General features: G+C 44.2%; 1 protein-coding gene across 11 annotated transcripts; it reads right to left on the bottom strand.

Moving 5' to 3' along the window:
- Positions 1-69,462: 69,462 nt before the first annotated feature.
- Positions 69,463-128,456, bottom strand: TTLL6 (tubulin tyrosine ligase like 6). 11 transcript variants are annotated; one of them, XM_053264941.1, is made up of 18 exons: positions 128,355-128,456; positions 123,533-123,631; positions 120,214-120,240; positions 120,011-120,133; positions 107,728-107,766; positions 106,921-107,039; positions 106,624-106,754; positions 103,205-103,361; positions 102,149-102,292; positions 98,962-99,047; positions 95,001-95,226; positions 91,643-91,824; positions 89,548-89,736; positions 85,462-85,618; positions 83,136-83,435; positions 81,532-81,898; positions 79,203-79,410; positions 69,463-70,802 (listed from the first exon to the last, which is right to left on the bottom strand). In XM_053264941.1, exons 3-18 carry the CDS (start codon positions 120,224-120,226, stop codon positions 70,796-70,798), a joined length of 2,448 nt encoding a protein of 815 aa, XP_053120916.1. In that variant the 5' UTR covers positions 120,227-120,240; positions 123,533-123,631; positions 128,355-128,456; the 3' UTR covers positions 69,463-70,795. The 11 variants fall into 11 exon arrangements, 10 of the variants coding, with proteins under 10 accessions (XP_053120916.1, XP_053120917.1, XP_053120910.1 ...); XM_053264942.1 differs by lacking the exon at positions 128,355-128,456 and adding an exon at positions 127,786-127,821; XM_053264935.1 differs by lacking the exon at positions 128,355-128,456 and adding an exon at positions 127,976-128,252 and having other exon boundaries at positions 120,011-120,240.
- Between the last annotated feature and the right edge of the window lie 5,024 nt (positions 128,457-133,480).

Raw genomic sequence — 133,480 nt, 5'->3', positions numbered from 1 at the left:
TACTTTTCCAGTGGCTTGACCCAATAACATGACAAAGACACCAAGTGTTGGTTCAAACATACATCTACATCATTTTATTTCTCCTCAGCATGTGGTGGTTTGCAGCACAGGCAATATGAAAGTTCAGTCTGTAGTTCTTTGATTTGTGATGGGTCATTCACAAGAGAAAATTGCCACTTACTACTGCAAATTGCCAAAGCACAAACATACATGTGTGAACATGCACAAGGTTTTTACATTACCTTAAATACAGTATTTTTGCATTGAGTCAGTGGGTGATATGCACATGCATTTGTGTATTAGCTCAAGTCAGATATGTGGAGCAAATTTCTGCCCTTCTGAACTCAACGAAGACAGACTGAGCCTCCTTCAAAATAATTACAAATCCTTCTCTTTGGAATGGCATTTCATTTTCAGAGTAGTTAATCCTTGGAGTATGTATATTTGTATGTTTTTAAACTTGATTTAAGTTGGCCTTTTATTAGTCTAGCTAATGGTCTGAATCATGTCCTTGCTTAAGGACCTAGCTAAGGATCAGAGTGGGGTGAGCTATGAGGACAGTTGAACCTCCTCTCTTGATGATGCTGAACTCCATCCTTTCTTTTGCTTTCTCCTCTTCTATTTTATCTGCTGTTCTCTGCTCATCCCATGTCACTCTGTGCACTTGGAAAAACTTTTTTGAAGTCACAGTGGAGTGTGCCTATGGTGGCAGAGTACTCACAATGGGACCGTAAGTTAGCACAGAAGTTATGGTCCCTCTGGCTGTCATAGGCTTGGCTGTTCTAATGGCTTAGACAGTCTGGCCTGCATTGACCCAGGAAATTGAATGATTGGGAGTGGGGGAGGTCGATGGAAACCTTAGGACCTTAAAGGGATCATAAGCATCCCATATGAAATTGAATGCCATCTATGCCAATAGAACAAGGGCTTTCTTTCAAATCTTACCTTGCGGAGGTGCATATGAAAGCTGAAGTGAGGTTTGGGTAGAAGATTTACATGCATTCACAAGATTTTACAAGATTTCCTAGTTTGTTTTAAAAGAATCTGAGTATCTCCATTATCCTAATCCTCCCCTGCCCCATTTCCAGTTCAGCATGCTTCTGATTCAACAATCCTGGTCCTAAAAATATGCATAAACTGTAATCCCATGCAATTAAAGGTACTTAAATCTGTGTTGGATTGTGCCCAGTATGCAAATATGCTGAATTTAGCAAGCTCATACTCAACAAAATATCACTTTAAGACAATCAAGATGAGTGAGTTGTGTATTTCTTTAACTATTTCTTAAAATATCTTTATCCCTTATTTTTTCATTCCAAATAACCTTCAAGGTGAAAAAAATGACAAGAACAAATAGATAGATAGATAGATAGATAGATAGAAAAATATATCACCCAGCAGCATTATAAAACATAAACAATATAATAGGGAGTGTAAACATCTAAATATCTAAGCCAGAGATCCAAAAAAATAGTATCATTTTTATCAGCTGGCAGAACGCTGTCAAAAGAAAAGGCCATCCAGGCCTTCCAGGGCAGAGTGTCATGATACAGAAAGTCTTGGCCTGAATCCTTACAAACCTGCCTATTGGGAAACATAGGGCAGAGACTTCCCCAAAGATCTGAGTGGTGGGCAGGATCATGAAAGAGAAGGTGGTCTTTTAGGTATCCTGGTCCCAAGTTATTTAAGGCTTCAAATATGATAACTAGCACTTTGAATTGGGATCAGAAACCAAATCTCAATTGATATCTGGCTTTTGAGGGGAAATAGTCTACCTGATATATGTGTGAACTGTTGAATCTTCCAGATTTTCTAGATTTTATCCTCATATTAAGAGAGATTATCAGAAAGCAAAGTACTTAGATCCTATTATATAAGCCTATTTCAGGAATGCTTTCACTGAAGTGTGATTTAAAATTATACCCTCTGCTTTTATAGAGGGACTTTATAAGAACTGCCTGGTTGAGCAGCTTTTTCTTTTTCTTTTTATGAAACCATGGTTTAAGATATTGTTCAGGACATTACTTGTGATATATTTTTAAGGACCCATGGGACAAATTCCTGTTATTAAGGAAAAAATTGTTATGCCAAGAGAACTTATGTTTTCTGTTCCATGTAATGAAAATTATGTAACTTTGTGTACCTCCTTATTTGCTTTAGTGGCCCAAAAGAGCACTTTTAAAATGTTTTTAATGCCTCTGTCTTCTTAGTTGTTGGTTGTATATGAAGATTTTTATTTGGAGTTCTTTTGTATACTAATGGTTTTTTGAATCCTAAAAAAGTTTTAATCAATCTATGCTACAGTTTTGTGAGCCACCCAGAGATAATTTGTTATGGGGCAGCTGTATAAATAAATATTCTTGTTAAAAAATTAAGAGTGAAGTTAATTCCTCAGTTGCAAAATTCTCCATCTATTTTTTTAAAATTATGGTATTTTTCTTCTTTTTTTTAAAAAAAAATAATGTTATAGTGGCATTTTGCTGCACCAATAAAACAGATACCTATTACCTGCTTACCGACCCCAGCTCTTCTTTTGGGGGATAAGGTAAAAGGTTTCATGAAAAATACCATTCCTAAAGGAACTGAGACTTCTTGCAAGTCTATCTCTCTTTTTGCCTTATCCCCTGAAAAAGAGCTGTGTCTCAAAGTGTGTTTATTTATTTGATCATATTTCTATACCATCCCTAGGTGGTGTGCATATGTTAAAATACAAGTATAAAACAGAATAAAATGATTAAAACAATTTTATGATATAAAACAGACCATTTACTATTACTATTACTATTATTATTATTTAAAATTAATTAATTAGAGATAAAACAGGTGTGCCTTAAGGGTCTTTTAAAAAACAGCCAGAGATGGAGAAGCTCTTATTTTGACAGGGAGTGCATTCCAGAACCCGGGGCAGCCACAGAGAAGGCTCCACCGGTAGCCACCAAACAGTAGTAATTGTAACTAGACCTCCCCAGATGATCTTAATAGGCAGGAGGGTTCATGACTGGACCCAACCCATTAAAGCTTTAATTGTTAATTGTTGTTGTTTTACGCTGTTTTATAATTTCTGTTTTAATTGTTAACTGATTGTAATGGTTTTGTTTTAATTGTAAACCACCCTGAGCCATTTAGGAACGGTGATATAAAAATCGATCAAATAAATAAACAAACAAACAAACAAACAAACAAACAAACAAATAAAGGCAGGCTTTATAGGTAATAAACAGCTCTTTGTATTTTGCTCAGAAATATATTGGTAGCCAGTGCTACCAATCTAGTTCAATATTTTAAGATTGAACTAAAATATTATTATTAAATTATCTTCTGCACTCAGCGAGTTCTTGGTGTGTGTGTGTTTTCTGGTTTGCGATGCTGCCCTTTTGTTTTTTTAGCCTTGCAGCAGTTGAGTTACATGATGCAGAAACAAACAAACAAACAAACAAACAAACAAACACAAAACCAGTGCTCAGGGGCATAGCTGTAATTGAGCAAATGCCAGTTCCTGAGGGCCCTCCAGTTCCATCCCTCCCTATTTTCTCCATTATCTCCCTCGCTCCAAGGGCCGCCAGAGAGAGGGGTGAACACAGGCCCTTTCTCCCCTTGCTATACCCCTGGGAGCGCTCAACCCCAGCTAAAAGCTGGACTTGAAAGCTGGGTTTGGCACAGGGTTCTCACAGTCTGGGCTTGGCTGCTTGTGAGAACAACCTCACTGTGTGTGACGAAGACGTGTGACAATGTGACCAGATCTGTCTTCTCTATGAAAGGGCAAAGCCAGAGTTGAACAAAACCACAACTGCTTCCTGATTAACCCAGAGCAAGGCCAGGTCCAGGAATACTCCCATGCTGCACATTAACAATTAAGTGATTCCCACCCTTCCTTTCGTTTGGTTGATTTCAAAACCAAACATTGAAAAAGTTATGAATACTTACAAACCTCTCAGGAAGATCATTATGGCCAGTGGGAGAGCAGCCTGGCCCCATCCACTGGCCAGAGAAATTGCAGCTGCGCTGAGCCTCCTTCCCCTGGCCGCTTCCCCACTCCAGCCAAAAAGAACCCTGCTGCTGTTGATACTTTTGGGGAGTTATATCTTATATCTGATGCAAAATATACGTACATTGCCTTGTGGATGATTTATGAGAGCGAGACGGGATATATATGTCTATATAAATTCAAGACCTGGATTCTGAAATCTTGCTGCATGTCGAATTTGTGCAAAAGCTCGTTTCATCTCCAATGCCATACTAAATGAAGCATTTCAGACCCTTTCACCTGAAATGGACAGACCATACTTGCTGCCCCAAAGAGGAGATTATTCTTGCGACCTCTCTATCCTAAGGCTTGGAGATGCAGGAGGCCAGGAATCCATATAACTAATAAACTGAACATAGAACATAGAAAGCTGCCATATACTGAGTGAGACTATCTAGCTCAGTATTGCCTACACAGACTGGCAGCGGCTTCTCCAAGGTTGCAGGCAAGAGTCTCTCTCAGCCCTATCTTGGAGAAGCCAGGGAGGGAACTTGGAACCTTCTGCTCTTCCCAGAGTGGCTCCATCCCCTGAGGGGAATATTTTACAGTGCTCACACATCAAGTCTCCCATTCATATGCAACCAGGGCAGACCCTGCTTAGCTAAGGGGACATGTCATGCTTGCTACCACAAGGCCAGCTCTCCTCTCCTAGATACTTCGCAGGTTTGGGAGATGGCAGTGCTTGGCTGTTTTTGTTCTGTTTGCATTGTTATGGTGGGGGCATTAAACTGTAGAGGATTAAAATGATGTGTGGAAGTGCAAGTCCTGTCCTGGGGCAGGGACTTCATTTCCGCCAGCCCCATGACTCTATAACTGGGGTTGTGGCCAACTTGAGGCTATTCCAGTATTGTTGGGCTACAATTCTCACCTCCCCAGCTGCAATAAATTGTAGCATGAAACTTACAGGGATTGTGTAGCTTATGTTCCCAAGTGTTTACAGATAGGGAGGCTTGAAATATGTCCACACATAACAAGACGACAGCATGCAAAGTTAGGCCTGATGTGGTATGGAGAGGATTGTGGGAAGTATTCTGCCATGTACAATAAAACCATGACACTTTCAGGGATTGTGCAGTCAATGGTCCTAAGTGTTTACAAACAGGGAGACAGATATGTTCTCACAAAACAAAATGGTAACCAAGCAAAGTTCAGTCTTGGCACAGACAAAACACATGTGACCAGAGGTGCACCTAGGTAATTTTGGAGCCTGGGCGTAATTTTGGAGCCTGCCACCAGATAAGCTGCAATGCACTATATTTTATATCAAAACATGATCATGGATTCAGGAAAGCTGGAAACTCTTTTAAAAATTATTTTGAATGTTTAGAAGAGATTCTGAATCACTGACTTGCAGAGAGATACCACATTTTGCATGGACAGTCCTGCCACTTAAATTAGCGGGCTGCTCAGCATTTGGAGACCCCCGCCCCAGGCCAGCATTTGGAGGCCCCTCTGGTCTGCAGGGGACTGGACCTCCGCCTGGAAGTCCAGTCAAATGAGCGCCACTGCATGTGACTTGTGAACCAAAAGATAAGCAGACATTACAATTTCTAAACATGAAACAGGTTCCTCACCCTCCATTAGTGCATGGAATTTTATTGCAATGAAAAACTGATCAATAAAATACAAAATGGCAGTTATCACTTAAATATGAGCCAGTGCCAGAGAGCAAACATTAACTGGGAGAGCATTCCAGAGCCTGGAGGCAACAGCAGAGAAGGTCCTGTCCTGTGTACATGACCATTTCACCTCTCTCAACATTGGCACATGAAGCAAAGGGCCCCCCTGATTATCTTGTTGGGTGGGCAGAAATTCTTGGAAGCAGGTGGTCCCTCAGGTATCCAGGGCCCAAACTGTTAAGGGCTTTAAAGGTAATAACCAGCACCTTGAACTGGATCGGGATACAAACTGACAACCAATACAGCTCTTTCAGAATAGGTGTAATAAGCTCTGAACAAGCAGTTAGGAACATAGGAAGCTGCCATATACTGAGTCAGACAATTGGTCTATCTAGCTCAGTATTGTCTACACAGACTGGCAGTGGCTTCTTCAAGGTTTCAGGCAGGAAACTCTCCCAGCACCATCTTAGAGAAGCCAAGGAGGGAACTTGAAGACTTCTGCTCTTCCCAGAGCGGCTACATCCCCTGTGGGGAATTTCTTACAGAGCTCACATGCGGTCTCCCATTCAAATGCACCCAGGGTGGACCCTGCTTAGCTAAGGGGACAAGTCATGCTTGCTACCACAAGACCAGTTCCAGAGAGAACCCTGGCAGCTGCATTCTGCTCCAACTGAAGTTTCAAAATATTCTTCAAGGGGAGCCCCATGTAGAGAGCATTGCAGTAATCCAGCCGTGATGTGACTTAGGCATGGGTAACCGTGGGCAGATTTGCCTTCACATTATCATGGATGACTTCCTTGGCGGTGAGATTCACAAGGTCCCCCATCTATGCTGGTCTATAACCGTAATAAAGATTATTGATTGAAAGTCCCCCATGTCATCACTGAATGGTTTTCCCAGTTGTTTGAAGGCTGTAATAACATGTTTGACATGCTGGTCAAGGAGACTTTGTGAAGCCTGATTCTCATTGTGAAGCCAGGTATTCTGCAAAGTTAAGATGTCAATCATGTTTTCAATCTGCATGACAATTTGTGCTACTTCAGACCCAGCAACAGTCCACCATCCACAGTGCAGATGGGTTCTCCATTAACCCTCCACCTCCCAGTGGCCAATGATAAGGGGTTATGGGGATTATAGTCCAACATCTGCAAGAGGGCTGAAGTTGGGCAGCTCTGTTCCCAGTTCAAGTGCATGAACCGAACCACCAGCTGGTTCTAACGAACTGGTTCATGGGCCACTGGTTAGTTCTGAATTCAGTTTGAATTTGAACCGAACCACTTGGAGCGGTTCTGTGCACACCCCTGCCCTAGAGAAGGCCCTGTTTTGGGTTGCCACCAACTGCACCAGTGGCAACTGCAACCAGGCCTCTCCCAGTGATCTTAATAGGTGGTGGGGTTAATTAAGAAGAAGGCTCTCTCTTAGATACCCTGGGCCCAAGCCATTCAGGGTTTTATAGGTAACAACCAGCAGCTTGTATTTTGCCAGAAACGAATTGGCAGCCAGTGTAGTTATTTTAAAATAGGAGTAATGTGGTCTCTGCGGGTGGCCCTAGAGACCAACCTGGCTGCTACATTCTGAACCAGTTGCCATTTCTGAACTATGTACAAGGGCAGCTCAATGAAAGAATGCTTTGCAGTAGTCAAGCCTTGATGTTAGCAGCATATTCGCCACTGTTTTAAGGTTGTTTATCTCAAGAAATGGATGTAGCTCATGTATCAGCTGATAAAAAGCACTCCTGTCCACTGTCTCAGTCTGAGCACTCAGCCTGAGCACTTCTGCCACTCCTGGCCACTGCCTCAATCTGAGATATCAGGAAGAAGTTTAGGACCAGAAGTACCCCCAAGCTATGTCCCTGATCTTTCATGGGAAGTGTAATCCCATCCAAAACAGGCAGATCTTCCTAAGTTCCGGCCTCCCACAATGAGTACCTCCATCTTGTTTGGATTCAGCTTCAGTTTCTTCTCCCATCCAGCCCATTACTGATTCCATGCAGGCATTTAGCGAGGTTAAGCCATCTCCTGGCGAAGTTGAAAGGGGTCATGTTGGAACAATGGATGTGGCTGGCACAGACCCCATCTCCCAAGAAGATCATATTGATTATAGGGGGAAATGATCCTCCTTAAGCTTTTTAAGGGTAGTGGGATATAGTTAAATCCACTCACCCCATCCATATTTTTGTGACCTTGCATTCACCATAAACTCTTCCAAAGTTGCTGGTAAAAAAGAAGCATGATTTCTAGTTGCTAACAGCATTCTCTGCAGTACCGTGATTATGGACTGTTTATTTTTTAAAATGTATTATCAAATTTTATACCTAATTTCCTACATTATACCCAAAGCAGCTTACAAAAATAAAGCACAATAATTAAAATCCCAGTCTAAAATAATAATTATCATTAAAAATACATTTCATGATATACTAAGGACAGCTAAAATCAGGCAAAACCAATAGTTCAAAGGACATTTTCTGATACGTGTTTGTATTTGCCTTTAAAAAGCTGAAAGATTGATGATATCATGAAGCATCAGCCAGCCAGCAAACCGAGGGCCATTTAATACATTAGGGAGAGGAACATCTACGATTACCATTGACATTCAATTGAATGTACAAAATATGATTGTGTGTTCTCTGAGCTATGAAAGTGCTCATTTTAAGACTGCAGAAAGCATTGGACTCATTCATAATCAGCTCCTACAAAGTATGGCATTTAGATTCTCCAGTCACTGAAACTCGGGGTACGAACAAACTCAGGAAGCAAAATAAAGGTTTCCAGTGGCACCACATGGAGATGGCTTTGTAGGAGGATTCTGGGAGGACTGTCTGGATTTTGGAATGGTCTCTGGAAGAGTCCAGAATGCTCATTATCCCCAGACCAAGAACTGATCGCAGGCATCAATGATGTCACCATCACATCAGGCCTTGGAGCAAGGCAGGTCCGAGGTCCCCACACCCCATCTCCAAGCAGGTGCTCAACATCCTCAGTGACAGTCTATGCTACTGAAGCAGCAATGACAGCATGTGAACACACTCAGACTATGCCACCAAGCAAGTCAGAAGAAGCAGGAACATTCCTAGCTCACGCTGGAGAGGGAAAGAGGAAAGAAGAGCTGTTCCCCAGTCAGGTGAAGAGGGGGAAATGAACAGTATTTCCTTGTGGGGTGAGGAAGGGCAGTAGCAGCAGGTGGCAGCAAGGCCCATGGGATGGTGCCTGTTGAGGGCAGGTGGGTCTGGTGTTTGCCACCCCTGAGGCCCTCCTCACACCTGCACCTGAAGCAACCGCCTCACACTGCCTCACTGAAGGGCTGGCCCTGCCTTGGTGCATGCCTGGCAAAATGCTCCACCAATCCAGACAGAATCCAGACTGACTGGGTAATTTCCAGACATCCAGCTGACATCTGGTAGGCTCCTGTTATTTCCAGGACTGCACTGATGGGGTTCTCCTCCTTCTAATTGGAACAGTGTGAACATTGTAAAAAGAAAAGGGAAAAAACCCCAAGTGAAGTGAACACAGAATGCTGCTTGTGGTCTTGAGAGACTCACTGAATGATTTTAGTTAAGTTGCAGTCTCTGAAGTTCAATTCCTCTTCTGTAAACATTGGATTCAGAGGGACTACCCTGCAGAATGGTTCTAAGGACAGACAGAGGATGGAGACCATAAAGTACTTGGCTCATTAAACCACATAGACCAACTGGAAGGCACTTATCCATCCCGAAGACAAGTTATTTGCTGAACTTAGTAGCAAATCCAGCCCATTTGAATACAGAGTTTTGTTGTGCCAGCCCACCCACAGCTCTGCTCCTTTCTCACCAGGACAAAGAGGATGACTATGCATAGTTCAAGCACAGCTCTCTTGAAATGGCGGACAAGTCCTCTCAGCAACTAAGACCTTATTGTGCTGCATATAGGAGTTTTCTTTCCTGCCCACTTTGTTCTACGGCATGAAGCTGTGTGTATCTTTTCTGATCCCATTAAAGCACAGAATTTGTTACTGCACAGAACTCAGAAAGGCAGTGGCGGCCCGTGAACGCACCTCTGGGGGGCGGGGGGCAGTGGGAGGCACCTTGAAGAGTAAATTAATTTGGTGCTCACCTCCACCACCGTGGCACCTGAACGCTGTTCCGAGCCGCAACGTGCTGCCCAGCAGCCCCTACGGTGGGGAAGCACTTCTGCCACTCACCTGGCTTCCACATTGCTGAGCCCCCGCCAGCGGCCAGGTGAGTGACAGAGGCTCTTCCCTGACATAGAGGCTGCTGCCCCCCCCCCCCGCTGGAGGTGTGTTCATGGGCCGTCACTGCAGAAATGAATGCAGAATTCAGTGCAGAATTTGGAATTCTGAGAACTCTAGCTATTGTTTGTTTAAAAGCAAGTGTCTATCCCTTGTAACCATGAAGATTGGCTTGAAAGTGTGCGGGTGATATTGGCTGAAATCTTGATCACTAGAAGTCTAGCAGGATTGGTTAAAAGAAGGAGGTGCAGGGGCCAAGGGGCAGGACTACATGGCCTGCATAGCTCCGTGAGATGACTAGCAGAAGCAGAAATAAGCACAAACATGCAAGGTTTGGGAGCTACCCAGGTTTGGGAGCTGTGTGTACTCTCAATTTTCGGTTGTGTGGAAGCAAGGTAGAAGGAAAAGCTACCAGGTTTTCCTCTTACCTTGCTTCCACATAATCACTTCTAACCTGGTTTTCCTCCTACCTTGCTTCCACACAACCAAAAAACTGGGAGCTCCCAAACCTGGGCAGAACATAGTTTTGGATTGTGTGAATGACCTCAATGTCTACAGGCAGAGGTGCACCTAGGTAATTTTGGAGTCTGGAGCTAAAGGCCTTTGGAGCCCCCTCCCCCCACCACTGCTGTGAGTTAAGCATTACCCCCTTATATGCACACACACTGTGACACATGCAGTATTTTAAACATGCGGGTTCTTGAGGGCACAAACAACAACGGAACTTACAAGAATGTAAGAATATAAAACAGGTATATTTATGCAAATATGCCTTAGCAGAAACATTTCAACACACAGCTTAATGTATTCCTATCCCACATATTTCTTTCCCCACTTTGTCTCTAAAGCAGAGGTCACACCTGGCGCAGGTCACAGTCATACTTGGCCAGCCGGTGCCGTGCAGGCCGGTGGCACGGCGACCACACCACCCGGAACAGACTAAAGAGGATTTGGGGCCTCCCGGGAGTGTGTGGATGCCCTGGGGAAAGACTGCCTCTAGGTTCAGTGGCTAAAGGGCTTCATGACCTGCATCGCTCCTTGCTATGACCATCAGAAGCAGAAACAAGCACAAACATGCAATGTTACTTAATGTACACAATGCAAACAGATACAGTAGCAGTCAAAGCCCCTGTAGTGCCTGGGGGGTGGGAGTGATCTATCTATCTATCTATCTATCTATCTATCTATCTATCTATCTATCTATTTAGAGTGACCGAGAGTCAGACACAACTGAACAGATATATATAGAGAGAGATTCATTCATTCATACATTCATTAGATATGCTGCCTCTTCCCATGGCACACAGCAGCACACAACTTGTGCCCAGGGCTCCTCCCACCAGTCTCTCTCTTTCACTCACTATTTTTCCACACACACCCTGCCAAGCCCATCTTACTTTTACACACATGCACACACACAGAACCCAGGCTGTCAATCTCTGCTTACCTCACCCAGTAGCATCATGTGAGCCAGAGCTGGGCCTTCCCTTACTCTCCTTTTCCTCCTCTTCCACTTCCATCTAAGCCCTCTTCAGATATTACGCGTGCCAGTCATGCTCACGCTTGCAACGGCAGGAGTGGGGAGGAAGTCCCGCCCCACGCTGTCACTCACCCCCTCCAACTGGTGTTTCTGTGATCACCCAAGGTTGTAGCTCATGGAAACGCTGGCTGTCACACGTACGGTACCTCTCCCTTTAGACAAATGGGGCAATAAGCCTGATCAGGCCAGCTGGAAGGAGTGAGTGACAATGCAGGGCAGGCCTTTCTCCCTGCTTTTGCAGTTGTAAGCATAAACATAAGCATGGCTGGCACTCATAACTAGGGATGTGCAAACCGGTTCAAATTCGAACTGGTTCGAATTCAAACCGGGGTGGTTCGGAGGTTTGAATTCGAACCGAACCAGCCATCAGGTTCGAGCTGCAGGTTCGAATTCAAACCAAACCAGGGGTGGTTTGATTTGAACCAGTTTGAACCAGTTTGAACTGGTTTGGGCACCCAAAAATTGGTAGGATGGTAGCTGGCACCAAGGGGTACCTGTCACCCAAACCCCAAAGCAATTGGACACTCGTACAATTGTTTATGAATTTTTGAAAATTATTTTTATTTTTTTCTCATAGGGTATAATGGGACTACAACCAGCCCATTATTCCTTATTGTGGAGCACCCATGGGTACCAACAACCACCCAAACCCTGAAGCAATAGAATGGTCCTACGATTTTTAATGAATATTTGAACTATTTTTAATTGTTTTTCTGATAGAGTATAATGGGACCCAAACCAGTCCATATCCCCTACTGTGGAGCACCTAGGGGCAAAAAAGCATGGTGGGTGGTAGACAGACAGGGGTGCCTACCACCCACAAAACTCCAAGGCAATTGGACACTCCTCTGATTATTGGTGAATTGTTAAAGTATTTTTGAATTCTACCACCCCCCTGATTGGTCGGCGGCCCGGGTTCTTTGCTTAGCTAAGAGGTGCTCCCATGGTGCTGGGTTATGAGGGCAGCACGTGAGGCAATGGGGGGCATTTTGCCATCCTGCAGGTGCCCCCAAAATCTGCTGCTGCAGACAGCTGCCTTAACTTGCTTCACAGTTAGTTTGCCCCTGTAGAATTCTAAGTGGTGAAATTTAGCTTCTTCTGACATAGAATTTGGCTTCTCATGGTGCAGAATTTCATTTTTTAAAATGCAGAATATATGTAAACTTTGCTATAAGAAAGTGAACATAGGAGATAGGATAGACTAGAGGATCTACTGATGCATTTGCTTTCCATTCTTCCGGATATCATGCAAAGTGGGAACTCATACATTAGTGGATAGATGTGAACTGAAGAAACCTGACATTCTGACAAATGGATCCAAGTGTGGATTCCACGAGTGTGGATACCATCTCTGAAAGTAGATGGTGAGCAACTACAGGCAGCCTCCTTTGAAGATGAGACTGAGTAATTGTTACGCTGTACACCGAAAGGGATTGGATTATCCAGAGATGTAGGATATCTACCTGTCCTCAAAGGAGGCTAGTTGGAAGCTCAGAGCAGGGGATGCAAGGTCAGAGAAGGGAATCATGCATACACACAGTAGACATGCTCTGTGAAGTTGGATATTCTGGGTTCAAAAAAGCCTATAATGATTTCAGTAATTTCTTCAGCATTTTACACTTCATGCTTCTGATGAATTATCTGATGTGGTGTTTGCTGCAACAAATGCACACAGCTATGGGTAAATCCCTCCTGTACTCTACCAAAGACAACCACAGGGCTCTGTGGTCGCAAGAAATTGACACCGACTTGACAGCACACTTTACTTTTTACCCCTCTGGAAGTTGTCACACTCCCATGAAAGGCAAAAAAGAAAGTGGAAATGAAATTGGGGGTGGGAGTGGGGAAATGGATACAGTTTAATGAGCACAGGTAATAGCTATAACAGGCCTATCCTCCATGAATTTGTCTAATCATATCTTCCCGAAAATTTTCAGTCATAAGATAATACAAGGGAACCTCTTCCTAGAGCCCAGAGGGGCATCACAATGTATTTTTTATTGTTGCATCCAGCTGCCCTGCCTCAAAGTAAATGTGGGTTTGCTCCCAATACTTCCAGATGGGAGAGTGAAAAAAATGGTAGAACAAAGCCATCTTTTCTTCTTCCTTTTGCTCTTCTGGTGGATTAGTGGTCATGGAGTGGTTCTGCTGCCTACTCACAGCCTGAACAACCTTCCTATGGGGAAGGAGTTTCCTCATAGATTGGGAGAATTGGCAAGTGAAGTGACCCCCTTGTCTGGTTTAGCCTTCCCAGTAACTCGGGCCACCCAGATGGTTTATGTCCTTGATGGTAGGAGGGGGGACACCCCTTGTTGCGCACATTATGAACAATGTATTTATTTCTTTATTATATTTAAAGATTTACATTTGTAGAGCAGATGCGGTGGGTAAGGTTTGCACATTTATTTGGGAGTAACTCCTGTTGAACCTGGTGGGACTTATTTCCTAACAAACATGTAGGATTGCACTGCATGAGAATAAACAGTGAGCTGGAAAACTCTCAATTCAAATCTCACAGGAATTCATAAAGTGGCTTTAGTTCAGATACCATCTCTCAGCCAAAGACCTCCATTTGCTGATAAAACCTCACAGTGCAGTTGTAAGGATTCCTGAGATAATGCATGTGAAACACTTTTTATACTGGAATGTGCTACTTAACTGCTTAGTAAGAATGGCTTGCAAATAGTGCAGTGAGTCATGCACCCAAGAGGAATGCGGGAAGAGGAATTCCCCATTCTCAGTGGGGAATTGTGTGTGGCAGCAATGTTACATAGCATGTCATTTGCACTAGTCCCTTCCACCTTCACTAGAAGCACAGGTGAAGTGGTGGTGAGTCCCATGCAGCCAGCAAGCTCTCATCCCTCTTGGGTGCGCAGCTTACTGCAATGTGTGTAAGCCATTTGTACGCCATCCTTCATGCGATGATCTGTGAAGAGTTTTGTCTTTACAATATATGGCCCTCCTCACAGTTTGGAATTATGTGATGAAGCTCAACTCTGGACAGTATCATTCACAAACCTAGATCAATAATCTTCAACCTCACTTCCATAACGGCTAAGTCAATGAGCTACAAATGAGACAAGTGGTCTCTGCTATGACTTCACTAGGCAGCATCAATCAGCCATTCTTTCACACTCACTCTTTTATTCAATTTGTTTGTTTGTTTCTTTTATAATTTTGGGATGATAATACTGATCTAACTTGCAGTTGTGTCACAACTCAGCCAGATCTGAATGCCAAAGAAGCCTTCACAGATGAGGAAGAAGACCTGATCCCAACAGGAACTTCCTGGAGTTAGTTTGACCCTGCTCTGATGTTCACACCTATAATTGTTTCCTCTGTCTCCAGTGAATAGACCCATAGGAAGGGAGACCTTGAACAGTTGGGTGAGAACTCCTCCCCCAGCTTTGGATGTTGGCCTGGATCCAGCACTATTGTTGCTCTTGGGGTCCCAAAGGTGCTAGTGAAGGTCTCAAGTAGGCCCCAGGGTCTGGGCAGGGGGTATTGGATCCCCCGAGACCCAGGGGCGGATTAAAGGCTTTGCCACCCCAGCAACAAGGGTTCCCCTTCCCTTTTCAAGTTAGAAGGCAGGAGGGGAGTTAAATTTAAAATTTCCCCCACATAGATTGCAGAAATCGGGCAATCTCTGTCATTTGAGGGTAGGCAGGCTTGTGTTAGGACATATCGCTGCCTGCCCTCTCCGCCGCCCGGCCGCCCCATCATAATTTGGGAGGCAGGAGGTTGCACATGGAGCTCTTGTTGCCATGCTGCTGCTGTGCAGCGACAATTTTAAAGGATTTTTTTTTAAAAAACCCAGCTCTTTCCAAATTTGCTGCTGGGGGAGTTTTGCCATCATAGGCAGCCACATCTACTGCCTATCCTTTAATCCGCCTATGCCAAGACCTCAAGATTCTCGTATAGGTCCAGCTCCAGATAGCCTTACAGTACTGAGTTACTGCCATTTTGTGGGGGGCAGGGAGTGATTTTCAGTGGTAAAACAGCAGAGGGGAAAAGCTTTAACCTACCTCACTGTGTGCCATGGTCCCAATTCAGATCAGGGTCCTCACATCTAATAGGCACAAAAGGAACACTTCTTTTTTCTGTTGCTGACCAGCTTAATGTAATGTGTTCTATGGCCCTGGTTAGTAATGGCTGTCCAAGATCTCAAGCTCAGCTCTGCTTCTTCAGATCCTTTTAACTGGAGATACCAGGGCTGAACCTCAGACCTCCTACAGGCAAAGCATGTACTCTGCCATCAGACTATGGCCCTTCCTATCACCACACCCAACCCCAGTATTCTTGCTGCTATACCACACTGAATGGCCACAGGCTGCAGTCCAGCATATGAGTTTAGTATGTTCAAGCTTACTGGCTGACATGCATACTCGTGTTGCATTAGCCCAACAAGGGAAGTTGCACACCCTTAAGTAGTTTGTGGAGCTGTGCAAAGTTGTGTGGCTCTGTGATGCTATGCAACCACTAGTGGAAGACCTTCTCCAGAGCATATTCAAGGCTGAGTGATCTATTGTACAATGCACTGTGCAATTTGTCAACATCTTCCAGTAGTGCAAGGACTAGTCTAGAGCAGAGATTCATGCCTTTGTCCAACATCCTTGCATGAGTGTAACATGTTTTCTCAAGAGCAGCATTAGTCTGGGTGACAGCCATTGATTGCAATGGGGCTTGAGTGCACTTGACTCTGCATTGGATTGTGGTTACAGTCAGTAGCATAGGGAGGGCATAGGCAGCCCATGTCTGGGCCTCCCACCCACCCCAACCTGGTGATGCCCCCCCCCATTCCCTATTCATGGTACCCCTTCTCTCCCGCCTCACACGCGTGTGGCGGTGACAACCTCCCTGATGGAGCACCCTCTGCTGCTCAGCTGACTGGCTGCGCGTGCGCAAGAGGTGGGAGAGAAGGGGCACTATGGGGCTGCTCCATCAGGCAGGTGGCTGCTGTGTGTGTGTGTGTGTGTGTGTGTGTGTGTGTGTGTGTGTGTGTGCACTTCAGGAGAGAAGGGGCACCGTACAAGGGGGTGACACACAGGAGGACTGCCACCAGCTGCCCTTCGTGGCAGGTGAGGTAGCCCCAGAACGAACTGGTGGCAGCCTTAGCAGCAACTGCACATGGGTTCTTGGAACCTCTGCACACAATTACAGCTCTGCCCCTGGTCACAGTGGATAGACTAGAACAAATATCATTTCCCCAGTGACAAAATATCAAAGCTTGAGTGATGGGGAAATCTGATTTCCTGGCAACATTTCTTGGCTTTAAAGAAAAATGTCTGGATCCTCTGGCTCCAGACCATCCAAGTCAGTACAGAAGGACAGAGAAGAGAATGACCTCGCAGAGGTGGTGTCATGGGTGCCATATAATGAATGCCTGTGACACAAGAGTAAACTCTATCCTCATAGAAAAACACACGGGAGTTGCATCTGCTGTGACAAGAGTTGCTACTTTCCAGCAACTGCCATTAGCTCAAGTGCTGGGAAATGGTGATTTACTGAAAGCAGGAGCATTCGTTAGGGTGATATCATCTGGGTGGATTACTGATGGCTGTGTAGTCCCACAGGGGAAAGGTTAGTGCCATTAAAGGTCTCCCTTTGCACTCCTAATTATCTACCTACCCAATTCTTTATCTGCAGAAGGATAAGAAAAAGATTATTCAACATTACAATCATACTACAGTGAAATTGGAATTTTGTCCCCATTGGAATAATTAGCAACTGCTTATGCACGTTGCAGAAACTGTCAGCTGATCTGAACTGTGCAAACCTTTAAGAAGAGCCAAGTTCTCAGAATATGAATTTTGAGTGAACAGATTTGTTGCATGTTATGTTGTGTCATGTTTTTGCTATCAGACTTCATATTAGAAATGATATTTTCTTTGGGTCGGGCATAGAACTCATCCCCCCAAATGTAAACAAACACAAAAATAATGGTTCACACACTTCTTCTGAGGGAACTGACAGGAAATCTCAAGCCAGACTTTTTACAGAGCCCTGAATACAGTCTTGAGGGTTTGATGGCTTCAGAGCTAGTAATAAAGTACCTTATAAATGTGGTGGTTTGTCTTCAAAACGTTCTTTCCAGTCTGTGGGTTTAGTTTTGCTGTGGAATAAATAGTGCCAGAAGGGTTACATTCACGGATTCACAGATTCCAACTACCAAGACGTTTAATTTTGTCTTTAAAAGTCTTCTGTAGATTTGGCTTTTAATGAGAAGTTCAGATAGAATATATGATCTGTCCCAAGCACCATCATCATAAACCCCTGCATCTGATATACAGTATTGGAATTTCTAATAAAACTAGCATGTGATGTTTAAAAAATGTTGAAATCAAGTATTTAAAAAAACCCTTGCCTATGGGGAGAGCTAGGGTGTGTGCAGATCCCCCCGCCATATATTTCTAGTTTTTTAAATATCAGAGGAGAAGTTGAAACACAAGAAAAAACATGGTGGATGGAAGAAGATGGCACCACAGATGAGCAGCTCTTTCAAGCTCTGTTCGTCATCAACAACTGCTAAACTGGCACCCCACCCCTACCCCTATAGCCTTGATGGAGAGGGTGGTAGAACAGTCTTCCCTAAAAACCCATGGTTTCCAAGCAAACTTAGTGCCAGGTAATCCCTTAGATTTCTATGGTATTTCCCTTGAGGAATGGAGCCATACCTTAGTGGTAGAGCACCTGTTTGCATGCAGAAGGTCCCAGGGCAGGGTGTAACTATAATTGAGCAAATGGGTTCAAAGAACTCAGGGGGGTTCCCTCTAAGGTGCGCACGTGCACATACACACCAACCCCCAAGCCCCTGTGCAGCCATTTCTGGTGGGCACGCAATCTCTGCTGCGTCTGCCACCACCAACCAACTGCCCAGCACCCCATTTCCCTGGGCAGGAAGGGAAGGGAAGCATTGCCCCATTTCCCCCTCTCCCCAGCCAGAGGAGGACAGAGGGAGGAGGATGGGTGGTAACAGCTCCCCCACCTCCACCCCCCGCAGCCCAGGGAGACCAGAGGTGGGGTAAAAATTAGAAATTTTGCGCGGGGCACTTCGTGCAGCGCATTATTTCTGGAGGTGTGTGATGTACACATACTGCCTTGATAGTGCCGCCCAGAACAAAACTCTTTCCGCTCACTGGTGATAGAGACAACACTGGGGCCCAGCTCCTGAGGGCCCCCCAGCTCCACCCCTCCCTATTTTCTTCATTATCTCCCTGACTCCAAGGGGCCACTGGGGAGAGGGGTGAACATGGCTCCCTCTCCCCTAGCTATGCCCCTGTCTCAGGGTAAATCTGTGGCATCTCCTGCAGCATTCCTAGGCAAAGTGGCTTTTAGCTCGCTTTTCCACCGGAATGGAGGGTGTGCAGTCACACATCGCTAGATTCGCACCCAAATCCATGTGAGAGATTGGGGAGCACGCCACACAAGATTCAGGTTTTTAATTGCACATTAGAACCTAGCCCAATTTATGTCAGGGGTAAAAAAAAATCCACTTTTTGTGTCATTTGGGGTGGGTGGGATTCGAGCTCGCAGTAAAGCCTCGCAATAAACCCACAGTAAAGCCTTCTGTCTGGGAAAGCTCCTAGTAGGGCTAGGACTGTCTGTTTTGCATGCAGTTAGGTGCTGCCAGACAGAGTAGACCGTACTGAGCTAGATGGACCAATGGTCTGACTCAGCAGAAGGCAGCTTCCTGTGTAACTGTGTGATTGTGTTCTCTGTGGGACTACTGCAATGCGCTCTACGTGGGGCTGCCTTTGTACGTAGTTCGGAAACTTCAGTTAGTTCAAAATGCGGCAGCCAGATTGGTCTCTGGGGCAACCCGGAGAGACCATATTATGCCTGTCTTGAAACCAGGGGCGGAGCCACTATTGGGCCAACGGGTTCAAAGAACGCGGGCCGCTGACCAATCAGGACATGCCCCCTGCGTCTGACGTCAGACGTGGGGGTGGTAGTTTAGCTCCCGAGCGGGGACTGTGTGGCCCCTTCAGGAGCTAAAAGACTGGTGCTGCCTTTGCAACGCAGCCCAGAAGCGGCTCTTCCCTCAAGGCTCCGTTCGGGAACCAGACCACGCCTCCCGCGTCTGATGTCAGACGCAGGGGTGTGGCTAGCGGGGGCACCCGCCGCGGCCACACATGGGCTGCCGGCAGTCTCGCTACGCCCCTGCTTGAAACAGTTACACTGGCTGCCGATATGTTGGCGGACGAAATACAAAGTGCTGGTTATTACCTTTAAAGCTCTGAATGGCTTAGGTCCGGGCTACCTTAGAGAGCGCCTTCTTCAGTATGATCCCCACCACACGTTGAGGTCATCTGGAGAGGTCCGTCTCCAATTACCACCGGTACGTTTGGTAGCAACTCGGAACCGGGCCTTTTCTGTAGCTGCTCCTGGCCTATGGAATGCTCTCCCGGCAGATATCCGCAGTTTGGACTCACTTTCGGCCTTTAAGAGAGCCCATAAAACTTATTTGTTTGGCCAAGCCTTCCAAGGCTTCTAAAGTGTTTTTAAAGTATTTTAATTGGTTTTAGATGGTTTTAATGGTTTTTGTATTGTTTTTATATTGTTTTTAGCACTGTGTTTTGAACTGTGTGTTTTTATATCTTTTTAAAAATTTGTTGTACACTTCCCAGAGCCTTCGGATTGGGCAGTTTATAAATGCAATAAACAAACAAACAAATCGGACACGCTTTGTGTGGGAGCTGGTGTGATGTCGTGTGCCCCAGGAGGTATAGCACAGTGGTAGAGAGACTGAGTTATGAAGGCTGCTTTGAATCTTACCTCTTCTGTGAGCTCACTCAGTGAGCTTAGGGAGCAACTTTCTCTCTCCGTCGCCCTCTCCCCCAATCTGTGATATGGGGATAACAACGCTCTGCTTGCCCAGTTTTTGTAAGGATTACAAGATAATTATTTCTCTAAGACGTACCCGTGGCTAATCCCATGTGTGGCAGCTCTCGCAAGAGTTTGCAAGCAGCTGCCAGATAGCCACGAGTGTGGAGAGAGAAAATGGTGGCCGCCGCTGGGCCGGTGGGGCGGGAAAGCGCCTGCTGCCGGGCCAGCGGGCGGGGAGGGAGTGAACTCTCTGCCGGGCCGGTGGGCGAGGAGGGAGAGCGCTTGCGACCGGGCCGGTGGGCGGGAAGGTAGAGCACCTACCGCCATGCCAGCCAGCTGGCAGGGAGGGAGAGTGCCCCCGCCAGGCCGGGTGGCAGGGTGGGAAAGAACGACAGGCTGAACTAAAGGTGCAGATGCTCCGCGCCAGGTCAGCTAGTTACAAGATAAAATATGAGAAGTATAGTGAAGTAATCTATGAACCAGCATAGTGCAGCTTTGGAGTAGGACCAGGGAGACCCAAGTGCAAATCCCCATTCAGTCATGAAACTCATTGGATGACTCTGGGCCAGTCACGTATCTCTCAGCCTAACCTACCTCACAGGGTGGTTGTGAGGATAGACCTAGCCATGTACAGCGCTCCGGGTTCCTTGGAAGAAGAGCAGGATATCAATGTAAAAATTGAATTGAATTGAATTAAAAAGTGCTTGAGCACTCAGAAATCCCATACAGATGCCAAGTAGTAGTAATAATCTGAGTTGTGGCCCAGAGATCAAATTCACACAATGCAGTGCTCCCTTTTAAGATGCCGGAGCTCGGCTTGCATTCTACACTTCCCTACTAGTTCCCTCTCTAGCACCAAGGCTCCTGACATTGCTCGCCTCCCAGCCAGGCAAGAATTCTACTTGCATTTTCCCTTCCTTCCTGCTCCTTCCAATGAGTCACCTGTGTTGCTGGACTGCTCCTGATAATGCAGGAGACAAGCATACACATCTCAAAAACCCCAAACACTTTCACACATGACATGTGCGTGGATGGTTTATTCTACTAAAAGCATGTCTCTCACACCTTTCTATTGCAAAGATTCCCAAGACTAGTTGCTTAAATAAATCTGTAATGAGACTGTACCTTCCTTCCCCCCACCCCAGTTAAAAACATTTATGTATACAACAGTAAGTGTGAGGCATGTTCAAAGGCACACTTGAGCTATGTTTGGGGGAGAACGGTGTGGTGTTTGGGGTTAATCCATTCCTTGATCCAGGCCAGTTTTTTCATGGCGCTTGTAGTCCTGGAGCAGAGGCGGGGCTAACAAACAGCCAGCAGCAAGAGCACTACAAAGCATACTGCACTTGGCTCTCTGGACATAATATCTGATTGCATAAAACTGTTAATAATCCTGATTCCACTCCACTGCCTTGTCCTTGCATACAGGGGCATAGCAAGGTTGGAGTGGGCCCAGAGACAAGATTTTAAAATGCTCCTCCCCCCCACTCACTGAAGCTCAGCTCATGAAGTAAAGAAATGTTAAATGGATGATGCAAGTCATTTAATGGTACTAGAGAAAGACATGCTGTTCTGGTAGCTCCAGGTCTTAACACTCACATCCATTTTGGAGGATGAATACAAGTGAAGGAAGCCCGGGCGGGTGCACAGCTTGGGGAGTCAGTCATGTGACTTGCCTCTGGGGGCCTCCCCAAGGCAGTGGGCCCCCAGACAACTGTCTCCCCTTGCCCTATTATAGTTACGCCCCTGCTTGCATACCACAACTCTTCCCCTAAAATTCTACAAGGGGAAGCACATGATAAGGCCTTCCTAGGACATTATAACTTCAGAATTTGGGGTGAGTGGATTGCTTGCTTGGAAAGCCCCACACAACAAAAACATTCTCTGCACTTGGAAAACCAGCACCTCAGAGAAAACCCATCCCTATGGTAACTTACCTATCTAAGGGCAGGGGAGTTTTTGAGATGAGGGAGCATTCAGTCATGTGAGTTCCCCATCTGTATTCCAGAAGGCTGTACTCTGCGCTTTTCCCCCTGACCAACCCTTAGTGCTTTCTATGGAAACAAAAATAGTCTGAGGATTTTGAAAATAACTTGCCTGAGAGTATGCACTATGAGCTGGGAAGTCCCTGACTCAAATCTTCGCTCAGCCACAAACTCACTAGATAGCCCTGGGCAAGCCACTATTCACTCATCCACAGTCCTGTTTCAGTTCTGTAAAATAGGGATAATAATATTGATCCACCATGTGTAAGGAATACTAAGATATAATATAAGCACTTTGAACATGCAATGGCCACATGTGCATATTATTAACATTAATTTTACGACTGCATCCACTGGCATGCAGAAGTACAATTCTTCCCTTCTTATACCTGTGATATAATAACTGCCCTTGGGGACTGGTAACTGATATTGGACACTGTTAAGGCAGCAAAGCAAGACACAGACACATCTAGCCCATGGAGTCTACTGGGAGACTGTCCTGTGTAAACTTCATTGAAATGAATGGAAGCTGCAGAAGCACACTGCATTTCAATGAGGCTTCCACAGAACAACTTCCTTCTGTGGCCCCATGTGAGTTGGTGAGGCTGCCATTGGTGTTTTCTGGCTTAGGCTTGGCACCAAAATGTATTAGGCAAACCCTGATGCATTCCATTTATTCCTCCAAACGACAGAACTTGGATTGTGCTGGAAACTTGGAAAGTGTTGAAAAGAGACTTAATTTTAAACATGCATGCTTTCCTTTGAGATATTATTTTTCCTTTATAAGACTTTGCTTTGGAGATTTTCTCACTGCCATTTTTTTTTTTTTAATCAGGGTGATATAAATTTTGGAGTGAATAACAAAAATTCAAGGACTTATTTAATAGGGGGCTTCATGGGCTGCACTTGGAGGTCTCTCCTTTAAACCTCTCTGCCTTTGATGTATTGAATATTAGAGAGCATCCAGAAAGACAGAACTTTGTGGCTGCATTTTGCAAAAGCAAACTCCAAGGTATAAAATTAATAACATTTATTTTGCTGTGTATGGATTCATAAAGAGACCTCAGATATTGGGCCAACAGGAGAAAGCTGTTAGGATCTTTTAAAGGCACAGTTCTTAATGAGGACTCTTTAAAAAAAAAGTACTGATCCTATGAAGATCCATAAACAATTCCTATTGATTTCAATGGAGCCTACTACTGCTACTACTAATATTTATACACTGCTTTTCAACAAAAGTTCTGGAAGCAGTTTACATAGAGAAATAAATAATAAATAAGGTTATTCTCTGTTCCAAAAGGGCTCACGATCTAGTCAACATCAGGTGTGTGTGTATTTTTAAAACACAGATTTCAAAAGCTATACTTAAATTGTTCTAAATTTGTATTTGTTTGTTTATTCAATTTATATGCCACCCTTCTTAAAGTGGCTCAGGGAGATTTACATTAAAAATTTTTTTAAAAACCCACAGAATAAAACCATTAAAAAACAACAACATTTAAACCAGATTAAAACTCATTAAAATGAAAACTAGATATCATTAAAAGCCAGGTTAAAAAGATGGGTCTTTATTAGGGATGTGCAAAACGTTTCGGATACAAAACGTTTTGTACCCAAAACAGCCTGTTTCGGTTGTTTTGTAGACAAAACAAAACACCCATTTTCCAGATCCAAATGTTTTGTATACAAAACAAAACGTCCCTGTTTCGGCTACAAAACATTTTGTTGTTTCGGACCTCCATTTTGTGGCGATCTCAGTCTCCATTTTGTGTTTGACATCTCTTTGAATTTCCCACCCTTCCAGCCTTCTGATCAGTGACCTAAATCATGGGCTGACCTGCTGACAATTCCCTCCTTGTTCCCCATTGGCTCTTTTGCTTCTTCCCACTCTTTACTGACCCCACATTGGCCAGGGGAAGGGTTGCTAACCTATGGGGTGCTGGGTTCTGCTGTTTCTGTGGTGTTCTGAGTGTTGATTCTCTGGTAGCATATGAGAGTGGATTCTTGTTTTTCACTGAAAATCTCATATGCTACCAGAGAATCTACAATCAACACCTCAGAAACAACAAAACCCAGTACCCCACAGGCTTGTGGGTGTAGGGGTGGTTGGCACCCTATGTGCACTACACAACCCCTCGCTCTGGGCCACCCCATTGCCCCCCAAGTGGAATTATGGGGCTGCTGAAACCTCCATTATTCCCTATGGGAGAAATCTTAAAGACACGTAAACTTCAACAAATCACGAAAGATCAGCCCTTCGCCCAATTCCTTTGACATAATTCTGGAAGTTTCCTTGCCCCCATTGGGCACTACCACCCACTACACTCTGCTCTGGGTCATCCTTTCCCCTTGATTTGAAGCGATACATTTGCTGGAATCCCCATTATTCCCTATGGGAAAATTCTTAAAGATGTGTAAACAAAAATAATTCACACAAAAAATCAGCCCTTTGCCTAATTCCTTTGAAATTTGGGTGGTAGCTTCCACCCATTGGACACTACCACCACCCACTCTTTTTGCCCTGGGACCCTTTTTAAAAATCCAAATCGATTCGGATTCGGAAAATTTGGCTACAAAACAAAACAGGGCTGATTCGGATTCAGAAATTTTGGGTACAAAACAAAATGGGGATGTTTCGATTCGGATACAAATCGAAACAAGAAAATTCCAAAATGCACACTCCTAGTCTTTATGGATCTCCAGAAGGCTTCCAAGGAAGATAATCCTCATATCCTGGGGGAGGGCATTCCAGAACCTAGGGGCAACCACCAAGAAGGTCTGATCCCAGATCACCACCAGATGAACTGATGGCACCTGAAGACGGATCCCTCCTGATGATCTTAATGAGTGGTGGGGATCTTGTAGAGAAAGGATCTCTCTAGTAACCCGGACCTAAGCCATTCAGGGCTTTAAAGGAAACAACCAGCATACTTTGTACTTTGCCCGGAAACGTATGAGGCTCCATTCTTAGATACCCATTCTCACAAGAGTTCTAATAAGCCCCATTGTACTCAGTTGGTCTTACTTCCGAATAACCATATTTAGCACTGTTCTGCTTGGTTACTGAGAACTGCCCTGAGACCTTGGGTTAGGGCAGTATAAAAATGTGCTAAATAAATAAAATAAATAAATAAATACTGAAACCTTGGGTAGTGATTTTAATCACTACCTATCCCAGCTCTAACTCAGACTACAGTCCTAAACACGGTTAATAAAGGATAATTCCCCTACTAAAACAAAGTGGGGTTTATTCCGAGTAAACTTGCATAGAGCTTCATTGCAGTGTGCCTTAGGTCTCCTCAGAGTTGATAAGAAACTCTGATAATATACCGGAACACTCCTTAATAAAAATCTATTTTATTTATTCATATCTTGACAACATCAGCTTTCGTGGTTCGTCAGATGCATGAAGCGCTACCTTAAACTGGCTATATACACCTGGGCATAAGGAAGGGGGAAAGGTTTGTAAACGGTGAGGCTAAAACACCATGAAATATAAGGAGCAGCCCGAAGTGTGTTCCATTTTCTAATACCAAATAATCGTCTCGCTAGGGATCAGTTAATCTTTCTGCCCACCGCTCAGATCTTGAGGCTGATAATTCTCCCACATAGGTTTCCTGCTTATAGACGACAGGTATTGGGCGTATATTGATGGGGCTTATTTTCAGGTAAGCACCCTCGGGCTAAGAAGAGGGCGAAGGAAAGGATCTCGTCTCCAGAGTCTCGACTACAACAAGAGGATTCGAACTAGTTTCGTTGCAAAGAAAGCAGCAGTGACTCCTTTCTGCAAATCTTCCCATGCGTGAGCTTAAAGGTTTCGAGTAAGGACGGTCCCTGTTACCAGCAAAAGCAGGTAAAGGAGGAATAAGTCAGTACACTTTCCCTCCGCTAAGCTCAGTAAAATACTGAACTGTGCGGATTTATTTCTCCCTTTCCCCCCAAATGGAAATTTGGAAATGCAGAATGTAGAGACTGCAAGCCCTATAAAAATAAATAGGAGTTGCGAAACAGCAGCACCCGAAGGGACCTGCGAACCGAAGTGCAGGCTGGATTTTATCCAGAAAGTGGTGGGAGTAGGCATCCCCATCATTTCTATTTTGTGAGCCACCCTGAGTAGTACTACGCTGGAAGGGGAAGTTATACACATTTCAAATAAAGAAATGCGAGGTTTAATGAAATCGTAATTTCCCTTATTTCTTTCATCCACCGGTGTCAATAATATCCAGTTTGTATAGTCCTTTCTCTCCTGTCCTTTAGTCCTCCAGAAAAGTCAGATCAATGGACGATAGAAATGGGCAGCAATAGGTCTACGTGGCCATTCGGCGTGGAAATAGTTTGAGAAGACCATTTGGTGGCCAGGATTCTTCTGCGACCTTCCGGGCCCCTAATTAAAGCACCTGGTGGGTCGAGGCAAATCTAAACTACAGCGCATCTCCTCGAACCTACCTGGGACAGACAGAGGGACAAGGGAAGTGTGGGGGCGGAATAGGAATCATAGTTTGTTGAGTTGCAACTACTATAAATAATTAGAAGCAAGATAATTAGAATAATTAGATAATAATTAGATTATTAGAATAATTAGAATCAGAACCAAGATAGCTAATTAGATCAGAACCAAGCAGTGCCTATAAATGGTGTTTTCATAAATTGCCCGTCCTAATTTGGCAGAGAGGCACCTTTTACAGTGGGAACGAAACTGTCCCCCAGTTATTGTTTGTTGGGGACTCCCTTGGGCTTCTGTTGCAGACTGTGAGCTTCTTTGGGACAAAGAGCCATCTTTATTTTATTTTATTTTATTTATAAAATTTCTACACCGCCCCCAAACTTTCCCCTCTGGGCAGTTTCTTCTTTTGCTGTGTAGACTGCTCCGAATACATCGTGTATGCTGAAAAGCGGTATATAAATAAATATTGTAAATAAACAAAACGCTGTCATTTCCCCGGAATTTTCTAAAGACACGAAGGGCAGCCCCCTGGCCAAAAGGAAGCATTCGAAACCCCATTGATTTCAATGGGCGAACATGAGCTTAAGGCTGTCATCCGACGCGTACTTGCTTGGGAATAAGTCCCATTGGCTAGTATCTTGACTAAATTACTCGCCCGAAGTCCCAATGCAGTTCAGTAGTTCTTTAGAGCAGCTCCTGAGTAGTACTATTCTGCCACTTAGTCTGGATGTCCGCCACTGAAAATAGACGTGCAGACCAAGAGACCGCTGTCAGAGAATGGGTGGGACTGAACCGTGCTTAACTTGGGTTTATGTGCAGATAGCTCTATTTCTCCTAAAACGAATGTCCGTCTTCCGTACGTTTGATTTTGTTGGTAGATGACGATTAGTTTTTATTTTGTTTTGTGTTGGGTTTTTTTTAAAGGATAGGTCTGCATTGATCAAGGTTTGGGCAGGCGGTGCAAAGGAACAGGGGCAGTAATTGTGTGTGGGGGGGGGGGCAGGTGCGTTTCTGGGTGGCCGAGCTGGGTCCCACACGTTAGATTTTAAAAGCAGAAATGGTGGAATATTTCAACAACTCTCATTTCCTCATTTTCACTGAAATAAATCCCTTTGAGTTCATAAGGGGGGGGAATGGGGGCGAACTATTTGTTTGTGAGGGGCGCTTCTCCACCCATGGCCCCCTCTGGCGCCAGCCCTGCAAAAGGAGGGAGGGGAAAATACATTTCATAAAAATGCTGAACTACAAGGGTTAGAGCGTTGAACTTGCAGCGAAGAAGGTGTTTTTAAAAATTGTAATGGAAGGGAAATAATTTCTAGAATACAAGGTGGACGGAGAAAGGGTATTTTATTATCTATTTTATACTGGAAACTAATGAGGGAAAGAGTTAAAAATGCATTTGTATGGGCACTGAGAGGAGCGTTTCGTTTCTTTCAAAGTAAAACCGCTATGGAAATTATACACTTAGGTTTTCGGCTCCTTCAGCTTAGTTTTATATGGGTTTTTGCTTAGAGACGCGTTAAAACGGGGTCGGTTGGGTGAGTCGGGTAAGTAATTACCTTACTTACTCTTGCAACTTGGATAGGCAAAGACGAATCAATCAATCAATCAAATATAGTTAAATGGATAACTACACAAAAGAGGTGTGGGAATTGTTTAGCAGTGGAGGTGCTTTCGTTGAAAGAGACAGAAGAGAGGCAAAACAAGACCAGAAGTCTGAGAAAAGAAAACCAGACCGATATTCTGGCTCTTCAAATGTGTGTGTGTGTGTGTATACACACACACACACACACACACACACACACACACATATTTATTTTGAAATCGCAGCAGCCGAAGTGTGGGTCGGAATAAATAAACTTGGACTTATATACATTATCAACACACTCTTTCAATCGATACACTATATACTCTTTCCAAGGTGTTGCCTGATCCAAGGTGACCGTTTTCTTCGGTAGCCGAGAAGTATTGATTTTTCTTAAAAGGGGAAGAAGAAAAAAGATTAGAGTATATTTGTTCGTCAAAAAGCAGAGGGCCCTGAGGGGATTTCGGACACGATACATGTATTTAAAAAGCCCCTGATTCAAATGGGTGGGTTAAATGCGTGCTTAGACCACACGTCGCTCAGCGATAAACCAGAGAGGGTTACTCCTACGTTAAGTGTGAATAAATCATTCGCCTTCAAAGTGCTTGACTTTGGCTGGATCGTGTTCCTATTCAGTTGCACCTGCTATACATATATCACACACACACACACACATCCTGCCCCTGCAATATTTATTTGAGGCGCAGGAAAGGGGCCGTTTTGGGACGGGGTGGGGGGGCACATCCTTGAAATTGTATTAACACCGGGAATTATGTTTTCTTTATACTGAAGACACCCGAAAATGATTTTGCATTGTCGTTATATATCCGCAAGAGGCGGGTGGAGACAGCAACTACTAACGTGAGTCCCGTGAAGTCCCTACAGAAACAGAAGATCTAATCTAAATGTATCAAGAGATTATAGCGCATCACTTGGCGTTTCAGCCAAACTCTCCCTAGACTCCGCGATATTACTGCCAGGTCTGTTTTTCGGCACTTCGAAGCGGCCCCGCAGCAGCGACTCCGCAGGAATCAATGACCGCGTTTCTCTTTTTGCGCAGAGAGTCGGGAGGATGTCCCTATGGGAGCCCCCCCACCCCAGACATCCATCTATGCTGGGCTCTTCCCAGAAGAAGCAAACACAAGGGAGTCTAACTTGTGGCACCTCAATACGAACTGTATTGTGGCACAAACAGAGAGGTGCTCTTACCCCTGGACTTCGGGGGGGGGACCCCAGGTCCTGTTTAGTCTCTCCTGGGTGGTGTGGTGGGTCATCCGAACGAGCATGATAATGCTTAATTGCAGGGGAGCGGGGCCTCCAAAGGTCTTTAGGGTCCAGGCTCCAAAATTACCTCGGTGCACCTCTGGGCACAAGCTTTCCTGTCCACCAAGGCGCATGTTACACAATGTAGCGTCGTCTTGAAGGCACTACAAGGCTCCGATTGTGTTTGGAGTGCAGGCAGGCAGACTAACCGGGCTGCTGCCCCACACTGGGATAAGGAGGAAGCAGGTGCTGCTCAGAATAGGAAAGGGTCAATTCGAAACCGGGGTGGGGCTCTGTAGGACCCCCATCTTTTGGCATGCTCGCTTGCTTAGTGCAAAAGATTTCATAGTAGTAGAGACGCACTAGTCGTAGAAACAAGAAACAAATGCATTTAGAACAAAGTGGATGAATTCACACAGCATTCTAACAAAGATCAGCTTTGGCATGCCTGTCCCCAAGAGGAAAAGGATGACCTCCCCAATTTATCTTTTGACATCCGGTGTGTTTTTCAAACCTCATTGATTGATTGATTTCCATTTCACTTTTTCTCCACCCTTCCTTCAAAGTTTTCAGGAGGCTGTAGACGATTCTTTCCTCCTTCCTCATCATGTTATCCTGATAACAATCCTATGTGTGGTGGCTTAGCCTGTGAGCTCTTGATAGGCCCAAGGTCATCCATCATCAGGGTCATAGCTGGGCAAGGATTTGAACTTGCCCCTACTATGGAATATTTTGTTCCCAGAGTTGCTACTGCTTTCCCCTTGCAGGCCTCTTTTCCTTTTAATGGCTGCACTGATAGGCAGAGAGTCAATGGCTGAAGTTCTTCCTAGCATGGGAATCATGTGGTGAGGAAATCATCATGGGTGATGATGATGGAAATCATGTGATGAGGAGAGCTGGTCTTGTGGTAGCAAGCATGACTTGTCTCCTTAGCTAAGCAGGGTCCACTCTGGTTGCATATGAAAGGGAGACTAGAAGTGTGAGCACTGGAAGATATTCCCCTTAGGGGATGGAGCCGCTCTGGGAAGAGCAGAAGGTTTCAAGTTCTCTCCTTGGCTTCTCCAAGATAGGGCTGAGAGAGATTGCTGCCTGCAACCTTGGAGAAGCCGCTGCCAGCCTGTGAAGACAATACTAAGCTAGATAGACCAATGGTCTGACTCAGTATACTGTATGGCAGCTTCCTATGTTCTTATGTTCCTGAAATCTTCACTTGCTAGATTTCTGCCTGTCATGTAGAAAGCTATGTATGTTATAAGCTTAAAAGATATATTCAGTTCCATAAGGGAACAGGACGGAATTCAGATTTTGTTTAATTTTTCTCCCCGCCCCCATCCTTTCACTTTTCTCTCATCTCTGTCCAAATCACACACACACACACACCCTCTCTCTCTCTCTTACCCCCTTCTGCATAGACCAGTAGAACTCATAATACTTCCTGGTAGCCATGCATCAAGAGTAACCTGCCCCTCCTGGCTCTCTCTTTATAAGACAAGGCTGAAAAATAACAATGTTTTAGAAGCACTTTCTCTTGACTTAGGGGAAAAAAACAACAAACCCAAAGCTGAGCAAATGTCACAGATGGCTCAAAGGGGCTATGCATTATTTGCAGGGCCCTTTAAAAGGGCGGTGAGGGCTATGTCAACAGAGCAGGTGTGTTACTGCAGCAGCCAGCCAAGCAAAGAGTTTTAAAAGGTCAAAGGTAGAAGGTTTCAGTTGCTTGGTGGTACACACCCAGCATGTACCTCCTTGTTTGCTTGGAAAGGGGGATTCCATTGGGGGGGTGGGTGAGTGTATGTGTGAGAGAGAGGCAACCATGTTTTCCTGTTGGAACATTCTGCTGTGAAAATAGCCACGTCGCGGCTCTGTAATCTCTTTCACTATCAGGCCTAGATTATTGTTATTGATGGACATGCTGCACACAGCATTGTGGAGGTGTAATGCTGTAATGCGGGGCAGCTGTGGACTTCCAAGGCAGAGTCAGGGCTGCTCAGAAGGGCAGTTATACAACCAGCACTTCCACAATTTTCCCCCTTGTCCTGAGTTCAGGACCCCATCACTAACAGAGTTCTGATTGGCATGGAATAGCAACAGGGCCTTTTTGGTTGTGGCCCTTCATCACTAGAACACCCTCCTGGAAGAGCTTTGCCATGCTCCTTCCCTCCGGGTCTATTGAAGATCAATCACTTTAGAGAGGTGTTTTAACATCTTAGTTGTAACTGTATTTGGAGGCTTTTAACTTTCACCATTTTAACTTGCAGTTCTAACTTTTTGTTTTAACTGAGGCTTGTTTTTAGTGAGTTTCTATGCTATTAGTTTTATACTGTTTTAAATATAGTTTATATATCAATTCACGGAGGACAAGGCTATCATTGGCTACTGGAGGCTCAGAGACAGGATGCCTCTGAAAACTGGCTGCAGGGCAGCAAGAGGAGAGAGGGCATGCCTTCATCACCTCCTGCTTGTGAGCTTCCTGGAGGCATCTGCGAGGCCACTGTGTGAAACAGGTTGCTGGACAGGTTGCTGGCCTTGGGGTTTTTAGCAGGGCTTTACTTATGTTCTTATAGTATTTTGGTGTTACTGATTTTGTTAGCTGCCCTGAGCAGTAGTGTACTAGAGGGGAAGGATATACATATTTTAAATAAATAAATTGCATAACCAGCCCTTCCGAGCTGCCTCAGTGTTCCCTTGCAACCAGACGCGTAACTATAGGGGGGGCAGGCAGGGCACGTGCCCTGGGCGCCACTTGGTGGGTCATGTGGGGGGGCGCCAAAAAGTGCCATGACCCCCCCGATCCCCCCCTTCCCCACAAAAATTTTTTTTTCAGGGTGGCAGCCGCACGCCCTTGCCAGCTAGCGCCGCCGCTACCTGCGCCCTGGCCGGCGGCCCGATGGAGTCGTCGTGTGCCCCCTGGGATGGCTTGTGGGGAGTGAGCACCAAGGTCGTCAGCCCCCCTATCCTGTAGCAACCTCGCAGCGGTGGCGGGCGGCGGCGGATCGCCGAGTACAGAGCAACGCCGAGGCCTGCCGTCTGGCCCGGCGTCGCTCCCCAACTGCACAGGCGCACCTTTTAGGTTGATCCTAAAAGGCAGAAGCTATCCACCACTTCAGTCTCCTCATTATCAATTCTGTGGCTGGTTGCTGTACCCATTGCCATTAGTTTAGACTTGTTTACATTTAGTCATAGTCCCATTTTTTCACTGTGCACCTTAACTTTCATTACTAGAGCTTGCAGATTATCCACATTCTCAGCTATCAGAGTGGTATCATCAGCGTAGCACAGGTTATTGATGTTTCTTCCTCCAGCTTTAAAACCACGCTCATTTTCTTCCAATCCAGCTTCTCTCAGTATATGTTCAGCATATAAATTGAATAAATAAGGAGAAAGTATACAGCCTTGTCTTACTCCTGTGCCGATCTGGAACCAGTCTGTTTCACCATGTTCAGTCCAGGATGTGGCTTCCTGTCCTGTGTATCAGTTTCTCATGACAATGAGATGTTCTGGGACACCCATTTTCCTAAGGATATTTTGCAACTTGACATGGTTGACACAATCGAAGGCTTTTCTGTAGTCAATGAAGCACATATTGTCTTCTTTTTGGTATTTTTTGGCTTTCTCGATTATCCAGAGTGCATCAGGAATAATGCAGGGGCAGAGCCACCATTGAGTGAATGGGTTCAAAGAACCCGGGCTACCACCAATCAGGGGCCGTGAACATGGCCCCAGACACACACACCCCAACATCAGACATGGGGGGGCATTATTTCGGTCCCAAACGGGGCCACGGGGCCCCGTTTGGAACCGAAATCGGCCCACACTGCATTGACAGCATAGCCAGAGTAACTCTCCCTGCCTTAAAGGCAGGAAGAGACACTCCTGGTCTCAGGGCCGATCGATCTCCCTCCCAAACGGGGCCGCGCAGCCCCATTTTGGAGGAAGACCATGCCCCCACATCTGATGTCTGATGCGGGGGGCGGGGCCAGGGGGCCACCGTGACAGCCACACACGGGCCGCCGCCAGCCTCCCTATGCCTCTGTAATAATGTTTCTCTCTTGTTCCTCGGACTTTTCTGAAACCAGCTTGAACATTCGCCATTTCCCTTTCCATGTAGGGCTCTAATCTGTATCGGATGATCTTGAGCATTATTTTGCTAGCATGTGAAATTAAAGATATTATGTGATGGTTTGAACAATCTGTTAAGTCTCCTTTCTTTAGTATGGATGTGTAGACTGTCCTCTTCCAATCTGTTGGTCACTTGTTCATTCTCCAAATTTGCTGGCATAGTTTGGTTAAAGCCTTGATTATTCTTCTTCTGTTGCCTGCCATATTTCTGTAGCTATTCCATCAATTCCTGTAACCTTCTGACTTGGTAATGACCAGAGTGCTGATCCATCTTCCTGTACTAGAGGTTCTTGCAAGTAGGGAATAGTATCTTGGATGTTGACGTCCCTGCTGTATAGATTTTCAGTATACTTCTTCCATCTCTAATCTTCTCTGAATCAATTACTATCTGTCCTTTGGCATCCCTTAACATACCAATTCGAGGTTGGAACCTCCTTCTGAGTTAGAGATCTTTTGGAAAACTTTCCTTGTTTTTCCGTGTCTATTTCCATCCTCAAGGTCTTTACAGGTGTCATTGTAGTACTGCTCCTTGTCTCTTCTAACAGTTTTCTGAAATTTCTTATTAAGTTCCTTCCTGAGGTCTTCTTGGCAATTTCCATCATTGGTTCTGACATCCATTTTGCTTTCTTCTGTTTCTTGGTCATTGGCAGTCTCTTTTTGTAGGGGAAGGATGGCAGTTCAGTCCCCAAACAGCAAAGCAAAACCAGTTCGGTGAGAAAGCAGCAAAGCAAGAGGTCTTAAGACAGTTATTTAGTATTGAAGAACTACAAGGATTTATTTAAGGAAAAGGTTACAAACAAATGTGAAAAAACCTGCAGCTTAATTTCAGATGTTGCTCATGGCTGAAGTGAGAGACCAAAACAAACAGCCATCTCTGGAGAGACAAAATGGAAACTAACACTGGAAGAACAAAGAGGGGAGGAGTCCAGCACTTTTATCCATGATCCTAACCCCCACCACCACCACCCATGGTCACTATGAGACATTGCAGCTGAGAGCTGATGCTGCCAGGGTCCTAGCTCCAACACTTTTCATTTCGTCCTTAACAACTTTTTGATTTCATTCCACATTTCCTCTGATTCCCTATCAGTGAGGTCCAGCACTTCAAAGAGGTTCCTGGTGTTCTCCTTGAAAATGGTGGGTACATTCTCAAGATCATATTGTGGAAACTGGATAGCTTTGTTTTTCTGCTTTAGCTTTACTTGGAACTTGCACATGAGCAGTTCGTGATCTGTTCCACAATCGACCCCCAGACACTTCTTTGCTCTTATAACTGAGCTCTTCCATCTCTTTGCACCATTAATGGAATCAATTTGATTTCTGTGTACTCCATCTGGTGAAGTCCATGTGTATAGGTGCTGCTTTGGTTGTTTGAATAATGTGTTATCAATGAAGAGATCATTGGACTGGCAGAAACTAATAAGTCGTTCTCCTGCTTCATTTCTGTTTCCTAGGCCATACAGTCCAACTGTGTTTTCCTCCAACTTTGGCATTCCAGTCTCCAACCACCAGCATCACATCTTGCTTGAATGTTCTGTCAATTTCAGACTGAGCTTGAGCATAAAACTCATCAACTTCCTTTTCTTCTGCATCAGTCATTGGGGCATAAACTTGAAAAACTGCCATGTTAAAGAGTTGTCCACAAAATCTAATTGATATTAGTCAATCACTGACTGCATGGTACCCAAGTACTATCATTGCGCTATCCTTCCTGACTATGAAAGCAACACTGTTCCTTCTTTGTTTTTTGTGTCCTGAATAGTAAACAGAATGATTTTCTGACTGAAAGGGTCCCATTCCAGTCTATTTTACTTTGCTGATGCCCAAGATGTCAATCTGTAGTCGATTCATTTCATCTTTCACTGTGTTGAGCTTTCCCATATTCATGCTTCTTACGTTCCACATTCCCATTGTAATTCTGTCTTTTCAGCTTGGGATTTTCTTTTCCCGCATGGCAACATCAACCACTAGACCTCCAAAAGGCTTAGCCTAACTGCGTCATAAACACCATCAGTACTCTAAGAGATCCTCAGGTCTTCCTCAGTAGCATGTTCAGTACCATTCAACCTGAGGGGCCCATCATCATCATGCTCTACATCAGCAATTATTTCTATCTTGTCTATCCATGTGGTTTTCTTGGTAAAATACAGGAGTGGTTTGCCATTGCCTTGTCCCATGCAGTATGAAATGATGCCTTTGTCATTGTCACTAAAGTGACTGTCCTTCCTATATTGCTGCTGCCCAATATAGGTGCCTGCTTGCTTTAGCTGGGCAGCTGCGGTGACCTTTGCACCTCGGGTGACCCTACTGGGAGTATACCTCCTCGCATACTTCACTCCTCCCTTCCAGAAACACCACTCCCCACATGATGAGGCAGCATAGCAGGACTTGCGGGGGGATTATTAATATACAAATATTTATATACTTTTCAACACGTGACATATAAATACCACCAAGGTTCCCAATGTGGTATATAAATATCACTAAGGTTCCCATATAGAAAATACCTGTCTGAATGTGTTGGAATATATGCATTTTGCGTCACAGGCTGCCACTCAGAAACAGACAAGGTCTGAAAGTACAGAATGTAGCATCTTTACTGAAGCTAGGCAGGTCTGTGACTGGTCGGTGCTTGGAGAGGAGACCACCTGGGAATCTCATTGCCTTGATTTCCATGGGATAAAGTGGAATATAAATGGAATGGACAAACAGAAGAAAGTCTTTTTTTAAAAAAAGCAGAAGCCTTGCCCAGCTGCAGGAAACAGAAGTACACTCTGGACCAACAAAGGTCAGTTGTAAGGCAAGCAAAGGAGGAAGGAATTTGAGCATCTCATTCTTCAATGCATGCAATTCAACTTTTCTTGATCTGATCCTGATTCTCTATTCTGGTAAAATGTGGTTTAACCACAGCAGTTGGACCAGGATTACCTGGAACTTCTGGGTTCTTGCAATCAGCTCAACAGGGCTCAGTGATCTTGGTTAACTCTTTGAATAGGATTGTGGTGATTGTGTGAACACAGCCTAAAATAATCAGTGGATAGGAACACCTTTCCTATAAGGAAAGATTTGGGGATTCGTAATGTAGCAAAAAAGATAGAGGTTGATAAAATTATGAATGGTATGCAGGGGCATGAATATAGAAAGATGTTTGTCCCTCCCTTATACCACTGGAACTTGAGGCCACCCAATCAGTGAGAGGTTTAGAAAAGACAAAAGGGAAGTACTATTTCACACAACCCATAGCTAACTAATGGAATTCATTGCCACAGATGTAGTGGTGGCCAATAGGTTAGAAAGCTTTTTAAATGGAGTTAGACAAATTTATAGAAGATCAGTTATCAGCAGCTATCAGCCAGGATGGCTAATTGGAGCCTCCATATTTAGAGGCAGTTTACCTGTGAATATTTGGATGCTGAAGACAAACAAGGGAAGATTGTTGCCTTCATGCCCTGTTTATAAGCTTCCTGGAGGCATCTGACTGGCCATGGTTGGAAAGAGGATGCTGGATTAACTCTGTCTGATCCATCAGGAATTCTGCTATGTTCTTATGCTGCTAATCCCATCCCTCTGTGAACTTAATCCCAACTTCCAAAACCTGGCCCAAACCCTTATGCTCTGAGGAATCTCCAGTGGGAGGGAGTTCTGGAATTATGGAACAGTCACTTTGGCCACCTTCGGACATAACACCAAGCCGGAGGCGCATGAGGTAGAGCTTCGCTTTTGTGGTGGTCCAAATGTGTGAAACCACATTCATCACAAAAATGACCCAAGATGACACTCCCCAAATCGTGAATCGAACCTTTGATTTGTAGTGAGTTTCGCTGCCATGGTGGAGGTGCCATCGTGTCATCCAAATTCCCAAAGTCGTAACTTAAGTTTCGTGCCACAGCAGCTTCCGCAACCATATAGAGGGCAGCTCAGACCAGACCAGAAACACGCTCTAACTTTATGCCTGCGGTGCTTCTCGCTGGCCACCTCTTCAGACACTCTTCCCACCCCCCACCCCTGCTGTCTCCACACTCCTCCATCCATTTCCCAGCAACAGGGATGCCACATGGCTGCATCCCAACCTTCAAAGCATGTCAAAGGGAAAGGCTGCATTGGGAGATGCCCACTCTCCACTGTGTCCTATGTTCCCCCTTTGGCAATCTGCAGGAAAAGGGGATGGGATGACAAGATGGGCACTTTGTGGAGAGGTCCACAAATCGTGATGATGAAGTCCTTGCACAAGCATGTTCAGTCCTGGTGACAACGTGAACCAGGCAACCCGGTTGTCCGGGGTCTGGGTTGAAAGGCAGCCCCTGGAATTCTTGAGTGGCTCTGCGCTATTTTTTGTACAAATTAGTAGGGGAAGGAGGCCCAGCCCCTTCCTCTTGGGTGCACACACACACTCTATGGCTTGAGAATAACTGTCCATCTGGACCATTATTTGATCCAATCACAGGAGATATTCTTCCTGTGTGGTGATGATGATGGGTAATGCTATGGATTCAACCACTCTCGTGGGAGTGAAAGGCCATGGAGGCATGCATGCGGGCCAGAGGGCTGTTGCTGCCCAGCCTCGTTACTAGATCCACACAAGCCCCAAGGAAGGGCATCACACCAATTTCTTTCCAGGTCAGGGTGACTGGCAAGTAGCAGGAGTGAACGTGCACACCATGGCAGTCCGGTCACTCCTTGGCACATATATGTTTATTTTTGCCCATTATGGCAACTCAGCTTGCCAGGGATTGCTGGAAATAGGGGCTCCAATAGGGGCTCCCCTCACCCACGATTCCCTGCGGTGGCCAATTTGCAGATGCCACAACACTGGTCCAAGCCTGGGAATTTTGGGAATGTGTGCGGTAAGAGCCATCCCTGATCTTGCAGACTGAGCCCAAAGGGAAATGGCTGGAGAGGCCCAGACTCCCTGGGAGTCTGTAGGCGTTGAGTGTGGAGGGGAAGTTTATTTATTTATTTATTACATTTATATCCCGCTCTTCCTCCAAGGAGCCCAGAGTGGTGTACTACATACTTGAGTTTCTTCTCACAACAACCCTGTGAAGTAGGTTAGGCTGAGAGAGAAGTGACTGGCCCAGAGTCACCCAGCTAGTATCATGGCTGAATGGGGATTTGAACTCAGGTCTCCCCAGTCCTAGTCCAGTTGAGGAGTAGGAGTGCTATTTTTTTTAACAGATATACCCAGGGTGGGGGCCCCTATAGTTGGATGGGCTGTCCCATGAGAGCACAGTCCAATGGACACCCAAAGCTCATAGAGCCTCTGATCGTCCTCCCCAGTGGCCTGGCCTTCCCATGAGAGGGCTACCCCCTGGCTGGCAAGCTAACACGGGGGCAGGAGTGTGTTGTGGGTTCCTGGACTGCTTTAACCGGGTCTGCCATCACAAGAGCATCCTTTGTCACAGTGGGCCAGATCCCAGGACCCTTTTGCCTTTGCCTCATATACATATCCCTCCTAGGAAGTCATTGTGATCCCTTCCCTGAGTAGCAGAAATATAGGCCCCTTTCCATCCCCCGTTACCAGTCATTATGCTTGTGCAAGACTATTTGGCTGTGGGGCTCTTGCCAGGGCTGTGGCACAAGTATTGTGGAGGAAAGGGTTTCAATGCCATTTAAAAGGATTTGAATGGCCTTTCCCTGCCGAGGGCAGGCGGTCCATACTGAAAAGGTACGAGCGCACCAGGCATGTGCCTTTGCGGGTCGTGGCCGGCTGCCGCCCTGCTGATGTGCTGATATCTTGCCTGCAATCTGACGATGTGAGCGATATGGAGCATGCCGGGATGCAGCCCTGGTGGACCAGGGAGAGGGAGGGGCTGCTCTGCCCTGAAACCAGAACTTGCCCGGCCCAGGTTGGAAGATTGTCTGTGGGATGATTCCTGGATTCAAGGATTAACTTCAGGTTTGTCAACCCACAGTTGGGCATTAGTGTGCGAAGGCAGCTTGAGAGTAGCTTTTTAAAGGCCACTGCTGGGCTGCTCCCTGAGCACATAGATGGAATTTTTGAGAGGTCATCCTCTGACAGTCTTGGTGATGGACCACATATGAGGAACTGGTCTCTTCGGATGGAATTACATGCTACCTTGGCAAGTGTGTTTGCTGAGGCAATGTGCATGCAGGGAGAGTGTGTATTTGTAGGGGGAAATCAGCAGGTGGAAGGAGTATTTAACTCTCCTGCACCCAACTATACTCCCATGCAACAGTATCTCAAACCATTTCTCTCCTCCTTGGCCTTATTTTATCCCAGAGTCCAGCTAGGAGTTAGTTTTTGTGCAAACATTCTGATTATCCCAGCCTTCAAAACACACAGCTTCTCCTTGCTACTTTCCTCCAGCCAAGATGGGCAAAGGTCCAGCTTGCAAGTTTTTGTCCATACAGTCTCATGCATACTCTCCACATCTGCAGATGACATTGATGGGAACTATATATTAAAACTGATGTATTGAAAACATAAGACGAGAGGAGTCTTCAGCAACTCCGACTCCAATTCAGAAGCAGCCCCGCAATCATCCTGAATATGAGTTGATAGCAGCCATCTCCTTCAGTAATTTTTTAATATGTATTAGAATTAATTGAGCAGCACTGAAGCTTACTGAATAACACTGGGGGAGGTATTGGATTTTAGACCAATCTTGCTGTCCTCCCAATGGCTGGGAAATATGTTGATTCAGGTTCCAGTCCAAGTTACTCTTATGCCAATCCCACTTCATATTTCTGGTACACACAAAAGCTGAGTGTAATATGGAGTTTGATCATCTGACAGAGAAATGCACAAAGCCCTTTATCTGTTTTCCCCTTGTAGTTTTGGTTGGGCACTAAGGTGAGCATTAAAGTTCATCTCTCTCCTTTTAAAGTGCAGCTATGAAAGGAAAGTATGGTTGTGAGCCCTTATGGACAGTCAACCATTTAACTTCTTCGATGTAAACCACTTTGGGAACATTTCTGTTGAAAAGCAACATGACGACAATAACAACAATAATGGCTGACATACAGAGCATGGATGCACCAGAACCTCCCAACTAGCTGCACCAGTGCAGCAGGGAAGCCTCCATTTTTCATGTCCTCTCTTTCCCCAGGAAGTCCTCTGTGCCACATGAAGGAGTGTCTTCTTCCCTGCTGCACCGGTACAGTTAGTTGGGAAGTTCTCTTAGGCTGCTCTCCCACTGGCATACTTCTTCTGCATGTCAGTCAATAAGTAACAACAAACAACAACAACAACAACCAAACATACAAATAATCTGATCAGATGTGTAATAGGCTTGATACATGGTAAAAACAAAACACAAGAACTAGTGCAAACAAAGAAGATAACACATTAATGCCTTCATAACCTCCTTGGGAGCAGGGGTGCAGAGAGAGGGAAAGCCTGAGAACCAGCTCCTCACTTAAATTGTTGTTGTTGTTTTGTTGTGGGGAGAAGAAGGTGATCTGAGGATAGAAGATGTGGTTTATTAGGTATGGCGAGGAGAGTCCAGTAAAATGAGGTTTTATTTAAATAATTTGCGTGTATCTCTCTGGGCTTGGCCACAACCTCAGAAGAGACACTTTGGTTCACTAGGAAGATAAGGTCTTCCCCGGTATTTACTCTGATGACTCCCAAGAAAATGATCAGACCCTTACTGTTCCCCTCCAAACAGTTTATTAGGACTCACCACAAATCAAGGAAAGGGTGCAACAGAAACAACGTAATTCCATCAGCTGATGGTGCTCAGAATTCCAGTGAAATCTGAGGACCCTGTACAATCTAACACTAACACCAGTCTCTTTTATACCTTTTCCCTGGTCACAGCTGTTCACTACTAATTTCAGATGTTCTTAAAGCTGATTTCTCCTTATTTGTCTTGTTCCACTACATCATGGCTTGTTTGTGACTTGTTCCCTAATTCGTGTACCCCTAATTGGTACATTACCTCCTGCTCACGTGCTTGATACATGTTGCTTTATGTCATCTATGCGTCACCTCTAATTTCTTATCTTTCTGTGTCCTTCTCGAAATTCTCCCAGTCTTTAGCTCTTAGGAGCCATGTTGTAAGCTTCACTTCACTACCTGATTACTTGAAATTTCCCAACACAAACAGCTGTCTAGCTCACAAATTTCTGTTAGGTCACTCTTAAGGACAGAGCCTGCATCTCTTATTCAAGCCAATGCAAACGTTTGGTCAAGTCAAAGCTTTCCTTATCAATAGCTATTATTAATACATTACTAATAACAGAAATTGTTCAATAACATCACCAACATCAGGAACTCCTCAGCTGCCTAGGGAGAGATTGGATCCCTGTATGGTACTACATTATACTACCTTCTACATGGCAGATGCACCAGATGTATTATCAATTGCCCTTGAAAAGTGTTCAGAAGAGTCAACTGGAGGTGGTGGCAATCTTATATATCATTATTTTTCTATGTAAGCCACACTGAGAACTTTTGTTGAAAAGAGGTATATAAATATTCATAGTGGTGGTGGTGGTAGTAGTAGTAGTAGTACCAACATATTTACCTGAATAGAAGATGGCTCTGAATTTAAGACTACCCCATTTTAAAATACAGATTAAATACATTTTATACCTGTACTTACCTAAAAGGAAGAAGACTCTGAATTTAAGATGCCCCCCAATTTGTAACATCAAAGAACTTGGGTTAAAAAGTAGTCTTGGATTCAGGTAAATACAGTAGTAGTAATCTACCTTCTTGTTGGAGTAGGCACATGAGAGAACAGGATACAGTGTCGGTCCTGTTCCAACTTTAAACACCATGCAAGGTGCTGGTTTTGACCTATGATGCACTAGATGCACATGCCCAAGCGACCACTTATGGTTCATTGTAAAGTCTTAGGTCAGACAACATGTCACAGGAAGCATGTGCTTAGCACTTCCATGTTTGTTTGTTTTCAGTAAAGAGAGACTGGATCAGATCAGTGGCACCTGGAGGGAGCCTGAACCCTACACTCTGCCACACAGTACCAAACTGTATCAGGGATGACTACAAGGGGTAGCAGGCTCTCCCCCTCATATATCTCCCTCTCCCTCTTTTGCTCCGGCATCCACCAGATTAGAACTTTTACAGCCAAGTGTCAGACATATCACAACCCTAAATCCGTTGTGTGTGTTTTTTTAAAAAGGCCTCCACTGTTTAAAGAAGCCTCATTCACTTACCCTAGCCTCCAAACAAGTAGCAGAAGCCAGTGCAGCCAGGTAGGTAAGACCTGGCTGCAGCCTCCCTGGAGCCATGCCAACCTCTTAATTCCCCTCCTGGCCAGGAACTGGGCTGGGTGAGACCATACGTGCAGAGACATCCCCCAAGGAAGTTTTTCACATGGGGCCCTTGCATCTCTTCTGGAATGGAGGGGGTGGGTTCACATACCAGCCCTGATTTATCCCAAAGTCCCTGCGAGTTATTGGGGAGCACTTCACACACAATTCGGGTTTTTCACTGCACGTTAGAGTGTAGCCCAATTTATATCCGGGGTTAAAAAATCCACTACTTGTGTCGATTTTTAGGGACAACTTTGAGTTCGCAGTAAAGCTTCCTGGTAAACTCGCAGTAAAGCCTGCTGTGTGTAAAAGTCCCAGCAGATTTCAGCTGACCTGATACTGATCTCTCTTTCTCCACCTCAGTCTTTCCTGCACATAGTCTTGATCAGGCTGAGAAAACTAGCCTGGAAAGCAGACTGAGAGGATTGGCTTAATCCAGAAAGACAGAGAGCCCTTTCTTACAATCAGTGAGAAGTGTTACTGGGCAGGCTGCGGGGAAAGCTGAAGAAACTTACCTTCCCCGCAGACAATTGCCTAGTCCTTGCTGGGTGTGCGATTGTGTGCCAAGACACTCACCAGCTGCCTCTGGCAGCACAGAGGTTTTTGGGGGCGGGGACACATCATCACAGCCCTCAGACATCCCATAATGCACTTTGAGAGTGTGTGGTGCACAGAGATTGGTGGCCGCTCGTTACTGATAGATGAGCCAAAAAACCAAAAATGGGCTAAGGGAGCATTCACTCCCTTAACCCTATTTTAGAGGCGGGCTCCGTAGGCGGGTTTGCAGCCGTAGCGGTGCCACTCACCTCCTGCTAATTCTCACATGCAGCCAAGACTAGGCTTGCCTGCCTTAGGTCGGACTTGTCTGCCTTAGGCCAGTCTTGGCTGCACGTGAGAACAGCCTCAGGATTTTCTAAGAGGAATCTGGCTCACTTTCTGAATAAGTTTGAGGACGTCAGGCAAGCTTCATTAACAAGGTAAATAAACTAATCACATTAATTGCCTTACCACTACAAGTATTTAATATAGTTGTATTAAATCCTCGCTTCTCTAATAATAGGCTTTGCCGCCCCGTTGCTCCCCCAAACTAATTGTCCCAGAGCCACTCCTGACTTCCTCTCCCCACATGGTTGCTATTTGTCAAAGGAAAAATGTTTCCATTTTTGCCATAGATAACAACTCTCCTCAGTAATAACCATGCAGCACTGCCACTCAACATGCCTGGATCTCACCCTTGCCTTACCCATCACATGCAGAGGGCCATGGGGTGTGTCCTTGCCTTCTCGTGATCCATGTAGTGGAAAGAAACCTTGGCAGCATCTATAACCAACCACACTGACTCACTTTAGTCGCCACAGAATGCTCAAGCCAAGCGACCATAAAACTGCAAGATTACAATGAAAATAAATAAAAAGACTGCCTGCATAATACATTAAAGCAAGCAAGAGTGACAATAAAATATCTGTTAAAGTCCAGAGCAATTAAAAATCAATAGACGTCTGTGCCGGGAAGGCTTTGGAAGACAGGTTGGCCTTGGGCACAACACAAATAGCAAAGGGGACTAGTAAATCTCTCAGAGAAAGTTGTTCCAGTGTGAAGGCACGGCAACTAGGAAAGCACTGCTCCAGGGGTGTAGCTATAATTGAGCAAACCCGGGCCCCCAAGCTCCTGAGGGCCCTCCCAGCTCCATCTCTCCCTATTGTCTTCATTATCTCCCTCACTCCAAGGGGCCGCTGGATAGAGGGGCGAACACGAGCCCCCTCTGTCTCCCCTAGCTACGCCCCTGCCCTGCTCCATGCCTCCACGGAAGGACAGCACACAGAACAGGGTTTGAAAGCATCCTCAGGTTTGTGGGAGGAAGCACACCATCAGGCATTCTGGGCATAGGATGCCAGATTCAATCCCTAGTATTTTTCATTTTTAAAAGGTCTCATCTAGTCACAGATTCTCACTGTAGACAGGGATGTGCAGCAAGGGGCTTTCCAGTTGTTTTGGGACTATAACTCTCAGCACTCCCAGCGGCAATTTATTGTGGCTCGATCTGTTGCAGCCGGGGATGATGGGAGTTGCAGTCCAACAACGACCAGAGAGCCTCAGTTTGGCCACCCTGGCAGTACACAGTAGTGCATTTCTGAGGTTTTAGCTGTGATCATTTAGCTAATATATAGGCCCTGGGTATTTAAAAGAGCGTCTTCTTCGCTATGAGCCCCACCGGCCACTGAGGTCACTTGAGGAGGTCCGTCTCCAGTTGCCACCAACTCGTTTGGTGGCTACACAGAGACGGGCCTTCTCGGCTGCTGCCCCTGCTGAGATACGATCCTCCCCATCTCTGGCAATTTTCAGAAAACACCTGAAAACACATCGCTTCAGCCAGGCTTTCCCAGCTTTTTAAAACTGGTTTTTAAATTGTTTTGATTATTTAATGGTTGTGTTATGATGTTTTTAATTGTTAGTCATTGTTTTATGCTTTATCATTTTTGTTTAATTGTTAATTGATTTTAATGGTGTTTTAATGTAAACCGCCCTGAGCCTTTTGGAAGGGCGGTATAAAAGTTTTAATAATATATAATATAATATAATATAATATAATATAATATAATATAATATAATATAATATAATATAATATAATATAATATAATATAGTGCCATGGCTAGAGTGTGGGAGCTAGGTTAGGGAGATCTGTGTTCAAAACCCCATTGACCTTGGACCAGCCACTCTCTTTCAGTGCTGTTGGAGGAAGCCAGCTGGCAGCCCATGTTCCTCCCATTGGCAGCCCCCCACCCAAGCCCCCTGCATCTGACGTCAGACACGGGGTGTGTAGCTGGGGTGCCAGGTTGGCGGCAGCCCGGGTTCTTTGAACCTGCCTGCTCAATGGTGGCTCTGCCCCTGTCTTTCAGTCTAACTTATCTCACAGGACTGTGTGGGGAGGATAAAAGAGTGGGAGCCATGTATACCAGGAGTGCACAACTCAAATGCCTCAGTGGGTCAGAACCAACCGTGACTTGTTGTGCAGGGGCCGAAGTCGATTCCCAGCACATTAATTATTACATTAACAGAAATGAAATGAAAATATTAATGAATGTGAGAAGGCAGGGGGTTGGAGTCAGGGGGAAAGCTGAGGGGAAAGGAGGAGGATGTCAGGGGGCTCCGGTCCAGGGTGGGGGAAATCTGCTCTTAAGAAGCCAACTTCCTCCAGCTGTCGCTGGTAGTCAGCAGGACATACCAAGAGCTCTTCATGGCTTCTGCTGTTGCAGCAGGATCTTCCTACCTCTGGGCAGGCAAAAGAGGCTCTGAGTGCCAGATCTGGCCTCCGGGCCTTATGTTGTGCAGGAGAGAAGTATACTATTCTGAACTCTTTCAAGAAACTACAGCTTATAAACAAATAAGAATATTAGTACACCTGTCCACTGAATAAAGAATGCTAGTTAATCAATAATCTGCCCTTTGACAAAGCAATTGTGGGCAAAAATCAGGCAGGGCCCATAGCTCAGTGGTAACCTGCCTTGCATACAGAAGGTCTCAGTTTCAATTTCTGGCATCTACAGGTAGAGCTCAGAAAAACCCACTGCTCTGAAACCCTGAAGGCCAGCTGTCAAAAATTAAGCAAGTATGCTCATAACTCTTTGCCACACTGACTATAATTGCTCCCCCCAATTGATTAATCACGCTCTAATGGTTTTATCTTCCAATTAAAGCTTGCAGTCCTGTTTATTACTCACTTGTATGGTGCCTGAACAATTATTATCCACACATGTTCACGCGCTGCAGCCATCATAACTAGAAACTTTCATTTCAAAATGAAAGTTAAGAGTCTGCTCTCCATTTCGCATGGCAGAAAACACACAGGCCATATTGTGACCTGATACGGGGAAGGGAAGGAGAATCTATTGACCACACCCATCAGGTTCGGATTCCTGCTCAGCTGAGTATTTGTCAGTCTAATCTTCTACACAGAGCTGTTATTAAAATGAGATAAGCATATAGAAGCAACCTGCCCTTGCAATCAAGTGAAAAAGAAATTCATTTTACAAGTAGTCATGCCAACTTACCAAAATTTTCAACAGTTTAGTGTAAAGATATAGACATAGGCTGACATTTAGAGCAAAGATGCACCAGTGCAGTGAGAGAGCAGCCTAACAGTACTTCCCAACTAACTGCACTGGTACAGCAGGAAAGCAGCAATTTCTGACACCCTCCTCTTCCCCAAGAAGCCCTCTGTGCCACCTGAAAATATGTCCCTGAGGGTTGTGTAGTTCTCAGGGATATATTTTCAGGTGGCACAGAGAGCTTCTTAGGGATGTTGAGGGCGCCAAAAGTTGTCCCTACCCCAGTGCACCTGTAGAGTGAGTTGGGAAGTGTTGTTAAGCTGATCTCTTGCTGCACCAGTGTGTCCCTGCTCTGAATGTCAGCCACAAATTCTAAGTGTGGTGAAAGTGGCTTGAAGAGATCCACTGCATTCCGTAGCATTTGTTCTCAGAGCAGAGAATGAGGCTGTTCTCACGAGCCGCCTAGCTCAGGCTAGGGCAGACTAGCCTGGGCTAGGCTGCTCACGTGGATTACTGGGATCTGTGCAGATCTTGGTGCTCCCTTAACCCAAGCGCTCCCTTAACCCAGCTGCTGGGATTGTGTGTCTCCTCGGGCTCCACTGCTCATCGCACGGTGCCTTGTGGGATATCTGGAGGCCGGGAAAATGAGTCCCAGCCTCTGTTGATCCATGCTGCTCCTGGCAGTGTGGGTTGTGTGGGCGCACAGCTTACGCACCAAAGAAACAACCGTCAATCATCTGGGGGGAAGTAGATTGAACCCTGCCTTCCCCACACCTGCCCACACAGTCGTGTGAAGAGCCCCTCTGTCTTTTTCCACCTTTAGCTGCATTTCTTGTGTACTCCTGACTCTTGTAGTTAATATGATTGAATGTGAATAAGGCAGTGAATAATTTCTACAACAAGAGATGCCAGGCTCAAGTTTACTAGGGACTCATGTCCTCTGACCTGGAAATTCTCCTTTCTAATCCAAAATAAGCTGTTTGTGATTATTTATTAGTAAAGGAAGGCTCTCTCCATATAGGATTGCCAGCTGTCCTGCATTTTACTGGTGTGATTGGAATTTCATCCTCTTGGTCCATTGCCAGAATAGGACAATATAAAGCCAAAAGGGGGGAAAGAAAATGCATGCTTGGTGTTTTTCTTGGTGTGACGCTTGCTGTTAGTAGACAAAGATATATTCAGATTCAAATATAATTATGAGCCAATATGGAAACATAACAAAAAAATTAACAAAATTGATCTCAGCTACAGCTTTCTATACAAAGGTTGCCCATTGAGATTTATTTGCAGATGCACTTGTATAAGATTGCTCGATTAGGGGAATAAATGCAATCAAAATGACCATAGGAACATAGGAAGCTGCCTTCAACCAAGTCAGACCATTGGCTTATCTAGGTTAGTATTGTCGAAATAGACTGGCAATTGTTTCTCTAAGGTTGCAGACAGGAGTCTCTCTCTCCCTTATACTGGAGATGCCAGGGAGGGAATTTGGAACCTTCTGCATGCAAACATGCAATTGTTCTTCCCAGAGTAGCCCCATCCCTTGCAGGGAATATCTTACAGCACTTGCATGTAGTCTTCCATTCAAATACAAACTGAGGTAGACGGACCCTACTTAGCAAAGGAGACAATTCATGCTTGCTACCACAAGTCCAGCTCTCCTCCATATCAGTGGACTGTTCTGTTTTGGAACATTCCTGCACAATGGGAGATAAAATGTTGAAGGAATGGCAGACAGTAATTGGGTGTTTCATATAGAATAGTAAAAAAAAAGTCTAGGTTAAATCTGAAGTCAGCCAAGATTTATGGGAAAGAGGATGATTGGGTGCGCCTGGCTGGGATAGATTTATATTGCCAGGCAAATAAACTGACTTGGTTGTCAGAGTAGATGAAGGATGAAAATAATTCTTTTCTACCATCAGATCGGTATTTCTTTAATATCCTACTAAAAGCTTGTGTCAAGATGGTAACACAGTCACACCTCTCACCTCAGAAATTACATAAGCTTTATGCCATCCTAGGGACCAGATTTTGATACTAAAGCAAAAGTGAAAGGTGATTTTATATGCCAGCGTTCACAAGAGGTAATAGTTCCACTTCATTCTGCACTTGTCAGACTTCATTCTGAGTACTGTTTTCAGTTCTGGAAGCCACACTTCAGGAAGGAAATGGACAAATCGGAAGATGTTTAGAAGACTGCAGCAAAGATAACCAGAAGTTCAGAAAACAAGGTACCTTCTATGAGGAAAGGGTTGAAGGAACTTGTATGTTTAACCAGGAAAAGAGAGAGCTGAGGAGGCAAGGGCGGATTAAGCTTTTTGCCCATAGGCAGCCAAGGATTTGCCACCCTTCTCTGGGGGTGGGGGCGGCCGCAGTGGCTGCAGGGAGAGGGGACAAGGGGAATGTCCCCCCTTTTACTTTTTTTTTTAAAGTTGCTGCATGGCAGGATAGGGGCAGTGAGGGTAGCAAGAGCTTCTTCCAGCTCCGCTCCTGCCTCCCAAATGACTGCACAGGCCAGCCTGCAACCCATTTTGGGCCTCTCTGTGCACACAAGGCCCAAAACAGGTTGCAGATTGGCCTGTGCAGTCGTCTGGGAGGCAGGAAGAAGCTCTCACTGCCCCCATCCCATTGCCCAGTGTCATTTTTAAAAAGGTAAAAGGGGGAACTTTCCCCTTTCCCACAAGTGCTGTGCTACCACTGCTACCCCCAGAGAGGGGAGGCAAAATTTGCTACCCCTCTAATTTTGTTGCTGTAGGCAAGTGCCTTCTTTGCCTATCCGTTAATCCGCCCCTGTGAGGAGGACATGACAACACTCTTCAAATACCCAAAGAGTTGTCACAAAAAAGAGAGAAAAGATTTGTTCTGGTCTGCTCCAGAAGGCAGGTCTAGAACTATGAACCTGATGAATATGACAAATATTTATATGCCACTTTTCAACAACAGTTCCCAAAATAGTTTACATAGATATAAATAAATATATATGATGGCTCCCTGGCCCCAAAGGGCTCACAGTCTAAAAAAGAAACTCAAGCTAGACACCAGCAACAGCCACTGGAGGGATGCTGTGCTGGGGATAGATAGGGACAATTACTCTCCCCCGCTAAATAAAGAGAATCACCAGTTTTAAAAGGTGCCTCTTTGCTCAGTTAGCAGGGGAGCTAAGGGGCTTAACTCACAGGAGTGCAGATTTCAGTTGAACATTAGGATAATCTTCTTAATGGTGAAAACTAAGAGCCGTTCAACAATTGACTCCATTACCTGGGGTTGGAGTTGGATCTTCCTCACTGACTGAAGATCTTCAAGCAGAGACTGAACAGTTCTCTTTTGGGGATAACGAGCTCTGGATTTCCTGCATGAAATAGGAGGTTGAACTAGAAGCCTTCCGCAACTCTGATATTCTATTGTTCTCATGTAAAAATAACGACAACCTTGCAAGTAAACAGTTAGCACATCAGTGAGAAAGGTATTTTGCAATCTCCTGGTATAGCCCTCTCTCTGCCACTAATTCTTCTATTTGCAGGGAGGTTCTGGCTGGGAGGGGGTATCCTAGGGCAGCATTCAGAGGCGTTAGTGCCACATCTGTGCTCAGAAGTGATGCAGTCCCTTACAGTATACCCTTCTGCTGCATGTGTAGACCAGGCCTCAGTATCTTTCATTGACATCCCTTCCTCCTGAATTTAGCATCACCCCCATTCAATACAGTTCACAAGCTAACTAACCAAACGGTCCCAGTGGTACAAGATTATTATAACTTTGCCTGGAAGCATAACTCCCTTTTACGAGGTACACAAATCATATCCTTGTTTACCAAAAGCTTCTCGTCAGAGAGGGGATGGAGCAACAGATCAGAAACATTGTCAGGGAAGTGGCTCTTAAATTAAACACGTTGTGCGCTATTAATTAAAACAGAAAACCTAACAAGGCTCCAGATTATTTAAAACTCCAAGCTCTGAAGGAGCCTTTTTAGCTGAGCAATTTATGGAGTTTCATGCATAAAGCTGTCATATCTGATCCCCTAGTGAAAAGCAGAATCCCTAAGCATTGTTTGGTAGATGTAATGCACATGCTGATGTGAAAAACCAAGACAGAGATGGATTCTATATACTCTCCAAAGTAGTGTTCAGTGAGTGCATAGGATGTCCTTGGACTAGTGTCCTGAGGCTGCTTTTGCGACAAACAGCTTTTCCTGGCATAGAGATACAGAGAAGGGGAGGCTATTCTGCTGTTGATTAATTCACCTATTAAACACACAGCAGTCCTGCCAGGAAAAACTAACAATAATTACAACCTAGGGAGTTCTGTAAACTTCTTCGATAAGAAGACAATCTTATAGAAATCTGTTCAACATTGTTGGAATGCTGTTGTCCTCTCCCCCCACCCCCGCTGGAAAGATTCCTGTAACTTTCACAGCTGCATAACCAGCAGAAATTCATCAAGTAAAATGTGTCTCCACACTGAGAGGCAGGGGTGCTGTTAAAGGAGAGCAAGGAAGGCAGTTTCCGCTCTGCTTTTCAGACAGCATCTAGATTATTCCTCAGGAGCCATGAAATCCCTGCTCATCTCCCAGGCCCTATACATTGGGGTCTGGTTCTCTTTGCTTGGGCTGCACCACTTTAGATTGTAGGTGACTCCTACAATCACATGACACTCACATGACTCACATGCTCCTCCAAATTTTTTTAAAAATCTGCTCATAGAAAACTAGCATATTGGGGAGATGTTAGGGTAGGACTCTTCTCTCTGAAATGCTTATTTTCTGTGTGCAGGGATCCCCCCCCCCGGAGTAAAATTCAGTCAGTCACATGAGCCCCAACTTGCAATGTGAAGTAGTACAATCCAGATACAAGTTTACTGACTCAATCCTGAAATTTGGCCTTAGCCATACACGGCAAAGGCACAAATCCCTTTGCTTAAGTAAAAATGTGACTGTCTGCTGTTTATGACTTGCTATGGCTGTTATGAAATAACTGCAGTGAGCACTCATAAAATTACTTGGGCTGTGTTTTTGTTTTTGTTTTGCAATTTAATCTTGAGTATATCCAAGAGTAGGCCTTTAAAGCCTTCTGTGGGTCCTGTCAGGCCTCTCCTTCTGAAATCTCTTCTCCACAGCTATGACATCCAAAATGGCACCCCAGCAGTGACTGAAAACGTTTCACCCTTTCAATCATTCTGAAGGCACAGACTGCCCTCCCAGAAATGGAGGGCCATCCTGTGCATCATTGGGGAGTATGATACAGACATCTTTGGCATTCTAGGGAATTACAAGACCCATTCAGATGGTTTCAAACAAAGCGTTACTCCCAGATACAGTGCCAAAAGTGGGTTGGAAGTGCTGCCCTGCTGCTGCCGCCACTCAATCCCTTGACCTAGCTGCTCACAGTGGAATGAGAAGCACCATGACCATGATATTAGGTGGGCTGTGATTGGCAGCCTGGGCTGATCCAGGCTGCCGGTAATGGAAGTGCCTGTTGTAGAATCTAAGGGAAAGAGTTGTGGTATGCAAGGATAAGGTAATAAGCAGCACTTATAAAAAAATGATCTGAACAGGACAATCGAATTTTAGAATTGGAAGGGGGTCTTCTTGTCCAATTCCTGCTCAGAGTTAGAGTTGCTGTCCATCCCTGACCGATAGACAGCCAGACTTTGTTTGAAAATCGCTAGAGAAGGAAAGCCCACCACGGCAGCAGGCGGACGGTTCCACAGCTGAACTGCCCCTGTGGTTGAGAAATTAGGAGGAGAGCTGGTCTTGTGGTAGCAAGCATGAATTGCCCCCTTTGCTAAGCAGGGTCCACCCTAGTTTGCATTTTAATGAGAAACTAAGTGAGTGAACACTGTAAGATATTCCCCTTAGGGGATGGGGCTACTCTGGGAAGAGCAGAAGGTTCCATGTTCCCTCCCTGGCACCCCCAAGGTAGGGTTGAGAGAGACTCCTGCCTGTAACTTTGGAGAAGTCGCTGGCAGTCTGGGTAGGCAATACTGAGCTAGATGGATCAATGCTCTGACCCAATATACGGCAGCTCCCTATGTTACGATTCCTAATGTCTTGCCTAAATCTGTATCCTCATAATTTCAACTTCTTTGCAATGTTGTATTTGAAGACAGCAATCATATCTCCCCTTAGTCTCCTCTTTTCCAGGCTAAATATATGCAGATCCTTCAACTGTTCCTCAGAGGACTTGGTTTCCAGACCCACCACTATCTTTGTTGCCCTCCTCTGAACCCATTCCAGTTTATCAATATCCTCCTTAATATGTAGTGCCCAGAACTGGACACAGTATTCCAAGTGAGGTCTGATCAATATAGAATAGAGTGGAATTGTTAACTTCTTATGATCTGGACACGATGCCTCTGGTAATGCAGCCTAAGATAGGGATGTGTTTGGAACTGACGGGGGCCGGTTTGAAGGCGGGAGGGATAACTTTAAGGATGGGAGAGGGTGCACTTACCCACCCCCACCGCCGGGTTTTCCACGCCGGTGCTTTCTGTAAAACCGGTCCGGCAGGGACCTCCCTGCCGCACCATCCTCACCTAGGACCAGAAGTGACCGGAAGTAACCTGTGTGCATATGCACATCATGCACATGCGCATGGATGTTGCAAGCATTTGCGTGCACATGAGCTGGGTATGCAACATGCGCACGCGTGCCTGACACATACACATGTGCCCTCCCCCCACCTTCCCAGAAATACTGAAAGACCAGTGTGCCCTGAGAGGAAGGCAAGAAAGGAGGGACCCAGGCCAGGGAGCTCTTGTCCTCAGCTCCTGAAAAGACCAACAGCCTGAGACAACCTTTTTAAATCTTCTGTAATTTGCGTCTTTTAATATTGTAAACCGCTTCGGGTGCCTTTGCAAAGGCAGAAAGGTGGTATAAAAATGTAGTAAGTAAGTAAGTAAATAAAATTTGAATTTTCTTACCAAAATGCAGAAATTGGCTTGTTGGACTCCGTCTTTTTGGTTTTGGACCAATGTATGAGCCTATCCAGATCAGTTTGAATCTTCATTCTGCCTCAACCTATTTTGTCTCAAACCAGGAACTTGGAGCGGGTGGCCTTTTACTATATCTTACTTAATTATATGCTTAGAATAAGCTTGCTTTATTAATAAGCTTGCTACATTTGAATTGTCCTTGCATTGTTTGCTACATTGCTACATTGACTACAAACTCTTTGCGGCTGTTCTCACACACACCCTCACCCTGGCAAGGGAAGCCCAGCCTGGGTTAGGCTGTGTGAGATCCCAGTGGGGCAGTGCTGCCTAAGCCCAGCTTTTAAACCCGGCTCTTAGCCAGGGTTAAGGGATTGAGCAAGTCCTTAACCAGAGCTCTGGGATCACGTGTTCACTGGAGCTACCTTTAAACATCTAGAGTGCCTATCTCCTGGGGGGATTCCCCAATGCATTGCACATGTCCTGAACTTGATAGTACCTTTCCTCAGTATACATCCCAACTGAGCTTCTATTATTGTGGTTTTAAATAAGTTCTATGCTTTCTGGAGTGACTTCACCTTCCAAAACACAGTCTGCCTCTCCCCAAAGCTGCCTAACTGCTTTACACACACACACACACACACACACACACACACACACACACACACAGAGGAAAGGGGAAATGAGTCATCTCACACTCTCACATCAACCCTCCCATCAGGTGGACATGGACACTTGCCATTTTACAAGACTGTTATTGTTTTCCCCATTCAGGATATTTCAGGTCCATTAGCATCCCATTCAAAACATTCTCTGGCCTCCTGGACTATCACACAATATTCTGCCAAATAGCTGGCCAGCTAGCATCCATAATCTTATCCCCAAATTCACTGAAATATGTTATCAACAGTCCAAAATAAACCCCCACTGGCTGCTGCATACTGTGCACTGCAGGGGGCCTTAATGTCCATGTGCATGTAATTCTATGCATGTGCAAGATGCATCCCCCCATCAACTGAGAAATTTAGGTTCTAGAGGCCCTGGAGAGGGAAGCTGATGAATCCTGAGGAATGACCACTAGTATCTCACACCAACAACATTCTGAAAGGCATCCCCAAAAGGTAACGTTGGGGACAGTGATTTAGCAGGGGCAGAGACCAGGGTATGTGTTTGATCAATGGTGGTGGTGCCATAGCTCAGTGATAGAGCAGGCAGAAGTCCCCAGGTTCAATCCCTGGCATCTCCAGGCAGGGTAGGAAAGACTCCTGCCTGCAACCCTGGAGAAGCAGCTGCCAGTCAGTGTAGATAATACTGAGCTAGATGGACCAATGGTCTGACTCAGAATAAGGAACTGAGTCATAGAAACCTATGACAGCTGGGGTGTATGCAACTACATTGCATACACTTGTTAACTGCCCTGGGATCTTGGGACGAAGGATGGTAAATAAACTATCTACCACCTAATTAACGGAATCTCCCCTAGCAGAGGCTGCCTTCATTTCACTGGGCATCCTATTTTTCTATCTGTCAAACAGAAATTGGGTGCAATCCACCTGGAAGTTCTCCTAGGGTTGTTCTGTGGCAGCAAGAGTTGCCATTTACCCATTTATTCTATTTACCCTATTAAAGGCAAAAGTAAAGTGTGCCGTCGAGTCGATTTCGACTCCTGGCGCCTGCAGAGCCCTGTGGTTGTCTTTGGTAGGATACAGGAGGGGTTTACCATTGCCTCCTCCTGCACAGTATGAGATGATACCTTTCAGCATCTTCCTATCAAAATCAAATCAAATCTATATTGTTACTGTCATTCTACCAGCAAAGCATCTTCCTATATCACTGCTGCCCAATATAGTGCCAGCAGGGATTTGAACCAGCAACCTTCTGCTTCTTAATCAAGCATTTCCCTGCTGTGCCCCTTAAGGTGGCTACTACTTACAGAACTAGTAATAGAACTTTCCATTAGCTGTAGCTAATGTTTTCATTATAGAACTGATCATTAGCGTCTTACCACCAGGCGTCGGCCAGACACTGCAAATACCCAGTGGCTCAACAAAATATTCCTTATTCGCTTAGGCCATTTGCAGTGGATGAGCCAGCCAGGGATGTGGGGAGAGAGAAAGTTCTTTTCTAGGGAAATGTGGTGCTTCTGTTTTGTGGTATTCCTTCGGGTGTGCATGTGAAGGTAATCAGGGAGGGGTGTGTGTGGCGGTGTGTGTGTGTTGTGCAGGGTGACTTTCAAAATGTGAAGTTCCACTTCTTTCTGCGATGTTTCTTCTAGGCAGCTGTGGCAAAGAGAGGCCGTGGACCCCAAGGGGCCTCTGCAATGCAGTTCTTTGGGTGTGGTGGTGCTGCTCTTCTGTCCTTGAAAGAGGCTAGCTTGGACGGTCGTCATAACTGATCCTCCCGGGGAAAGCATTCTTTTCGGGGATGTATACAGTTTATGATTTTGAAACTGTTTGTTTGCCAGAGACAGAGAGATCCTTCTGATTCTGCAGCAAAGGGCCCCCCCCCGCACCCCGCCCGGTGGAATTTCCTTGGCTGAGAAATTCGTCTAGGGGCCGCCGGGCTTTGTAGAACTTGGCCGCTCCAAGGAATTCTGTGTCAAAGAATTCGATGATCATTATACTCATCGCTATAATTAACAGCTTGGGGATGTAATCTGGCAGAAGAGGTTCTCCTATGCAAGCTCCACTGAAATGAATGAGGAGTCATCTTGGTTCTCCTATTGCTCCCATTCATTATCATTTCAGCAGCGCTTGTGTAGGAGAACTTCCGGCTAGAAGAGCCCCGCACCTATGAACTGTTTTAATGGACGAGAGAGAGAGGGAGGGAGGTGTGTGTGTGAGGTGGGTGGGAAGAACTACCACCTGGCTCTAAGAAATAACTTATTTTTCTTTTTCCAAATGTACGTAAGTACAAACTAAAAAACAAAACCATTTACTCGCAGGCAACAAGGAGCAAAAACAGATAAATTAGATTTTAAAAGAATAGACCTGCGAATAGACTCAAGAACCTACGTTATTGAGTCGTGTGTGTGTGTATTATTTTGGGAGTCACGGAATCCCTATTTATGCTGATGTTCTATGTATGACAAATCTAAAAATATTCGGTTCTGAAAAATGAATCACGCTCAAGTAAAGCCGGGTATAAGCCGCTCATTTTCACGAGTGGTTAAAGTGGCATTATAGGTGGAGCGAATATAAAACGCTTTTTAAAAAAGATGTGGACATTCTCAAAACTTGTGCACTTTGATGTGGCCTCATGTAAGGAGTGTAAATATTGTAAGTAAATAAAACTGCTTCCATTCCAAATCTCAGAACTCTCTAGAATATAAAGCACCTCCCTAATTTTTCTGAATTCGGGTATAAAGTTGCACAGCGACAATTAACGTTTTGCATTAATCGTGAGTTTAAAACAGACAGACAGCTACAAATAAAAATACGCATTCTTAAGCTGCAGTTACTCATTCTGCCAATGAATAAATATCATGAAATCTTTGAGATCCCTTATCTTCTAAAATTCTTTCTTTCTTTCTTTCTTTCTTTCTTTCTTTTTTTCTATTGTTAAGGGGTGGGGAATCAAACTTCTCTACTTCCAATCATTTTGTCATACCCATTTTCTTTTCAATGAATGATAACGCCAAATGGACTCTTAAAAATGTTTGCTAGGGATTTGCGATCCTTTCTCGCAGCCCATATTTGTTCTAGAGATTCACTTCTCCTAAAATAATCACCTGAGACTAACATTCTTCTCAGATCTGTCACGAGAAAGTGTTTTGTTTTAAGGTGTGCCTGCTCTTTCTGAACTAACACTCGTTTCCCACAAAAGGTCGGTGTTTCCTTAACTACACATTTCCTACAATGTCCCAATTTCTCTTCATTACTAACTACTGTATATGCTTGGAGTCAACGTGCTGGCAATTTGCATTTCCCTTTCTGATGTTCGTTACATCGCATCGCCTGTCCACCACCGCATTAATTTATAACTCCTAGACTTCAGCCATCTTCTTCAGGCATGTGTTTTTCTAAGCGAGGTTGGGCAAAATCCACCTGGAAATTCTCCTGGACTAGGCAAGTCCCTTTGAAATGAAGCTGAGTCGCAACAAAGCAGGTGGGGAGGGGGGGTTGTCTTTACTGTTCTAATTACCGACCAGACGAATTTTATACTTATTTTCATAGTATTATTAATTTTCTATTTAGTCGAGTTTTTGTTTTTCACTTTGTCCACCGTATCAAAACTTCCCATTCTTTTGATGGCATAATTGCTATACTCTTTCCCAGCCTGTCATATATTCAGGAGACTAAAAACAATCCATTCTTTAAATGTATGTACTGCAAGTGATTCTTCCTGAAATTAGTGAGGGAACCACCTGAAATCAATCAACTGGTTTTCTTTCATTTCACCATGGAGTGACCACGATTCACTTCTTCTATATATCTGGGGTTAAGGAAATAAAAGAAATTACTTTTCACAGGTGGAGAGACAGGTTTGAGTCCCAGCAAATCTTTTATTATTATTTACTTTAGTCACATAATAGTTTGCGTTGATTCTCACTAGATAATGCCTTGGAATTTGACACTGGAATGAAGGAAAGTTTCCTGGAAGTTAGCCCCACCGAATTCAGTAAAAGTGGGGCTTACTCGCAAGTAAATGTGTGTAGGATTGCAGTCTCCGTCTCAAGTCTTTCTATGGGTGCAGATCCCTTCCCTAAGCATTTAAGGAGTTCCCCCCTCATTTTATTGAGCCAAACCTGTTTGTTCTCTTTCCAAAATTGCATTATTTGCATTATGTGCATCATGCAATGGCACTGTCTACACACATCATGACAGAGCGAGCCTATATGGAAGCAAGTCCTATTTTTTTCAGTGAGTCCCAAACATCACGCCAGGTTGTTTAGAATTCGAGAAAGCTATTTATTTTCCTTGTACATCGATCTTATATTGTTTCAAAGTGCTGGGTCAGAATGTTCCGCGTTTTAGCTGGAACGTATATGTATCCTTAGCTGGAAAGTATTTTATTTACATGACTGACTAATAACAATAATAATGGCACGATCTCTGACGTGGGGTAAAAGGCCTTATTCAACTAATAATCAACCACATATAGTCGATGCATCTAGATCGTTTTCTGTTTTTTCTCATTTTTGGTGCGGATCGCTTTGAGGTTGCTCAATATAGTCATTCTTCTCAAAATCTTGACTATATTTTCGATCAAGCGCAAGGTGTCTATGTTCTAGATCCCATTTCCCTTGCAATATCCCTCAGATATTTTATTTAACGGTCCAACATGAGAAAGACAGCACTATCTCAATCTTAAACCTGTGCATTTAGCAGTAAAGGCCAGGAGTGCAAACAGAGCGAAAGTTTGAGATGCAACCACTCATTTAAATGTTTTTTGGGGAGAGAAAATACACTTGGGAGGGGGATATGCTTTGGGGGCTGGAGAAAGGGACGATCAGGTCTGGCTCAATAAAATGAGGGGGGGGGGCGCGCCTTAAATGCTTAGGGAAGGGATCTGCACCCAGGGAAAGACTCTTGAAGAACGAAGACAGCCCGTTTACTTGAGAGTCCGAATTCACGGAATTCACTGAATTCGGTGGGGTTAACTTCCAGGAAACCTTCCTTCATTTCAATGTCAAATTGCAAGGCCGTAATCATTATCCAGGGAGAATCAACGCAATCTGTTCTGTGGCTAACGTAAATAATAATAAAAGTTTTGCTGGGACTCAAACCTATCTCTCCACCTGTGGAAAGTAATTTCCTTTATTTCCTTAATCCCAGATATATCGAAGAAGTGAATCCTGGTCACTCTGTGGTGAAATGAAAGAAAACGACTGCACGTGTTTAAAGATATTAATTATCATCATCATCATCATCATCATTATTTTATTATACAGTTACTACGCCCTAGGAAAATTCGGCCACTGAAACTCGGTTTAGGGGCTAACAGATGAAGCTCTGAAGGCTTTTTCAAGACCATGTGTTTGGAATAGCAATTATTGTCTTAAAACGAGTTCCTCATTTTCTGGCGTGGGAGTCGAAATCTGTTGCCTCGTATGGCGTCCAGTTTTCCTATGATCAGTAGTTTGCCTTGTAAAATGTTGGCACCGACTCCAGGATGAAAGCTACGCTCCAAACCTATTTCCGAGACACGTTTCAAAACTCAGACAAATAACTCAGAAACGTGACTAGACGGACCTGAGAGGGCCGGGGTTTGGTTTTGCTTGAGCTGTGTGTGGTTTGCCGTTCTGTGGGGAAATCCAGTGTCTCCTGCCTTTCCACACGTAAATAGGTGGACACGTCTCAAAAGCGCTTTACAACTTTTTCAGATTGTCTTTCTCTAGCCAGACGTTTATTCTTCGTATATCAAGAAGAAAACAGTGGCTGACACAGGCGGGATAAATTACTAGTGAGTAGCCACATATTGAAATGAATGGGACAAGTTAGCCATGGTTAAGTTGTCTCATTAATTTCAATGGGACTACTCATGAGGTGCCAGTCAGTAAGCATACACTAAGATGCAGTAAGCAGATGCGCTCCTTGAGATAAGAATGGCCTGCTAGGGAGGGGAGAAACAACTGGAAAGAAACGAAAACCTACAAGAATATTGTACATTTTATTTTGAAATGGACCGCTTCCGCTTTTTATTTCAGATTAAATTTTCTAAATTATAAATACACAAATCAAATAAATTGGTGGGGGCAGGGTTGACGCGTGACATTAAAAAGCACCTTTGAGTTATTTGTCTACGTGGGGCGGATGTTCATGTGACGAAAGAACCATCAATGCACATTCTAGCCAGGGTGGATTTTGCTCTCGCACTCCAGTCCAGATTGTAGCGAAACAGGTTGAAGGCCAAGTGGTACAGTGCAGAGGCGAACTTAGAGTCACGTGCAAAAACAACAACAAACTCTGCCCAGCCACGATGAAACCAAGGAATTCGATTTAAGAACTGGCTCTCCCTTTTGTTCTTCCTGTCAGGAAATCAAAACGAGGACACTGATGATCCTCGGAATGATCCCCATCCCTGTCAATGACATTATTTCTGTAGTAACTAAAGGCAGAGTATGTTCTTAGGACATAGCGGTGCGTGGGTGATCTTAGCAAGAGCACAGAGCCAATAGCTAGTTAAATCAAACTACTACTATTTAACCAAACCGTAGTCTGGTTTGGAAATCTGCCTTATATTGCATTTCTCTCATTGAAGCTGTCCTCCCAGTCCGAGTTAGATGTGCACCCTAACCTTGCTTCTAAAGGAAGTTCCACATAAATCAATGGAACTGATTCCCAGGTAAATACAACAATCCAGCCAGAAAGAACGAAGAGCAGAATAATATTTAGACTGTTTTCACTGTATTTTCGTCCTTCACCTATCCTTACACAGCCCCAAGTATCTGGGAAAGGATGGGAAAGAAATGGGATGAGCTACATGAAATATATTAGTCTTGTTAAATGAAATAAAACTCCACAACATGAATATTCAAAGCTGCCTTCTACTGAGTCCGCCCATTGGTCCTTCTAGCTCAGCTCTGTCTACTCCAGCAAGCTCAGCATTTGTGCTAGAACTGGTAGCAGGGCAGGGGCTTTCCCCAGCCCTATTTGGAGACGCCAGGGATTACACCTGGGACCTTCTGTGTGCAAAGCAGGTGCTCTGCCTCTGAGCAACAGCCCCATCTCCTGAAAGAGCAATGCAGTTCTTCGAACACAAAAGACTGGTGCTGATGCTGATGATTGATGATTATTGCTGCTGATGACGAGATGATGATGATGATGATGCAAGTGAGTGTCAGGCAGGGATTCCGTGCCTGATTTACTTGGAAGTACAGTCAATTCCATTAAATTAGTAGGACCTGTTTCCATGTCGAAGGCTAGTGTAGCTGAGTGACAATATTCTTGCTTCTGGCTTTGCAAGATTAACAAGATTATTTCACAGGTTTAGTCACACACACTCAAGAACAGAGGAGTCTTAGGAGAAGTCAGGAGAAGGAGAATATATCCAGTTTCTGCCAACAGAGCATAAGCTAGAGAGACATTCTGCTGTGCAAGCCCCATTGAAATAAAAGAGGTATGCTCAGAGCACCAGGTCTGAGTTTTTGTTGCTTTGCAATTTGCTGCTGTTGCAAAAACAAACAAACAAACAATATAAGCCGTGTAGCTCCACTGCTGAAGAGGGAAAGCACTCAGTCTTGAAGGAACAAAGGGCTTTGAGAGTGCTTTCACACACACACTTCCATTCATTTTAATGGGACTTGTGTAGGAGAACTTGTCAGTGAATTGTGTGTCCCACTTTTAGCAAGAGGGGAACAAAATATACCCAAATGGCTGAGCTTTGCTAGAGGGGAAAGTGTGGTAGCCTTGTATTTATTTATTTTAATTTATATTTTTAAAATTATATCCCTTTCTTAAATAGAAATATTCTCAGGGGGACCACCTAAATAAATAAATAATAAATGAAAAATGAAAAATGAAAAGAATGAAACAGACCAAATTCAGTTAATATTTCTAAAGGTATGGGAAAATAAAGGGGCCTTTGCCTCATGCCTGAAGAACACAAGAGGAGGTGCCAGGTGATCCTCTTTGAGAACATACCATGGACATGGTGCCACAGCCAAAAAGACCCTGTCAGCTGTTGACAGCCAGCTAATCTCAGGAGGAGGGGGGAGGAGGAGGAGGAAGCAGAGGCATTTAGATAAAGGCTTCTGATGAATAGCTCAATGCATTGGCTGGTACAAGTGGGAAGAGGTGGTCCTTAAGGTCCCATTTTAAGTGCATTGTGCTCAGAAATTGACTGGCAGCCAGTGAAGGTCTTTCAGAACTGGAGGGAATATTTCCTTAGGGCCAGTCTCAGCAGAATGGAAGTTTTATTAATTTGCTTAATTTGTTTTTGAAAGGTTCATCAATGCTCTGGCAGTAGAGTATTACAGCAGGGAATACTCTAAAAATAAATAAATAAATAAAACTGTTGACAAAATGGCATAGGGACGGAGGCTGCATCACACCTCACTTGTGATGCCATAGGAGGCACTATCCAGTAGGTGCCCAAGTCACGCCCACAATCACATTCCACCCATGAAACTGGGCTATATGAAGGACTTTTTTTTTTTTTAAAAAGGCAAATAAATAAATAAATCACATTTCCCCAAGTGACAATATACTGTGAATGCAGAAAAACCATAAAAACCAGCAAGAGCAGTACTATGTTGAAGAACAATGTCTGAATATAACTGCACTTTAATAGTGTAAAACACTACACTACCTCTGATAAATTGGGAATGCCTTGTTTCTATATATAAAGCGCTAAGGTGATGCGTGGCTCACGCATGCGTGGCATGCTGGAGGTGCCTGAAGAGCAGAGCTGTGTGCAGGTGTTGAACTCAGTCAGAGGCGGTGTTGGCGGTGACGCAGCTGCTCCGGGCGGGGGTGGCACTGGAGTGCCAGTTGGGAACCACTCCAGACCTGCAAGGAGGAGGAGGAGGAGGGAGGAGGAGAAGCAGGAGCAGGAGCAGGAGCAGAGGAATCTGGGGCTCAGGTGAGGGTGGGGAGAAAACAGCCTAACCTGGCAATTAGGAGGAAGGAAGAAAGAGCTCTCGCTGCCGTCTCAGTACTAGCACACAGATGTTTTGTGTGGGTAAAGCTAGTATTCATTAAATGACCAGATATGATCATTTATCATATGACAGGATGGGAAGTTGCCCTGTGTAAATCATATTGAAATAAATGGGAACTCAGAGCACATTTAAATGAGGCTTGCAACAGAAAAATCTGCTGCTGGGTGGTGACCCAATCCTTTTCCTAACATATATCCGTTAACAGCTTTTGGTTAATGGAAAATCTCACAGTACGGATATGGAATGGTTTCTACAGGGTCTTTCTACTAGATGACAAGGAAGAACAGTCATGTTGCCTTACAAACATGAAGATATGACATTTACACTTTGGAGCAACGTGACTTAATGCAATGCCACCCACTTGGATGACTTCATCAGATAATGCATTTCTGAGTTCAGGAACATAGGAAACATAGGAACATAGGAAACTGCCATATACTGAGTCAGACCATTGGTCTATCTAGCTCAGTATTGTCTTCATAGACTGGCAGTGGCTTCTCCGAGGTTGCAGGCAGGAATCTCTCTCAGCCCTAACTTGGAGAAGCCAGGGAGGGAACTTGAAACCTTCTACTCTTCCCAAAGCGGCTTCATCCCCTGAGGGGAATATCTTGTAATGCTCACACATCAAGTCTCCCATTCATATGCAACCAGGGCAGACCCTGCTTAGCTATGGGGACAAGTCATGCTTGCTACCACAAGACCAGCTCTCCTCCTCCTGCTTCAAATGCATTTAAATCTTAGGTGCTGTGCAGTAGCTGGTGAGCAGTCTGATAATGCATATTTGCATTTATTACTAAACCACTCTTTTTATCACTTTGGAAGAACAGTCGAGAGCATTGCTTAGTAAAGGAGATTTAGAGTTGCTGGTAAAATGTCTGTGTGTTCTCATGGTTGAGCTATGGTGATCTGCAATTGTTTCATTTCCCATTTAGGAAGGTGGGAAATGGGCACAATTTCAGGCTATGATGATGGAGACATGAGGCACCTGCTGATTAATTGCCACAGATCACCACTCAGGCAGATTGACCCTGCTTGAAAGCACACTGAGGGTTGGCACAGAGCTGGCTCAATGATGAGTCAGACTAAGATGGCTGCCTCAGGTGTCAGAGTCTGGGTGCCATTAAAGGAGAGATGCTTGTCAGTGTATTATAGCATGTATACGTGTGTAAATAGCACACCTTTCCATACACTTGACCCTCACCCACATCACAACTTAGCTGTCCTTCTCTTTCTCACATGCATTGCCTTCCCTCTGTCCCCAACAGCATGAGAATTTTTTGCCTGCTCCATTTCCCCCACACCAAGGCAGAATCAATACAGGTGAAACTTGGAAAATTAGAATATCGTGCAAAAGTCCATTAATTTCAGTAATGCAAATTAAAAGGTGAAACTGACATATGAGACAGACGCATTACATGCAAAGTGAGATAAATCAAGCCTTAATTTGTTATAATTGTGATGATCATGGCGTACAGCTCATGAAAACCCCAAATCCACAATCCCAGAAAATTAGAATATTACATGGAACCAAGAAGACAAGGATTGTAGAATAGAACAATATCGGACCTCTGAAAAGTATACAGTGTACTGTGCTTGATTGGCCAGCAAACTCGCCTGACCTGACCCCATAGAGAATCTATGGGGCATTGCCAAGAGAAGGATGAGAGACATGAGACCAAACAATGCAGAATTGCTGAAGGCCGCTAATGAAGCATCCTGGTCTTCCATAACACCTCATCAGTGCCACAGGCTGAGAGCATCCATGCCACGCCGCATTGAGGCAGTAATTGCTGCAAAAGGGGCCCAAACCAAGTACTGAATACATATGCATGCTTATACTTTTCAGAGGTCCGATATTGTTCTATTCTACAATCCTTGTCTTCTTGGTTCCATGTAATATTCTAATTTTCTGGGATTGTGGATTTGGGGTTTTCATGAGCTGTACGCCATGATCATCACATGTATAACAAATTAAGGCTTGACATCTCGCTTTGCATGTAATGCGTCTGTCTCATATATCAGTTTCACCTTTTAATTTGCATTACTGAAATTAATGGACTTTTGCACGATATTCTAATTTTCCGAGTTTCACCTGTACTGCTTCAGCCTTCACATGCATCACTTTTTATTTCAGCAAGGCAAAGAGTGAAGGAGGGGAGTCAGAATGTGCTATTTTATGGCTTATATCAGCTGTTTTCAAAGTATGGCATAATAGGCACTGGGTCCGTTTCGAAATAAAATCTTTATGATGTCTTCAAACGTCATCCACAAAACATTTTAAGTAACATTACAGTCATTCAGATACAGGACTAACAGCTTATTTCTGGTAAGATTGCTATATATAAGAATTTTTAATAGTATTTGTTGCCCTACTGTGATTCTATGAAAACTCTTGGAGAATAAATTATTCTTTTGGGCTGTGGGGATAAGTGATTGTCTTCCACTAGGTTGTGAGAAAAGAGGTTTTAAAATCACTGGACTATGTCATATCCTACCTACACTGCAGTAATGCATTCAGGCAGAGGTTTGAAGTCCCTGTATAGTACAGAGGCTGGACAAGAGGGTTTCCAGTGTCCTTCCAGGCCTAAAATTTTATGATAAGCACAAGAGAGAATCCATGTATAAACATCTCTGTTCAAATCACTGTTTCCTCATTTGGTGAACAACTGATCTGCCCCAGGTAAAATCCTACAAACTGTATCTGAAGCAATGCCACTGAACCAAAACAACAAGATAATGGGAATAAATGCCAATAAAACCTTTATCTATAGGCAGAATGAGGCAACGGTCATATGAGGTAAGCGCTGCAAGCCTTCAGGGCAGAGAACTTTATAGGAAAGTCTTCCAAAACACACACATCAAAGACGGACGGACAATGGCTGTTTGGTTTATCTCAGCAGGGAATCATTTTATACAAGGAGAAGTGGAGAAAAAGACCTAAGACAGCGACTTTCCCCCCCAAAACACGGGAAGGTGGGCCATCTTAGCCATTCAATGCTGCCTCCATCTTGAGGCACGGTGGCGCCGGAGGAGGAAAACAGATTCCTTTGGCCTTTAAAGGTTCAACAGTGCAGCCTCCTCCTTTTCCAGGAACATACTCTTCCTCAGCGGCTCATTTGTTATTGGTTCCCCACCACCCAGCCCCCACCATCTTGGCTGACTCAGAGCTTGCTGGGGAATATTCAGACTGGAAGTCATGTCTTGTTTTTCTGACTCTGTCATTAAACGTTAATCATTAGAAAGGGGAGTCAGCTTTTTTATTTGACCTTGGGGATACACTGCAAGCAAATGGGAAGCATGAGAACCTACAGGATTTCATGAATCAAATGCTGGACCAAGAAATCTAGTTTCATATGTTGGGTCATAAATGCTGAGTAGCTCTGTACAAGTTATATTCTCTCATAACCATAGGTACAAAACTACAACCTGCCTTGGGATAGGTTTTTATGAAAGGTGGTATAGCAATAGCAATAGCAATAGCACTTACATTTATATACCGCTCTATAGCCGGAGCTCTCTAAGCGGTTTACAATGATTTAGCATATTGCCCCCAACATTCTGGGTACTCATTTTACCGACCTCGGAAGGATGGAAGGCTGAGTCAACCTTGAGCCCCTGGTCAGGATCGAACTTGTAACCTTCTGGTTACAGGGCAGCAGTTTTGCCACTGGGCCACCAGGGGCTCTCTTATATAAATCATACAACGTATATAAATCAAACAACAAACAAATAAAATAACCCATGACTTGACTAGCAAGTCAGAGGTTGCCAGTTCGAATCCCTGCTGGTATGTTTCCCAGACTATGGGAAACACCTATGCAGGGCAGCAGTGATACAGGAAGATGCTGAAAAGCATCATATCATACTGTGCAGGAGATGACAGTAGTAAACCCCTCCTGTATTCTAACAAAGACAACTACAAGGCTCTGTGGTAGCCAGGAGTCAACACCGACTCAATGGCACACTTTACCTAGTATTTATATAGCATTTCTAAGTACTCTTTAAATATAGAATAATATATAAAAAACTATAGGTAGCCATATTGGTCCAACAGAAACAATCCAAAAGTAACATAATGACAACACCTTTATTAGGATCAACTGAAACACTGCAATTATCTCAACAGCCCTTACAACAACCTCTAAAGTGGGCCTATAGCAGTGGTAGCCTAGTATTTTTCAATTTAATAAGGCCTCAACTAGTCACTGATTCTCACTGTAGACTGGGGTGGCCCAGCTGAGGCTCTTCAGTTGTGGTCGGATGACAACTCCCACCACTACAGCTGCAGTAAATTACAGCTGGGGATTATAGGTGTTGTATTCGAACAGTTGGAGAACCTCCGGTTGGCCACCATGGCCCATAGTATGTCTATGTTATATTACATATATTCATAGACATCCAATGGACTTTTTTTGGTGGAGGGCAGGAGGACGGCTGCAATCCTATATCCACTTACCTGGTAATAAGTCCCACTTAATTTAATGGGACTGGCTCAATCTGTGTGGGGGAGGAGGCTGCCCCCCCTTGCCCCCAGCCTTGGATACCTATATGTGAAGTTTGTGATTGACTAGCCTACCTAAGGCCAGTCACCCATTTTATAGCTGAGGTGAGATTTGAATGGAAGACTTCTAACGCACAGCCCTTGACCACTATGTTTCACATTAATTACCTATTTGCTGTAGCAAAGGCACATACGATTATTACTGTAAGGCACACTATCTAGTGTCATAGGAACAGCTATATGTATAAGCCTGGGTTCTTCCTCCTTGCCATATGTTACCACAACCAAGAAACAAAGCAGGGCAATGCAGTTAGGAATCAACTCTAGTCTTGGTGGTTCTGACTAACACCTTTGGTACAGAGTAAACGGTCAAAACTGTTGAAATAGGAGCAACATCTACTCCCCTTAAGAAACTAGGAAGGCCAGACCCTGGTTGTGAGCATGACTTGAGTATTCATGTTTTATGTTCTCCCATATAATGAATGGCTGTCATTTTCTCCTTTGGCTCATGTGAAGCTCTGCAACTGAGGACACAAAACTGCCCCGTCATTGGGTGGACTAGCCTCCACTTTAGAGGATTTTCTCTGAGTGCAGACACACATTTTGACCCTCTTCCTCTCAGGCCCTCTCTTCACAACCTCCACCCTGGTCATGATAACAAACGTTTGGCTATTTAATAGTAATGAATGGAAAGAGCAGGAAGATATTTCCAACAATTTCTCTCCATCCATGATGGTGGAAACTGGTTTTTAAAGTAAGATTCTCAGGATCCCAATGCTGTGCCAAAAACAAGTTTTTGCATGTGAGTAGCAATCCCTCAGACACTCTGAAAATGTACTATCCTTATATATTAGCAGTGACATGGCTTAATTGGAAATATCATTTCTAATGAACGACTGCTAGGCTGGCAATCCTAGTGCCCCCTACTCTGTCTGCTGTTCGTGGTGCTCATATAAGATTTATGAATATATGCATATGTTATCCCTTTTCTCCAAAGCAAATGACAATGCATCCGTCATAAAAGTCCTGACCTCTGTGGAGAAGGTGACAAATCTGAAAACTCTCAATTCTGCAATCAAAACAAACTGTGTCAATAAAGCAAAACTTGCATGTATGTTATTTCCATCCTGGTACAGGGTTTGTTTCTGTTGCAGATGAACTGGTGGGAGGGGAGTGAGAAACAGGACACAGGGCAGGCAAGCAGGTGGATGATGGTCAGTGGCAAGAACTGCAGAGCAGAACTGAACAGAGCCCAGAAATCCCATACACCACCTACAGGAAGTTGTATGTAATTGTCTCCTGAGAATACACACACAGAGTCGATAATGCCTGGCCTGTTCTAGTGTGGTATGGATTACTAAGATAATTTATGTGAACTTATTTGAAATGCACTATAAACATGAATCACCATCAGATCATAAAAACGTTTGCTAGCTTATTCCAAGCACCACATTTCCTTCAATACATTGGCAGAGGTATCCGCAAGATAACTAAAGCAGTCCATCTCTTCAAGTATGCATTTATTATTGCCATATTCTCTTTTGCCTTATTACCAGTTTAGTCACATTTCTGCACAGCCAGGAAATCTAAACCCTCCCAGGAAGTCTCAGGACCTTGGCTCAAAGTAATCATAACTCTACACTTCTATTTAAAATAAACATGTAGTTCCAGGGACTTTGACCCAAATACCAAAGTTTGTGCTGCACAGTTAACACACTTCTTTCTGAATAGTCTGTATATCACACCAAGAGCATAGCAGCCCAGCTTTAGCTTGCAAGCTATTTGGGGCCCGTGGATAGTTCAAGTTCACTCCACCATCCCCTCCGCCTGAATTGTGAGAATGGCAATGGGGCAGCGTTGTGGGAAGAGGGGAAATTCTATTCATATCAAAAATATATAACTATTACAAAGTATATTGTGGAAAAAATAGTGGATTCAGAGTGAAATAATTATAGCTAGACACACTGCACACATAATCCAAAGATGTACAGGATTCTGTTTTATTCCACTGGGAAAATCTTTGTGTGTTTGAATCTTTGCCATCTTTAAGCCTTTATTGAGATCTGTTAACTGTTCGTTCTTTGCAATTTCTCTCTAGCAGATTTACTAAAATAAGTTCCTCACATTTTTCAAACAATTTGGGACTAAACTGGCTATGACATGCAGTTGCATGTCTCTTTCTCCTGACATTAAAAAAAGGAAAGAAAAATAACCTTGGAGGCTGTGACAGGAAGCGGAAGGGGGAGTGTGGGAGCTGCTTAACTCTTTTCACTCTCACCATTTGTCCACTCAAAATTGTCTCTCCCAAGCTGCTTTTTTCCCTATGGAGACTTTGAATTCTTTCCCTATGGGTGCAAAGGCAGCTAGGGAGTAATTCTAAATGGACAAACAGCTGGGGTGGGGGGGGAAGGCTTCTATCCCTTATCGTAGACTTCAAGGCTGTTTTTCATTTTTAAATAACAAAGTTGGGTGCATGAGACAAATAACTGTGTCACATCTGGTTCGGTCCAGTTGGGAGAAAACAGTGCAAGACTCCACATATTGCAGATCTAGAGGAGGTTATAACTGGGAGCGGTGCGGATAGCTAGCCCACTTCTATGTGAAATTCACTTTATGCAGCACTCATCTTCTAGGGAGTTGTGAAGGAGTGTGTTCTTTAGTTCTCAACACAGCAGCAGCAGCAGCCTGGCACTTCTGCAAGGAACAAAAGCTCCTTTACATAGAAGAGTATTTGGAAAAAAATATGGCTGAAGAGTCCAAACAGTTCAGTATGCTTCTCAGTAGGACAGAGCATCTTTTGGGTTCCAGGAACCACCCTGTGCTGTTTGCAAAATATCCACTCAGTTTCTGGAAGAAAGGGATGGAAATGAGATAATGAGAAAACACAAATCACAAATAAATGGGCCCCAATATTTTGCCCAGAGAATTGCCAACAAAAACAATTTACTTACTTACTTACTACAATTGCATCCTGCCTTTCAGTCAGGCAAATCCCAATCAAAACAATAAAAATAATTCTAACATAAAACAAAACAATGTCAGATCTCTCAGGTATTGCTAATCAGCAAGAATAGCCCTGATTTCAGTGTTTTCCAGCTCTCTCTGTCTTTCCCAGGGAAATTAACATTTTTCCACTAGCTTTTCCTCTTCAGGATTTATCTGCAACCTAGTGACCTCCAAGATGCCCACTACACAAAAGTGAAAAACCTTCAGAGCTTCAGTCTATGGCTATGCCATTCTGTCCAGGCACTAATTTTCTTCAGTTAGCTGAAAGCAGAATAAAAAGGCAGTTCCACATGGTGCACACACATGGACACACTGTAGCAATCGGCCCTCTCTTACCCTAAAGAGTGAACCAGAAGTGAACCCTGTTGTGACTAACAGGCAGTGACCTCAGGGGATCACCACTCTGCACACGGCGGCCAGGACCTAGAGGGCCTTGCGGAAGGAAGTGAAGGGGGTCTTTGTTCTCAGAAGGAGCTAGGAGTGGGATAAGAGAGGACGGGTGGAAGCCTTAGTGGGGTGCAGCGATGGAGCTTTTGCTGCCTACTACTACTACTACTGCTGCTACGGAAATTTATATACCACTCTTCAACAAAACTCTTAAAGCAGTTTACATAGAAAAATAAATAAATACATAAATAAGATGGCTCCCTGTCCCCAAAGGGCTCACAGTCTAAAAAGAAACATAAAGCAGACACCAGCAACAGCCACGGGAGGGATGCTGCACTGGTGCTGGATAAGGCCAGTTGCTCCCCCACCCCAACTAAATCTTAGAGAATCACCACTTTAAAAGGTGCCTCTTTGCCCAATTAACAGGGGGTTTGTCTCATGGTCAAAAGCTAGCCTGAATAATTCTCTCATGGAAGGACATCTGTAGATCCTTGAGAGATAGGACTGCAGGAAGCTTGAAATCTCTTCTGGAGTCTGGACTTCTGAAGGGTTTAGCAAGGGAACAGTTTGTTAGTTCGCCTCAGATTACTTTCCTTTTGTGCTATGCAAATCCTTACAAATGGTTTATTGTATTTTTATTTGTAACATAACAAATCAAGGAAAACTGAGCCAATGCACTTTTCCAACTAGGGCATTGTAAAAGTCGCTGTAAACTCAAAAGGGAGCTTTTTATATTTTCTTGCATTTATGTTCTATGCAACTGGGTAACCACAATTTTTAAAGTGTGCTTGCCCCAATATCATCTGAGGGTGCTTTCTGAAGTATTCTTGTAGTTACTGAATATTCTTTTTACCTGTAACTTAAAGTTGAGAGAGCCTCAGACTGAAGAAGTCTGTAGTATTTTGAATAAAGTTTTTCTTTCTTTTTTGTTCTTTGGACTTCACCTGCCTCTGAGTGGATTTTTAACTCAGGAAAAAGTGGTTTTACTCTGGTGCAAACATGCCTCAATGTTAATTTTCCAGCAACCTACCAAGTTTTCTCACCACGTGGGAGCTGCACGTGGAGGGGTTTTTGTATTTTTCCATTAGTAATTCCAGAGTTCCCCTGGAATTTTGCCCACAACAGGGAGGGATTAAACTCTGTAAAAAAAAAAGTGGGTATGGTGGCAGCAATATATCTACCAAGAAACAGTTAGGTTTTAAAGCAGGCAACCCCAAACTGCGGCCCTCCAGATGTTGCTGAACTACAACTCCCAGCATCCCTAGACACAATTTTTTGTGGCTGGGTATGCTGGAAGTTGTAGTTCAGCAACATCTGGAGGGCCACAGTTTGGGGATGCCTGTTTTAAAGGAACAGCCTTTGTTGAGCAAACATGGAGAGAATGAATCAGCATTTTTCTTTCCCCCACGTGGGCTTGCTCTCAGACAAAGGTTGGGCTTAAATCCACTATTCGTAACACACACACACACAAATGGCTTGCAGTTCACAAGCATATTAACAGCTTAGCTCTATGATTCTATGCTTTCCTAACTCTATGAGCTATGATTCCCCATGTATGGATTTTCTAAGACATTAATGAATTTTTCCAGAGTTTTGAATGTTTTTGGTAGTCTGGGAGAGATCTGGAACCTAACTGTGGAAACTGAATGTCTCTGTCTTTCATGCTTTGGTCTGGGAGTTTCATGTCAGTCAGTGAATGACTTCCTAACGGTTTGCAGTATGCAAGCATTTTAATGTCTTAGCTCTCTGTGACTCTAGTATTTTGCTATCTCTAGCAAAGACTCATGAGTCCCCATGCTTTCCCGTTTTTCTGGGGAAATAATGAATTTTTCTGGGGTTTGGGGTTTTTTTTGGTAGTCTGGGCAGTGTCTGGAACCTATCTGCAAAAACTGCATTTTTCTATCTTTTGTTATTTAGTTTGGGAGTGAGGCCAATATATATATATACATATACATATATATATATATATATATATATATATATATAGATAGATAGATAGATAGATAGATAGATAGATAGATAGATAGATAGATAAATAGATAGATAGAGCAATACCCATCCCCATAGGAAAGATCCTATTACATGTTTACTCAGAAATCACTGCAGATCACTTAGAAGAAGTAACTGCAACTGTCCCTTTAATTAGTAGTTTTCTTCTTGCTTCTTTCTTTTAAAGTGGTTTCTGCTTCTCAAATTTGGCCACTTTAGTTGCTTCCTGTTCATTCCCAAAATTGCTCTGAATTAGCCAGGTCTTGTGGCAGCATTGGAGTGGGGTTCAGGGAAGAGACTAGTTTTCTCTTTGCAGCATGAGCAAATGCACATTGATTCCCCCCCCTTTTAATCACAATTATTTTTAAAAAGTAAAAATTAATGAGCCATTGCTCCACTTGTAAAGAGGAAGTTTGTGATTAAAACCCACCCACCCCAAGTGGGATCAGGAAATGACTAATTAAAAACCTATTGAGGAATGCTGGCCATAGAAGTGAACTGGAAATGACGGCAAAAGCTGAGAAGCAGAAGCTTTTGAAAAGAAAGAGACAAGGAGGAAAATTGAAAGGGTTTATCATTTGTTGGGAAGTCTCTATAGCTCTGTCAGACTAGACTGGACCAATAAAACAATATTAACTCTCCATATAATGATATTTCCATTTTAACTCAACAACATTGCCACAAGTCAGATTCGAAAAAAGAAAGGAGGACAATATGGAAAACTCTGGAATTCAACAGGTTGGCAGGCACATCATCTGGACTCTGTGTAATTGCGTGAATGAAGGTGGTTTTAATTTACCTATTTTCCAGATATATAACAATTCCTTTCTTATTTCTCAAGCTTTGCATTGGACTGATGAAATGCGTGCGGCTCCATTATGGGCAAAAGTTGAGTTCCAACAATTGGTACTTGCTTGGAAAAATATACTGCTCCATTTCCAGACTTGTCTATTTGTACATGAGGAGTCCACATTATGGGGAAATCCCCAAATAACTATTGCTGGAAGACCTGTCTGTTGGCAGAATTGGGCTAATAGTAATATATTTCCCCCTCTATCCTAATTAATACCCTCAGCTTCTGTTTTTAAACCATTTCATCTTAAACAACATGAATGTGGTCAGGGGCGTAGCAAGGCTGGAGTGGGCCCAGAGATGAGATTTTAAAATGCCCCCCACCCCCAAGTCCAGGGCCTCCGCACACCCCAGGCCCCCAAGGATTTATGGCGTACAGCTCATAAGAACCCCAAATCCACAATCCCAGAAAATTAGAATATTACATGAAACCAATAAAACAAGGATTGTAGAATAGAACAATATCGGACCTCTGAAAAGTATAAGCATGAATATGTATTCAGTACTTGGTTTGGGCCCCTTTTGCAGCAATTACTGCCTCAATGCGGCGTGGCATGGATGCTATCAGCCTATGGCACTGCTGAGGTGTTATGGAAGACCAGGATGCTTCAATAGCGGCCTTCAGCTCTTCTGCATTGTTTGGTCTCATGTCTCTCATCCTTCTCTTGGCAATGCCCCATAGATTCTCTATTCAGGTCAGGCGAGTTTGCTGGCCAATCAAGCACAGTAATCCCATGGTCACTGAACCAGATTTTGGTACTTTTGGCAGTGTGGGCAGGTGCCAAGTCCTGCTGGAAAATGAAGTCAGCATCCCCATACAGCTTGTCTGCGGAAGGAAGCATGAAGTGCTCCAAAATCTCCTGATAGACGGCTGCGTTGACCCTGGACTTAATGAAGCACAGTGGACCAACACCAGCAGATGACATGGCTCCCCAAATCAACACAGACTGTGGAAACTTCACACTGGACTTCAAGCATCTTGCATTGTGTGCCTCTCCATTCTTCTTCCAGACTCTGGGTCATTGGTTTCCAAATGAGATGCAAAAGTTGCTCTCATCAGAAAAGAGGACTTTGGACCACTGAGCAACAGACCAGTTCTTTTTTTCTTGAGCCCAGGTAAGACGCTTCTGACGTTGTTTGTTGTTCAGGAGCAGCTCAAGAGGAATACGACATTTGAAGCCCATGTCCAGGATCCGTCTGTGTGTGGTGGCTCTTGATGCACTAACTCCAGCCTCAGTCCACTCCTTGTGAAAGTCCCCAACACTTTTGAATGGCCTTTTCCTGACAATCCTCTCCAGGCTGCGGTCATCCCTGCTGCTTGTGCACCTTTTTCTTCCACACTTTCCCCTTCCACATAACTTTCTATTAATGTGTTTTGATACAGCACTTTGGGAACATCCAACTTCTTTTGCAATTACCTTTTGAGGCTTTCCCTCCTTATGGAGGGTGTCGATGATGGTTTTCTGCACAACTGTCAAGTCAGCAGTCTTTCCCATGATTGTGATTCCTAATGAACCAGACTGAGAGACCATTTAAAGGCTCAGGAACCCTTTGCAGGTGTTATGGATTGATTAGCTGATTGGAGTGGGACACCTGGAGCCTAGACTGTTGAACCTTTTCACAATATTCTAATTTTCTGGGATTGTGGATTTGGGGTTCTCATGAGCTGTACGCCATGATCATCACAATTATAACAAATTAAGGCTTGACTTATCTCGCTTTGCATGTAATGTGTCTATCTCATATATCAGTTTCACCTTTTAATTTGCATTACTGAAATTAATGAACTTTTGCACGATATCCTAATTTTTTGAGTTTCACCTGTATGCTGCCTAGAAATACATTTCACTTGAATACACACACACACACACACACTTCACAATATATAGTGATATACATTGAGTACTATATATTTGTGCTACTTCTAATGCCTAGAACACAATAGAAACACTAATTATTAAAATGGGACTCTCAACCATGCAGTGTGAGCCTATGTATGTTTTCTCAGAATTCTGAACAAATTCAGTAAAGTTTGATTCCAGGAGGTTTTTCACACGAGGCTTTTAAAGCCCTTTAACACACATCTCCTCTGAAATGGAGGTGCTGCATTCATATGTTGGCCAGATTGACCCTGAAGTCCCTGCAAGTTATTGGGGAGCAGTTCACACACAAGAAAAATAAAATAAAATAAAAGCACCACACATGCTTCACAGTTCTCACTCAGACCTTCTGGGTTGCAAAACAACTTGAGCATAATTGCATTTATAAGTGAATGAATGAATGAATATAATATTGTTTGTTCCAGAAGTTTTTATAATTTTCTGCCATGAAACAAGCCACTTATAGGACTTTTTAGATAGTTTATTTTAAAGCCAGCAAATTTTCCAAGCTGTTTTAAATTAAATATTCAGAGACTTCTCCGTCTCTCCCCCCTCCATATCAAAGCCCTATGGCAAGCAGATCCCTATATATGGGCGGGGCGGGGAGGGGGGTGACCACAAAAAGGAGTTCACATTCTACCTGGCAAATGCTGGGCTGGGCAGAGGGTCTGCTGCAGAGAGCTGTGGGGGCCACTCCACCTGCCTTGCCTGCCTCCTTCCTTCCTTCCTTGGGGCCTCTCTACAAGCCTACTCCAGTTCAGGCTTCACTGAGGCCTACACGGAGCCCTCCCTAGAAGCCCCGCCCACCCGCCGATCAGCTGATTGGCAGGGAGAAAAGGAAGCTCTTTGCAGGCAGCTTGTCTGCTGCTTAGATTACCAGCCAGGAGGACAAGCAGGAGAGAGGGCAAACAGGGCAAGTGGCTGAGGGGACTTGGGGCCGGGCAGGGGGCAATGGGGAGTCATGTGAGGTGTCTCTGGTGGGCCCCCCAAGGCAGTGGGGCCCCCAGGCAACTGCCTCCCCTTGCCTAATAGTAGTTACGCCCCTGAATGTGGTCTACAGTTGGATGGTGCTTGGCAATATATTCAGTTAAGACACACCATATCCAAAAGGTTTGGTCCTGATGCTATTAGTGCTTTGGAAGCTCTGAATATCATCAAATTCTATCATCATATTGGTGAATTTAATCAGGGTCATAATATGCTTTATAATTTTATCCAAGCTCAGGTAGCACCTCCACTCAATACTGAAAGAATTAAATGGAGCTTGGAACTGAATGCTCCAATTTCACAACATCAATCGGATGTGATTTTGTCTGAAACTGCCAAAGTATCTTATGATTTGAGGCTCAAGTTAGTTCAACAAAAAAATAGTCTTTCGTTCTTATTGGACTCTGATTATAGTCCATGAATAAATCTGAGTAAATCTAATAAATTAGCTGAGTAAAAATAAACTGAGTAAATCTGATAAATGTTGGAGGTGTGATGAAGGAGAGGTGAGATTCTTACATCTGTTCCTTAATTGTAAGGTTATATCTCCACTCTGGAAAAAGATAAGTGACTATGTCAATTTAGTTATAGTGAGGGAATATCCTCTAGACCCTGTTTCAGTTTTGTTGGGATTGCCTCCTGATGTTGAAGGAATAAACCCTAATCAATGGAAATGGCTCACTAGGGCGTTTCTGGGGGCTAAAAGTATTATTTTACAAAATTTGAAAATGTAAATATCCTCCAGATATTGGCAAATGGTTTCTTGATTTATTTACTCTGGCAGCCCACAAACATTCCTTATTTAATACTAGATCTTGTTCTTCCAAGTATGAGGGGATCTGGTCTGAGTTTTTGGAACTATTTGCATTGTAAGTGTAATGTATGTATGTACTCTTTTGAATAGAATATTAAAAAAATAAAAATGAAGAATGCCTTGCTCAGACTAAATGGCTCATGAGAAAGCAACCTTTAAACCATTACATTTTAGTCCGACCCTGCATCTCACATAAGACTCCCATCTTTCAAGCACAGAATTTGGCCCGGGATGTAGAACTTCAGCATCCTGAAAACCGAAACTTTCTTTCTTTCCCTTTAAAATGAAGGGAATCTTTCTAGCCCTTATAAACTGCAAAGATAGGCACTTACTATACACTTCAAAGCCTGGAGTCTTTACACACACGGCTTTTAATTCAAATCCACGGATTGGAGTGTGCCAGTCCACATATTAGTTGTATTTACCCCGACGTATCATGGACCAATACAGACATGACTCTGTTTTCCCCTGAAGCGAGGCTGGGCATTCTGGCGTAGCCCAGAGTATGTCCGACTTTTAAAAATCCTGAGTAAATGCCTATCTTTGCAGTTTATAAGGACTAGAAAGATTCTCTTCATTTTAAAGGGAAAGAAAGAAAGTTTTGGTTTTCAGGATGCTGAAGTTCTGCATCCCGGGCCAAATTCTGTGCTTGAAAGATGGGAGTCTTATGTGAGATTCAGGGTGGGTCTAAAGCTAGGAATGTAAATATAATGGTTTGAAGGTTGCTTTCTCACAAGCCATTTAGTATGAGCAAGACATGCTTCATTTTTATTTTTTAATATTCTATTCGGAAGAATACGTACATACATTATACTTACAATGCAAATAGTTCTAAAAACTCAGACCAGATCTATGTGCCACAATAGAACATCATCCTAAATTATTTTTTTAAGGGTTTTGTAAATTGTGAACGATGCAAGTCGTTTCATGGTACTAGAGAAAGACATGCTGTTCTGGTAGCTCCAGGTCTTAACACTCACATCAGTTTTGGAGGATGAATACAACTGAAGGAAGCCCGGGTGGGTACATGGCTGGGGGAGTCAGTCATGTGACTTGCCTCTGGGGGCACCCCCCAAGGCAGTGGGCCCCCAGACAACTGTTTCCCCTTGCCCTATTATAGTTATGCCCCTGATGTATAATTTGCACAGGTCACAAGAATGCAGCTTTTCTTACATTAGTGTGTGTGTGTGTTTGTTTGTAGTATATACATAGCCCTAAAGATGGCTGGAGTGGACTCACTGCATGGAAGGTCATCCTGCCTTAAGACCACCAGTTCCTCCCAAGCACTTCAATTTTTATCTTGTATAGCACAAAACTGAAAGCCACACTTGCCTGGTACCTGGCCTCTGATTTCGCAACACTGAACCACTGGTTTTCTTAGACTGCTGCTTCATCTGTGAAATTACCAAAAGGTCTTCCAGGCTGTGCTGGTGAACCATCGGCCTTTGTGTGCTTAAGTGGAGACTGCGGTACTTTGCTGGTCTCCTACAAGAAGCGCTTCTGCTTCCGAGATTGATTTCTCTTGGGAGAGAGGCACTTTCTGTGTAACAACAACAACAAATCATTGACTACAGAGAGAGGGAGAGGTGAGGGTTGGGATGCCCATTCCAGGGCCATGTTGAAAGTGAGGGGTGAGGTGGAGTGTCCATTCTAGGGCCATGCTGAAGCATATGAAGGCCCCTACACTAGATCCATAAGCCATGCTTCCTTATCCAACATTATTCATTTTCACTATCATGTGCAGGAACAGGCACACAGCCTCCCTTTCTTCATTCCATCCCATCCCTTCTCATGAGGGTTGCCAACATTTCATTGCCAGAATGAGGGACACAAGTTTTGGGGAGCTAGGGGGCTGGCTGGGGGCGGGTGGGAGGTGTATGCAGTGGTAATCAAGAGCCTGAGTATCAACGTATATGTAATTGAATTATATGCTATTGAATAATGCCAGCATTGTTATTATTTAGAACATATTCAAGTTATATCACATTTCAACCAAAAACTTCTCAAAATGAAAAGCTGCTCGCCCCGCCACCAAAATGAGGGACAAATGCTGTCCCTATAGGGACCAACATTTGATCCTTGAAATGAGGGGCGTCCTGCGTAATGAGGGACAGTTGGCAACCCTACCTCTCACACCTAAAAGAATCTGCAGTGCAGCAATTATTCAGGGCTGGCACCAGTTCTGCAGATCCTAGGCAAGAGAGCATCAATATTTCACCTTCCATCTCATCATCACTACAAAGAAAAGAAAGAATATATGCTCCCGCAAAACATTAGAGCAATGCTATATGAGTGCCTAACCTGGAGCATCTATGTGACCTCATCCCCTAGTGGCCAAGATGTTGAAAGCAAAGTTTAAAAATTGGGCTTGATCTTATACCATCAATCTCCACTTGGAGGTGGGTAAGGAGACAGTTTTGTGATTTAAAAGGAGACTCCCCATGTTCTGAGTTGTGGGGGATTTTCAAAAGATCCCCTTCATAGGAAGTAAGTTGGAAAACTTCTCACACTGAGAAATTCCAGATAGGTAAACTACAGCAGTATCTTCCTCTTCCCCACACCCCACAACAGTTTGACTGGGACAATGAACTACAGGGTTCTGGACTCAAAGGTTAAGCCAGATCTGGTAGCAGTTGGGTGCCAGTAGCTATAGGAAAAGATCCTTTGTGATCCTGGGCCAGCCATCTCCTGGGCCACTGAGGCAACTTAGGAAGCAGGAGAAACATTGCTGTTCAACCAAGGATCCCTAAAGTCTTAATAGAAATCCCATTTTGAAATCTTCTCAAGATGTATGTTAAGTTATTATTTTAATCTGCTGGAATCCAGCTTTCACAAGATGAATAGCAATGACTACTTCAAGATGTAATGCATTGATAAACATGTTAACTTTAAAAAGTCACAGATTAGTCATTCCTCCCTAATTAATTGCTTGAGAACAAGCAACGAAAATTCTTGAAAGACATTCTACACCACAGGCTCTGCCAATGCATTAGATCCTTCTTGCCTTCACAAAGTATGATAAAAAGCACATTAAACATGTTGTCCTTTTTTCTTTTTATATCTAAAGTTAGCATAATTTAAAACTGAAGGTTGAACTGCTATAGCTGTCCTAACAGGAACCAGAAACATAAAAACTTAAATTATATTGGCTGAGTAATTTAAGATCCTCAGAAGGCAACTTCATCGAGATTTTGCATACTCACCTAATATGTACATCTGTTTAAATGCAATTGATTAACTAATCAATCAGCTAAAAGAAAGATGAGAACTGATTAAAACAGCTGCAATCAGCCGGCAGTCCTAGTCAGAGCTCTTTCTTTTCAGACAACTCCCACATGCAGAATGTCTGTGCAGGTCTTCCACAAGCTCCTCTCAACCGTGTGGACTGGGAGCAACTCTGCTGAAGCAGCCATATATACCTCTGAATGTGGGGATCAGAAACACTGAATCAACACCATCAGTCACTTAAATGTAAACTGCCTTGGATGCCATCCATGCCTGAGGAAATCTAAAGCCTGAAACATTTTTAAACAGGTGGCTCTATCCTACCTCTTATGTTCTGCTGTTGGGTCAATATCTCTACAAAAACCCTGATTTACTCTCCATTTTAAGAGATGCTCAAGATGCTCAGAAGATATGCTGCCAAGAAAATGGCACTCACGTGCTCGGTTGAGAAACTGATGAGGCTGCCGTTGCAGGGGGAAACTGAGGTGGTTCTCCACTGGTGTGAAATTCAGCTTGTTGAACAATTCTGAGACCAGTCTTGGGGTTTTTTCTTTGTCATTCTCTGACATGTTCACTCTCGTCCTCTGGACAGGTGAGTGTGGGGAGACTAGGGTTTCTCTAAAATGAAACCGGAAGGAATCTCCTCCAAACTGACGAGCACTTTTAGGAACCGGACATTCACAGCAAAACTGCTCAGTTGCAGTTGCATTCTCGGCATGAAGTTGTGCCATTGACGGGAAACGTTTGGGAAGACATGGGCTTTTCTTACCATACGTTTTTGTAACCTCTTCTGTTGGCTGGAGCTGGCAAAGGAGAGAAGGAAGATCTGTTATAGAATCCCTGCTTCCCCATGCCTGACAATGTCACAATTCACACAGTTGTGAGCAACCCAGGAGCTTACCCACTTGAAATAATATGCTTCTCACACTCACACCTAGTACTGGGCGGAATTTGGAGTATGAATAAGCAAACCAAGTTGCATGTTGTCTCTTAATCCAGGGTGGCTGCCACCACTCTACCATATATTTATATTCAGTCAGATAGAAATATTAAGTTAAGAGAATAAGATAATACTTGGAACCAATTTTTAAATCTATGAACTTTTTTATTTGATCCCGGTGGGTTTCTAAGCTTATTACATCCTCTTTGGAGACAGTGAGGCTGTTCTCACACGCAGCCTAACCTGGGCTAGGGATGCCCAGCCTGGGTTATGCTGTATGTGAGAACCACCAGGATCAGGCCCAATCCTGGCAGGCCAGCACCACCTAACCCAGCCTTTAAGCCTGGCTGTTGTGTGCGAACACAGGCTGCTTCAAGCCTGGCCACACACAGGAACGGGCACCTAGAGTTATCCCTCAATGCAGCACGCGTGTCATGAGGTGAACTGTGCGCTTCACAGAGGCCAGGACAATGAGTCCTGGCCTCAGATCAATCCGCACTGCATGGAGCAGGGCTGATTGTGTGGGAGTGCGCTCCACGCTCCCACCAAGGAACAACCGGTCATCTGGAGGAAAGGCAAGGTTTGGGAAGCCTTTCCCCAACCCACCCACCCAGTCATGTGAATGGCCCTAGTGGCTTACAGTCTGCTCAGCCATCCACACATCCAAGAGGGATTCAAGCTCACTGGCACTGCAGCACTCACCTGCACATGGATGCTCCTACCAATGGCTGTGGAAGCTCCATTCACCCTAAGTGCTGTATCAATGCAGCTATGACCTCATCTCATTGGGAATGCTGGGAGTAGGTCGCAGCTACTTCTGCACAATGCTGAGGCTGCACAGAGCTTCCTCTGCCATTGGTTGAAGTGTCCACGCGCTGTTGAGTGCTGCAGGGCCAGTGAGCCTGCATTCCTCTTGGGTGCGTCGCTGGCTGCATGGACTGTAAGCCACTATATCCAAGTGGCACAGCACCCAGCTGAGAAGACACTGACAGGCAAAAACCTTTGAAGAAGCCTGGGCAAAAGGCTTTCTGCCCACTGTAGCACTGAGATTTGAGATTCAGTGCAGCTGTAATTTATAATAAACATGGCTCTTTACTTACTGCTGATCTACTGCTCACATCTGTTGCAGAATGATGGCTACTAATGGCATCCCTCAGTTCTGAATTGGAGTTGTATTGCTCTGGGACACGGGATGAACTTTGTCTAGTAAGGTCAGGCACAGAACTGTAAGGCCTTACAGGCTGGTTTTCAGGGGTCTCTAGATAGCTGTCTGTCTGAGGGTTCTCATGCTGGGAGATACTTGAATCATCATAAATCACTTCTTTCTTGGATTCTTGCTCATCAGATAAAATGTCAAGCAGAACAGCAGTCCCAGGCCTAGACTCTGAATAAACTTGAGGCTGAGTAGACAAGGAAAAGAAACCCCAAATAATCTTACATTCAGGAATAAAGAGCCAACTCCAGGCCAATGAGGGCCGTCTGCACTGGAGGCTCTATATTAGACCAGATATTAATTACTAGGAGAATCAATCATCAGCCTATATATACACATATAAATTAAAAACAGCAACAACTGTGCGCTTTAATCAGCCATTTTGAGGACAAAATATTAATATCAAGCGCTTCCCATTTACAAAAATGTTATGGCTTTAACAAATTCTGCTCTAATCTTTATGGTAGTTGCAGAGAAAGAAGCAAGTAACCCTTATCCAAACCAACATTCATTATGCTTGTATCCCATTTTCCTATAATTAGTTCAGGGTGGGGTTCACAGCATAAGGTAGGCTTAGTGGTGTGCCCAAGGTCACCAGTTAAGTAAGCTTCATGACTGAGCAGAGATTTGAACTCATGTCCCCTAGATCCATCATGCCCAACTCACTCCCATGTATGTAACGTTAATATTGGCTGACATCCAGACTAACAAAGTATGGGTATTACACATGAAACGCCCATACAGCTGATGGTTTTGCCTAATGCAGTACTGGCAATCATGTGTATGTGGAGTGGTTGAAGTTCAACAACCTCGCTTTCCCCCAGAAGCTCTCTGTGTCTCATGAAAATATGACCCCAAGGACCATGTAGCCATCAGGGACATTTTTTGGGGTGACACAGATCACTTTTAGGGGGAGGTTGTTGAAATTCACCCCCCTCTACAAGCACCAATGCTGCTTTAGTTATGAACTCAGCATCAGCACGTGCGGGAGGAGGGCCGGTCTTGTGGTAGCAAGCATGAATTGTCCCCTTTGCTAAGCAGGGCCCACCCTGGTTTACATTTGAATGGGAGACTACATGTGTGAGCACTGTGAGATATTCCCTTAGGTGCACAACTCAAATGGTGGGGGGAGGGCAAAGTAAATGTTCAGCACATTAATGATTACATTAAAATAATTATTAAATCTAAATGAAAGCAATTATTAATTACTCATTTAAAATATTAATGGAAGCAGTTATTAGTTAACCACAGCATGAAGAGAGAAGAGGAGCTGCTAGCAACTGTTCCTCCTCCCTGCCCCTCAAGCACTTTCAAAGTGCAATTTTGAAAGAGGGCTGACCCCCACCAGGGCCATGGGGCAAGGCAGCATTTTGTACCTCACATTAGGCACCACAAAGCTTTGGCCAACCCCTGGGGCCAGCAAAAAAGTCCCTGAGGGCCAGATCTGGCCCCGCGGGCCTTATGTGGTGAAGGCCTGCTCTAGGGGATGGGGCCGCTCTGGGAAGAGCACCTGCATGCATGCATGCAGAAGGTTCCAAGTTCCCTCCCTGGCTTCTCCAAGGGTTGAGAGACTCCTGTTTGCAACCTTGGAGAAGCCGCTGCCCATTTGTTTAGACAATATTGAGCTAGATGGACCAATAGTCTGACTCAGTATAAGGCAGCTTCCTCCGTTTCTATGTTCCACTTCTCACACAGCACCCATGCTTTGTTAGTCTGGACATCAGCCACTGTTTTACTGTTTTCTTATTATTTTATTGTCTTATGAAAGCTTTTAACTAAAGCGCAGCATATCTGTTAATCCGAATAAACAATTTGTACCTGAGTTTTTACCACATCAGCTATTCAGAATATTAATGGATATTGCTTTAAACCCTAGGGCTATAGAGGGAAGTCCTTTCTCTCTGTTGAGTCTTTCTGCAATTTACTTTCTTCCCTTTGCCAACATATCCCTTCTTTATTAAATTCTCTCTGTTTTTGTTGCCCTTTTTTGAGGTTTGTCTCCACTTTCTTTTGATGCTGGTCTGGGAGTTGCCCTCCTTTTCCCTTTGCTTAATCTAAGTCTGCTTGAGAATGGCATTTGAGATTTTGGGGGTCATTGTAATCAGTGTAGAGGAGCAGAATTAAGTGGGCTTCTCCATTGCCTTTCCTACTTCTCCAAAAATACAAATGTAGAGAAACAGTTCTCAGCTAAAATGTTTGTCTCTCTGTCATACCTGGGCAGGGACTCGCCCCACAACTGTTTTGTTCATCATCTTTTGCCTGCATATCTTTATCTTTTCTCCACCAGACTCTCCCTGCAGCTCAGCCTTCTTTTCTCTCAATAGAGATGCTTTTTGTTCCTGCTTGAGACGAATCTCTTGGAGCTGCTGCCTATTGATGACATTATGCAGAAGAGTTTGTAACAGACAGGATAATGTAGTATTCTATCCATCCATCCAACTTATATACCGCCCTTCCTGAAGTGCTTCACAGCAGTTTATATTAAAATCAAAAACACAGAATAAAATAATTAAAACCAAGAAACATTTAGACAGATTAAATCTCATTAAAATTAAAGTTAAAACTATATATAATTAAAACCCAGGCTTAAGAGATGGGTCTTTAAAGCTCTCCAGAAGGCCTCCAAGGAAGACAGTCCTCTTATATCCACAGGGAATGTGTTCCCCAACTAAGGGCAGCAACTGAGAAGGCCCGATTCCAGGTTGCCACCAGTTGTACCACCAAAGATAGATCCCTCCTGATGATCTTAGTGAACAGTGGAGATCTTGTAGAGAAAGATGCTCTCTCAGGTAACCCGTTCCTATGCCATTCATAAGTACTAATAAGGTAATGAGTAGTAATAAGGTAATAGTAATAAGTAGTATTAAGGTAATAATTCATAAGCAGTAATAAAGTAATGTAGCACTTTGTACTTTGCCCAGAAACATATTGGCAGCCAGTGCAACTGTTTAAGGGCAGGCATAATGTGTTCTCTCCAGGATACCCCAGAGACCAATCAGGCTGCCACATTTTGAACTAATTGAAGGTTCTGAACTATGTACATACAGCACATTGCAGAAGTCCAACCTGGGGGTTACCAGCTGGTGTACCACTGTTTTCAGGTCATTCTCCTCAAGGAATGGGCACAGCTATCAAATCAATCGCAGCTGGTAAAACGCACTCCTGGCCACAGCCTCATCCTCACACACCAGGGTGAGACCTGGATCCAAGAGCACTCCCAAGCTACAAACCAGTTCTTTTGTGGGGAGTGTAACCAGAACAGAAAATTCTAACCCTTCTTGCATATTATGACCCCCAACAATAAACACCTCCATATTGCTTGGATTTTAGAAAGGAAAGATTGTGCCATCAAGTTGGTGTCGACTCCTGGCGACCACAGAGCAATGTGGTTTTCTTGGTAGAATAAAAGAGTGGTTTACCATTGCTTTCCTCCCATTCAGTATGAGATTATGCCTTTGCTGTTGTCACTGAAGTGAGCATCTGCCTCCAGCACCTTCCTTCCTATATTGCTGCTTCCCAATATAGGTGACAACAAATATTTACTAGGCAGTCTGGAAAACACACCGGCAGGGATTCAAACTAACAGCTTCTTGCTCCCTAGACAATCTGCTTCCCCGCTACACCACTGCATCTGATTGCTTGGATTTAACTTCAGTTTATTATCCCTCATCCAGCCCATTACTGCCTGTAGGCAAGCATTTAAGGGGCTAATGCCAATTCCTGATATCGATGACAAGGATAAATAAATTTGGTCATCAGCATATTGAGGTGATATAAGGATGACCTCATATTGGTGAGGTCATCCTGAGGATGTGGACAAGCTGCTTTGAGGCAGTGCGGCCTGCCACTTGTTCTCTGGATCCTTGACCGACTTGGTTGCTTCTGTCTAGCAGGGAGATTGTGGAGGTGGCCTAGTTAATATCATAAATGCATCATTGAGGGAGGGCAGGGTGTCTCCTGGTCTGAAGGAGGCAATGGTTAAACTGCTCCTTAAGAAGCCTTCCCTGGACCCCTTAGCGATGGATAGTAACAGGCCAATCTCCAATCTCCCTTGGTTGGGCAAGATGATTGAGAGGGTGGTGGCTGATCAGCTCCAGGCAGTTTTGGAGGAAACTGATTATCTAGACCCATTGCAAACTGGCTTTAGAGCTGGCTATGGGTTTGAGACAGCCTTGGTTGGCCTGATGGATGACCTTACTGGGGAACTGACAGAGGGAGTGTGACTCCGTTGGTTCTCTTGGATCTCTCGGTGGCGTTCGATACCATTGACCATGGTATCCTTCTGGGTCACCTGGGGGAGCTGGGAGCTGCCCAAGTGTGCAATCAGCAACAATTTATTATGTAGTTGGTCTGTGGGGAGGCAGGTAGGAACCTGCCTCCCGCTCACCTTCCCTGCAGCCCAGGTAAGAGGTCATGAAAATGACCTTAGTGCCTTTGAAAGGCACAAAGCCTCAAGACTTGCCAAGAAAGATTTGAGAAAAGGTTTAAAAGAAGATAACTGGCTAAGAAAAGCTCAAAGCTGGGTGGCATTTTGTGAGGCTGAAGAAAATTCTGAGTCAGATCACCGGTCCAGTATTGTTGTAGCAGCTCCAAAGTTTCAAGTAAGGATCTTCCCTGACCCTTCCTGGAGGTTTTACACACATGGCTGTTAGTTCGAATCTCCTCTGGAATGGAGGGTGCAAGTCCACATGTCAGCTGGATTTACCCTGAAGTTGCTGTGGGCTATTAGGGACCAGTTCAGACACGACTCTGTTTTCCCCTAAATTATGGCTGCACAGTCTTACTTAGCCCAAATTATGTCTTGCATTAAAAATCCCCTCTATCTTCAGCAGCTATTTTTAAAAAAGGCTTCTGTTATCTAAAGCACCTCTGTGATGTGTGGAGGGGCCATTGCCAATAATCCAGCTTCTTTCCAAACTCGCCAATCTTCTGTTAAAGGAGTTTGACAGAATCTTTGCCCCCACTAGCTGCCTGTTCAAAGAGGCAGGGAAAGGGTTAGCTAAAGGAAAAGGGTTGCCCACCTAGCAGGTCCCCCTCCCATCACACTCCATCCCTCCAGAGCCTGCTGGTGCTTGCATGCTCTTGCTCTCGCCCCCATGCCTGGCTGAGAGGAGCGCAGCTTTCTGCAGAGGGGCGGGAGGATGGTGCAGGGGGACAAGCAGTCCTAGGAGGCGGTGGCGGCAGTAGCAGCAACCAGTGCATGATCTCCAGAGAGGGCAACATCTTGCTCCAGCCTCTGGCTTCTCCCAGGGAAACTCTGCCAGCATCTGGCAGGAGGAAGGGCGCCTCTCCACACTGGGCCATGGCTGAGCTGCAGTGCTGACGGAAACCTTATCTTCTGCCTGCTGAGCCTGGCCTGGATGAGGCTGCCTCCTGCTACTGGCCAGAGAGCCCCCCCCCCCCAGCCTCCCAGCTGCTCCTGCACCAGAGATACGGCCTTCTGTGTGGATGCCAAGATGATCCCCAAGAACCTGCCCAGAGATGTCATTTCCTTGTTAGTGGGGGAAGCTAATATTCCTTGAGGGGGCAGCTTTGGTCCTGAGACTTCCAGCTGCCAGTTCCTTGTTTTGGCCCCATTTTGGGGGCCAAAATTTTGCACCATCAGGTGTTGGGTGTTGAAACTTCTTGCCTCCCTCTTAAGTCAAAGCATGCATGAATGGGAATGAAAAATGTGGGCTTCTTATGCTGTTCTGAGGATACAACTGTCAAACTGACACCCCACCCCACCCCCAAAAAAGGAGAAGAAAAAGGTCTCCTGCCTCCTCCTCTGGGATGTGACTGGTTAGAGAAAAAACCCTGAGCAAGCAGTGGGAACACACAAAGGAGAAAGATCGCAGGGAACGCGGGGAGGAGCAAACGGATATGTGAATGCTTCATCTAATCCCCCAAATTAAACTGCCTCAAATCTTCTGCGAAATAGATTCACTCCTTGGATATCCTGCAGCATGAAGCCATGTCTGGATAACTCCCTGGAGATACCAGAGATTGAAACTGGGACCTGCATACAAGGCATGTGCTTTGAAACTGTGTAACTAGGACTGGCGCTGAGTTCATGGGATACCTGTTCAACTTGTACGTTTTATAAACAAATACAGCATTGAAAAGATACAGTAAGACATGAGGGTTCTGACCCCCAAATAAAACCAAACCAGTAAAGACGATCTTGAACTCAGGCAAGTGAAAGTTTAAAGAATGAATTCTTACTCAGCAGTGTTATTATGGCCTATGGCAAAGACAACAAACTGAATTTAACAGTAGTTAGTTTAACAGATAACTTGCTAAGGAATGCCCTTCCTTACCTGGCATATTCTTCACGTGCTCTGGAAGCCGCTGTTTCCTGGAAGATTGAATTATTGTGTTGGAAAAATTTGTCATATCTGTCTGAATCAAAACTGGGGTAAATTCGGCGGTAGCCTCCTATGTGTTTTTCCTCATAATTCTCAGCTTCCTGGACCCAATTAGCTTGGCAGTTCTTGTATTCCTTGGCCCTGATAAAAATCACCCAAGTAAAACCATTAATAGCCCCCAGAAACAATGCCCACAGTGGGATATCTTTCCTGTTTATTTTCATGCCGCCATTTCAGCCCTTAAACCTTATCTGTCTAGCTCTGCACACTGGGACAAACTTCTTCATGCAGCTTTTAAACAAGGTTCAAAGATATAATTACCACATACAGTATAAATAGTCTCATAGATATTTTGTTGTTTATTAACTAGATACAGAAAGCTCTAAACATGGCTCAGTCCTGCTCTGTTCTGCCCACCCCCATCCCCCAGGGAAAGAAAAGACCAGGAAGGAAAGATCCACCCTGCCAGGCCCCATTGCAAGATGGCTCAGCCCTCTTGTCCCTCCTTGCTTCCCTTACAAGAAAAGATACGCACGGAAGAAGGGGAAAAGATATTGCCCTGGCACAACTCTGACCTTCCTTTCATCCACCCTGTATGAGTGGAGACTTGAGCCCACAAACGCCACCTGGAAACTAAGTGGGAATCATGGTAGAGTTCATTTGTATTTTTTGTGTACATCCTTCAACTATATGCCCTTAATCTTTATACATTTGAGACTGCCAAAGACACTCATCTTGAACAAAGGATAACCAAGAGCTCTACATTTTTACAGTATGCTCATTTTGTTTACAGTTTATTCTGGGATATACTCAAACGTTTGAATACACAATTAATCACATACATGTTTCTGCAACAACTAGTTGCCTTTTGTGCTTAGCACACACTGCAGTGCGTACAGAAATGGTGACTTTCCTCTCACTCTATTCCCATTTTCTACTAAATCTTGTGAAGCTCGACTACATTTCCCAGAAAATTAGGACAGTAGAGAGTAGAGACAAAAAGGAACTCTAGTACAGAATTTATGCCCTGAATGCCTAAACAAATCCGACCCTACTGCGAAGACTAACATTATTATTAAGGACTACCCATGCTGGTTACTAAAACACTCTGGACTATTGCTGAATCTTCAAACTTCAGTTAAACCCTTACAGCTCTAATGTGCATTTTTTAAATTGAAGAAATCTTATATTATCCCCCCACTTATCCTGTTTTCAGTACATGCCACTAAATATAGTGGTTGTATTAAGATGGTGGTGGTGGAGGAATATGATGCAATTGCACAAACTCTGCATTATTTTAGGAATAAATAAATAAATGTAAACTCCTAAACCTGTGTTTCTGGGAGGAGAAATCACATATTTGTGGGACACAGAGTACCATGACCAAGAACGATAAAACGAAAACAAAATGAAACACGACAGATAGTGCTGGTCTGGCCACACCCTGTGAAATAAGTTTCCCTTCTAAGTGCATCAATTAATTCATTTGCATGTGCTCCCTTTTGAAAAAACTTAACTGGCTGTCTTTTAGTTGCTGTGTGCTTTTCTGCGTGTTACCTTCTGCTGAAATAAGATAATCAGCTCGTGAAGGCCGAAACTAGATGTTACGATATACATGCAGCTGCAGCCGAATATGGCAGCCAACCGTGCAGAGCTCAGTGGGGAAGGCACAATGTTGTAACATCAGGATATGGGTAAGTCAACCTTGAGGGTGTGGAGCGGACACACAAGATATGAAACTCCTTTCTCAGCAACAGCTGTGTGTATATCATCGTGCCCAGTTCTGTCCAAAGTTGCCAGATAATGTGTTCATTTAACCTTTATTAAGTTTAGCCTGCTTGTGAATTTCTCTTTTAAGACATCTGCAAAATGCTTATTTAAAGAGGGCTACTAAATGAATAGGAATAAATAATTCATCTTTTGAGTGCTCTGTATAAAAGCCAAGAAAGAGATGCAAATCCATCACACTTAAAACATCTTTCTTGCAGGTGGTTTATAAATTCTAGTCTACATAGTCATAGTAGCAGAAGGACTGAAGAGCTCCCACCTGGTTTCCCTATTACGGCATTGCTTGAGGAGCCTTTCCTTCCCTCGCCGTCTCTCTTCTTCCAAGACTTTCCGTTTATCGCAAGCTCCCAAGTTGACCAGAACCAAAGTGTCATACAGGAGTTGGTCTTTTACTTCTTTGTCCAGCCACGAATCGGTACTGAAACTTGGAGAATGGTTCACCTGAAACAATAGGAATCAAATATGTTTGAAGCTGCTTTTTGGCCTTTTGGCTGAGATGAGAGTAGACATTATCTATGTAGTCAACCTGTTCTTATCAGTTTTAATCTGCTACAATTTGAAATACAGAGCAAACTTTCCAGGGAGAAGAAGATTGTGGGGAGATCAGAGACAGGGAAAGTGAACTGAATCCCAAATTTAAAAATTCCAGAGTTGAAAAGCTGTGCAGTGACTGTACGGGCTTGCAGCGGGTACATTCCCCCCCACCCCACAACTATTAGCAACAACCATAGTATACAATTGCTACACATAGAGGCACTCAGTGGCTGACCCTAAAGTATGACTCTGTGCTTTTAGTGACACACCAAAACTCAAGTCTAAGCATCTTCCTGAAACATAAAAATTGCTTGCTTGCTATACAGTATTTTTATCCCATACATCCTCCAAGTAGCTCAGGGAAGCTTGTAAGATCTTCCTTTTTGGTCTTGGCTTTGTATGACTTAAATCAGGTGCTCACTGAGGATTTCTTAGCTGTGATTTCAACTCTGTTTGGCTCTTGTAGGGGTTTTATCTTATTTAGAACGTTTTAGTAGTATTACAGAAGTAACTGCTAAGCAGATTTTGCAATTAGATTTTGATGGCTAGAGCTAGACAGTTATGGCATAATGTAAGTTTAATAGAGAAGACCGGGGCCTAGAGATGTGTTTGGATAAAATATTTATCATAGGCAGATTATTACAAAATCAAGATTTATGCAGATGGCTTTAAAAACTACATGAAAACATAAAGTATCCATGGAAACTTAATCAAACAGGAAAACTTAAATACTAATTATGGATTTGTCCTTTATTTACTGAAATAAGAGATAAATGATCATATCTGAAGAACACACATTTTTGTTAATGGTAAGGCTGGCGGGGGGGAAGTCACACGTGATGGACGGTGAATGATGTACTACACTAAATGCACAATACTGAATGGAGACATTTACTGTTATGCATAAGAATACAGAAATATAATTAGATGAACAGGAATTGTTTTGACATTTCTAATTGTATCAATAGATCATTTTGTATCTATTTCTGCCCTTAGCTTGGAGGCTGGGGTGAGCAAGGTGGAGACCACAGGATGGATGGCAGAATTTAAATACTGGTTAAGACTCAAATTTTGCCCAGGTGGGTTGGCCCCCCTAGTTTTAGAGGACCAGACCCACTCTAAGTGGTTATTAAAACTGAAGAGAAAACTTCTTATGTTTGGACTCTTCTCTGAATTCTTAATTGCTAAGGGATAAAAACAGGCCATTAGAATAAGCACATCTTGGATGCTGAAATGAAGGAGAGATGTAAACTTCCCAACTGCATTAAGAACTGGTGGGTTACCCCTCCTCAATCCTCAGCAAGTTAGCTTTATAATGTGATTGCCCAACACATTAGAGAGCTTTTGCCTTGGCTCGTTTCAACGTTTTTCCATTGGCATGGTTGGAGGGCAGATATTAAAAAGGTACCTTATCATTTGCACAGGTGTCCCTATGATTCAGAGAAAGTAGAAAATGTGGCACATATTTTACTTCACTGCACTTTTTGCAGCACTTCACGCAGTAAATTGATTTTACCCCTTTTAATGGGTTTGCTGGAAAGATCTATGGAATTTTATGAAACATATATTTTTGCTGATAATAATGTATTCCTTACTTCCTGTGTTGCCAAATTTTGCGCTATTGTGTATAAAATTTGCCAAGTAATGGTTAAGGCTCCCTCAATTGGTTAAATAATGATGTTCACCTTACTAGGTGAACTTTTCTTATCTAAATGGGATTAATGTGATAGATTGATTGTACCGGCTGTAGGCTGTTATGAACTGTAATTGCTGTTAATTGTATCTGGTCAAGTACCGTAAAAGAGATCTATCTATCTAGCCTTTCTTTTTAAAAAATAAATAAATAAGACTATATATAATATTGTACAGATGCATTTATGTATTTGAAGTTTGTTTTGTTTGTTTTGTGTACTTTTATTTGGTCATGCACTTTCTATTAGATGAAGGCCATTTAATAAAACAATAAATTCAGTGCAATACCGCATATTTTAATGGGTATTTTGCTGGCTTTATTTTACTGCTTTCTAATATTGATACGAACCTGATCCCTTAAGCATGGGGCAATTAGAACACTAAAAAAATAAGAACACACACACAAAAATTAGAAGCTTCCACAATGTCACTGCAATGAATAAGCAACAGTTTTAATGTAAAGAAATGGACATATTTTTTCACACACTGCATAATCATTCAGCGTCACAGGACATAACAGCTGGCATCCTGACTAACATTGTGCGTGAAAAAGTTCCACACATACAATGTGGGAGGGAAATTTTGCCGATTGTTCTTTCCTTCTGCAGACCACTGTGCTTACAAAAAATATATCCTCGAAAGTGTTGTGATCCTCAGTGACATATTTTCTGGAGATTCAGTGAGTTGCAAAAGGAAGAGGAGATCGCGGGGGGGGGGGATTGCCCCTCCCCCATTGCAAATGTAGAATTTCCATGTGTGCAAAATTAGTGTGGATGTCAGCCTATGAGAATAACCAGCTTAAACAGCTTGAATTAAATAAATTTATCAAATCTAAGTTCATTAATGGCAACCAGTTATGACAACCAAAAGTACAACTTTTATTTCCAGAGCCATGACATTACTCTGATTACCAAATAGTGTGGATTAACAAGAGATTATGGCTATCACCATCATGGCCTGATTGCAAACTTCTCTGTACAGTCTTCCTGGCTGTTATTGGACTAGATAAACCATTGATGAACTAGATAAACTAGATGAACTAGATAAACCATTGCTGTGACCCAGCTTGTCTATTTTCATCTTCTTAATCCTCCTGGAATATGCATTTATGCAACCAACTGACTGCCTTCCAAATGAGGACAAGAGTATGTTTGATTTTTATTTTTATTTTTTACATTCCCTGTAGTGTAACGCCCTCTACTGGGCATCCATATAACTGGAAAAGTTGCCATGGGGCGCACATTAGTGAAACAAGCAACAGAAGGGGAGGCGGTCAGGGTGAGTTTACAGAGCAGTCTGGGAATAACAGTTTCTTAACCCCATAAAGGAAGGAAAGAGAAAAAGAGGAGACCAGTTTCTGAACCAAAGAAAGAGGCTTTGTAGGAACATACCTCAAGCAACCATGGTTTGAGTTTGCGATCCAGTAAAATATCAAATCCCAGAATTTCAAAGCAAGCAGTCCACATAGTGTGATTGGGGAAGCAAGTGAGATAGTTATGCTTGATGACAGGATGGGCTGATATCAGGGTTTTAATAACAACATCTTCAATGTCCTTCCATATCTGGTCTGTCTCATAGCCGCTTTGCTCCATGTGCTTATTAAATGTGGACAGCTTCCTTAAAAAAGCGGGGGAGGAGGAGACAGATAGGCTTGCTGTTTGTTTGTTTGTTTGTTTAATGTATTCATTCAAACTCAAACTGGCATACAGATACAACTTTAAAACAAACTTTATAATACAACACTGCCATAAAAAGCAAGATTGACTACAGTCAACACAAATAACAAAACCAGTAGTTAAAAAAAAAAGCATCTAAAAACCCATTAGAGTGAGAAGACTCTGCACAAGAAACATGTTTTAAGTTCTTTTTTAAAATGGTGAGTGAGGGGCTCATTTGGGTTGCCCTAGGAAAGGAGTTCTGTAGCTGTGGGATGCCCACCAAGAAGGTTCTGCCCCTGGTACAGGGACAAATGGACCTCTGCTAATGGCAGGCCAGAAGTTAGGCCCTCAATATATGGGCAGGTTGATAAGGGAAGAGGCAGTCCTTAAGGCAACTTGGACCCAAGTTGTAAAGGGTCAAAATGGTTAAAATCTTCACTTTGAACTGGACACAGAAACAAACTGGTAGATAACAGAGTTGTAGCAGAATAGGAGTTACAAGCTCCTAACCCCGCTAAATGCTCCCAAATTGTTTTCTATGGCAGTAAATTGAAGGTAAGTAAGGTGGTAAGTTATACTTTTTTTCACATGCTGCATTAAGCGCAGAGATCTTCGTTTAGGGCTGCACCTGAACTCAAATAGTACGTGTCCATTGCCAAATCTTTTGACTTCACATAAATTATTTGTATTTACAGTCACTAACACAGATGGAAATCCCCACCATACCCAGAAGTGTGGGTAAACAAAGAGCAGGAAGACCCATTTTCTGTCATCCTTCAATCATCGAGCTCATGGACACATATAGGAATAGAAGTGGGGTTAACGGGTTTTGAGGAGAGATTCCCCAAGAACAAAAAGCCACTTCATTAGTCAAACCCACAGCCTGAGTTCTAAAGGAGAGAGATTGACTGGACAGAATAAAAGGAAGCCCTAGGGAAGATGGCTAGCCCACAGGAAAATAGGGAATGACCTGTTATTGTTATGCTTGTTATTGTTATTAAAATATGTATATACTATACAAACACACACACACCAGGAGAGAGGGCATGCCCTCAACTCCTGCCTGTGGCTTCCAGCAGCATCTGGTGGGTCACTGTGCGAAACAGGATGCTGGGCTACATGGGCCTTGGGCCTGATCCAGCAGGGCTGTTCTTATGTGTGTGTGTGTGTATATATATATATATATAGAGAGAGAGAGAGAGAGAGAGAGAGAGAGAGAAGAGTAAGTATATATCAAAATATGTATATACTATTACTGTTATTCTTGTTAATGTTATTAAAATATGTATATACCACTTTTAAACAAAAACGTTCTCAAAGGGATTTACATAGCAAAAAGAAAGAAAATGGTTCCCTCTCACAAAAGTGCTCATAATCTAAAGAAAAGCACAAAGAAAACGTCAGTGATAGTGACTGGAGAAATGCTGTTCTTGATTAGATGGGGCAGTTGATCTCTGTGCTAAAAATGAGAGCCACCGCTTTAAAAGGTGCCTCTTTGCCCAGTTAGTCCCTACTAACTATGGGAAGGACTTCCCATCTCTCACTAACATTGGCATAATGGAGTAGTAAGAGACATGGGGTGTGAGTGAATTCCCATTTCTAAAACGACATAGGAACATAGGAAGCTGCCATATACTGAGTCAGACCATCAGTCCATCTAGCTAAGTATTGTCTTCACAGACTGGCGGCGGCTTCTCCAAGGTTGCAGGCAGGAATCTCTCTCAGCCGTATCTTGGAGTGGCCAGGGAAGGAACTTGAAACCTTCTGCTCTTCCCAGAGCAGCTCCATCCCCTGAGGGGAATATCTTACAGTGATCACATGTGGTCTCCCATTCAGATCTAACCAGGGTAGACCCTGCTTAGCTAAGGGGACAAGTCATGCTTGCTACCACAAGACCAGCTCTCCTCTCCTCAACACCACAGAGAAGAGGTGTTAAGGAGGGGAGGCTTTTTAGTAGGGATGTGCACGAAGTTTCTTCGGCACCGGCGGGGGTAGTCCTTTAAGGGCGGGGGAGGGTGCACTTACCCCTCCCGCCGCATATCCCACGCCGGCGCTCTGTCACTGTTAATTCCCTCCTGCCGCCCCGTTTCTGTCATCGGCCGGAAGTGGCCAGAAGAAGCAAGCGCGCATGCGCCCGTTGCGGGCGTGCACGCACCCGTCTGCCGTGCGGGTGCACCTTCCCCCGCCCTTAAAGGACTACCCCCGCCGGTGCCGAAGCACTGAAACGGCCCCCGGAGCCGAAACGTAATGGCCTCCGAAATGTTTTGGGCACAAGCCTACTTTTTAGTTTAGAAAAAAGATGACTGTGGGGAGACATGATAGAGATCTATAAAATCATGCACAGTGTGGAGAAAGTGGATAGAGAGAAATTCTTCTCCCTCTCACATAACACTAGAACCAGGGATCATCCCATGAAATTGATTGCCGGGAAATCTAGGACCAACAGACGGAAGTACTTTTTCACACAACGCATAATCAACTTGTGGAATTCTCTGCCACAAGATGTGGTGACAGCCAACAACCTGGATGGCTTTAAGAACGGTTTGGATAACTTAATGGAGGAGAGGTCTATCAATGGCTACTAGTCGGAGGGCTATAGGCCACCTCCAGCCTCAAAGGCAGGATGTCTCTGAGTACCAGTTGCAGGGGAGTAACAGCAGGAGAGAGGGCATGCCTGTGGCTTCCAGCGGCATCTGGTGGGCCACTGTGCGAAACAGGAAGCTGGACTAGACGGGCCTTGGGCCTGGTCCAGCAGGGCTGTTCTTATGTTCTTAAGAGAGCCATGAAGCCCTCACAACCACTGGGATGCCACAAAAGGGTTGTATGGGATTCAGAATAGAACTGGAAGATTCATGGAGAAGCAATCACCTTTTCTTTGATACAAACGTTACCTAAAAAGGTTTCAAAGCTGAGCTTCAACCTCTCTGTCTCTTTCTTCTAGGTCGGGGACTAATAGCCAGAAATATGAATACTGTAAAGTCAGAGAGTGAGCAGATGGTGATCAGGGAGCAAAACCAGGGCACTGACAGTAGCTTCTTGGCCTTGGAGGCATAAGAACATCTGCTGTAGTGACTCCTCCTACTTGTTTATTGATTTGCCACATTGCAGGCCCCATTTTGGACAGCAGCGCAGCACTGCAGGAGTGAGGCGAAGCTGCTGCTATCTGATGCATTTACCCGGAAAGCACAACATGCAAAGTGAAAATACTCAAAGCAAACCAAGTCTTTGCCGCAGTGGGCAGAACACTGCGGAAGAGCAGCAGCCAACAGACTAATAAGGTGCTAGTGATCAAATAGAAAGCTAAGGAGATCTGGGGGGGGGGGGGCGGAACTGAGGCTGCAATAATTAGATTGAACTGACCGTACCATGCAAGATTTAGAGAGGTGGCTAATTACACTCACCGAAAACAATAAAACAGAGGGCGGCAATCCAGCAATTCCATTTGCAACAAATTCATTTGTATTTCCTTTAGGGGGGGATAAATCCAAGCTCCTCTCGCCTGCTCCAGGCCCCCTGCTGTTACTCATCTGAGCTTTTAAAATGATTTATTTCACCTAATGACAGAGAATCTGCCACGTGCCAGCTGAATTTAGAGAAATGTTTCCTAAACACGTATGAAATGGCCATAAAGATTCATGAGAGCAGGCCCACCAGCGTCCCCCCAGCTGTGATTATTTTGGAAAACATTCTGTACCTCTTGCTACCAGAGTCTTCGTCTCGTACAAAATTAGCACTGTGCTTGTTAATTGAATAATTAGTCAGGTGCATACAGACGTCGTCCTGTAAATAATTAAACAAACAAGCAGGTTATGAGGCTAGAGAGATTTCAGCATTCCTTATGCTCTTTTTTCAGGATTGGTGAAGGCGGTGGGGGGGGGGCGGGGGGAGGAAAAGAAGCACCTATACCTTATGAAGAGCCTCTATACATTGGATGGCATTTCAGACCTATGAGTCTATGAAACTGCTTTCTTAATGGAATTTAGAACAGAAAAAGAGACACCCCCACCCCACCTCAACCTGAGGAAGATGTCCATATTTTTGTACTCAGTTCCTCAATCTGAATGAATTATGTACGGAAAGGTAAGTCAGATGCATAGAATCAGAGGTATGTAGAGCTGCCATGCCGCCTGAAATTCCGGGTTCCACCCGAATTTTAAGCATCTCACCCAGACTGCTTAGCCCACCCAGATTCCCCTGGATTCCAGCTTTCATTTTTAAAGGAAAAGCTAACCTCTAGCCCTTGTAGAAGCGGAGTTATGGAGCAAACCATGCAGTCACTATCCCGCTCAAAAACTATTTTCGAGCCAATTTACATAATATGCAAATTAGGCACCAAGATTTGGAAAGCCAGAATATGGCAACCCTAGAGGTACGAATGAGATACAAAGGTCATGCAAGCCACACAGGCTCCTCGTATAGCAGAGGTGCCCAGAACAAAAATAAATGAAAAATGTTTTAAAATATCTTGCTCCACAACAAGTCTGGTTGCTATCTGACTGGCGTTCTGTTCTGAGCACAAGAAGAGAGAGCAGACTGTTTTAACTGAACCACAGACAACTGGGGTTTGCCTGAGAACTGGCTGTGGCCTTAGATCGCTTTAGGGGTTTAGGATGTAGCTACTCTTGCAAACATGAGCAACTGAACCCAAACATGTCTTTGGAATTCTGCAGGGGCAAAAGTGTCAGGGGAAGAGATCTGGAGTGGAGAAGCGGCAGGTAGCAAAGGAATAAGCATCACCTCCAACTGCTCCCTTCCTGAAGCTGCTTGATGTTTAAAAAGGCGGGGAAGGCTGATGGGGTTTTGTTACACATGCGTGGCATACATGTAACATTTAGTTAGGTCCTTAAAAACAAATGCAGCAAATCAAATCACAACTTTAGTTAATTCAGTAGACATTGGCTGCCATGTTGGTCCTAAAGGGCAGAAGATACAAAGTTGGTAAAACCCAATTCAAACTGGTGTGTTTTTCAGCTTCACATGAGTCATCCTTCTGTGCCTCCTGGCCTGTGCCCATCCTCACATTCCTCCTTCCTACTGTGACAGGGCAATCAAAGAAATGGTAAGGTCACTGAAGGCAGCAGCAGCAGCATCATTCCACAGGGAAAAATACTCTGTAAAATCCCACACAACACTACCACTTGCAGATACCACTTCCCACACCTTTAGTAGGGAAGAGCAATTCGATTCGTGCGTGAATCAGTTCGTGCCAAATTGGGGTGATTTGCTTGGTTCTAATGCAAATTGAATTTGCAAACTGAACCCCCTTAAAATAAAGGGGTTGAATCGCATGACACTTACTAGGTGACTCTGGGCCAATCACTTCTCTCTCAGCCTAACCTACTTCACAGGGTTGTTGTGAGGAGAAACCTAAGTATGTAGTGCACCATGCTGGGCTCCTTGGAGGAAGAGCGGGATATAAAATGTACAAAAATAATAAAAATAAGTAATAATAATGAGCAAAATTAGCCCCAGTTTGACACAAATTGATTCATATGATTTGAGTGGCCATTTTGGCAGGCATTCCCCCCTTGCTGGTTGGTTTTCTGGCACTGGCTTCCAATTGGTTGAGAATGAGATCTCTTTGCTTCTTGGTTAGCTTGTTGTCATTTGAATCAAGTGTTGTCATGCGAAACTGTGCCCCCACTGGCTGGGGGAAGGGGGAACAAAAAAGAAGGGAATTCCAAAATGTTTTCAAAAGGCCTGGGAGGCAGAAAGAGCCCTTAGTGTGCTCTTGAGGAGGATACATCAGGAGAGGAGGGAGGGAGGAATCAAGGAAGGTTTGATTTTGTGGTTTTCTTTTCTCTGCACTGAGTATAATATGCTGTGCTATTACTGCTATATTAACTAGGATGTGCACAAACCTGTTCGGTGTTCTATTCCTAGAACACCAAACAGGTTCGAAACCCCCCGGTTCAAACGCGGGGGCTCATTTAAGGTGCAGGGAGGGTGCTCTTATCTCCCCTGCCACACTTCCCCCTCCGGCACTGCTTCAAAAACCACTGGTATGGGGCAGCTGTATATCGCCTTGCTGCCCTGGTCAGCATAATACTGGAAGTGGCCCACTCTCAGGCCTGTAGCCAGCTAGTGGCATGGTGTGTACCTGCTACACTAAAAAATTCTCTTTCCTCCCCAGCCTCACTGACTGTTTTCACTGAACATTTTGTAACCTGCCTCCCTTGACTTCTGCAATCCCGCCCACCCACCCCCCCAAAAAATATTTGAGACTGGTTACAGGCTTGCCCGTTCTAGCTGCTCTGATCTGATCTGCAATCTTCATTGCAAGGTGTACTCATTCAAAATGAGTGATTCTTTTTTGGCCATCTTTGAACTGTGTGTTTGGCAAAATCTGTTGTTCTATGTTGGGAAGCTCTGTGTGTGCTTTAGTTCTGCAGTGTTGTTTTTCAAGGCAGGGTTGCAAAATGTGTGCACTGCACTCTGCTTGTTTCGCCCAGCAGGACCTACCCATGGGGAACAATAGGGTGATTAGAGTTCCTAGGACGTACCCATGGGGAACAAAGGGGTTATTCAAATTCCCCATTGTTTCCTATGGGTGAATCATGAATTTTTTGTGAATTTCAGAATTGATTTGAATTTTGGTGATTTGATTCGAGGTCGAATTGAAGCACAAAAATTTATTTGTGCACACCTCTAACCTTTCATTCTTGCCAGTGACCAGTCCAGCAGTGTGTAAAAAACTCCCCTGTGAACACAAACCTACAGTGGTAGACCTAGCAATCTATGATGTTGCTCTGTTTCCCTGATGCTCTAATGCTTCCATATTAATTCTTTAGAAACCACCAGATGAAAAATGTGGCTTGAACCAGAAGTCACTGCCATCCTAGCACTAGAGTTTAGGGTAACAAGATTCTTTCTATACTCACCAAGTTGCTATGTGAAGGGTCTGAATAGGCTGATGTTGCAAAGCGTGCAAGGCCTTCATTATATATAAATACCCGCAATGGATCGCATGACGTCACCAGCACATAAACCCGAAGATCAAACTTGAACCCATCAATAATAAAAGGCTTGGGAAAAGGAGGAACGTGAGTTAGCGCCATACTTGCCTTAAACATCTAAGTGCAAGGAGTAACGAGATAATCTAGAGAGTACAACATCATACAGAAAACTACATGCAGGTCATTATGCCAATTTTCCAAGGTTTTCACTGGTTTTTGACAGACTTCTGGATACCAATCCACATGTAGTTTTTGGAGACCTAAATGGCTGGTGCTCATGAAGACCCTTATCATGGGTATTAAGACTGACTGAGATGCTCTTTACTTAGTCCCATCCATGCAGGATGTTCAGCCCAGAAAGACACATACAGAGAAACATTTTCAGGGGCTGCCAACAATTGAAGCAGCACCTTCCCTGGAGGTACATGCCAGACCCATAGAAATATGTTTTCTGGAGGCACCATAAGAACTGTCCATATTCTGATTATCTACAACTAGAGTTCTACAGCCAAAGACGTGGTTGATTATTTCAAATCAGTGTGCATAATTCAGTTCCAGTTCCTGCCCTTCCATCTCAGCTTGCTGAATCCCAACTCCTCTACACTCCTACATCAGACCTTTCTGTCCCTAGGGCTCTTGTGAAATGTCTTTTCAGATTTCTTGTCCAACCCCACTTCCCCAAGGTTTCTGTCTCTCAGTCTCTTGCCTACTGTATCCCTCTCAATTTAATCATATTTCTTCTTGGGTTTCCCATTCCCCTAAATCTCTCCAAGCCCTTCCCACCAAGGTGCAGTTCTACCTGTTTTTCTCCTCAGTCCAACAGTTTCCCTCACAGTGGCTTCGCTGACCATCAGAATCATTTGACCAAACAGCTCTTTCCCCTCAGTAGCTGAACATTTGTGAGCATCTGTATTGCAGCAACTGACTAGAGGGGTTTGCAGGTGACAGGGAACCCATTTTAAGACAAATATCTGGAGTTACCTTTGAGATATAGAGCTGGCAGATGAGATCCTCTCCAGGTTTGATATCTTTCACAGATTTTGTGATGAAGATGCCTCTTCCTTGGCAACCTGAATCTGGTTTACAGATATAGGTTTTGTGCTTCTTTGACCGGCCAAAGGCCTGCAGTTCTCCATAACTAAGGGCAGGGAGGATGAAAGCAAAACAGGACTCTTGTTTGATGTGTCACCAAACGGTAACATAACAATAGTCTCTAGATTAGGCCTGACAACATCAGGAACTACTTAAATTCAGTTTAAATTACATATATCTATGCATACACACACACCAGTAATGTTTTGCACTCTGGCTCTCATTCATTTGCTCTTAAAAAGAGGAAATGGGAGGAGAGTTGGTCTTGTGGTAGCAAGCATGACTTGTCTCCTTAGCTAAGCATGGTCTGCCCTGGTTGCCTATGAATGGGAGACTACGTGAGTGAGCACTGTAAGATATTCCCTTTAGGGGATGGAGCCGCTCTGGGAAGAGCATCTAGGTTCCAAGTTCCCTCCCTGGCATATCCAAGATAGGGCTTCCTGCCTGCAACCTTAGAGAAGCTGCTGCCAGTCTGTGTAGACAGTACTGAGCTAGATGGACCTATTGTCTGACTCAGTACATGGCAGCTTCGTTTGTTCCTATGTTCCTAAGATTTGAAGAACACAATCAACAGCTGGAACATTTAAAGTGGGAGCCATGGGAAAGCTCACAATTCTCACACATGTTATTTGCTCACAGTAATTCTTCCAGGAACAATCTGAGAGAGCCCCCTTTCGGCTGAGAAAACTAAGTATGTTGGACCATTACAGGAGGCTTGTCAATAGCCATTCACCTGGCCATCTGTGGTGTGCATAAGAATCACCTCCAGACATACAGAAATAGAAGTGTTACTAAAATTGCATCTCTGTTTCTGTCACGTTACAAATATTATGGGGACAGGAATGCACAGAATGCTCCGGGCAAGTTAAAAACGCTGTGTGCAAATAAAGTGTGTTGACTTATTTTCAAGACTGCATTAGAGAATGCTCCATTTCTTGGAACTGAGGCAGGCAACTAGATCTGAAAGTTAAACATTTTTTAAATAGTGGCAGGCAGAAGGCAGGAATTGGAGGATAAATAGCATAAGCAGCCTTTCTGTCCATCCACATTCTGAAACGGCAGAAAATCCCTCCATTCTCTCTAGAGTAGGGCATGGTCCTCCCTTGCCTGAAGGAGGCAGTCATTAAGTCCCTCCTTAAAAAGCGCTCTTTGGACCCAGATGACTTAAATAACTTTCAACCAGTTTCAAACCTCCCCTTCTTGGGCAAGGTGCTGGAGAGCGTTGTTGCAACTCAGCTCCAGGCTGCCCTGGGTGAATCTGATTACTTAGATCCTTTCCAGTCTGGCTTCCGACCTGGATATGGGACAGAAACTGCCTTGGTCACCCTGGTGGATGACTTACGCCAGGTGATAGACAGAGGGAGTGTGACTCTGTTGATCCTCCTGGACCTCTCAGCTGCTTTCGATACCATCAACCATGGTATCCTTCTGGGACATCTCTCTGGGTTGGGACTTAGGGGCACAGTTATACGGTGGCTCCACTCCTACCTAGAGGGTCGTACTCAGAAGGTGGTGCTGGGGGATGCCTGCTCCACCCCTTGGCCTTTGGCCTATGGAGTGCCAGAAGGATCTATTCTGTCTCCCGTGCTGTTTAACATCTACATGAAGCCCCTGGGAGATGTCATCCGTAAGTGTGGGCTGCAGTGCCATCAATATGCTGATGACACCCAGCTCTATGTATCTTTTAAGTCAGCAGACACCAGGGAGGCAGTGGATGCTCTGAACCGGGGCTTGGAGGCTGTTCTGGACTGGATGGGGGCAAACAAGCTGAAACTCAATCCAGATAAGACAGAAGTGATCTGGGTTGGTAGAACTGATCATCCAAGTAATGAGGTAAATCTGATCTTGGAGGGGTCATGTTCCATCTGAAAGACAAAGTGCGCAGCTGGGAGTGCTTCTGTACCCAATGCTGTCCTTGGATGCACAGGTGGCAACCGTGTGCAGAAGCGCCTTTTACCAACTATGGCTGGTATGCCAGCTGTGACCCTACTTGGAGAAGTCGGACCTGACCTCAGTCATTCATGCGTTGGTAATATCCAGATTGGACTACTGCAATGCGCTCTATGTGGGGCTGCCCTTGAAGACTGTTCGGAAACTTCAGGTGGTTCAGAATGCTGCCACAAGGATGCTCATGGGTGCAAGTCACTTCACGAGTATTACACCCATCCTGCATCAGCTTCATTGGCTACTGGTCCACTTCTGGGCTAGATTCAAGGTGCTGGTATTGACCTTTATAGCCCGACACGACTTGGGGCCAGGGTACCTGTCGGACCGCATTCACCCTTATGAATCTGCCAGGGCCCTCTGCTCATCATCTCAGGCCCTGCTCATGGCTCCACCACTAACAGAGATCTAGTTGGTGCGGACTAGAGACAGGGTCTTTTCAGTTGTGGCCCCTTGGCTTTGGAACACCCTCCCTGAAAAGCTTCGCCATGCTTCCTTCCTCAGTGTTTTTAAAAAACATCTTAAAACACACCTTTTAAGGAGGCTTTTTAATGCTCTTTTTTGTGTTATATCTGGTAGGTTCTTTAGCTTTTTATAATTTTCAGTTTTTAGCTTTTAAAATAAACTTTAATTTGAACCTAATAATGATTGTGGTTTTTAATCTGACTACGTTTTTGTTTAATTTAGTTAATTTTATTACTTTTATTGTATCTTGTATCTATCTTATTGTTGTGAGCTGCCCTGAGCAGTAGTGCACTGGAGGGGCGGGATATAAATATTCTAAATAAAAATTCTATCATTATACTCCAATTCAAGATGGTGGACACATGAACGTTTGTGGCACAAGTGGACTAACTTGGGAACCGTCTAACCGATTTGAACCAAATGTGGTACAATCGTAGGGACACATAGGGACACCTCAACAGTGTCATTTGTGATGATGTCATCCACCCCAATTCAAGATGGCAGATATGTGAACCTTTGAGGTGGAAGTGGGAACTGATCTGAACCAGATTTGGTAGAGTTGTAGGGACACATAGGGACACTGTAGTTTCTGATGATGCCATCTAACCCAATTCAAGATGGTGGATGCATGAACGTTTAAGGTAGAAGTGGGCTAACTTGTGAAGATGGTAATTATCAATCAAGATTATAGTGAAAGGAAAGTAGGCAGATTAGTTCTTACCAGAACTTCTTATTTGTTAGCATCTGGGTGGTCAAACTTCTGTTCTCTTCCCAGCTCACACCCCTCCACTCCAGGTCCTGCCCGGTTCTGTGTCTACTTTTTGTTTTGAATTACTCTGATGAAGAAGAAAAGCTAGCCAAAAGGGAAATCAGTATGTAAAGGTATAAGGAAGACTTACTCAGCAGGAAGACACCAGGTCCTGGGAAAGAAGTTAAATTCTTTGGGGAAAAGCTTTAGCATCCTGCTCATGTTCCTGGCCAGAAGGTCCTTCCTACAGATTTCAGACATTCCAGGAAAATGATTTATTTTCTAGAAAAGAATTTCAAATACAACATCCTAAGTACTGTCTCTAGGCCTTTGGAACTTTTCCCATAAATGCCAAAAAAACCCAAAAACAAAACAAAACAAAACAAAAACCACAGAACAAAACAAAACATGAATGTAAATGCTTTAGCTCCAGAGTGACAAGAAATACCTGATAGCTTTTCATCTCCATCACCCGATCTAGCGAGACTGAATAATCTGTCCAATACAGTGTCCAGTCATCAACTTCACCTGCCTCCCGGAGACCGCACATCATAGCAGCCCTCCGCACTGCATCATAGAACAAGAGACAGGTCACATTGGCTTGTGTATAGGGACACTGGCACTTCAGCACTAACATGAAGGTGCAGAATATTCCTGTGCCAAGAATATTTTGTCTTGTTCCTGATCAAAGTAGATACCCTCTAATAAGGGGATTTTCTTGTGTATCCAAGCTCACCCACAGTGATCCTATGATGATGGTTATCTCAGCTTTTCAAATGCAGATTATTCACAGCCCTGGCTATCCAATGGGAATCTACAGGGTTTGTCTCGATCACCTACACACCTACAGAATGTGTGTACAAGGAAGTGCCCTTAAAATGTTGAGGCCTGGTTAGTAAAAGGCTGAGACACAGCCATGAAGGACATGGCTCTATTACCTACAGAATCCATAAGAGGCTGAAGAAATTAATGTCACCATTATACCACATAACAGATTTGTTCATTTGCCTGCCTTGGCCTTCCTGTAGTCAAGGCCTTCCTGTAGTTTCATGAAGGGGAAGGATGAGCTCTAAAAAAGAGGGTTGCTCTATGTTTTGGGGGCACCAATCACTCAAGGTAAAGAAAAACAATGTATTCCTTAAGCTGATCTCTTGCTCCCAAATGCAAATGTAGTTCTTCTCACTGTTTACAAGAGCCAGCCAAGGAGCAAGCCCAAGCCTCTTCTTTCACACTCACGACCAAGAAAGGTACTCACCACTCTCGTATTTGCAGTTGGTCAGATTTATCACTGGTCATCTGGAAAATATAAAAAGAAGAAGAAAGACAGAGGCAGACAGGCAAAAACCAATTCATGGTTTTTTGGCAAACCACTGAAGAACCGTCTGATTCTATTTCCTAAGATGCAAGTCTGTGCCTCCAAGTATGGAGAGAGTTTGAACTTGGATGGGGGGAGCTGTGTTCAAATACCATATCAGCCATGGGCTCCCTCAAGGCCTCTGGTAAATCATCATCACTCAGCCTTATAAACCACCTCATGGGATTATTAGTAAATAAAGTACTTCTTAAAGGATCTGCTGCTGCTGCTGCATTGTTCATAATTAGAAAAGATACTTTTAAGAGGACAAAATGACACATTAGTTTGGCAAATGTGTGTTCCCAAACCCACTTTTGAGCGGTAACATGAGTATGAGTGCAGGGTACTCAGAGGCGCTCTTACCCCTGGACTTTTGGACCAAAGTCCAGGGCCTCCACAACACCTGGGGCCCCCCAAATCCTCTTTAGTCTGTCCTGGGTGGTGTGGTCACCTGGCAGAGCATGATGATGCTTCATTTGCAGGGCCTCCAAAGGCCTTTAGGTCCAGGCTCCAAAATTACCTAGGTACACACTTCTGAAGGTACTTGCAAGAGAGAGTTGGTATCGCAGACATGAAAAGTGCTTAACTCCGACCATGCCTCCTGATGATCACTTACAGATTCTCCCTGCAAGTTCCCCCACAACTGAGCTTATTTACAGAGACAGACTGGGGAGGAAATGATTAAAAACCACTTAGAAAAGCACTAAGGGGTGCTTTCCATACTAGCTACTCATCAGCAGTAAATGCCTCAATTCGGGCAAGTCGTATTCGGAACGTAAACAGCAGGGGGAGCAGTCTCTCAGCAACTAACAACCCGAAAAAATAGCAACTATTTCACACCAGATATGCAAAGTCCTTGCTCTATATCGCAATGATTAAATTCGCAACAAGGCACTGGAAATGTGAACAGCACCCTGCTGTCCGTGTAGGGACTGCGGTGTCATGAAGCAGGAAGTGTGGAAGCACACTTCCAAGATACATCCTGACCCAGTTGTAGGATCTAGTCTGAAAAGCGCCATGAGGAGACCTGGTGGGCACAGGGCCCTTCTGCCCACCAATTCTCCCCTGAAAATCCCTCCTCACCCTTAGCATTAGCAGGGAAACATAGGATTGAACAGAATATATCCTTCTGTTCAGAGGATGCTCAGCCAAACTATTAAGACATGCATATCAATTTTTTAATACGGCTAGGAACCTCAGCACACATAGCCCATGCCACTGGTTCTGCACAATACCCCCCATACATCTCACACCTCTTGTTCCTCCCTAATGGTCACCCCATTTGTTTCCTGCTTCCTCCCTTCCCACCCACCTCTTTCTTACCCCTTTGTTCCGCTTTGCTGAGAGCCCCTGGCCAGACCAATGCACCTTCTCTTCTTCTCCTAGCCAGGTCTGATCTACAAGGACCTCCTATACTGAAATGATGCACTGCAGACAGTGCTGTTTACCCCCATAGGGACCATCCCTCCCTCTCAGAACATGACAAGGAGAGAAGAGTGTGAAGGGCAATGGTCATTGCACACAATCATTTTTGTGTGTGAAGAAATGTACCATCTTACTCATTTGCTGCTTATGGTCCACCCAACTTCTGTTGCAGGAAAATTGCATTTTCTGAGCCCTTCAGTCCAATATTTTGTCTCTGGGAAAATGTCACATTTCCCCTATTTGGACATCATAGTTATTGTGATTCTTATGTTGAATTTGGTTCCACAGCTGTCACAGGCAATTATTTGTCACATTCTTAGTGATGAGTAGCACCTTTTGTCACAAGAGCAGAGCTGTGGATTTTTTAGAGGTTCCCAACCAATTCCATTGCACATGAATGCCATATTGCACTGGTATTGCTGGATGGGGGCTTTCAGGAGAATCACACAATGGATTTAAAAATGCTAATGTTCAAAGTTTCTCTCGTGCCCCAGTATACAAGTATGCTAGGGAATTTTCTTGTTTAATTCTATCTCTATTAATCCTTTCACACCCACTCCCACATGCATCAGGCTCACAATTCAGAATGACTCCAAGGGGGAGCAAGGGGGAGCAGTTGCTCCCCACAAAATATTTTCCGGTTCCCCATACTCCAGACTGGAAATTTACAGCAAAGTGTCAAACAATACAGTCATATATTATGGTCTTTGCTATCATGCCTATTGAAAAAAAGACTGACACTCTGACAGAAAAAGTCTATTGTTCTGGATAAAGTTATAGACAGATTTTCTTGATGCCACAACAGGCATTGTCTGCTTCATTAATAGGGCAAATAAACGAGCAACATTAATTAACTTACCTCTATAAGTATTTAATAAGGTTGTGCACACAAACTTTAAGTGGAGCAGGGAGGGCGGGGCAGGGGGGAAGGCAAGATAGTGCCTACCTTCCTCCCAAGGTGGCCAGGGTTGCCTATGAACAGCTTTGGCTAGTGCTCCAGCCAGAGGCGTTCTTACCCACGGACCTTGGGGCCTCGATCCATGGCCTCCAAGGTCCATGGGAGGCCTCCAAAGACTGGGGGGCCTCCTGCCACCACCCTGCACCCGCTCTGCCGCTGCCCCGCTACTGCGCTGAACTGCAGCTTTTCTGTCATTTTAGCTGCCATGCAGGGGCATAGCTATAATTGAGTGAAAGGGTTCAAAGAACACGGGCCCCCAGCTCCTGAGGGCTCTCCAGCTCCACCCCTCCCTATTTTCTTCATTATCTCCCTCACTCTGGGGGGCTGCCAGAGAGAGGGATTAACATGGTCCCCCTCTCCCCTAGCTACATCCCTGCTGCCATGTGTGTGGGGGTGGGGAGTGAGCTGAGCAGGCCTTCCCTCCGTGGTGGTGACAGTGGGCAGTGTGGCCGCTGGGCCTGTCCGTCCGGCCCAGCGGCCCTCAAGAACTGTGAGGCACGCCTGCACAGTTCAAATTGACCATCACAAGCCCGTGCGGCCTGGGCGCCAAAATCAGCTAGGTGCGCCACTGGTTCTAGCTGTGTCTCTTTCTCGAGAAGGCAAAATTACCCATGCTTTAGTCACGTCACAGTTAGATTACTGTAACGCACTCTGCCCTTGAAGAATATCCAGAAACTGCAGCTAGTACAAAATGTGGCAGCTAGGATTTTATCCAGAGCTGCCCACTGGGATCATATTACACCCATTTTGAAAGAGCTACATTAGCCACCTAATGGCGCAGTGGGGAAATGACTTGACTAGCAAGCCAGAGGTTGCCGGTTCGAATCCCTGCTGGTATGAAACACCTATATCGGACAGCAGCAATATAGGAAGATGCTGAAAGGCATTATCATCTCATACTGTACAGGAGATGGCAATGGTAAACCCCTCCTGTATCCTACCAAAGACAACCACAGGGATCTGTGGTCGCCAAGAGTCGACACCCACTCGACGGCACACTTTACCTTTACATGAGCTAACCATTTGCTTCTGGGTCCAATTCAAAGTGCTGGTTTTGACCCTTTAAAGCCCTTGGGCCCTGGATATCTGCATCTGAGGATTTCTGCCTGCTTGTCAAGGTAATCGGAGGGGGCTCTGCTCCACATGCTGACCATGAGGGAGCCTTGGCTGTCGTGCATGCAGGGCATGGCCTTCTCAGATATTTTCCCCAGAATGCTTTCCTGGTGGGAATCTGTTCCTCAATCTCCATCACAGTTTTTAGCAAGCAAATGAAATCTTGGCTTTTTACCAAGGCTTTTATATGAGTGTTGTTTTTGTTGCTGCTGCTTTGTATTTTATAGTCTTGTACATTTTTTATAACTTTTAATTAGATTTGTATTTTTATATTCTAATTTTAATATTTTATCATGTAACTGTTTTATAGTTTCAGATTGTTTTAAATGTTTTGTAAACTGCCAAGGCAGTATAAACATCTAACAATAAATAAATAAAATAAAATCAGTGGTCCTGGTAACATTTCAGCTATCCTAAAATATACAAGCCCTTATGCTCAAATGGGATGCAGTCCTTTGTCCCACGCCTTGCTTTCTTGCACTTGTGGCATCATGCCTCTCACCATTAATAAAAATGCAGTGATCAACAACTACTTCAAAATGTCTTGCTTGCTGATCACGGCAGCTTCAGAGTAAGTGAGTGCTAGACTCCCGGGGCCCAGAGTAGGGTATCGAGTGAACCACAAACAGTATTGTTCATTTGACAAAGAGAAGAAGAGAAGCAGCCTTGCCCTAAGGCCAGTCATGCATGAACAGCCAGTTGGGGTGTGCAGAACTGGTTTGGATCAAACTGGATTTGATTCGAACCAACCCAGTTTGACTGATTCAAACTCAAACCAAACCAGCCTAAAAAAAAAAAAAAGGTGACTGGTCCAAGTTTGAACTGAACCAGGCCCAGTCTGTTACGAACTGGTTTGAACCAGTTCGACAGTTCAAGGGGCTATGTTTGTAAAGGGGAATCCTGCCTTTAAAAAGTGAGAGGGCACCTTACTGGCGGTGCCACCAGTGGCTCCGCTAAACCCTGGTGATCCCCTACCACAGCATGGGCCACATTGCTGGGGGGGGGCACTGGGGTTTAAATGAGTTGCCACCGCCACTAATAAGGTGCCCTCTTGCCACTGCCCCCCACCCGAGCCATCCGTAGAAGCCTTTTAAAGGCAGGTTTCCCCTTTGCTTGTAAAGGCACTGGATTCCCCTTTACAAGCATAGCCCCTCGGATCGTCAAACCAGGTCAAACTGGTTCGACCTGGTTCGATCAAACGGACCGGACCGCCAATTGATTCAACCCAACAGGTTTGTGGACCAGCGGTTCAGTTCAAATTCGGTCTGAATTTAAACCAAACCACCAGGAATAGTTCTGTGCACACCCTAAGAGTCCGTCCCAAAGAGACTGGGAATTGCTGTGTGTTTCTCCACATAAAGAACAAGGATGTTGTAGAGTTGGGTTTCAATGCGATGCACCTAAGTTTAAATCTTCACTCAGTCATGAAACTGACAGAAGGATCTGTCAAGTCAGTATCAGTCAGGCTAACCCATGTCACAGAGTTAATGCAAGGATTATATAAAGTTTATAATTATATCCACCCTGAGCTTTCAGCAAGAGCCGGGGAAGGAATTATTAATATATATAGTCTAGTTCAAGAATTTCCTCTCAGCACAATACTGTTGGCCCAGCTCTTTCTCACTGCCTAAGTCTTGCATCTCCCTCCCCTTTCTCATTAGTCTGATTAAGGATTGCCATGCCTCCCAGTAGCCCCTCCTCTATTTTCAAGAACTTCCAAGATAGAACCAGACTGCTAGCGCTTAAATTAAAAAAGGTTGCAGTTAAAATGATGTCTAGAGGATTGCTAACAGAACTGGGTTGTATCTGGTTCGGCAAGCAAAATCCCCCTAAAGTGTGAGGGTGCAAACTTTCCAGATAAACTAGAATGGAACAGAATAGAAGCAGGAGTAGAGCAGATGGAAACACATGACAGCTAGTCAAAAAGGTCAAATGACAGTAGTGGAGATAGCACATGCCAACGCCAGGTAAGAAACTCAGCATATAAGCATTTATATACCAATGCCAGAAGCCTCTGAGCCAAGATGGGTGAACTGGAGTGCTTGGTTGCTAACGAAAACATAGATATATTGGGCTTAATAGAAACCTGGTGGAACAGTGAGAACCAGTGGAACACTACTTCTCTCCAGACCTTTTTTATTGTGTAAGTTAAAACATTAAAAAGAGAACTGCAACAAAGAACAGACGTTTTGACATATATACGTCAGTTTCAGTGTTCCATGTCCCACTGTTTGAAATCTACACTCTTATATCTGAAGCATAGGCGGAACTGGGGGGGGGCAGGCAGGGTACGTGCCCTCAGCGTCACTGAGGTGGGGGCGCCACGCCAGTTCCTGCCACCCCCACCCCATTGCCCACCTGCCCAGCCCCAGGGCCCCTCAGCCACTTGTCTCCAGCTCCGACTGATCGGCAAGGCCTAGGATCGGCAAGGCCTGCAAACTGCAGAGCTCTTCTCTCCCCGCCTCTCAGCTGATCGGTTGGTGGGCAGGGCTTCCAGAGAGGCCTCCGAGTAGGCCTCCCTGAAGCCTGAACTTGGCAGGCCCCAAGCAAGCCAGGAAGCAGGCAGAGTTCTCTGCTGCTGCTGCTGCAGCAGCCCCTCTGCCCAGACCATCCAGCACAGCTTTTGCCAGGTAGGCTGTGAATTCCTTTTTGTGGTTCCCCTCCCCAATAGGAACCTGCTTGCCACAGGGCTTTGATATGGGGGGTGGGGCGAGACTGAGGGGGGTGGGGCGAGACTGAGAAGTCTCTGAATATTTAATTTAAAACAGACTGAAAAATGTGCTGGCTTTAAAAACAAAAACTATCTAAAAAGGCCTATAAGTGGCTTGTTTCAGGGCAGAAAATTACAAAAACTTCTGGAACAATTATATTTTATTTATTTTCATTCATTCATTCATAAATGCACTTATGTTCAAGTTGTTTTGCAACCCAGAAGGTCTGAGTGAGAACTGTGAAGCATGTGTTGTGCTTTTATTTTATTTTATTTTTCTTGTTTGTGAACTGCTCTCCAATAACTTGCAGGGACTTCAGGGTAAATCTGGCCAACATGTGAATGCAGCACCTCCATTCCAGAGGCAATGTGTGTTAAAGGGCTTTAAAAGCCTCGTGTGAAAAACCTCCTGGAATCAAACTTTACTGAATTTGTTCAGAATTCTGAGAAAACAAACATAGGCTCACCCTGCATGGTTGAAAGTCTCCTTTGCTAATCTGCAGCGAGGGGGCCATTTTAATAATTAGCATTGCTAGTGTGTTCTAGACATTAAAAGTAGCACAAATATATAGTACTCAATGTATATCACTATATACTGTGAAGTGTGCATGTGTGTATTCAGTGAAATGTATTTCCAGGCAGCATACTTATTTTGAAATATCAGACTTAAATCCTTGGGGGCCTGGGGTATGTGGAGGCCCTGGACTTTGAGGGGCTGGGGGCCCATTTTAAAATCTCATCTTGGCCCATTCCAACCTTGCTATGCCCCTGGCGGTCACTACACATGGGTTTCTGCACAACACCTTCACAGAAGAAACTTCCATGTAGAAAATGTGTCTCTTGTAAATTGACCCTGAATTTTCCATCCATGACTGGGATATTTGAGAGTTAGAGTCAATAATAGAAGAACAACACATTGCTTGTGACAGGAAGGGGCAAATTACAATGATTTCTTAGTCTGGCAGGGGCTGGTTTTGGCCCTGGCAGAACTTGGCTGTCTGTTTCTGTTGCAAATTCCTCTGTCTAGTGTGGCAAACTAATGTATCCTCCTCCCTCTTGGTGTCAAAGTAAGCACTAGTGTGGTGAATGCACATATACCACATCATGAGCCAAGAGTCATCATAAGACAAAGGCTGGCAGGAATCATTCACTGGTTTATACACACACACACACACACCACCACCACCACCACCACCTTCCCCCTATTTTGCTAGTGGCTATTTGGGCAGGTGATCCTCTAGGACAAAGTCATGTTTTTTAAAGAATGAGATGAGACAGAGAAAATGACACTTGGAATTCTCGCATAACTCCTGACTGTTGTTCTAAGTCTTTTACAGAGATGGCTCATGTTTTCAGGTTTTGATCAACAACCATGTCTAGATGGTACAGTGTTCCTTTTAACAGGGATTTCCAGATATTGTTGACTACAAGTCCCATCATTCCTGTTTGGACAGGGGTGCAATTTCAGTGCTTGCCCTAGGCGCTATTTTCCCTAGTTACGCCTCTGATCTGAAGCTTTCCCCAAACTAATTAAACACCTGATTAGTACATAAAAGAAGGGGGAGGAGAGAAGAGGGGAAGGTTGATGACTCACAACTATGCCTGTTTAACATGGATACTGAGAGAGACAAACCCAGGGAGAGGGAGGGTATGAAACAAAATGTTATTTGCAGCCTTTAATGGCCAATGTACTTTAAGATTTCCTTCATTTTTACTTTACCGTTGACCTCAGGCCATGGCTTATCCAAATATAATGCCTCCCTTATCTTTCTTTAAATGTACAATTTTCAGATTCTAAGAAGCTTACTTTAAGAGGCCTTGTTATTCCGTTATGTTTATTCGTCATATGTAACGACCATAGTCTTTCCCTATTTATATATTTAGAATCTGCTAGATGTTCTTTGAATCTGGTAACTAGATGTCTTCTTGTTTCCCCTATGTAATTTTCACCACATTCTACACAAGTGATTTTGTAGACAACCCCTTTCTGCTTGCAATTGCCTTCTCCATTTTCACAGACTGGGCAGGCTTTAGTTTCACACTTCTTGTATAATCTAGATCTTACTAATTGTTGCTTCAAAGTTTTAATGGTTGAACACACTACATTAGCCTTGATCCCATATTTTCTTAAACCTTTCTGGCATTGCCTAATAAAATTATTAGAAATAAAGGAGATCTTTAACACAAGTAATCCTGCCTCATATTTGGAACCCCTTGTTCTTCTTAAGGGGAATTTATATCCATTTATTTCTGCTAGATTCCTAGCTTTTTCTATAGCCTGTCCCTTATATTCCAGTTATCCAATTCAGCTTATATGTGAATGGATCATTGCTAAGGAAGTCCAAAACAAATGTGTTGGACTTCAGAAAAGGAAACTTCTCAAAAATGAGGGGACTGGTTAAAAAAAGAAGCTTAAAGGGAAAGTAAGGAGTATCAAATCTCAAATTGCTCCAGAAAGCATGGAACAAGGTACCATCAAATTTCGGAGGACACCAGCCTCATGGCTAACAAGTAGAGTCAGGGAAACTATAAAAGGCAATAAGACTTCCTTCAAAAAACTAAAAAGGAAAGGAAAGGTTGTGCCATGAGTCGGTGTCGACTCCTGGCCACCACAGAGCCATGTGATTTCCTGCTCAAATGAAGAGAACAGAAAGGAACATGAATTCTGGCAAAAGAAATGCAAGGAGACAATAAGGGATGCAAAAAGAGAGTTTGAGGAGCATATAGCTACAAGTGTCAAGGGGAATAACAAAAACATCTTTCAATATTTTAGAAGTAGAAAACCTACCAGGGAGGTGGTCGGACCCTTAGATGATGAGGGCGTGAAAAGGATTATTAAGGAGGATAAAGAGACTGCTGAATGAGGCTGAATGAGTTCTTTGCATCTGTCTTCTCAGTGGAGGATGCTGACCATATATCCTCTCCAGAACTGAGCTTCTCAGGTTTGGAGGCTGAAGAACTGGGAGGTGATGAAAAAGGGTGTTCTAAACTGTCTTGGAAAACTAAAAATTAATAAATTGCTAGGGCCAGATGGCATCTGCCCAGGAGTTCTAAAGGAACTCAAATGTGAAAGAGCTGGTCTTGTGGTAGTAAGCATGACTTGTCCCCTTAGCTAAGCAAGGTCCGCCCTGGTTGCATATGAATAGGAGACTTGATGTGCGAGCACTGTAAGATATTCCCCTTAGGGAATGGAGCTGCTCTGAGAAGAGCAGAAGGTTCCAAGTTCCCTCCCTGGCATCTCCAAGATAGGGCTGAGAGAGACTCCTGCCTGCAACCCTGGAGAACCTGCTGCCAGCCTGGGTAGAAAATACTGAACTAAATGGACCTATGGTCTGACTCAGTATATGGCAGCTTCCTATGTTCGTTCCTATGTTCCTATCTCCTAGGGAAAATATGTAAATAGGCCCTATAGTCAGGTTCTATACCAGAGGCCTGGAAAGTAGCTAATGTAATGCCAGTTTTCAAAAAGGGATCCAGGGGGGATCCGGGAAACTACAGGCTGATTAGCTTAACTTCTGTGCTGGGTAAATTGATGGAAAGCATACTTAAGGACAAATTGTTAAACATATAGAAGAACAGGCCTTGCTGAAGCTGAAGGAGAACTAGCATGACTTCTGCAAGGGCATGTTTTGCCTCACAAACATCTAGCAGTTCTTTGAGAGTGTCAACAGGTATGTGGATAAAGTTATTCAGTTGACATAGTATACTTGGACTTTCAAAAAGCTTTTCACCAAATTCCTCACCAAAGGTTCTTAAGTAAACTTAGCAGTCATGCGATAAGGGGATAGGTTCATGTGTGGATTGGTGACTAGTTGAAGGACAGGAAACAGAGGGTAGAAATAAATGGATAGTTTTCAGAATGGAGAGAAGTAAGAAGTGGGGTCCTCCAGGGATCTGTATGGGGACCAGTGCTCTTTAACTTGTTCATAAATTATATAGAAATTGGGATAATCAGCCAAGTGGCCAGATTTGTAGATAACACTAAACTATGCAACCCACAACAGATTGTGAGGAGCTCAAAAAGGATCTTTCCAAACTGGGTGAGTGGGTGATAAAATGGCAAATGTGGTTCAGTATAAGCAAGTGCAAAGTGATTCAAATCGGGGCAAAAAAACCCAACTTCACATATACACTGATGAGGTCTGAGCTGTCAATGATGGACCAGGAGAGAGATGTTAGATTTGTGGTGGAGGGCTTGTTGAAAATGTCGACTCAGTGTGCAGCAGCTGTAAAACAGGCAAATTCCATGCTAGGAGTCATTAGAAAGGAGTTTGAAAATTAAAAATGCTAATATTATAATAATGCCCTTATACAAATATATGGAGCAGACACATTTGGAGTACTGTGCTCAGTTCTGGTCACCGCATCTTAAGAAAGACATTGTAGAACTGGAAAAGGTGCAGAAGAGCGCAACCAAGATGATCAGAGCCTGGAGCACCTTCCTTATGAGGCAAGGCTACAGTGTCTGGGGCTTTTTAGTTTGGAAAAGAGGTGACTATGGGGAGACGTGATAGAGGTGTATAAAATTATGCATGAAGCAGAAAGAGTGGACAGAGAGAAGTTTTTATCTCTCTCTCACTACACTAGAATCAGGGGTCATTCCATGAAACTGAAAGCCAGGAAATTTAGGACCAACAAAAGGAAGTACTTCTTCACATAGCACATAATTAATCTATGGTATTCTCTGCCAGGGGATGTGGTGATGGCCATTAGTTTGGATGGCTTTAAAAGGGACTTAAATTAATGGAACACAGGTCTAGCAATGGCTACTAGTCTGGTGGCTATAGGCCACCTCCAGCTTTACAGGCAAGATGCTTCTAAATACCAATTGTAGGGGAGCAACAGCAAGAGAGAAGGAATGCTCTCAGCTCTTGCCTGTGGGGTTCTCCGAGGCATCTGGTGGGCCATTGTGGGAAACAGAATGCTGGAGTAGATAGGCCGTGAGCCTGATCCAGCTGAGCTTATGTAATTCCAGAATTCCTGAAAATTCCCTGACCTCATCCACATGACTCCAAGGGTAGCAAGGGGTAATGGGTGCTCCCCCCAAAATAAACTTCCGGCAGACTGGAACTTTACAGCAAAGCGTCAGACAGTACAGTCATAGAGGCTGTTCTTACGATCAGCCAAAACCAGTCTTGGCTGATTGTAAGAACCATTGGCAGCTGCGTGGCTGCCAGCAGCACTTCTGTGGCAAACTCGCCTGCACAGCCATCCTCTTAAATAAGGTTAAGGGAGCACTCACTCCCTTAACCCCATTTCCCTGCTCGTGTGCAGCACTGGCTGCTTTTAGCTGGTGCTGCTTAGTTACCCATAATGCACCATGCACTCACATGGTGCATTGTGGGAGTTCTGAGGGCCAGTGGGACGCATCTTGTCCCCTGACCCTCCGTGCTACAGGGGCTGCTGGCAATCGTCTGGGTGTGCGATCCACCTGCCCAGGGAGAAACTAGGGATCATCTGCAGGGAGGTGTCAGCAGCCTTCCTCCCTGCGCTCCCTCGAGCCCTTTCTCACAGATTGTGAGAGAGGGCTCATAGTATATTGTAGTCTTGACTAACATGGCTATTGAAATTTTTTTGAAGTTTTGACAAAAAAAGTTGTAAAAATCTCTTGATTAGAATAAAGTTGTAGACAGATTTTCTTATTGTTATGACAAGCACATTTAGCTTCAACAATGAGGTAAATAAACTAACAACATAAATTACTTTATATCTCTAAATATTTAATGTGTAGCAAAATCCTCGTCCCCTATTAATGTTCTTTGCTTCCCCAAACTACTTCTTTTAGAACGGGGCTGAACAACTTCAGCCCTCCAGCTGTCTTGGACTACAACTTACATCATCCCCAGCCACAGTGGCCAATAATCAGGAATGATGGGAGTTGTAGTTCAAAAACGGCTGGAGAGCCAAAGTTTTGCAACCCTGTTCTAGAGTCTCCCCTATCCAGACTTCACAAGTCCTTTCAATGCTTATTTCTAACCTTCTTTTCTTCCTCTTCTTCTTCACAGCAGTGCTGAAACATGAACTTTTTCTGCTCTCCTCTTCACATACCAATGTTTCCTGGTCAGTGATGTCCAGTACACTTTCTTCTCTTTCTATCCCACCTGGAAAAATTTCTGGCTCAGATACATCCTTCTCACCCAGCTCTTCCAGCTCTGGCCTCTCTGTGTGAAGTGAACCGTACCTTGGTGCTTCATCTGAATCCTTCATCCTGTGAAAAACCAACAAAGAAGCACATTGGAGCCACAGATGGCAAACAGATGGCAAATCTGCTTGTAGATCCAGCCATTTCTTCGTTAAACAACTAAAAGCCTCCCACTTGCTCCAAAGGCCTTTGTAGACACTTCCTTAATTGACCGAACCCTCCATGAATTTCTTCATGTTCTGGCAAGATGGCCTCCTCTTCTTCCCATCAGAAGGCACAGCCATCTGTCGTGTCTCTTTTCATTAACAGCAATATCCATGTGGATGGACATGCCGCACAAGGAAAAGCACCGTGATTCTCAGACCTTTCCCCCCTATCTGTGATGTACAGTGTACCATGCATTCACCCCAGCGTAAGTGTTACAGCATCCTTCTCATTATGCCAGGGCTTCTTCAATAACTTACCCCTGCTCATCTCAACAAATTCAGACCTTCTCAGATTCTAGAATGCAATGCTATAGTCCAAAAGAACATGCACCTCACTTGAAGGCCACTTCAGTACTGACACCCGATAAGCAGGATGATAGAACTCTGGGTCTATCAAATCTACTGGTTGAAATTTGAATCGAACAGGTCAGGTTCTCCAGCAAGCAGTTCAAAGGGAAGTTAAGGTACTGGAAATCTTTAACTTGGGTCTGTGTGCGTTTCATGGGTAGGCTTAATATTCCTCATCCCTATTAGTATCAAATGTGTTCTCTTCTACTACAAAAATAGAATTTGTAGGATAAGAAGTTAGGATCCAATGACTAATACAGTTTAACAGTATTCATCTCTACGAGGGCATTGTAGGAAGACACTAAAAATGCTTGAACAATCAGATCTCTGCAAAAACAATAACATTCTATATGAGGATGACATTGACATGGACCTAGTTATATGTACAGTTTGGAAGATCCTTGTGTACAAAACATGGAGGATATCAACTCCAACTTTAAAAGTTTACAATTCTTATTTTCCAAATCTCAAATCTCCAAATTGTTTGTACAATCAGACATTTAATAATGCCTCTATAATAAGGAACAATGACTTAACAGAGAGTCAAATTACTGAATTTGGAAAATTCAGAGTTCCAGAGAACCTTTATAAATAGGACCCTCTGTCTTCTCTAGCTTTTCTTGTGGTGGTTGGCGGGGCAGAATTGGGTCAAGAGACATCCAAACAATTTGACTATACAGAGGTTTATATGAAAGGACTGCACCAGCAAATGATGCAGGGATTGCACAAAAGATATTAATTATGATAAGCAAGTGTAGAAAATCCTGTCACATACCAAAGAGTAAATCTACGAAAGCATTTGGCAACATATCTTGTCAAGGTTGAAAAAATTTCACTGGCTATCAGGCTGTTTCTGAACCCCTTTCAAGGAGTCTCATGAAGCCAAACACTGGGCAGGAATAAGGCCCATCCTGATGGGTCCTCAGTAAGACAGAACGCAGCCCTCCATGGAAGAAGAGGGAGCAGGGAAGCAAGATGGTGCTCAGGTCAATAGCAGGGTTAGCATTCTGGTTCTAACTGGTTTGCTTTAAGAGTCAAAGTCCACAGTGTGTTAACTGCTACTACTACTACTACTACTACTACTGTTGCTGCTACAAATATTTATATACTGCTCTTTTACCAAAGTTCTCAAAGCTGTTTACATAGAAAAATAAACAATACATAAATAAGATGGCTCCCTGCCCCCATAGGGCTCACAATCTAAAAAGAATCATAAGATAGACACCAGCAACAGCCACTGGAGGGATGCTGTGATGCGGCTGGATAGGGCCAGTTGCTCTCCCTTGCTAAATATAAATAAGAGAATCACCACTTTAAAAAGGTGTCTCTTTGTTCAGGTATCAGTTCGCTCAGCTAGCAGCATTAAGAACGAAGTGCTTGTTTCTTACTGAGACCTCCATGGATTGGGACCAGGTTGTGGGATGAAGGGGCTTTAACCCTACCCCCATCATTGTGCTTCCCTGCTAAAGGGAGCGCCCCCCCACCGCCATGGTAAACAGTAGTTGTGATGGGGGAATCTGGATCAGGACCGTGGGAGTAAAAGCACCCCTCCTCTATACTCCCCTGCTAACTGAGCAAGGAGGCACCTTTTTAAAGTGGTGATTATCTTTATTTAGCAGGGGGAGAGCAACTGGCCCTATCCATCCCCAGCACAGTGTCCCTCCTCCAGTAGCTGTTGCTGCTGTCTATCTTATGCTTCTTTTTTAAAATATGAGCCCTTTGGGAACAGGGAGGCATTTTATTTATTGACTGATATCTATGTGAACTGTTTTGGGAACTTTTGTTGAAAAGCAGTATATAAATATCCGTCGTATTTGTATACTGCAGCCCTGATTATGGAGGGCCTGATCCAGCTACTCTTTTGAATGGCATTAAGCACCTGCTTAATGTAACATGGCGTTTGACTCTTAGTCCCACTCCCATCCATCCATGAGTAAGGCTCTTAGCTTATGAATGACACCTGCAAAATTGCAGGTGGGAATCATATTAAAACTCACTGATGATCCTTGTGCACATTATTCTGTCCAGTCTAACAAAGATTCTTGTAGTACTCCATTCTGAATGGGTAAATTTGGAAGTGTGCAAAACCTTTAGAGAAGCAATTTCCCAAACTAATATCCTCATTATTAGAGTACGTTACCCTAGATGCAACACTACATCTGATATAAAGATTTGAAGGTATAAACATTAGCATAATGTGCAACAGTCTGTGGTAAAGATATCAATTTTTCATTAGTACAAGCAGTTTCTTATCATGAGTATATTAAACAGCAGTTTAGCTATAAATACACACACAGAGTAATATTGAATTATTAAAAATTGCAGCAATTACTCAAACGGTCCATAGCTATGCTAGGTTCTGAATACTAAACACAAATTCTGAATAATGAATAAATGCAACTTGACATATTTTTCCATCACTGTTGGACTGCTGAGCAATACATAAGCAAACAGGATGAATTATGAAACAATATTATTAGGGTTTTTTTTTAAGGTTTAGGCTACACTCCTGAGCATACTTACTTGAAAGTAAGTCCCACTGAAATCAATAGGACCTACTTCTGAATAAACATGATTAGGTTTAGAGGACATGGTTAAGTTTTAGGGACAGTGGGGATGTGTATTTTTAAATATAGAAGCATTATGTTTATAGTAGTAGTCACTCAAACTAGCTTACTGCTCTGGACTCCCAGTACTTTGAAAACCACTAGAAAAATAAACAGTATGTTTGACAAGTGAGCATAAAATCTGTTTATAGCCATGAATTCATCCCTCATGTTTTTAACTAAGGTACTAAAACTAACCTGATCTTCCGGCTCCATTCCTGAGAATGGGTTTTAGGTTCTTCCCAGAGCTGTTTATAATGGAAGGAATATGTTGTTGTAGATGTCATCTTGACGTCTCTAGGCAAAGCAGAAATCAAATGCAGCAAAGCAAAACTGAAGTGTATTGATGAAGTAGCAAACAATATTGCTAGTACTCAATCTATCTGTGACACAGGACTGGAGTCACAACAGACTCTCCCTAGCACAAATCAGGAGTTATTCTGAAGTAATCATGAGCAGACACAGTGAAGGGAAACTTTGTTATGGCAGCAGGATCAGTCCCACTGTCACCAAGGAAAGGTTTGTTTGTTTCATTCTCAGTTGCCTGAACATGTTGTTCCATTATAGATGGTTGTGGTTCTCACATGACCAGCAATGTGTGTATGCATGTGTACCTAATGTTAAGCGATTAAAATGTGGAAGTGTTTACGGCTTGAAAGTGGACCTTATTTGTATTTATTTTCCAAAACCCAATGAGAACATTTTAATTTAAATAATTTCAGATGTACACACTTTTCTCCACAGTCTGTGCTGTGCAAACACTACAGTTTTCTGTAGAATAAGTGGGTTGAATAGGTAAGCTGATGAACAAGTACGTACTCTCAACCTCCTCCAAAACAGCTAAGTAAATAAAAGGGGAGCAAAAGAAATGTTACATCTCAAACATATTCAATTGTATGTCTAGATTACATAACAATGTCAAAATTATACTGAATATTAATTAAGGTTGCTGCCCAACCCATAAGTGCACAGGCTAAACCTCCTGTGCATAAACCTGCACAGGCTAAACCTGCACATAACTAAACAGGCTAAAACTGCACAGGCTAAACCTTCTGCACAGGCTGAACAGAAAACCAAAATGAAGTTATACAGGTGATCTGTGTTCCATGTTTCCATGACAGTGTCCTGGGTTTTTTGTTTGGCCCTTTAGTGCAAATCTGGAAGTATGGCAAGCAGAGTTCATACAAGAAAAAGGATGGGATTTGGGATATCTTTCCCACAACATGGATGTTATTACATAGGGACAGGTGTTATTGACTGGTTTGTTTTATCCAGACATCAAGTCCTTCCCAAGGACCTGGGATGGCTGAATTTTATTGTCAATGTTGTTGCTGTTGTTATAGATATCGTTGCGCCCTGCCAATTACCACTGGGATTATTTTGGTCTTTTTCTGCCAGAGCCTTTCAATTTCAATTTGTAGATCTTTGTATTTTGTTATTTTTTCTATCTCTTTTTCTTCTGCTATCCCCTGGTATTGCTATGTAGATTATTTTAACTTGTTTTTCTTTCTTTTAGACTACAGTTATATCTGGTGTATTGTGTGGCAGACGTTTGTCTGTTTTTTGTTTTATATTATTATTTATTTACAATTATTATTGTTGTTGTTGTTGTTATTTCTTGTTTGCACAGTCAAACAGGTGTTATTGACTGGTTTGGTTTATCCAGACATCGAAACCTTCCCAAGGACCTGGAATGCCAGAATTTTGTTATCAATATTGTTGTTATAGGTATCATCGCAAAATGTAGGCTGTTCCCAGATGTAGGCTGACGGAGATTTCTGTGGCCCCTATGGTGTTGAGGTGCTCCTCAAGATGTTTTGGAATTGCATCTAGGGCGCCAACTGGGATTATTTTTGTCTTCTTCTGCCACAGCCGTTCAATTTCAGTTTATTATTTGTGTTTACACAGTCAGACAGGTGTTATTGACTGGTTTGTTTTATCCAGACATCGAGTCCTTCCTAAGGACCTGGGATGGCTGAATTTTATTATCAATGTCGATTTATTATTGTTGTTGTTGTTGTTGTTATGTTGTTGTTATTTGGATTGGGCTGATTGGGAAATCAAGTGAGATTTAGTGGGAGGGAAGGAGCTTTCTTTGGCACAAAGCAAGACATATCCTCGCACCGGGGGGGGGGGGGGACTGGGCGAGGGCACAGAAGGGGCAAAGTGCATTTTTCGGTGGGAAGTATACTTTGTTCCACATGCTAGATTTCTGAAAGAAAAATAATGATGTATTTCACAATAATGCTTCAATGTTCCATCCTACACATAAATGGTACTGAGCCCATGAGCAACTACTCTTTATATCTATTTATGCTTCATACACAGGAGTTGTTGTTTACATGCTGCTGCTCATTACAGTGGAGCAAGACATTTTTCTTTGGGGGAGCAGAGGCAAATACTGGAAGGGCAGGAAGGTTGGGGGAATGAGTCACCATAAAGGAAGTTTCTGGCAAATGGAAGAGAGCAAAACTATTTGCCCCATTTGCCCCATTGTGTTGTAACACATACATTAAGGAGGCAAGTATTAGACCTCTTCTGAAGAAGCCTGGATTGAAACACTCAGAATTAAGCAACTATAGGCCTGTCTCTAACCTTCCATGGCTGGGCAAGGTAATTGAGAGGGTGGCCTCCCAGCTCCAGATAGCCTTGGAGGAAACTATCTAGACACATTTCAAACTGGTTTTCAGGTGGGCTATGGGAGACTGCCTTGGTCAACCTGATGGATGATCTCCAGTTAGGAATTAGCAGAGGGAATATGACTCTGTGGGTCCTTTTGGATCTCTCAGCAGCTTTTGATACTATCAACCATAGTATCCTTTTGGACGGTCTGCAAGGGCTGGGAGTAGGAAGCACTGCTTTGCAGTGGTTCCACTCCTACCTCTCAGACAGGTTTCAGATGGTGACGCTTGGAGACTGTTCTTTAAAACGTGAACTTTAATATGGTGTCCCCCAGGGCTCCATGCTGTCTCCATTGCTCTAACATATACATGAAATTGCTGGGAGAGATCATCAAAAGATATGGTGCAGGGTGTTATCAATATGCTGATGACATCTATCTTTCCATGTCAGAGTCATCAGAAAAAGGCATAACTTCCCTAAATGCCTGCCTGGAGCCAGTGATGGGCTGACTGAGGGATAACAAACTGAGACTAAATCCAATTAATACAGAGTTACTTGTTGTGCAGGGTCAGAACCCGTAAGACAGTTTTGATCTGGATGGGGCCACACTCCCCCAGAAGGAACAGCAGGGGTGTAACAAGGTTGGAGTGGGCCCAGAGACAAAATTTTAAAATGACACACACACACACCCGGCACTGCCTTCCTCCAAATTTTTTTTTTAATGTTCAAGGAAGCTTGGGTGGGCATTGCGTGGGGGAGACATGTATCTGGAGGGGCCCCCGAGGCATGGGGCCTCGAGACAACGGTCTCCCCTTGCCCTATGAGGTTACCCTATGAGGTTACGCCCCTGAGGAACAGGTACGCAGTCTGGGAGTGCTTCTGGATATAAACCTCTCCCTGGTGTTTCAGTTTGAGGCAGTGGCCAGAGGTGCTTTCTATCAATTTCAGCCAATACGCCATTTATCTTCAGATAAATGATCTCAAAATAGTGGTGCATGTGCTGGTAACCTCCAGACTTGACAACTGCAATGTGCTCTATGTGGGGCTGCCTTTGTACGCAGCTGGAAACTGCAGTTAATACAGAATGCAGCAGCCAGGTTTGTCTCTGGGTCATCCATCTCGAAGAGACCATATTACTCCTGTATTGAAAGAGCTACACTCGCTGCCAATAAAGTTTCTGGGCAAAATACAAGGTGCTGGTTATAACCTATACAGTCCTAAACAGGTTAAGCCCAATGTATTTAAGAGAACATCTTCTTCACTATGAACCCCATTGCCCATTGAGATCATCCCGGAGAGGTCTGCAGTTCCCACCAGTTTGTCTGGTGGCTACTTAAGGACAGGCCTTCAGTGTTGAGCTTCCTGCTAAAACAAGTGCCTCCCCATCTCTGACAGCTTTTTAAAAGTCTCTAAAGACATGTATTCACCCAAGCTTTTTAAGTATTGTGGTTTTAAATTATTTTTATTGTAATTTCTTTTATGTTGTTGTGTACCGCCCAGACGTAAGTTTGGCACAGTGTTCAAAAAATATAATAAAGCAATCAGTCTCGATCCATGATAATAAAGGCACTCGGAGTATGTATTGCTGCTTGCATGTGCAGAGGCGGTATTTGGAAAACCGAGGGGCAGACGTGGCAAGCTGAGAAGCATAGGAGCGTGTAGCGGGAAAGAGAATCGGTTTGGTGCAGCAGGAGGGAGGTTGGCTGATACAACATGTTTTGTTCTTGTTCAGTTTGATTTTTGTTTTTCTGGTTTATTGTGACCTGCTCAAAAGCTACTGGGACACAACTCAGCGCAGACAACCTATTCACACAACTTAAAACCCTAACCTCTCGTCTCACCGTCGAAGCCAAACAACGTACGCAACGCAACGCTTTTCTCTGTTAATGCAAAGGTCTGAGTGGGCGTGATTCGAAGCTACGGGGGCGTGGCCTCTCTTCCTTGCGCCTTATTTTACCTTCCCCCGCCCAACCGAACAGCCCCACCCTTCGCCCTCCCTCGGCATCGCTCTCAACCAACCTGCGCCGCCCATATAAGTAGCCTACTACTAGATCCCTCCCTTTTGCCCCTCCTCGCCTTGCGCGAATCCCGGCCTAAAAGGTTGCGCCAGCTCAACCCCATTTGACAAAAATAAAGCTTCCTGATTTCCCATTGGCCCAAATTACAACGCTTTTGTAATTAACAACGCTTTAAAAAAAATTAGTTGACGTCAACTCGGATAAGTCGATCTGGCCAGAAGGTGAGTGGAGACATGGTTGCTATGGAGACGGCAAGGATGCCGCGGGCCTCCAGCCCCCTGATAGCAAATGCGGCTGCGCGCGAAATTCTATTATTTTTCCGCCGCCCCTCCTCCCAATCATGTCTTTTTCCCGCTTTGCCCAATTTTGCACATGCGTACTTCTGCTTCCAAACGAATCTTCTTCCACCCTTTTTCCTACTCATCCTCCCGCTGCATAGAAATTAGCGAGAGAGAAACGGTCGCCAACTGCGACTATCGACTAAGGGTGGCTAAGAAGTAGCCAATCAGAGATACTGGAGAACTGGCTGATTTGAATATTGATAAATTCGGTTTTTTACAGCCTAGATCGTAGGAAAAGACTAGGAGAGGCGTGCAAGTTCTCCCCTCCCCCCACTGCCCCGAATCATCGGCGCTCTATCTAGCTCCTCCCCAAGCTAAAGTTTGCCACGTAAAAACGTGAACTAATAAAGAACAAGAAGCATTTGCTCCAGTTATCCGGTTACCTCTCCCTACTAAACCATTCTCTTTGTTTTTTTAAGGTGGTTTAAAAACATTTCTGGATTTTACTACTTCAGACATCAACTGGGAAAACGCCTTTTTATGTTTTCCAGTTAAAAACAACACACAACAAAACCTGAAAGTAAACAAATTATGACATCTATGGTAAATAAATAGGAAAAGCTTATCTTTGTACTGGTTTATTACACTCAGCAGCAGCAAATGTGTGTCTAAACCAATTCCACCACACTTTAGAATTTCTAGTCTTCGGTATCTATCTTCTATATATTTATTTCTCTAAGATCTACCAGTGGCTAATCCCATGTGTGGCCGGCCAGCGGGTGGGCAAAACTGGCGGGTGGCGGAGAGCAGCGTACTCCCTCTCTGGCCTGCCTGCCAAAAGGAAGCATGGCCAGCAGCCCACCAGATGGAAGAAGGTGCTCTTTGGGCGGGCGGTAGAGAGTGTGGCACGCTCCCTCTCCAGCCTGCCTGCGGGCCAAAGGAAAGATGGCGCGGCCCACTGAGCAGAAGGTGGTCGGCTGGCTGGCAAAACCAGCAGGCAGGCAGCGAAGAGGGCAGCGCACTCCCTCTCTGGCTTGCTTGCCAGCCCAAAGGAAAGATGGGCCTGGCAGCCAGGAGAAGTGGAGGGGAGGAGAAGCAGTGGCCAAGCCGGCTGGCGGTTGGGAGTAAGGGGAGGGGGTTGAACAAAATGGGGCTGGGCAGGGGGAGAATGAGCGGCGCAGATGCTCTGCGCCAGGTCAGCTATATGTATATATATTCTCTAAGGCGTACGTGTTGCTAATCCCATGTGTGGCAGCTCTTGTGAGAGTTCGCGAGTGAGCTGATTGCAGGGGGAGAGGAAAGTGGTGGTGGCAGGGGGGCAAGGCGGGAAACAAAATGGAGGCAGGGGAGAAAGCAGTGGGCAGGGGGAGAAAGCAGCAGCAGCAGCAGCAGGTGGGCAGGGAAGAAAACTGCGGTGGGCAAGCAGGGAAAACTAGAGGTGCAGATGCTCTCCACCTGGCCCAGCTAATAGAAATTAAACCACTGAATGGGGCATATATATATGTGCCCCGCCCACACAGTGCTTTATCAAACGGAGGTAACAGAACAGAAGCACCGTGGTGATTGGACAGTGGGGATTCCATATGCAGATAGGGAAGAGGAGTGGGTAGGCCGTGGGTGAGTGAGCAAGGAGGAGGTGAGTAAATGAGCAGGTGGGGAGGGGGTGAGTGAGCGAGCAGGGAGGTGGTGAATGAGTGCGTGGTGGGGAGGGCAAGCGGCAGGAAGGGGCGAGTGAGCGAGCATACGATGCGGAGGGAATGAGTGAGCAAGCAAGCAAGCAGGGAGTGACTGAGCAGTGGGGAGGGGGTGAGTGAGAGAGTGAGCAGGGAGTGAGCAAGTGGCGGGGAGGGGGGAGTGAGCAAGCAAACAGCGGGGAGGGGGTGAGTGAGAGTCGGTGGCTGACACTTAGCAATAAAGCAGGGGCTGTGGCGGGGGGCAAGGAGAACAACAAAGTCCTAGCGGACAGGTGATCTGTGGGGTTCAGTTAGTATACTTTATTACTCTAGTGAACATGCACGTAAAACTATGCAGGTTAACATTCGGACACAATGAGGTCATTCACACAATCAAAAACTGTTTTCTACTAGTGATGTGCACGGACCGGTCCGGAGGCCATTCTACAGGGCAGTTTGGGGTTCGGCCGGACTGGTGTGGGGGTTCCTTTAAGAGCAGGGGGAGGGTGTACTTACTCCTCCCGCTGCGTTTCCTCTTCCAGAGCGCCATTTTTAGTTAGCAATTGGGGCGGCAGGATTCCTCCCTGCCGCCCCTTCCCCCACTGGGCTGCAAAAGGCTTCAGGAAGCCTTTTGCACGTGCGCACATCACGTGCGCGTCACATCTCTGCGACGTGTGCGCGCAGCCACACACGCAAGCACATGTTGCAGAGTCGTGACGCGCGCGCAACATGCGCAAGCGCAAAAGGCTTCCTGAAGCCTTTTGCAGCCGAGTGGGGGAAGGGGCGGCTGGGAGGTATCCTGCCGCCGCAATTGCTAACTAAAAAAGGCACGCCAAAGGGGGGAAAGCGGCAGGAGGGGTAAGTACACCCTCCCCCCAGCCTTAAAGGAACCCCCACCCCAGTGCCAGACGGCAGCTCCGCAGTTCCCTGCACATCACTATTTTCTACCCAGGTTTGGGAGCTGTGTGTGTTCCCAGTTTTCAGTTGTGTGGAAGCAAGGTAAGAGGATAACCGTAACACTGTAGCTTTTCCTCCTGCCATGCTTCCAGGCAATCACTTCTGTTGGAGATGAAGTTCCAGTGCATCGACCTTTTGCACCAACTGTCCTAATGACCACTAGGGGCACTGGGAGTAGAGACAGTGAGTCAGGGTCTCCCTATCTGTCCGTACTCTATGACCCCTGAACTGACTCTGCAGCACTTCCTGTGCTGAGTCACAGTCCTTCCTTTCCTCCTAGAGAGCAGATGGAAACATCTCTCTCTCTCCTTACCTATCCACTATGTAGTCCTTTAGATTAGAGATAGGTCTTTCCTATCTAAGTGTATTTAACCAATAAATATTTAGTGTTTAGTCATACAAGGATCTCCATGTGTTTTCTCTAAATAGCTGCAATATCTGAACCATCCTCTGCTACCTACTCTGTAACTGGAGTGTGTGCTTATTCCTTAGTGCGCTGCTATTTTACCTATTGTGGGTAAAAATCAACAACCTCTAACAACTTCTACCCAGGTTTTCCTCTTACCTTGTTTCCACACAACTGAAAATTGGGAGCACACACAGCTCCCAAACCCAGGTAGAAAACAGATTTTGATTGTGTGAATGGCCTCAATTAGTTCACAGCGGTCTACCACTACCCTAGTTGCTGCTGAGGTTGTTTTCATGCTTATGACACATTATGGAACAATTTCAGTTGATACTTTTTCTGGCCTACATGATTCAAAGGGGAACACGCCAATAGCATGCAGTTGTCCCAGTATCTTCCTACTGCATTCTTTTGTCACACCGGGAGGGACTGTTTGTCCAAATGACAGCTCCACAGTGTGCCCATCCTGGCGTCTTTGTGACCGCCCCAATAAAGGAAAGTGATGGGAGGATGTCAGAATGTCTGCAAAAGTGTCATGATGGGCACACTTTCAGCATATACTCCTTTTAGTCATATGGGCTGGAAAAGCATCACCCGAACAGGCTCTCTGTATTTCTAATACAACTTTAATTTTGTCTTAGATCATATGATCAGAACCTTATTGTGCGGATACATTTATTCTCTCTTTCTTGTGCAGAGAGTAGGTCTGGAATCTCCAGGAATCAGGTTACTATTGAAAGCAATGCTGGAGATTTTAGAAGCTTGCTTTTGTTAAAATGTGGGAGAAATTTTGGGTAAGAACAGAGCAAACTGCCCCAGGAGAGTCCCACAAAGCTGAGGGCTCCCAATAGATTATCTCCTGACAGCATTTGGGGGGTGCAGGAAGGAAGAGGGCTCCACATTTTGCACAAGGCCCTGGGTTACTTCTTTGCAGCTCTGTTTGATCACAAGACACCAACGTACTGCTTCCCTATCACATAGACAAACACATACCTTCCCTGTCCAGAGAGTAAATGTTGCTGAATGTGTTTGAGTGCAGAACAGTCATATTGCACATACAGCAAATATCAAAAGCTGATAGAAAATAGCCTTCACTAAAATGTAATTATGGGGGAAAGGGGCAATTGTTGGTGTGAGATTAAAGGTTACAAATATGTGACCTTATTTTTATCTGTGAAATGTTGGAGGGTATGGTGAATATATCACCTCTGTGTCACTGACAGCTTTAAAAAATGTATTACTCCTATGGCAAAGTATACTAGAGGCTTTTTCCCTGCTGGCTGCCAGAATTATATTTATGGGCAACCCCTTTGTGACCTTGGCAACCATATTTGTCAATCCCTGCCTTTCTGAGATATTGAACAAAAGTTTAAGATAGCTTTTGTTTAATGAATTGTAAATTAACACACATTGTTAGAAAAGTCATATTTATTATTTCATTTCCTACGTTACCAAGCTCATGTTACTCATGTATCCTACATATGTGTCCACATATACCAAATGGGGTAATTATTCATATTTGTAAGCATGAAATAATAAAGAGGTTGCAATCCAGACAGTGACAAGACACATTAGGGTACCCCAGAAGAGCAAACAGACTCAGAGACAAGACTTTTGAAAATAATTTTTATTTTTACACAGAGCTGAGGCACAATGTTTAAATCTTGTATTTGGCAACCTTTACAATACTGAGAGTGAAACCAGTTCCCAAGGAGAGGGCAAGAGAGAGGCTCGAATAGCCTAGCACTTAGCAGAGATGGAAGGTGGGTGGAAAGTAAAAGTAAAGTGTGCCATCGAGTCGGTGTCAACTCCTGGCAACCACAGAGCCCTGAGGTTGTCTTTGATAGAATACAGGAGGGGTTTACCATTGCCATCTCCCGCGCAGTAGGAGTTGATCCCTTTCAGCATTTTCCTATACTGCTGCTGCCCAATACCAGCAAGGATTCAAATAGCAACCTCTGGCTTGCTAGTCAAGTCATTTCCCTGCTGCGCCATTAGGTGGCTTGAGTGGAAAGTAGGGGGAGATAAAAAGGGTGAGAGAGGAGAGAGAGAGAGACAGAGGAAAAGAAAAAGAGGAAACAAGCAAGCAAGAAAGAACAGCTTTTATACCTGTAGCCTGCTCTTTTAAGTCTGCTGTCTTGTGAGTGAAGCCAAGGGAGTGAGTTCTGATGGGGTCCAATGAAAAGTCA

This window comes from Hemicordylus capensis, chromosome 6, assembly GCF_027244095.1.
Source record: "Hemicordylus capensis ecotype Gifberg chromosome 6, rHemCap1.1.pri, whole genome shotgun sequence".
NCBI classification, from domain to species: domain Eukaryota; kingdom Metazoa; phylum Chordata; class Lepidosauria; order Squamata; family Cordylidae; genus Hemicordylus; species Hemicordylus capensis.
The sequence above is the reverse complement of the archived record's forward strand: the minus strand, read 5'-3'. Positions and strand labels throughout refer to the sequence as shown.

What these genes read in the sequence shown, in the direction of transcription:
- TTLL6 (XM_053264935.1), bottom strand. Translation starts at nt 123,621, where the DNA reads ATGACATCTACAACAACATATTCCTTCCATTATAAACAGCTCTGGGAA. An exon ending in ATGTGAGCAGTAGATCAGCA is followed by an intron (nt 81,899 to 83,135) that starts GTAAGTAAAGAG and finishes CTCCTTTGCCAG; the next exon opens with CTCCAGCCAACAGAAGAGGT. An exon ending in TCAGTTTCTCAACCGAGCAC is followed by an intron (nt 79,411 to 81,531) that starts GTGAGTGCCATT and finishes GTTGTTACACAG; the next exon opens with AAAGTGCCTCTCTCCCAAGA.